This window comes from Amblyraja radiata, chromosome 39 (assembly GCF_010909765.2).
Source record: "Amblyraja radiata isolate CabotCenter1 chromosome 39, sAmbRad1.1.pri, whole genome shotgun sequence".
Classification (NCBI taxonomy): domain Eukaryota; kingdom Metazoa; phylum Chordata; class Chondrichthyes; order Rajiformes; family Rajidae; genus Amblyraja; species Amblyraja radiata.
Window position 1 is genome coordinate 14,239,803 of NC_045994.1, and position 144,179 is coordinate 14,383,981.

General features: G+C 46.9%; 4 protein-coding genes across 5 annotated transcripts in view; 2 read left to right on the forward strand and 2 right to left on the reverse strand.

Moving 5' to 3' along the window:
- The first annotated feature begins 203 nt into the window (after positions 1 to 203).
- LOC116967428 (heterogeneous nuclear ribonucleoprotein H2-like) lies at positions 204 to 19,799 on the forward strand. 2 transcript variants are annotated; one of them, XM_033013980.1, is made up of 12 exons: positions 204 to 277; positions 2,752 to 2,864; positions 4,488 to 4,643; positions 7,120 to 7,263; positions 10,106 to 10,244; positions 12,978 to 13,165; positions 13,389 to 13,487; positions 14,239 to 14,360; positions 14,783 to 14,918; positions 15,810 to 15,911; positions 17,971 to 18,078; positions 18,534 to 19,799. In XM_033013980.1, exons 2-12 carry the CDS (start codon positions 2,786 to 2,788, stop codon positions 18,623 to 18,625), a joined length of 1,365 nt encoding a protein of 454 aa, XP_032869871.1. In that variant the 5' UTR covers positions 204 to 277; positions 2,752 to 2,785; the 3' UTR covers positions 18,626 to 19,799. The 2 variants fall into 2 exon arrangements, with proteins under 2 accessions (XP_032869871.1, XP_032869872.1); XM_033013981.1 differs by lacking the exon at positions 17,971 to 18,078 and having other exon boundaries at positions 205 to 277; positions 18,534 to 19,792.
- A 4,583-nt stretch (positions 19,800 to 24,382) lies between these two features.
- On the forward strand, positions 24,383 to 62,185 carry mthfd2 (methylenetetrahydrofolate dehydrogenase (NADP+ dependent) 2, methenyltetrahydrofolate cyclohydrolase). Its single transcript, XM_033013748.1, has 8 exons — positions 24,383 to 24,590; positions 30,761 to 30,945; positions 51,503 to 51,625; positions 56,795 to 56,947; positions 57,084 to 57,191; positions 57,711 to 57,803; positions 58,843 to 58,968; positions 60,736 to 62,185. The coding sequence occupies exons 1-8, from the start codon at positions 24,496 to 24,498 to the stop codon at positions 60,858 to 60,860; spliced, it is 1,008 nt and encodes a 335-aa protein (XP_032869639.1). The 5' UTR covers positions 24,383 to 24,495; the 3' UTR covers positions 60,861 to 62,185.
- A 10,967-nt stretch (positions 62,186 to 73,152) lies between these two features.
- On the reverse strand, positions 73,153 to 121,720 carry slc4a5 (solute carrier family 4 member 5). The gene is made up of 23 exons (XM_033013822.1): positions 121,598 to 121,720; positions 115,483 to 115,643; positions 114,049 to 114,204; positions 112,623 to 112,721; positions 112,312 to 112,367; positions 110,017 to 110,174; positions 109,038 to 109,125; positions 106,805 to 106,959; positions 106,304 to 106,429; positions 103,921 to 104,095; positions 100,528 to 100,661; positions 99,020 to 99,291; positions 96,110 to 96,171; positions 93,953 to 94,153; positions 92,187 to 92,300; positions 88,033 to 88,194; positions 86,558 to 86,736; positions 84,742 to 84,814; positions 82,084 to 82,152; positions 81,734 to 81,907; positions 80,018 to 80,182; positions 74,697 to 74,767; positions 73,153 to 73,318 (listed from the first exon to the last, which is right to left on the reverse strand). Exons 1-23 carry the CDS (start codon positions 121,648 to 121,650, stop codon positions 73,153 to 73,155), a joined length of 3,069 nt encoding a protein of 1,022 aa, XP_032869713.1. The 5' UTR covers positions 121,651 to 121,720.
- A 19,231-nt stretch (positions 121,721 to 140,951) lies between these two features.
- Positions 140,952 to 144,179, reverse strand: part of LOC116967248 (tetraspanin-15-like) — a 140,506-nt gene continuing 137,278 nt past the window's right edge. The window contains exon 8 of the mRNA XM_033013710.1: positions 140,952 to 141,025. Coding sequence (XP_032869601.1) covers positions 140,969 to 141,025 — 57 coding nt within the window. The 3' untranslated portion in view covers positions 140,952 to 140,968. The remainder of the gene's footprint in view (positions 141,026 to 144,179) is intronic.

Here is a 144,179-nt window from a genome sequence, read left to right on the forward strand (position 1 = left end):
GTCTATGTTTCTATGTTTCTAAAATAAATGTTTGAAACGTCTCAGCAAAACGGTTTTGTGGTGACGACATAATGGGGGGGGGGGTTGTACCCGGCGTGTGACGTCATAATAGGGGGTTGTACCCGGCGTGTGACGACATAATGGGGGGTTGTACCCGGCGTGTGACGTCACAACGGGGGGTTGTACCCGGCGTGTGACGACATAATGGGGGAGGTTGTACCCGGCGTGTGACGTCAGCGCGCCGGGCGGAGTTTAGTCGGCGGGCGGCGAGCTGAAGGTAAGATTGTCCGCCGCCGTTTGTCCGCTCCCTCCCCCGGTCTCCCCGGCCCCCAAACCATCCTGCGCGTTCGGGAGGATGTCTGTAGTTGTAAGGAAACGTGTATGTGTTGTACGGTGGGGGTGGGGGTTGTGTGAGGGGTGGGGCGGGGACGGACAGGACCGGACCGGGGCCGACACGAGGAGGATGCCTTGGCGTTGTGAGGCGCGGCCGCCATTTTGCTGCGCTCTGGGGGTGAGTGTGTGTGTGTGTGTAATGGACGGTGGACGCTCACAAACCGACGGCTCCAGCTGTTTAAGGGCCACCGATTATCCACCCCCAGCTCGTTTACTTCCCGTGCTCGACGGGTTTTGGGGAGCTATTTGGGGACTGGACATTGTGCCTTCCCTCATAATGGGAACCATTGTGGGGGGGGGTGTTTTTATGTTTAAATGTCTTTATTGCTGTTATGTCTGTATTCTTCATGTGCTGCATGGCAAGAAGCATTCACTACACCTAGGTGTATGTGACCAATAAAATAACCTTTGAACCTTTATCCCCGATCGTTTGAGGGAAATACCTCCAGAGGCCTTCCCTCTTCTCCCCCTCCCCCCCCCCCCCCCCCCCCCCCCGAGGGGGGGGGTGTTTGCAAGGAAGCGTTGGAGTTGTGGAGTTAACTTTTTGGCCAAAGGTGGCCGCATGTGTACCCCCGCCTGTTGAACTACTGGTCCTAACTGTTTCTTCCATATGTATATATAAACACACACACACACACTTGAAATATACACTTTCGAATGACGCCAGAGATGTTTGTGAGTCTAGTGTGCCTTCCTCGAGAGGCTTTGATCGGAGCTGCTGACCCTAACACTTTCTTCTGTCCAGCTCTATAGTTTCTTTATTGTCTCGTGTACCCGAGGTACAACAAAATGCTTTTATTGCGTGCTGCCCACTCTACAGAACAATAAAAGGTAGACACAAAATGTTGGAGTAACTCAGCGGGACAGGCAGCATCTCCAGAGAGAAGGAATAGGTGATGTTTCAAGTCGAGACCCTTCTTCAGACTGATGTCGGTGGAGTGGGCGTTTTATTGCAACAGAACCTTTCAAAGATAAGGTCACACATAGTACAGGTCAAAGATAATCCCAGGATCTCCACACACGTGTACACACACACACACATGACATCCACTCTTTCCAATGATGTCAGATATATTTGTGGGTCTACAGTGCAAAGCTTCACCCGTGAAAGGAACAAGTTTATATTACTTCTCCATCTGAAGTTTGGACTAACGAGTAGCACGAAAACTTATATGATCACAAAACTTAGGAACAGTATTGGACTATCGAGTACTTCTCAGTACATGCTTGATGAAGGATTTTTTATCTTCTTATTTTGAAACTGCCCACCACTTCCAGACACAATGACAATCTGTGATAGTTTTCCATGTCTCAATTAGTTTACGTCTAACAAGACAGTGGTGAGGCCACATTTTTAGAGTATTGATTTCAGTTTTGGTCACCCTGTTTTATCAGAAAGATGTTAAGTTTGGAATAGAGTGCAGAGAAGATTTGGAAGGATGACAATAGACATTAGGTGCAGGAGTAGGCCCTTCGAGCCAGCACTGCCGGCTGTCAATGTTGCCAGGACTCGAGGGCTTGAGATATGGGGAGAGGTTGAGCAGGCTAAGACTATTCCTTTGAGCACAGGGGTGATCTAATGTAGAGTATATAAGATCACGAGAGGCGTCGATAGGTTAAAATTGCAGTCTTTTACCCAGAGTAGGGGAATCGACAACAAGAGGACATAGGCTTATTTACGAGGAACCTGAGAGATTTACGAGGAACCTGAGGGCAACTTCTTTACACAAAGGGTGGCAAGTTTCTGGAATGAGCCGCTGGAGGAGGAAGTTGAGGCACGTACTATTATAATGTTTAAGAAACATTTGGACAGGTACATGGAATAGGATAACTTTACAGGGATATGGGCAAAATGTGGCAGGTAGGTCTAGTGTAGATGGGGCATGTCGATTGGTGGGCAAGTTGTTCCCTTGCTGCATGACTCATTCTCCTAAGTGAATATATATGGCTGATTTATTTATCCTCTTCTCCCTGTGCATCGAGCCTCCATTAGCATCAATGGGAGCTCTTGGTTGTTCTTCCCCTCCTTTAACTATATCCTCTGCATTGGCTTCTCGTTTTTGCGTGTGTGTGTATAATCCTGGTATGGTCTTATATGTACTTTATTTAATTGCAGTAAACTATCTTCACATGTACACTAGTTGATAAAGTCTGAAGTGCTCAGCCATTAGCTGAGCACATTAAAGACCCAACAGGTTTGTGCAGCACCACCCAATGAAATGTAAAACTAACCTTAAGGTTTTAACTTGGCAGCCATGTACCTATCAGGATGTATAGTAATACATTAGGTATCTGCTTTTAATTTTTCAAAAAGGATTGTTATGGCAGACCTATCATTTAAAATTTTCTATTTTTCAGATATTTTCTTGAACATCCATAATCAGGCATTCAAATGGAGGAAGATTTTATTGTCAGAATTCGTGGACTTCCATGGTCATGCACTGCCGATGAAGTGTTGCGGTTTTTCTCAGGTTTGGTGAATTTATGTGAATGGTTTGGAACTTTGTGTTTCCAGTGCAGGGGGTTGCCTTAAAATTTGAACTCCGGACTGAATGGATTTTTAAATACATTTGATCAGTAATGGTGTGGGGTGGGGGTTGGGGCTTATTTTCACACTGAAAGGCAGGCATCAAACATGTAGTAGCTGCCCCAACAGGATGTTTCCAACATTTATTTCTCCCTCTTATTTCCATGTACCCTAACTGCCTATTTTATCAGAAGCCCATCAACCATTGATAGTATTACCATTTATTAACTAGGTAAATTTCAATAACCAAGTAACCAGCCAACATATTTAAGATAGATCTGAGTTTGATCTTACTGGAGCATTCTTAGTTCTCTACTCACTTCAAGACTATCGTTGAGAGCATGGAAATCCTGGCCTGGCAGCTGATTATGACCAAAGGAGGGAATGCATACTAGGCACTGTATTAATTGTAAGAATTTTGCCATTGAGTGACAATGTTAATTGCTAGATTAATAAATTAATCAATTTTAAATGTCCTAATGTTCCCACTATTTCTACTACTCCCCTCGGTTGGTTGATTTGACATTAAGGTCAGCATTAAAGATGGAGATAAATGATACTTGCTACCATTTATATTGCCTTTCAGTTTTGATGATGGCCAGCACTTTTAACGTGTCTTTTCAATAACCCCACTCTCACCATCGACGGCACCACTGTCTCCCCATCTCCCCAGGCCCGCAACCTTGGCGTGATCTTTGATTCCACCCTCTCCCTTGAGCCTCACATCCGCCATGTCATTAAAACCTCCTTCTTTCATCTCCGCAACATCGCCAAACTCAGACCCTCTCTCACACCGCCTGCTGCTGAAAGACTCATCCATGCCTTCATCTCCTCCCGACTGGACTATTGCAACTCACTTCTCCTTGGCATCAGCTCCACCTACATCAACCGACTCCAACTGGTCCAGAACGCAGCCGCCCGACTCATCACCCACACCAAATCCTGGCATCACATCACTCCAGTCCTCAAAAAACTTCACTGGCTTCCCATCTCCCACCGGATCACCTACAAAATCCTGGTCCTCACCTACAAAGCCCTCCACCATCTGGCCCCCCCATATCTCACTGACCTCCTCTCCCCCTACCAACCCTCACGGTCCCTCAGATCCACATCAGCCGGTCTCCTCTCCATCCACAAGTCCAACCTCTGCAGTTTTGGGGACAGAGCCTTCTCCAGGGCAGCTCCCAGGCTCTGGAACTCCCTCCCCCAACTGATCCGCAATTCCATGTCCCTCACCATCTTCCAGTCCCGCCTCAAGACCCATCTCTTCACCTCTGCCTATCCTTAGCCCCACGTCCCCGTCCCTTTTCATCTGTGCATTAATTGCCTCATACTGTGTTTTGTATTGAATTCTGTCTTTGTGTACTAGTCATGTCTCTACTATTTATTTCATTCCCCTTACATGTTTTTCCTCTACATGCTCAATTTTTGTAAGGTGTCCTTGAGACTCTTGAAAGGCGCCCATAAATAACATTTATTATTATTATTATTATTTTCATTCAGAACATAGCTTTTTTTTTGTTTACCTGCTTTTCAGAAAATATACCAGTAATTCATGTATTTTCAGATTGCAAGATAGTAAACGGAACTGGTGGAATACACTTCACTTATTTGAGAGAAGGTCGCCCAAGTGGAGAAGCCTTTGTTCAGCTACAAACTCAGGAAGATGTAAAAGTTGCCCTTGCAAAAGACCGTGAAAGCATGGGACATAGATACATTGAAGGTAAGCTTGTTTCAAATTAGAGGGACACAGCCTCAGCTTGGGTCTTTATTTACTGAATTCCTTGTGCTACATTAAGTAATGAGTGAAGTTTAATCATTCTGCTTTTGACGTGAGTAAGTAGTTTTGTGGGGTGTTGATTATTCCAGTGATCTTTCGGTTGTCTTCCACAAATTCTGCTCTAAACATCAAAGCTCTTAATAACGAGCACTAAATCAAAAGGTTATTTTATTGTCACGTGTACCAATTAAGGTATAGTGAAACTTGATTTACCATACAGTCATACTAAACAGCGGATTCCCCACATTCCTCACTGCGATGGAAGGCAATAGAATCTAATCTTCACTCTTTATTCTCCCACGGATGGGGCAGTCGACCATCCGCATTTGGGGCGATCGAAGCACCCACGTCGGGGCGGTGGAAGCTCCTGCGGCCTGGAGCTCCCGAAGTCTGTCCCTAGCTAAGGGACCGCGAGCTCCTCCACAATGTTAAAGACCGCAGGCTCCCGCGGCTGGAGGACCAAGGTTGATCCCCTTAACGGGGATCGCCAGCTCTACGATGTTAAGTCTGCAGGCTCCCGTGGTTGAAGTTCCCAAAGTCGATCCCCAGCAAGAGGCCACCTGTTCCTCGATGTTAGGCCGCAGTGTGGACGGAGATACGATACAGAAAAAAATCGCATCTCCGTCGAGGTAAGAGATTTAAAAAAAGTTTCTCCCACCCCCCACATAAAACAAAGCGAAAGAGCACTTAAACATACATTTACCACAACCTAAAAGCAACAAAGAAAAGGACGAGACAGACAGACTGTTGGCTTGACAGCCACTGTGGCGCCACCTGGTGGAGTTTCCTATTCATCAATTGCTTCTTTTCGTGCTGACTTAGAATGGTTTCTGCTTAGCTAAAATTATTTTTGAGTTTGAAACCTTTTCAATTATCGTTGTGGCCTACCCTCATTTCTAACCTTTCCATTGTTGAGTTTTTGCAGAGTAGCTAATTCTAAAGTTTGGCTTCCTTCACTTGAATTTTCCTGGCATTTTAAGTGGGCATTGGGAGGGGAAATACCCTTGTATATGAACTGTTAAGGTCCTGCAGTTTTCCCTGCATAGTTCCTTTACAGTGTTGTTTAAGCCCTGTCTGACTGCATTTCTGATCTCCTGTATTCTTTTTATTCCCGAATGGTGTTAGTGTTGTTATTGTTTGGTGATTGCCTAGGTGATATTTGTAGTCAAGATGCTGGCTGCACAAGAAGACGACAATGTTTGAGTGCAATTAATCAATTGTACTGGGATAGGTAATTGAATGTAGGGGAAGGTAATGTTTGCATGGTGTACTTTAAGATGGACCTGTTAAAAACTGACACGTTTGGCTGATCAGGAAGATAATGGAACTTCTGTGTGACTTATTAGTGTCTCAGGATTTGGCATACGTTTTGTTTGTACTTGAATGATTCGTGAATCATCTTATATTTAACCCATGGTACAGAATTTGATGGCTGGGTCTTGTGCAGAGAGTGTTTATGCAATTCATATTTTGGGATTGAATTGGGTTTCTTAAGCCAGTGAACTTTAATTTTAGTGACCACTTACTCTCCTTTATTGAAAAGTTTGAATCATTTAAATTGTTAGGCATTGAAATCATACATTCAATAATTAAAAGATGAGTATGGATGTTTTGAATGGGATCAGTTGGGTGGGAATTCGTAATAAAATTGTTTTCATTCAAGTCCAAGTGAGTTTATTGTCATGTGTCCCTGTATAGGACAATGAAATTCTTGCTTTGCTTCAGCACACAGAACATAGTAGGCATATTACTACAAAACAGATAAGTGTGTCCATATACCATAATATAAATATATACACACATGAATAAATAAACTAATAAAGTGCAAATAACAGAAAATGGGTTATTAATAATCAGAGTTTTGTCCGAGCCAGGTTTAATAGCCTGATGGCTGTGGGGAAGTAGCTATTCCTCATTAAGCAGATTGTTCATTTCTTGGTTCCCTTGAATTTGTTTGGCTTAGCAACTGCAGAGGATGTGATTTTGTTTCGAGCAGATTTTGATCTTGAGCTGTTCGATTTTGAGAAAAACTAACGCTTGAATCTACAATGGAATTAAGCTGAAAGTATTCATAAGGTGGAAGTTGCACAGAAAGAAAAAAAGTGAAATATCCAGGGAAGTATCTATACTACCTGTGTGTAGGAACTGGATGCAAAAGTGGGATAACAAAGTTGGTGTGAACGGTGATCAAAAGTCACAGTGGGCTCGGCTAATGAGCCTGTTCCATGCTCGATCTTTGAATCTTCAGTTTTGTATTTTATGTGGCAAATGTCTTTGCTCTCTGAACTAATCCAGCAGATTATTGTAATTAATGCAAATGGGATGTTTGGATCTTTGGTCGTTGATATTTCCTCATTGATATTTTGCTGAAATGATTGTAGATTAAGATTTTTGCTAGTATTTTAACTTGTATTTACAGTTTTTGAAACGAAAGCCACTGAAATGGACTGGGTACTAAAACACGTTAACCCGACTCAAACGGAATCAACAAGCGATGGAACAGTACGCCTTAGAGGCTTACCCTTTGGATGCAGCAAGGAGGAAATCCTGCAGTTTTTCACAGGTACTCATTGCTTGTTTATTTTCTCCAGTAATGGAACACCAAATACTTGGACATATTAGCTGATGTCATAGTAATGTTAAAATAAATTGATTTGTGGGAAAAGATTGGGTGTATTTGTTCGTAATTTTGTATATTCTTTGTTTTGGGTGTAGCTGTCCAAGGCTGATCTAGAGTATTTTGTTAACTGGGTGTGGGATAGTTAAATCACTTTTTTTAACTTGGCACATAGCATTGGGCACAAGGGTTTTTAATCCAAAAGTAACGACTTTCAAAAAGAAGTTCTACAATTCAGCAGTTATCTGCAATGAAGGCATTTTTTATGACAATGCTTAATGTAATTACAGCAAATGTGCAGACTACAGGAAACTAATGGCTGGTTTGAGTATTTGAGGAACATTGTAGAACAATGTTAGCTTTAGTCTAGCGAAAGGTATTGGACCAAGTTTTGAAGGCACATTTCTATATCGTAGTGACTTTTGATTTTCAAAGTGAAAATTATATTTGTTGGCGAAATGCTAACGTTTAAACTAGTTTCATTGAACGCATTACTTTTTATAAAGGCACCTCGGGCCACTATCACAAGTTCTATTTTTACTTTTCCATGCCTCGATTTAAAACTTCATAAATATCAATCCTTGAGTCCAATTTTGTGAGCCAGCGGCTATAAATGTTATTTTAATATTTGAAGGAATACTTTAGAAAAAGTTGCTCTGGCATAGGAATTACTCCGAAGCATCGCCTTGTAAGTTCATAAATAACTTGGTGTTCCATGCATGTTTTTTTTAAACGCATACAGTTTATCTGATTTTGAATTGTTTTCACTCTTTTTGTAGTTTTATAAATATTTGTATTGTAGAATTGATAATTTTAATACTAAAATGCAAGTAAAACTTATTTGGTGTTGTTATTCTAAACTATTCCTTCATGACTGGGTCAGCTAAGATTTGGGTCAGTTGTGTTAAAAATTTGGAATCTGATGTTGCACTGCAGAATGGTAGATGCAGATATGTGTCTGCTGTCCTGAGTGCTTCTAACTTTGCCAATGTGGGGGATCTCTTAAATGTTGGGGCACTTAATCTTAACAGGAAGGGTAGCCTGGGATGGGGCACCTCTAGCCGTTGGCTACAGTGTTGACTGTTCCTGTCAACGCTACAAGCCTGCGCCGCTAAAAGTGGCAACATATAGAGGGATAAGAATGTAGTGGTTCTCCCTTAAATTGGGTTATTTGTATCCATGTTGACCTTTTCAAAAGAATGTAAGATTTTATTTTTCTGCTGATACCTCAGTTACTGTCTGTGAAGAATTTGTAATGGGGCCCAAAAGTCTGCAGTAATTATAAAAGTAGAATGCCTCAGACTCTTTAGATGATTAGTGGACTACGTGTACAAATTTGCCAGGAGGGTCCAACCATGCTTTTGAGCTCATGTTCTCTCCCTCTCCCCATCTGAAAGTACCAACTGTTTTGAGTTAAGTGTCACGTTGGTGGTTCCTTGCTCAAATGGCTACTTTTTCAGGTGTCGATAAAGATTATCAACCATGGGGTGAGGTTGAAATCCTTGCTGTAATTATTAATTCTAATTGATATGACTGGGTGGTAGATATAGGAATCCTGGCGGTGGTTTAGTGCAGTAAGAAGTTAGCTCTGGGGCCGAGTGATTTGACAGCTAATTGCTTTTGCAAGTTGCGCCATTGGCCTGCTCTGATTATTTCAAGAGATTAAGCAGTTTTGTTGAACTTGTTGTTGTAATTTAAATCCATTTAAAAGTTCAATTAGATGAAGTATGGTTGAGGCACTAGTTTAGTGATTATTTAGCTAGTCTAATGTCCTAGCTAACTTTCTTCACAGTCAGTAACTTGGAGCTTGTAATGTAAGTGAGCACTTATTTTTTTTTAAAGACCATGCTAAATTTGTGTATTGACACAGAGTTTGCTTGGTGAATGCACTGTCTGTATGATGCTAATTATGTAAAGCAAATGGATCTGGATTGGGCTTCTGACATAACTCTAGAGGTTTTTTTGCAACTTTTATCATTGCAAGACTCAAACAATTCATTCACTCAGTTTGGTACTGTGTAAATGATTTGTTTCCATAGTCAATTCCAGTTGGATATTGTTGACCTTTTTCTTGATCAGATGCATTAGTTTGGGTTATTTTTCTCCCCTTGGGTTTGCGGGTTTAAAATTGCAGTGTAATTTAATTTGTCACAGTCCAGTTAAACGATGATTTGCTTTGTTCATCCTGTGAGCAACAATGGAGCAGGAGAATGGATGTCCAATTAAGATGCTTCACTCCAAGTCACGCACATGTTGACTTGGAAATGCAACTCTTTTGTATTCATTATTGATCTAAATCTATTGACCAGCACAGAGTAGACTGCAAGTAAAGCTGGTGGCTAGATACTACCATCTCGATCGCACCTGGACACAAATACTGGGCATGGCAGAGATGTCCACGTCCTGTGCAATATTTTTTCAAGAACAAATTAATCATCCTTTCATAAATTTTACTTTTTGGTTAGTCAATTGTTTTTATTCCAGGTGTAATGCTAGGAATAAGTTGGAATGTTGTCAATGTAGCTGCTTCCATGTTCCATAGCTGCATTTACTATTCGAGCAGGTTAAGCATCCACATTCTTTTCAAACTTTTTTAATTTGAAATTGTGTTTATTTTGTTTTTTGAATCTTTGCTTTATGTAATCAGCATTATACTGCCTATTGCCTCATTAGTCAATTCTGATATCATTACTCAACATTTGATATTGCTGTAGTATGTGTATAAGAGTAGGAATGTTTCAACTTTTAATATTGTTCCCCTTGTGGGGTATTTGTCCTTGGGTTGAAGGGTTGGAAATCGTGCCAAATGGGATAACATTGCCGGTGGACTACCAGGGGAGAAGCACGGGGGAAGCCTTCGTGCAGTTTGCATCAAAGGAGATAGCTGAAAAAGCACTGGGGAAACACAAGGAAAGAATAGGGCACAGGTGGGGCTGGACGGAAGGGTGGCTCATATGTCTTTAAGCCCACATGTTCAGGTTGCAGAATTAATTCATTCTTGAAGAGAAAATAGTCGAACCACCCACATGCCTTTGGAAAACAGTGGGGACTCAACTGATTTTTCTAAATTGTGTAAAAGATGTCCTATACTGTAGAGCCCTCAGTATAGAGCTGAAAGTTAATGACAAATGTAATCTGTCGGGCATTTGGAAATCTGCACTTGCATAATTTAAATCTCAATAATAAATTTGCAGAATTTTGATCGTCCAGGGGGCTCCACAGTTTAGGATTATCTGATGAGAATGCGAAAATTGCAATTGTTTAAATTTGATTCAATTTTTAAATACTTTGCTACATTTGGATAAACTAAATTATATATGCAAAATTAAGTTACATTTTTGTAACAAACCAATATTACATTGTCAAGCCTTTGTTGTAAACAATTTTCTCAGCTTAGTGCGTGCAGCGCACAGCACTGCAGGCTTCAGTCGTCATCTAACCTAATGGGAAGGTGAGGACTAGTCAGCTTGCTAATTTGTATTTAATTCAACTGGAGAATAAAACATTTCATATTTGATTGAACTCGGTATTTGGATTTGCACTTGGAAGCGTCGGTATAGTCTCAAATTGATGAAATGTAGCATTTGCTCATGTTGTATTTCACAAACTTGCTCTGTGCTTTTTTAAAAGCAAAATGTCTGACTTGGTCTTGCACAATTTGGAATCTTGTCACATTTGTGTTGAAAGTCCAGGTTTGTGTTGGCCTCAAGCATCATGTCCCATATGTTTAGATCAGGCGTAATAGGAGCAGAATTAGGCCATCCGGCCCATCAAGTCTACTCCGCCATTCATTCATGGCTGATCTACCTCTCCCTCCTAACCTCATTCTCCTGCCATCTCCCCTTAACCTCTGAAACCCGTACTAATCAAGAATCTTATCTAAGGTAGACACAAAATGCTGGAGTAGCTCAGAGGGACAGGCAGCATCTCTGGAGAGATGGAATGGGTGACGTTTTGGTGACGAAACTGTTCTTCAGACAGACCATTCCTTCTCCAGTAATGCTGCCTGACCTGCTGAGTTACTCCAGCATTTTGTGTCTACCTTCGATTTAAAGCAGCATCTGCAGTTCTTCCCTACACATAAGAATCTTATAATGTATCTCTGCCGTGAAAAATATCCACTGACTTGGCCTCCACAGCCTTCTGTGGCAAAGAATTCCACGGATTCACCACCGTCTGTGATTGTGATGAAAGAAATGTATCCTTTGTCTCTTTCCTAAAAGAACGTCCTTTAATTCTGAATCTATGACCTCAAGTCCTAGATTCTCCCACTAGTGGAAACATCCTCTCCACATCCACTTTATCAAAGGTTTACACTATTCTGTATGTTTCAATTAGGTTCCCCCTCATTCTTCTAAACTCCAGTTAGTACAGGCCCAGTGCTGTCAAATGCTCATCGTATGTTAACCAACTCATTCCTGGGATGATTCTTGTAGACCTACTCTGGACCCTAAACTGGGCCTCTATGCAGTGTTTCAGAAGAATGAGGGACAATCTTATTATGTTTGGTCCCCTCACAGAATGTTTGTCCACAAGGTTAATTCCCTGGGTGGAAGAATTATAAGGTTTGGTGGAAGTGTCTTGGAAAGGAAAGCTCATTAAAAACGACAGAAATTTATTTGGGGGGGATTCTGAATCTAGGAAAGCGTTGCCCCAGTGACTTGTGGATGCTGAGTGCTACTGGACCACAGTATTGTTGGGGTTGGGCAGGAAAGTAGAGTTGAGGCCTATCATTGGAACAATCATAATCCTGAAGATAGACATAATATGCTGGAGTAACTCAGCGGAACAGGCAGCATCTCTGGAAAGAAGGAATGGGTGATGTTTTGGGTCGAGACCCTTGTGAGTGTGTGTGGTATGACCTGCTCTGGCTTGTTCTTATTTCATCTTGAGTGCTTTTCCAATTTGGCTGTGAAAGTGCACACATGCCTCTTCAATTGAGCCTATAATTTTTCTGTTTAGCTGTTCAATCCCTCCATTCCAATGTGTTCTAACAAGTCAGACATTTATTCTAATTTATAGATAAATTGTTAACAGATATTGTGGATATCTTCATGGATATAGTTTATTTAAATGTTAATTATGTCAAGTCAAAGTAGATTGATTGCTCTGGTGAAAAGTTAACTGAGTTTTTCAATTTATCCGTTAATTAACACTTGTTACTATGATTCCCAGTGGCCTTGCCAGAGAAGATCTGATTTTATGGTTGACGTTGTACTTATTTCAGTGTCGGGTAACATATGAGAGCATTTGGAAAAAGCTGTTCATGTTTCACTCAACTAATGCAAACTACCACTAGTTTTCTGCCACTTAACTAGATATTAAAGTATGTAAATACCACTGAGGTGTCATTGACTGGGAGTCAAGTGTGCTCCATCTTTAATAGCCATGTTGTTAGCATTGATATTCCAGTCAGATTCTGTAACAGTGACAGAGGCTGTCCACTGTTCCTTGAACATGGATGAGGTGTTAACTATTTAGTGCTAATGTGGCCCTGGTGACATTGTATTGTAGTGTACTCGGCTGTTGTGGGTAAAAACAAAAAGGGAGTTTTCTGATTCTTTTCACCAGAGGAATCTACAATTGTGTGATTAACATTTTAAACTGATTTTTAATATGGTCATGACCATAAAGTAAATGTATTAATTGTGGCTGTTCAGGTATATTGAAATCTTCAGAAGCAGTCGAGGAGAGATTCGAACTTATCAGGATCCTCCGCGAAGGTTAATGGGACAACGTCCAGGACCATATGACAGACCAATGGGTGGAAGAAGTGGCTATGGTGGTCCAGGCCCTATGCGAGGGGACATGTATGACCGTTCACGCCGAAACTCTGCTTATGGCGGTGGTAAGATTGAGTTTTTTTCAAATCCACAACTTCAAACGACTGTTTAGCTGAAATGCTGTGTGTTAATAGGCATGCTTATCCATCTTGGATTTGTACCAAATGAATGGGTAATCATGATAGTGTTGACTTGGTCTTATCCAGGCATTACTGTTCATTGATAATTTAAACAAGGGAGGGCACAGCTTGTGTTTCGTACAGACTGTAAAGTTTATTTCTCCTCCAGGCTACGGCAACTATGAGGATTACGCTTATAATGATGGTTATGGGTATGGACGTGATGGATATGGACACAATATGAGAGCAGTTGGAATGATGGATAGAGGTATGAATCTCGTGTTGGCTTCAGTTTTTTTTTTGTTCTGCGTGTTGTGGATAAGATATAGTTATATAGAGCGGGAGCAGAACTTTCAACCCACTTGAGGACAAAGTGCTGGAGTAACGCAGCATCTCTGGAGAATATGGATAGGTGATGTTTTGGGTTGAGACCCTGAGTTATTCCAGCACTTTGTCCTTTTGTGTATTAACCAGCATCTGCCGTTCTTTGTTTCTATATTTCAACCCAGTGTCCACAATGACGAGGCATTGATTTATACAAATTCTACAGCGTTCCCTGTATTTGACCACTCTAGTGTACCTGCTGGAACATCCTTGGGATGTGGTCACTGGGAGAACATAAGAACTTTGCATAGCACTGGAGGTTAAGATTGAAAATGAATTGATGGTATTGTGAAGCCACAGCTATATGAGCTGCCCATACTGCATTTCTGACCTGCCGCACAGTGAAGCTTGTTTTTGTTTTTTAACTGGGGGGGGGGGGGAAAGAAAAATTCTGCCATTGAATAAGATACTCAATTACACAAAGTGTGTTTTAAATAATTTGATCTTGGAGTTGCATGTTCAGTGTAGTTGGGGGATTGGATGTGTAGCATTGGAGAAGTTCTTCTCTCTGAGGGAGACCTGCTCGAATATAACTAGATAATTAGATTGATTTGTATTTTTAAATGATTCATCGTTTTGTTCTAGACTTGGTGGTTTCTGGTGTTTTGAATGCTATCTATCTTTGTTGTTTGCAGGGATGAGTAACCGTGGTTATGGTGGAGCAGGAGATGCCAGTCCACTTTTCCAGAACGGTACAGGTCATTATGTACACATGAGAGGACTACCCTTTAGAGCTTCGGAAGGTGATGTTGCCGATGTAAGTGGCGTATGGGGAATTGTATTTAACCTAATATGGGAAATGTTTGGTAAAATCTTGATGGCATTTTCCATTACATTTGAGATATGATTTTTAATAACTTGAGATAGAAGAGAGCACTAAAGCACTTGCTGGAGTGGGATTTCACTCGAAAACATCGCGTGCTAAATATTGGATGAAACTCCTGTAATATCAAGGGCCCACAGTAGAAAACTTCACTGGCATTGACGCTGATTTATTAACTGCTTAGCTCTGCAGTTGAGACTGTATGTTGCTGCATTTCACGCTGGGATAAGAATATTTACCTGGTTATGCTTTGTACAGATATAAATAAGGTGCCTATTTCTAGTGTCAGTTCTGAGTTGGCATGGGTGGAAAAAATTATTCTTGCTATTTATTACTGCTCAATTTTTTCTCTGCAGTTTTTTTCACCGCTCATTCCCGTCAAGATCAACTTTGAATATGGCTCTGATGGGCGTCTGACTGGAGAAGCTGATGTTGAGTTTGCCACTCATGAAGATGCTGTTGCAGCCATGTCTAAAGACAGAGCACATATGCGTGAGTGATTAAAATCATAAGTTGCTGGAGCAGGATTAGACCATTCCGCACATCAAGTATGCTCCATCGTTCAATCATGGCTGATCTGTTTCCCTCGCAACCCCATTTTCCTACCTTCTCCCCAGAATACCCTTGCTAATCAAGATTTGTGCAGTTTTATAAATGTTAACCCTATTATATTATAAGTGTACTGCTCAAAGCTGGCGAGTCAATTTGAGCGTATAACCTTGAAGCAGAGGTCATTAGTTAGTCTCTAACCGTTATAGTTCAAGGTTTATTAATGAAAGCTAGCTGACAGCTGCATTCCTCATTTGGGTTATGGTGTCATGTGTAGTTATGAATTTAACTTTTGTCTTTATTTTGCCCTGCTCCAACTTTTCTAATTCCAATACCAATTCTCCGTCTACACCGCATCTGCACCCAGGATGAGGTTTTCCATACCAGGTCATCGGAGATGTGCTAATTCTTTTGGGAACGGGGAATTCCCCCCCCCCCCCCTTCCATTACAGATGAGGTTCTCACTAGGGTCTCCTCGATATCCCGCAGCCCCGCTCTTGCTCCCCCTCGCCATCTCCAACGGGATCCCACTACTGACCACATCTTCCCAGCTCCACTGCTTTCAGAGACATTCTTTCTCTCCCCCTTCCCCCCCCCCCCCCACTCTCCTGACATCAGTCTGAAGAAGGGTCTCGACACGAAACATCACCCATTCCTTCTCTCCATAGATGCTGCCTGTCCCGCTGAGTTACTCCAGCATTTTGTGTCTACCGCCAACTTTCCAAATTCTGTTGTATTGTCATTATTCAAGAGTGGGCTAATTAATTTTGACCACATTGCTTATTCTGAGACTGCTGCTTTGCAATTACAAGGTATTATTTTTTGTCTTTTTAGAACATCGGTATATTGAGCTCTTCCTTGATTCTACTGTCAATATGGCAAGTGCTTATGGAGCTCATCGAATGAGTGCTATGGGCCTTGATCATTACGCTACAGGTAAATTGTCAATTCTTGTTCGAACTTGACAATTGGTAAATGGTGCTTGAGAATGTAATGAGTGTAAGGATGAACGAATGTTCAGTTTGTTTAGCCATTTATTCCCCCACATCTCAGCTTTCTGGAAACTGGCAGCTGACACTTCTGCTTATTGCACCTTCAAGATATAAAGCATGGGAACATAAAACATTTAAAACTATTAAGCATTAGAATTAGGCACAAACTTAAGATGTCCTAGTTCTAAATTCACTTTACAAGACAGAGCTAAATTGGAGATAATTGAAATGATCTTTAATTGAAATAGTTATGCCCTCAAGCTTCCTTGGTTTCCGTGTTCAAATTAATTCCCATTTTTTCAATTAATGTGGGTAGGTGTTATTCTGGCTAGAGGTCTGGCCTGCAGGAATCTGTGCTGTACCATGGTTAGTGATGGAAATATATTATTTGGATGTAAATGTAGATAGGTTGGTTAGTAAGTTTGCGGATGAGACAAATTGGTGGAGGTGCAGGATGTCAAAGTACGCAGGACATAGATCGGCTACAGAAATGGGTGGAGAAGTGACAGAATCCGAGCAAGTGTGTGTTTTGATGATTTAGTAGTTTGATTTAAATGGAAAAGTATTCAGTTAATGGCAAGACTCTTCTTGGGTTCCAAGTCTGTAGCTCTTTTAAAATGGCAACACCTCGTGGTAAAGAAGGCATCTGCTTGCCTTCATTGGGTGGGACATAGAATAGAAGCCAGGAAGAAATGTTGCAGCTTTGTTGGATTTTGCCTAGATCCCATTTGGCGTATTGTGTGCAGTTCTGGTTGCCCCATTAAGAGAAGGTGTGGAGGCTTTGGGGAGGATGCAGAAAGGGTTTACCAGAATGCTCCCTGTATTAGAGGATTATTTGATATAAGGAGAGTTTGGACATCTGAGATGTTGGTGTTTTGGGGAATCCTCGTTGATTGTATAAAATTGATAGGCTTGGGTAGGGTTCTCGGTCAGTATCTTTTTCCAAGGATGGAAATTTCACAGATTAACGTGTCTACTTTTATGGTGAGGTGCACTGTTTAAAGGAGTTGTGCAGAGCAAGTTTTATTAAATGGTACACAAAAATGCTGGAGAAACTCAGTGGGTGCAGCAGCATCTATGGAGCGAAGGAAATAGGCGACGTTTCGGGCCGAAACGTCGCCTATTTCCTTCGCTCCATAGGTGCTGCTGCACCCGCTGAGTTTCACCAGCATTTTTGTGTACCTCCGATCTTCCAGCATCTGCAGTTCCTTCTTGAACACAAGTTTTATTAAATGACAGGTGTCTGGAATGCACTGGTGACGGAGGGAAATACGGAAGTGGCATGTAAGATACTTTTAGATAGGCGCATGTATATGCAGGGAATGGGAGGATATGGGTCACATGCAGGGAGAGGAGATTAGTTTAACGTTGGATGACGTTCTGCAAGAACATTGCGGGCTGATGGGATTGCTCCTGTTTTATCTGAGCAATTGAAGTTATTCTAGAGTTGTTTGCTTTAAGAATAGGTACATCTAGTAAGACTCCAATAATTCAGCATCCTTGCTGCTAGGCTCGTTGGCAGATTTACCAGTCTGTTGGATATTACTCCAAATACCCTATACTTGCAGATTTGTACCCTAGTGAAATAATCCAGTGAGTTTAAAGGGACTACAAGAAACTGCTCTTGTGGGCTAATTGGATAGCAGGTTATCAATTTTACTTTGTGCCTGTATTATTGTCCTGTTGATGTTGGCATTTCATGGCTGTGGTGGCATTAAGAGAAGTTCTTAATTCATGTTAAATTGCAAGGTTGAACTATGTTGCACTGAAAGGGCAAGTGGCTGAATTGCAAATAACTTTAGTGCAGAAAGCAAATTCCTATCATTGTCCTTTTCTTTTAACCCACAAAGAGAAGATAACTTTACTAAACACATTTGCGGCTCTTAAGTGGCATGCAAGTTGTCAAGTATGTGGCATGTGTTTCAGAGCAGTTGAATGGGTATTGCTCTTTATTAAAGAGAGGGTGAAATTAATGAAACATCTGTTTCAATTATTTTTGACAGGTAACCAAGGAGGCTATGGGCATAATGGTCAGGGTATGGGAAATAGCTATGGCAACATGGGAAATAGTTATGCAGGCTATGGAAATTCTGGAACCACACGTGGATACGGTAAGTGAAGATCTTCTCTTGAGGACAGCTTTGGGGAGTTGTTGGTTACTAGAGGTTATCGTAACATTCTTGTTGAAAATGGGCGAGGGTGGGTTGGTGAACCAATTGATTGCAGATCATTTCATGAACAGTAAAGAGAGACAAAATGCTGAGTAACTCTGGGATTGGTCGCATTTCTGGAGAGAAGGAATGAGTGACAATACGGGGTTTTTGGGTGGATTTTGACCGAGTCGTCACTTATTCCTTTCCTCCAGAGATGCTGCCTGACCTGCTGGTATTTAGTTTTTCAATGTAAACCAGCATCTGCAGTTGTGTTAACATACACATTTCAACGATTGCATCCCTTGTATTTTTATGGAGGCTTTCTGCGTCTTGAGCTTCAAACATTGCACAAGTTGAACAATTGTAACTCTGCAAACGGATATTTTGGGATAAGTTTTATTTTTGAATTACAGGCTATGGTGGTTTATCAGGATATTCCAGTAATGCAAGTCAGAACATGGGAATGGGTAACTTGGACGCTAACATGACTGGATGGAGAATGTAACCTGTTTCGCAACTGGTCCTTGAGTCTAAAGCTTCAAGAACCTAATCTGCCACAGTTTCATAATGGATGACCAATGCAGCAACACTGCTATTTTCTTCCAAGATCAAAAGCAGTAATATTTTTACTAATAGAGCTACTTTGCAATTCTTTTTATTTTTTTACATGTTTTGGTGTAAAAGTCTGGAAATGTTGCCCAACATTGGGTGACTTAATTTGTTTGAAGCTTCAGGTATTTTGCCTGATGCCACGGGGGGGAGAATTTGTTTTTGATAAATTTTGACTCGAGTGAATGTGGCAAATCAAAGTAAACATCTAATGCAAAGCTTTCTTTTGACCTCGTGTTTGTTTTAAATCTAACTTGGATCATTTAAAGCTCAAATGAGCAGGTTGTGTGATTGTAAGTTATCTTCTACTTTGGTGGTACCATTGGAAATGGAGAGGTTCGATGGTATTTTTGTCAATACTATTACCAGAACATCAACTGAAATGTCTGTAAATTTGCTCCGTTGTTAGCACACATGCAGTAATGGGCATTAGGTAAAACATCTTCTGTGTTCTCTTCTGAAAGCAGTTTTTATACCATGTTTTCTCTTCAGCCCAGTAATGTTCCACGTTCTAGTTTGTTGAATGTTTTTTTTTCTCTTTTTTTTTTTTTTCCATCCTGTTCACATTTTCTCCGTTGCCCTATCCCCATTTAGTTCTGACATTCAGTCGGGTTCAGATAAAGCAGCTCCCAGCATTTTCATTTTGGCTTCGATTAAAGCATTTCGCCCAGTTTCGACTTTCTGGAATGCACTTGCGATTAAGCTGGCGAGTAAGTGTTGGGGGTTGAGTTGTCACCTGTCCACTTCTGCTGATTCTTTGGCATTGGAGTTCAACAAAACATGTTTTTCCCAGCAGTTGCTATGTTAATTTTTTCTATCTGGTTCACATGGTATTTTAACCTTGATTCTTAATTTTTTTGGATTGTTAGCATGTAGTTTTAAAAATGAGAAGTATCTTTGTATCTTTTTACAGGTGCTTCTTGAGTTACCATTCTTTGACCAGTAGGATCGATTGACTTTGATACTTCAATGTGCAGCTTCTGAAACATGCACGTTTTGTCAAACATTTGTGAAAGATGATTTACTGTACATTTCTAATGGTAAATATAATAAAGTAATTTCAGAACCAATGTGCTACTGAGATTTCTTCACGGTGTGAAAGGAAAAGTTGCTCAAATGAACCAGTTAAGTTTCTTTGCAAAGAAAATGTAAGCTTGCACAGCGAATCTTCTGCCCTTTGCATGGTGAAAGCTGAAGCTTTCAGGAACTGATACACCTGTGGGAATGCTATCTGCACAACTTTAGTGCCACGCTTGGTGTGATGACTTTTTTTTTTTTAACCGTCCAAGTGTCTTTTGGCAAAATGTTACCCTTAAATCTTGCCCCCTTTTAAATACTGGGGGGGGGGGCAGACTGGCTACACACCTTTTACCTTATCTCATGTCCCTCTTTAACCCTCCTGATTTCCCTTTTAAAGTGTATTTTTACATCCTCTATACTCTGACGTATTCTAAGTGATAAGGAGAGTAATTTGAGCAGGGCGCCTCTTGCCAAATATGTAAATTAAAAATATGAAAATCTGTAACAAAATGCTGTGAAAACTCAACGTCAGGCGGCACCTGCGAAAAGAGTCAACATTTCAGCTTTTGTTAGAACTGGGAAAGAGAGAAATGCATGTTGTGAGAGAAGGTGGGGAGGGCTCTATCCACAAGCCTGCAACCTCAGTGTTTGATGGCTCTCCAGTTTCACTTCATCAGGATGCATCTACACCTGGGCCATAATGCATTTGAAGACTGCCGTCATTCAGTTAATGCTTTACCACCTTGTGTTGATTTCAATCCAAATGACATAGATTAAGTTCAGTGGTTAACTACTTTTGCATTAAATTATATTTGCTGTAACTCTTCTAAAGCTGTGACCTTGCTTTGCAATCTCATCCACAGCACTGGTGCGCCTCACTTTATTCCCCACAGTTTGGTCCAGCGCTGCATTCTTTTTGGCTGTGTGAAGCTCAGGTATACAAGTTTCAGGAATTCCCCCTTGCACGTTACACTTTGCCAATAATCTGTATTGGGTAGTTACATTATCACCACACTATGCATCTTGTGCTCTCCCCAAAACAGGTCCAGTTGTAGCGAGACTTTGTATTTTCTAGATCCAAGATGGTCGCCCAAGCCATGCATCTGTTTGTGTGCTCATCACAGAAGTGGATCGGCAATCACGCATTACAATTGCTCCACTCTTTGAAACTTCTACTCCCACAGCAGCATTTCTTACTTTATTCCCTTTATCATGTATCTGCACATAGTGGATGGCCTGATTGTAATCATCCATTGCCTATCTGGTTAGCACGCAACAAAAGCTTTTCACTGTACCTCGGTATATGTGAAAATTAACTAAACTAATTGCCTTTGCAATTAAGGCCAGAATTTCATTTGCCTTCCTAAATACTTAACATTGTGTGTGTGCTAACTTGGTATGTGGTATGGTATGGTGCTCATTGACAATCAGAAGGAAATGCTCAGGCAATTATCTTGATTGCTGATACAACCTGGAAATATTTGAAATATAATATACTCCCAAGCTAATTATATTTCTGATTGCATAGCACTGGAACATGCAATCCAATTATAAGGAAATATTTATCTCCTTAGATGCTGCAAGAACAATTGAGATTTTAAGCATCTTGTGTTGTAGTTACATTCGTCTTATTGCTAACCTCATCCCAAGTGTGATGTAACGTCCACCAGGTAGACAAAAATGCAGCAAGTGAGGCAGCATCTATGGAGTGAAGGAAATGGGCAACGTTTCGGGTTGAACCCCTTCTTCAGAACCGAAATGTTGCCCATTTCCTTCACTCCATAGATGGTGCCTCACCCGCTGAGTTTCTCCAGCATTTTTGTCTACCTTCAATTTTCCAGTTCCTTCTTAAACATGTAGCACCCACCAGTCGTTTTAACTATGTTAAAAATAAAGTGTTTTTATCCCCCCCCCCCTTTCCCTTTGCCCTCTGCCCTCTTCACCTCTCCCTCCCCCACTCCTTCCTCAGAGTGGCGAGTCTGTGCCATTCTCTGATCCAATTTAGAACCGCAGGCTAATCTCAGAGGTAGAAATTATGGCCACTTGTCAAAAAGGTGTGATAAACTGGGAGTTTTAATCCATTTATGGCATAGTAGTCTGGATCTGGAGTTACGGGACAGTTACTTGGAATAGCACATTCTGGAGCCAAGGAGGAAGTAGGTCCTACTGAGCCTGATAAAGTGGAACAAGATAAGATTAATTTAGAAGCCCGTCGTAAAAGTAGAAGTGATAGTAATGTAATTAACTTTCATATTTGGTTTGAGAGAGGGATGGTCCACGGCGAAGAAATCTCTGAAGACATAAAAGCAGAGTCAGGTACATTAAGGCAAGGGGCGTATCGACCCAGTTCCCGCATTATAATCGTGTTGGCAGATATAGCTTCTTGCGTTTGAGGCAGCAGAGGTTATGTAACGCCCTCCAGGCGCTGTAGCCAGTTACAATACAATATACATACAATTCAATTTATTGTCATTTGGACCCCTGGAGGTCCAAACGAAATGTCGTTTCTGCAGCCATACATTACAAAACAAAAAGACCCAAGACACAACACAGTTTACACAAACATCCATCACATCGTTGTGATGGAAGGCAAAAAAAAACCGTATCTCTCCACTGCACTCCCCCCCCCCCCATGTCAGAGTCAGAGTCAAAGCCCCCGGCTGGCGATGGCGATTGTCCCGCAGCCATTAAAGCCACGCCGGGTGATGCAAGGTCGCGCACCGGGTCTTGGTGTTAGAGCCCCCGGCGGGCGCTCGCAAAGTCCCGGGGCCATTCCAAGCCGCGCGGGGCGATGGTGTAAGGCCCCGCTCAGGTAAGCTTCAACCCCGCAACTCGGGCGGGAGAAGTCGCCGTTGCGGAAGCCCCGAAAAGCGGTCTCCCAGCAGGGACCCAAACCCGCAGTTGCAGCCTCCGAAGCTCCGGAGGCCGGATGGCAGCAGCGCTCCACCACAGCTCCACCCGCTCCGGACTCGGCCAGCCCCGTAACGGTGAGTAGGTCGTTCCTGTTGGAGGCCGCTCCACGTTGCAGCCCCAACGACAACGGAGACCCGACAAAGAAAAGGTCGGGTCTCCCGTGCAGGGAGAGATTTTAAAGTTACCCCCTCCCCTCCCCACCCCCACACATACCCCCCCACACACACATACCCCCCCCCCCCCACACACACACACACACACATACCCCCACACACACATACCCCAACAAAAAAATAACAAAAACTACATAAAAACGAGACAGAAAATAAAAAAACACAGACGGACTGCAGAGGCCCTTGCTGACAAGAGTCGCGTCGCCCACCGAAAAATGTGCTGTTGTCGAGGGCCGTGGGGTCTGCCCCTCCACCGAGGGGGGAGAGAGGACAGCGCAGTCGAAAATGATGTTTGCTGGTCTTCTCCACACATGCAGGCTGCCGGTGAACACAGCCCCCAGCGATGTTTAAGGGGGTCTTTCAGAATCTACCAAGAAAGGAAGGTTCCAAAGGAGAAGGCCCCACCAACCAAGGTTAACTGAAGGTTATAGTTTCAAACTTTAATTTAAATACTGTAATGTAGCTAGCTGTACAATTTAAATTATCAGGTCAGAAAGTTGGTCTAAATATTGGAGACAAACAGGCAAAGAATGACGGAAAGACAGGATAAATTAGAGTACAAGAAAGAGCTAGCCTGAAATATGGAGGATAGGAAGACTTTAAAAGTTGAAGTGAGTGAGTGTGTGTTCTGTGGATAGTAAGTCTGGCGAATCAGTAAGGCAGGAAATTGTGGATAAAGGGATCGGGGTATGGAGAGAAAGCAGGTACAGGATTGAGTTGGATGATCAGCCATGATCATATTGAATGGCGGTGCAGGCTCGAACGGCCGAATGGCCTACTCCTGCACCCATTTTCTATGTTTCTATAAAGCACCGTGCCATGCCACAAATCACCATAGCATAACGTACAACAGCATAAATCACCAGACCGTAAAGTACCATAGCACATAGAAAATAGGTGCAGGAGTAGGCCGTTCGGCCCTTCGAGCCTGCACCGCCATTCGGTATGATCATGGCTGATCATCCAACTCAGTATCCCATACCTGTCTTCTCTCCATACCCCCTGATCCCTTTAGCCACAAGGGCCACATCTAACTCCCTCTTAAATACAGCCAATGAACTGGCCGCAACTACCTTCTGTGGCAGAGAATTCCACAGATTCACCACTCTCTGTGTAAAAAAATGATTTTCTCATCTCGGTCCTAAAAGACTTCCCTCTTATCCTTAAACTGTGACCCCTAGCACAAAGCGCCATTGCATACATAATGCGCTATAGCAGAAAGCGCTATAGTATAGTATCAGTCTGAAGAAGGGCCTCGACCCGAAATGTTGTCTATTTCCTTCGCTCCATAGGTGCTGCTGCACCCGCTGAGTTTCTCCAGCATTTTTGTCTACCTTCGATTTTCCAGCATCTGCACAGTTCCTGCTTAAACAGAGTATAAAGCACCAAGGCATAAATCACTATAGTACATAAAGCAGTAGATCCATCACCCGGCTGCTGACGTCTGCCCGCAGCGCGGAAACTACGTTGGATACAGCTGATTGATGGCAGTGTAGCCAATAGTTCGCAGCGAGGGCCGGCCTAAGGGTAGCGTAGGCGGCTGTAAAAGGCAGGTACCAGCGGCCGTGCCCGCCCGGCCTCCCTCCCTTCCTTCCTTTCTTCCAGCCAAAGTTCAACATTCAGCAGCAGCAGCAGCAGCAGCAGCACCAGCAGCACCAGCATGGTCCCGGCGTACGGCGGCATCATCACCTCCTCTCTCCGCTTCTTCAGCGCCGCTCTGCTCAGGGCCTGTCGCCTGCACACCAGCGCGCCCAGGTAGGACACAGACCCGGGGAAGGGGGTAGTGGGAGAGGGAGAAAGCGGCGAAAATCCTCCCTCCCTTCCACGTCCCCGTCCACCTCCACCACCCGGCCCGGCTCCATTCACTCGCCCCAGCTCACCCACCCCTCTTCACCCCAATCTTCTCCCCTTCCTGCTCTCCCCCCCCCCCCCATTCTTGTCTTCTCTCGCACCCCATTTAGTTTCCCTCTCCCCCCTTTTTTCTGGCCCTTGTGGCTAAGGGGATCAGAGGGTATGGAGAGAAGGCAGGTACGGGATGTTCAAAAGGGAACTGCAGATGCTGGAATATCGAAGGTACACAAAATTGCTGGGGAAACACAGCGGGTGCAGCAGCATCTATGGAGCGAAGGAAATAGGCGACGTTTCGGGCCGAAACCCTTCTTCAGACGCAGACGCGATACTGAGTTGGATGATCAGCCATGATCATATTGAATGGCGGTGCAGGCTCGAAGGGCCGAGTGGCCTACTCCTGCACCTAATTTCTATGTTTCTCCTCCTCTCCCCCAACCTCCCTCCCTTAATTTCTCTTTCCCCCCCTTCCCCTCCCCTGTCCACTGCTCCGGGATGCGAGCCCAAAGCCCCGGCAAGACGGCTGATGAAATATCAAGAGCTGATTACGTGTTTCATTGTCTGAAGCCGCCGTGCAGACTCATCGGGCGTTGAAATGGAAAGCTCCCGATCGCATCTAATGCGTGGAGAAGCGGGGCAGGGCGAACAAGGAGCTGAAATGAAAAATAGTTGCAATAACTCTGTCATTTCTATTTGACCTTGTTTCTCTCTGCTCTCATCCCATTCCAATCAGCCGCGTTAAAACGCAGTCTCCACGACTGGTTGCTCTCTTTTCTGTACTGGTGTGTATTTAGGATTTCTTAAACGCGTGTCATTTTTGTTGGCGTTTCTGATGTAATCTCGTGTTGAGTTTGCACTGGAATTTCCCCCAGCGCCGCCGACTTTCCACTGACTAAAATTACACTTGAAATGACACCGGCGTCTCGAACCGCTCGCCATTCATCACTACCGGGTTCTGCCTGCGAGACTTGAGTGTCCTCGCAGTCACCGTTTCCGCGCTCGATTGGCAAAATAATGCAACGGCACAATCCCGCCCGCGTCTGTTAAATGTTGGTAGTACACTTCAATAAGTTATATCCATCCATGCCTCGATATATGAACGGTTAGGCGGTGCTATCGATTGCATTTCAATTGACAGGCCTTTCATCAAACCTTTCCTTGCTCTCTCTATCAGTAAACAAGGGCCCCGCCAATTTTGCAGTTAATTTGCTCATCTCCAATTGACGTTCTTTAAAGATGCTTAAAAATAGCAGCTGCCAATACTAAATCAGGAATCTGGGCTATCACCTTGCCTTTGCCTACAGGAGTTGTCTGCCAAGAGGCGTTAGTCCAACTTATAACATAATATCTTGTAGTTATATATTTGTTTAAAACGCAGGAAGCCAGCTCGCCCATCTAGTCTCTGCCAGTTCTCGGCTCAATTCCATTCACTGACTTATTCAAGAGAGAGTTAGATTTGGCACTTGGGGCAAATGGAATCAAGGGATATAGGGAGAAACAGGAACAGGGTACTGATTCTGGATGACTGGCAGTGCTGGTGCAAAGGACAAATGGCCTCCTGCACCTATTTTCTATGTTTCTATTTCTCTATTCACCTGACCTTTCATTAACTCCTGCTTTTCCTGCACCCCTTCTACGCTGCAGAAACCAACCTCCCTTCCACTGACTTCATGCACACTTCACGTTGCCTCGTCAGGGACAGCAGCATAATCGAGATCCAGTCACTCCCTCTTCTCCCCTCTCCCATCGGGCAAGAAGCGTGAAAACGCACACCTCCAGATTCAGGGATAGTTTCCACCCAGCTGTTATCAGGCAACTGAACCATCCTACCAACAACTAGAGAGCGGTCTTGAGCTACTATCTACCTCATTGGAGACCCTCAGACTATCCTTAATCGGACTTTATCTTGCACTAAATGTTATTTCCTTTATCGTGTATCTGTACACTGTGGACGACTTGATTGTAATCATATGTAGTCTTTTCCACTGGTTACCACACTACAAAAAGCTTTTCACTGTACATTGGTACATATGACAATAAACTAGACTAAATAATTAGGGTGATCTAGATTACATGGTCAGTCTACCAAACCACATGGCTTTGTGGCGTTGGAGGCAACTGGAGCACTTTGAGGTGGAGTGGAGGGGAGGGTGCGAAACCCACCTGGTCACAAAGGGAACATGCAAACTCCACACAGACAGCATTGTGGTTCAGGATTGAACCTGGGTCACTGGAGCTGTGAGAAAGCTGCAATTTCTTCATTCCCATCCATTGGCATCAGTGCAGTTCCTGAATAGTGACCTCACCTGGAAAAGATGAGGCGCAGTCGGAATGTAGAAACGAGGAACTGCAGATGCTGGTTAATACACGAAAGGACACAGAGTGCTGGAGTAACTCAGCAGGTCAGGCAGCATTCCTGGTAACAATCAATAGGTGACATTTTTGGTTAAGTCTGATGTCCAAAAAAGGCTCCTGACGTAAAATGTCATCTATCCGTGTACTCCAGAGATGCTGCCTGACCGGCTAGGTAACTCCAGCACTTTGTGTCCTTTGGCAGTTTTGTGGTACCACAGTTAGATATCAGCTCTAAACAGTCCAATTCTTAAGGGCATGGCAGCCAACACACCCATCACTATCTCTACAACCACCTCAACCAAGATCTTAACATGAAAGCTATTTGGCCCAAGAGATCATTGAAATTTATAATTATTCGACTAGTTTAGCTCTTCCTTCTCTGATAATAGTTGCTACCTCAAGCTGCTGTTTTACTGAGATGTTTAAATGTCTTATGGACAATGGGTACAGGAGTAGGCCATTCGGCCCTTCGAGCCAGCACCACCATTCAATATGACCATGGCTGATCATCCCCAATCAGTACCCCGTTCCTGCCTTCTCCCCATATCCCCTGACTCTGCTATTTTTAAGAGCCCTATCTAGCTCTCGCTTGAACCTGCCTCCACTGCCCTCTGACGCAGAGAATTCCACAGACTCGCCACTCTCTGTGAGAAAAAGTGTTTCCTCGTCTCCGTTCTAAATGGCTTACTCCTTATTCTTAAACTGTGTGTGTGGCCCCTGGTTCTGGACTCCCCCAACATCGGGAACATGTTTCCTGCCTCTAGCGTGTCCAAACCCGTAACAATCTTATATGTTTCCAATTCGCTTCTGCCGTACAAATTGAGGCAAAATAATAATTTAGTCTGTGCAGATTTATTTCTCCTACTAATAATACCCCAGTCTCATCCTCTAAGGGACCTGTCTCAGTTTGTCTGCCCCAGTGGGCGTGGACTCGGTGGGCCAAAGGGACTGGCTCCGCGCTGTATCTCTTAAAGTCCAACGATCAGCATTCCCTTTCCTAAAGAGATGCTGTCTGACCTGCTGAGTTGCCAAAGCACTTTGTGTCTATCTTTGCTGTAAACCAAAGTTTTATTGAATGTTTATTCCTTATAGGCCATTCAGCCACAGGTTTTTCTTTCCCTTTCCCACTTGTCGTGTTAAACTTGTAAACGCAAGTACCCCTCGCCCCCTCCCTTAGGTGAGTTTAGTTTAGAGATACAGTGCGGAAGATACAGGATCTACAGCCCACTGAGTCCGCGCCGACCAGCGAGCACCCCGTACACTAGCACTATCCTACAGACTACGAACAATTTACAACTTTCGCCAAAGTCAAATTAACCTTCTGCCAAAGTCAAATTAACCTACCAACCTATACGTTTTTGGAGGGTGGGAGAAAACCGTAGCACCCCGAGAAAACCCACGGGGCCATGAACGTACGAACTCCGTATAGACAGCACCCGTAGTCAGGATCGAACCCGGGTCTCTGGCGCTGCAAGGTAGAATTCTACCTCTGCGCCACCGTGCCGCCTTTAATATCTACTCATACATTACTGCCAATGTCTCTCCGATTCTGCCAAGTCACGAGTTTGCAGAAATTAACAGTACAGACAATTATTCAGCCAACTGAGAATAGGTCTGTTTGGCCAATTCGTCACTCCATCTGTAATCCATTCAGTCATGAGATGCGGAAGTCACTGTCAATGTAGGGTATTCAGATCATCCCTAATTGTCCTGAAGCTGTGTAAGAATCGATCACGTCAAGGTTGGGTGCAGGCCAGAATGATCACGGACGTCTGAATATCTTAAAGATCATTTGTAAAACATTTGTAACACGCACACAAGAAACTGCAGATGCTCGAACCATGAGCAAAGTGCCAAGTGCTGGAGGAGCTCAGAGGGTCCGGCAACATTTGGCGAGGGAATGGACAGGCAATGTTTTGTGTTGGGGTCTGCAGAAGGGTCCTGATGCATTACCTCCCCAGATGCTGCCTGACCTGTTGGGTTGTGATTTGTAAGACGCCATCTGGTTCACTAATACAGTAATTTAATGTGAGTTTTTAAGTGAATTCCACATTTATTTAATTACTTAAATTTAATCTTCCCCAGATGCTGTGGTGGGATTTGAACACGGGTTTCTGACAATAGTCCAGAGCTCTAGTTTCAAGTCCATTAGTACAACCAGCAGCTCCACTTTGGAAGCAAGTCAGACTCGAGAGTCGAGAGTGTTGTCATATGTCCCAGATAGAACATAACATTCTTACTCGCAGCAGCACAACAGAATCTGTAAACATAGTACACTGTAAATAATATAATAAACGAGGAAGAAAGTATGTAAATACGCACATGTACCCACATATACATACATACATGCGTGCACACGCACGTACACACACAAGCGCACGTTCACACACGCACGTACACACACACACGTTCACACACGCACACGTTCACACACACACACGTTCACACACACACGTTCACACACACACACACGCACGTACACACACGCACGTACACACACACACGCACGTACACACACACACATACGTACACACACGTACGTACACACACATACGTACACACACACACACGCACGTACACAGACACACGCACGTACACACACGCGCACATACACACACACGCGCGCACATTCACACACGCGCACGTTCACACACACGTTCACACACATACACACGTACACACACACACACACGTTCACACATACATACACACACGTTCACACACACACGTACGTACACAGAAAAACGGACAATACAATAGTTTAAGAAGGAACTGCAGATGCTGGAAAATTGAAGGTAGACAAAAATGCTGGAGAAACTCAGCGGGTGCAGCAGCATCTATGGAGCGAAGGAAATAGGCAACGTTTCGGGCCAAAACCCTTCTTCAGATTGGGCGATATCTCCTTATCGCTCACATTTTCCAGCCCTGACGGCATCCCTGGAAATTTCCCCTGCACTCCAGTACTCATCTCCTTGATCAGAACTGACATGCGGCATCCTAGATGTGAGCTGATTTGTGGAAGATGCTGTTCCAGAAGGACTCGCGGCTCGATATTTTAAGCACCTTGCCTGAACCGCTTATGCCACTGATCTGTGTGGATGTGCGCATCCAGATCCATCTATCCCCACCCACCTTAATCCTTCCAAAATGCACAACCTGTCATTCTTCAAGATGACTTTCATTTGCCATTCTTTGTTTGTCTATTGCTATCGTTTAGGTCCTTTTTTTCCCCCCTTTGCAATCAGTCCCACTGATTAGTTTTAATATAATCTGCTAACTGCTTAATCCATGGTGTGACGCCTCAGTGCGAATTATTGGGCGACAGATTGTCTCCCTGGGTTTGCATAAGTGTCATGAGAACTGGCACTCAGCATATTTCTATAAGCCACAAACATGATTAATATCTTGTTATTGTATTTCTCTGCACACACACACACACGCACCTGTGACAATTCTTCCACCTCATTACACAATTACCCGATTAGTCATCAATGAACACATTAGTGACTCAGTGGTGCTGGCCTCCAACTGGAAGAACTTGATTAATTAAACTGATGGAATAGCCAGACTGCAGATTGGTGGTTTAAACCAAAGATAGACACAAAAAGGGTCTCGACCCGATAGAACTAGTGTAGGCGGTGATTGTTGGTTGGTGGGCCGAAGGGCCTGCTTTGACGCTGTAACTCTAAACTTTAAGCACCTTTGGCCTCTTTTGATTCCAGAAATGATGCGGTGGTCATCTCGGGGAGAAGGCTGGCCAGGCAGATCCGGGGAGAAGCCAAGCTCGACGTTGAGAACTGGGTGGCTGATGGGAACAGGAGGCCACATCTTAGCGTTATCTTGGTGGGCGAGAACCCAGCCAGCCACTCCTACGTGAAGAACAAAACCAAAGCTGCTGCTGACGTGGGTATGTATCTCGCCTTCTACTCTGCGGAGAACGCTGGTGTGCGTCCCCAACAGCCGTGGTTTGCGGCACTTTTTCCCCCCCCCCCCCCCCCCCACAGAAAGTTAGTTGATGGAGATGCTGCGAAACAGGCCCTTCGGCACAACTTGCCCACACCGGCCAACATCTCCCAGCTACACCAGTCCCACCTGCCTGTGTTTGGTCCATTTCCCAAATATTTAGCCCTGGGCAGCTTGCAACCCAGCAGTATGAAAATCGACTTCTCTAACTTCAAGTAACCCCTGTCCCACTTAGGAAACCTGAACGGAAACCTCTGGAGACTTTGCGCCCCACCCAAGGTTTCCGTGCGGTTCCCGGAGGTTGCCGGAGGTTGCAGGTAGTGGAAGCAGGTTGGGAGACTGACCAAAAACCTCCGGGAACCGCACGGAAACCTTGGGTGGGCGCAAAGTCTCCAGAGGTTTCCGTTCAGGTTTCCTAAGTGGGATAGGGGCAATACTTTCCCTCTCTCTCCGTCCCCCCCCATTCTAGTTCTCCGATTAGTTTGACTGTCCCCTTGATTAAAACCTTATCTTTGTTATACTTCAAGGTCACCTTACCTCAGCTAACAATAATTTATTCTACTTTTTCCTTGAGCTTTGTCCCCTTTGAGCTCCCGTTTTCACACCTTACCCTTCCATATCTCTGTGTCTCCCTCTCCCTTGACTCACATTCCTCCATTTCTTCCGTCACCCATTCCTTCTCTCTAGCGATGCTGCCTGTCCTGCAGAGTTACTCCAGCATTTTGTGTCTTCTTAGATGTTGCTTTGTCGGAAGCTGGCGTTTGCGAGACTTGGCTGCTTTGGTATTTCTTACTTGATTCACCATGTCCCTGGCCGTGAAAAGTCTTGTTATCAAGTACTGTTAATATCATTGCATTGTTCCAACATTGAATACCATGCTTCAAAGTCCACGTCTAAAATCGTCGGGCGGCAATGTGGCGCAGCGGTAGAGTTGCTGCCTTGTAGCACCAAAGACCCAGGTTCGATCCTAATAATAATAATGGATGGGATTTATATAGCGCCTTTCTAATACTCAAGGCGCTTTACATCGCATTATTCATTCACTCCTCAGTCACACTCGGTGGTGGTAAGCTACTTCTGTAGCCACAGCTGCCCTGGGGCAGACTGACGGAAGCGTGGCTGCCAATCTGCGCCTACGGCCCCTCCGACCACCACCAATCACTCACACACATTCACACACAGGCAAAGGTGGGTGAAGTGTCTTGCCCAAGGACACAACGACAGTATGCACTCCAAGCGGGATTCGAACCGGCTACCTTCCGGTTGCCAGCCGAACACTTAGCCCATTGTGCCATCTGTCGATCCTGAATTGGGGTGCTGCCTGCACGGAGTTTGCACATTCTTTGTGACTGCATGGGTTCTCTCTGGGTGCACCGGTTTCCTCCTGCACTCCAAAGACGCACAGGTTTGTAGGTCAATTGGCTTCTGTAAAAAAAAAATGTAAAGAAAATAATAATAAAATTGTCCACAGTATGTAGGATAGAACGTGTGTACAGGGTGATCGCTGGTCGGCACGGACTCGGTGGGCCAAAAGGCCTGTTTCTACACTGTATCTCTAAAGCATTAGCTCATGCCTTTGGAAACAAAATGCGATCTCGAAATTGGAGGTTTTTAAATTGGAGGATTTTAATGCACAAAATGTTGGATGAACTCAGCAGGTCCGGCAGCATCTATGGAGGGAATGGACAGGTAACACAACCTTTTCGCTTGGTACCCTTAAGCCCCTGTCCCACTTAGGAGACCTAAACGGCAACCTCTGGTGACCTTGCCCACCACCCAAGGTTTCCATGAGGTCTCCGGAGGTTTCGGTCACTCTCCCTAATGTGGTCTCCGCATGGTCGAGGCTTCATCCAGGTTGCTGCTATTTTTTCATCATGATTAAAACCGGCCTCGACTAAAAATAGGTTGCCGTTTTAAAAATCCATAATTTTTTAGTCGCAGGTCTAGTCGAAGCCGGTTTTCTTCATAGTCGAGGAAGGTTTTCAACATGTGCGTGGGAGGTGGTAGGAGGTTGCAGGTCACCTCGACCTAGATTTTTTATTGGGTGGCGGGCAAGGTCACCAGAGGTTGCTGTTTAGGTCTCCTAAGTGGGACAGGGGCTTTACTCAGACTGTTGGTCAGATACTGCCTGACCTACTCCGTCCCTCCAGCTCTTTGCGTTTTGCATAATGTGTGTGGGAATGTTTTGGGAGCATTGACCTTGTGGGCAGAGGAACTTGTTTCTATGACAAACTCTCCAATTATATTTGACTGTTGCATTTACCAAGACTTCCTCATGTTTCCTGGTGACGTTAGCCAATCAGCCCCAGCTTCCTGCCATCCCATTTCATAGAGTCACAGAGTCTTGCAGCATGTAAACAGGCTCTGCGGTTCACCACACAGTTGCAGACAGTCCCACCTGTCCATATTTGGTCCATATCCCTCTAAACCTGTCCTATCCATGTACCTATCTAAATGTTTCTTAAACGTTGCGATTGTAACTACCTTCTCTGGCAGCGTGTTCCATGTACCTACCATTCTTTACGTGAAAAAGTTACCCCTCAGGTTCCTATTATCTCTTTCCCCCTTCACCCCTCACCTTAAACTTATGTCCTCTGGTTCTCCATTCCCCTATTCTTGGTAAGAGACTGGAGGTTTACGTGATCTATTCCTCTCATGATCTTGTACACCTTTATAATATCACCCTTCATCCTCCTGCGCTCCAAGGAATAGAGTCCCAGCCTACTTAGCCCGATAGTTCAGGCCTTGGCAACATCCTCGTAAATCTCCTCTTCTCTCACACACTTGCCCATTAGCTCCTGATTCTTCTACAATCCACATATGTCAGAGACTGCTCTCACCGGCCAATTAACCTACTGACCTGCATGTCTTTGGGACATGGGTGTCAGAGGTTATGGGGAGAAGGCTGGAGAATGGGGTTAGGAGCGAGAGATAGATTAGCCATGAATAAATGGCGGAGTAGACTTGATGGGCCGAATGGCCCAATTCTACAATCACTTATGGAAAATATGAATTTATAAACCCACATGGTCGCGGGGAGAGCGTTCAAACTCCACACAGACAGCGGGGGAGGTCTGCATTCAACCCAGATCGCTGGAGCTGTGCCACCAGGAAGTTCTTTGGAGCCAGTTCTTAGAAAGTTATTGTAATTAGACACGCGAGGTCTGGCTTATTCACCATTTCCTACCCTGCAAAACCTGTAGATCAACCATTAGGACATTCCTTAATCCTCTTCGAGCAGATCGTGCACAAGTTCACAATCGCTGTCTGCTGTCAGGATTGAGAAACACCTTTCAAAGTTGTTGTGTAAGAATAGACAGGAAACACTGGAGTAACTCAACGGGTTAGGCGGCATCTCTGGAGAAAAAGAGTGGGTGAGGTTTCGGGGCGGGACCCTTCTGACTGAAATTCGGGGTTGGGTGGTGGTGGGGGGGGGGGTTGAAGAGCTGGAGGCAAGAAAAGGCCTGGAGCGATCAGGGCTGACCAGGGTGAAGCCATGCTAGTAGGCCCATGGTTAGTTAGTACAGAGAAGGTTCACCAGACTGATTCCTGGGATGGCAGGACTTTCATGTGAAGAAAGACTGGGTAGACTCGGCTTGTACTCGCTAGAATTCAGAAGATTGAGGGTGGATCTTAGAGAAACTTACAAAATTCTTAAGGGGTTGGACAGGCTAGATGCAGGAAGATTATTCCCGATGTTGGGGAAGTCCAGAACTAGGGGTCACAGTTTAAGGATAAGGGGGAAATCTTTTAGGACTGAGATGAGAAAAACATTTTTCACACAGAGAGCGGTGAATCTCTGGAATTCTCTGCCACAGAAGGTAGTTGAGGCCGGTTCATTGGCTATATTTAAGAGGGAGTTAGATGTGGCCCTTGTGGCTAAAGGGATCAGGGAGTATGGAGAGAAGGCAGGGATGGGATACTTAGTTGGATGATCAGCCATGATCATATCGAATGGCGGTGCAGGCTCGAAGGGCCGAATGGCCTACTCCTGCACCTATTTTCTACGTTTCTAAGGTGCGAACTCCAGAGCGATACATTATGGTGAACTGTGGAACTGGCTAAACAACTAGGGTGGAGGAAGGGGGTGGTGGGGAGGGAAAGTGGAGGTGGAAGCTACTTAAAATAGTAAGATTAAACGAGAACTTACCAGTTGGAAGTTTGATCTGTATTTTATGAGGAGTTACGATGAGGGATTACGTGAAGAACCCGCTCAGTGCGCAGGCGCGGCATACTTCCAAGCAGCGGTGTGGAATCACAGATAGACACAGTTATTTTGAAGTAAACATAGCAAAGATAAGGAGACATCAATTTATTAGTTTGATCAATATAATGAGGGTGGGAGCGGAGGGCACGTAATACCCTCATCGTAACTCCTCATAAAATACAGATCAAACTTCAAACTGGTAAGTTCTCGTTTAATCTTACTATTTTACTTCGGAGTCACGTGAGTGACTACGTGAAGATTTCAAAGCTCTGTGATTTCAAACCGTGTAACAGTTTCATTTCACTCACTGCCGAAGTTCTTGAGGGAGGAAGTGTTATCGTAATGAACCAATGAGTCTATTTGTAGAAAAACACAATGGTATTTTTTAAACAATAACAACAAAGAATTAAGTTGCTCCCCTGGGCTTAAATTAAATATTTGCAGTTCGTAAATCTTTACTGCAAATAAACCAGGTTTTGCCAACGGCTTATTATAAAATTTCTGAACGGTCTTTTCCCTTCCCACCATCCTGCTGTAGCCAGGATGTGGTCTATAGGCATGTCCATTCTTTAGCCGTCGACATGGATGCTGCCCTGGTGGAATAAAATTTGTACATGCTACTGTTTATCCCAGCAGTTTCTAGCACCTGCTTGAGCCATCACGCAATGGTTTGGCTCGTACCCCACCATAAGTTTTTGTGACTGACCCACAAGGCTTTTCATCTCCCTCGAATATTCTGGTTGTGTCTATGTAGGATAGTAGGTGGGTCATGGCACATAACCGTGGTTCTGGTGGGTAAGCCACGACTGGATTAGGTGTTCCTGGTCTGCTCTGTTTGACCAGTCGCTGGATAACGACAGATCTGGTCTGGAGCTGTGATCATGTTGTCCAGTCGCAATAGGTGTAGTGACTGGACCCTCTGAGCGGATACAAGTGCCATCAACATGAGCGTCTTTAGTGTAGCTTGCTCGAGGCCGGGGGATCTGGCTGGTGGCCATTCCCTGAGATATGTCAGGACCACACTGATATCCCAAATATGGGTATACCTGGGCTTAGGGCTTGACATTGTAAATGCCCTTCATCAGTTTTACCACCAGTGGATGGGATCCCATCGCCTGTTGTCCTGGCGCTGGTTTGAGATAAGCAGAAAGAGCACTCTGCGCTGTGTTGATGGCACTGTAGCTGATCCCTACATCGTGGTGTAGATAGGCCAGGAACTCCAGTATGTTGGTGGCTGTAGCTGTTGCGTATGTTGTCCCTGTTTCCTGGCAGTACTTCTCCCTTTTTTGATGCTGGTTAAGTACTGCCTCTTGGTGGATGTTCGAAGGGATGCCGACATGGTGGTGATGGTTTGTTTGGACAATCCCAGTTCCAGGTAAGGTCTGTTCAAACTTGCAACCCAGGCGTTTAATTTTCTCATGGCATGGGTGTTTAGCTTACCTGGTAGGTAAGTAGCTGATAGCCAAATATGTCTTTCGACACACCATTGCCAAATCATGTTGACCAATTTGTCGCATGATAATGATTTTATGCCACCCATATGGTTAATATAAGCCATCACCGTAGTATTTATCAATTTGTAACCGAACATGCAAGTGCTGCATATTAGATACATATGCTTTTAAACCATAAAAGGCGCCCAACATCTCTAGATAGTTAATGCCCAGTGTAAGTAGTAATGATGACTCTAGGTTAGTCCATCTACCACTTGTGCTGGATATGGAGTTAGTCGCTCCCCAGCCTTGAGCACTGGCATCTGTTTGAATAACTAAAGTAGGGTTAGTGATAAAGATAGGGCTGAAACTATGCCAAACGTTTTCTGCCCACCACTGTAGCTCTGATATTGCTTCAGTGGGTAAGTTCATGACACGATCATAGTGACCTGTATGTAATTTTATTGCCCGTACCTTTGCTCTCTGTAAATTTTTTTGATAGTGCAAAGGTCCGAATTGTGTAGCCGTAAATGCTGCTACCATTTCCCCAATTACTCTTGCTAATTGTCTAATAGTTGGTCGCTCGTTGATCATTAATTTGTTGCATGATTGTGCTAATTCAACCATTTTTGCCTTTGGCAAGGTAACAGTCATATGGACTGAGTTAATTGTGAAGCCCAGGTAGTCCATGATAGTGGATGGCTTCAACTTAGATTTATCTGGATGTAGGACGAACCCCAGAGTTTCGAGGAGCTGTTTTGTAGCTGATACTGCTGCCACAGCCAATTCCATCGTTTTCCCTACTTTCAGAATATCCTCCAGATATGCCATGACAATATGTTTTTGTTTTCTTAGTATTGCCATGGCTGGGTTCAATATTTTGGTGAATAATCTTGGGCTGAAGTTAGCCCATAGGGCAATGCTTTGTACCATCCAGATAAATTTTAGGTATCTGCGATGATCCTTGTATATGGGTACTAGATAGTAAGCATCTTTAAGATAAATGCTTGCCATGAAGTGTCCTTTGGAATTCAGTTGTTTGGCAGTAACATATGTCTCCATTTTGAAATGTATATACTTAACAAATTTGTTTAGTGATGTTAAGTCAATGATGATGCGACAGCCACCATATTTTTTGGTTTTAGTGAATATATTCGATACAAATTCCAAAGGTTCATGTTTGGTCTTTTCGATGACCCCCTTTGGTTAAGTCTCACCAGTTCAGCTTGTCCCTCACGTTTCTCTTTGACGGAGGGAGAAATACCCTTTGGGGCCAATGTTGAACTGTCGGCGTTTTTTCTGACATGAATTGTATTTTATATCCACTAATGCTGTTGAGTATATACTTGTCACTCGTGACCATACCCCATGCTTCTTTAAACAAGTGTAAACTCCCCCCTGTTAATAAAGCACCCTTATTCTCTATATGCTGGTAGGGACCAGACCCACCTACCTCCATGGTTATTGGCGATTCTGTTTCTTCATTTTCCTGAAGATTTTGTTCTGACGTGCTGGCGATGTTGGGGGGAGGCGCATTTTCCAGAGGGTCCGCTGCGGGCCCTGATCTAAAAAGATCTTTGGGGATAATGTGCGGACCCCAAGCGTTCACCAGTCCCATATTGCGGACGTCGACTGGTGGATGCCGTGAGGTGCTGCCGCTTGGGTATCGGAGGTCTTGGTTTGCTCGTCCCGGGGCCTGCCCTCATTAGGCCGAAGGTTTTTGATGCTTCCTGCATCTCCTTCAGTTTTTTATTGAAATCTTTCCCAAATAGCAGCGCGTCCGTCTCCGCAGCTGGGGCTTTACACAAGCCAGCAAATTTGGGATTGAGGGCAGGTCTTATGTTTCCCTCCGGAGATTGTTGATCTCAAATTGTGTGGTACACATTAATGCCAGCACATCCTGCTGGCAGGTATCCATCTCCGTGGTCTCTACGGAATGAGCAAAGGCTGTGATGGCCGACGTCAGGAGCCTTAGGATCCGCTGTAGCTTGAGTTCTTGGGTCCGGATGTGTGACCCACATGCCCCCAGATTTGGCTGTTGACACTTTTTACTTTGAGGGCCTCACAGTTTTCTGGTGCTGTGTGTTGTTTCAGCACCTCAGCGAGCACCTTTTCCAGTAATGGTTGATGCTGGCCGCCATTCTTGGTTCCAGCGGTGCTCCAGCCCGTGGGGTTGCTACAAGCGGTCCATCACACCCAACAGCTCTTCATGTTCCTGCACCCCTGGCATACTCCCGAATTCGTCCGCCTGCCCCTGTTCCAGACCAGCCCAGCCCTGGTCACCAATTCTCGCACCTGCTTGAGCCATCTCGCAATGGTTTGGCTCGTACCCCACCATAAGGTTTTTGTGACTGACCCACAAGGCTTTTCATCTCCCTCGAATATCCTGGTTGTGTCTATGTAGGATAGTAGGTGGGTCATGGCACATAACCGTGGTTCTGGTGGGTAAGCCACGACTGGATTAGGTGTTCCTGGTCTGCTCTGTTTGACCAGTCGCTGGATAACGACAGATCTGGTCTGGAGCTGTGATCATGTTGTCCAGTCGCAATAGGTGTAGTGACTGGACCCTCTGAGCGGATACAAGTGCCATCAACATGAGCGTCTTTAGTGTAGCTTGCTCGAGGCCGGGGGATCTGGCTGGTGGCCATTCCCTGAGATATGTCAGGACCACACTGATATCCCAAATATGGGTATACCTGGGCTTAGGGCTTGATATTGTAAATGCCCTTCATCAGTTTTACCACCAGTGGATGGGATCCCATCGCCTGTTGTCCCGGCGCTGGTTTGAGATAAGCAGAAAGAGCACTCTGCGCTGTGTTGATGGCACTGTAGCTGATCCCTACATCGTGGTGTAGATAGGCCAGGAACTCCAGTATGTTGGTGGCTGTAGCTGTTGCGTATGTTGTCCCTGTTTCCTGGCAGTACTTCTCCCTTTTTTGATGCTGGTTAAGTACTGCCTCTTGGTGGATGTTCGAAGGGATGCCGACATGGTGGTGATGGTTTGTTTGGACAATCCCAGTTCCAGGTAAGGTCTGTTCAAACTTGCAACCCAGGCGTTTAATTTTCTCATGGCATGGGTGTTTAGCTTACCTGGTAGGTAAGTAGCTGATAGCCAAATATGTCTTTCGACACACCATTGCCAAATCATGTTGACCAATTTGTCGCATGATAATGATTTTATGCCACCCATATGGTTAATATAAGCCATCACCGTAGTATTTATCAATTTGTAACCGAACATGCAAGTGCTGCATATTAGATACATATGCTTTTAAACCATAAAAGGCGCCCAACATCTCTAGATAGTTAATGCCCAGTGTAAGTAGTAATGATGACTCTAGGTTAGTCCATCTACCACTTGTGCTGGATATGGAGTTAGTCGCTCCCCAGCCTTGAGCACTGGCATCTGTTTGAATAACTAAAGTAGGGTTAGTGATAAAGATAGGGCTGAAACTATGCCAAACGTTTTCTGCCCACCACTGTAGCTCTGATATTGCTTCAGTGGGTAAGTTCATGACACGATCATAGTGACCTGTATGTCATTTTATTGCCCGTACCTTTGCTCTCTGTAAATTATTTTGATAGTGCAAAGGTCCGAATTGTGTAGCCGTAAATGCTGCTACCATTTCCCCAATTACTCTTGCTAATTGTCTAATAGTTGGTCGCTCGTTGATCATTAATTTGTTGCATGATTGTGCTAATTCAACCATTTTTGCCTTTGGCAAGGTAACAGTCATGTGGACTGAGTTAATTGTGAAGCCCAGGTAGTCCATGATAGTGGATGGCTTCAACTTAGATTTATCTGGATGTAGGACGAACCCCAGAGTTTCGAGGAGCTGTTTAGTAGCTGATACTGCTGCCACAGCCAATTCCATCGTTTTCCCTACTATCAGAATATCCTCCAGATATGCCATGACAATATGTTTTTGTTTTCTTAGTATTGCCATGGCTGGGTTCAATATTTTGGTGAATAATCTTGGGCTGAAGTTAGCCCATAGGGCAATGCTTTGTACCATCCAGATAAATTTTAGGTATCTGCGATGATCCTTGTATATGGGTACTAGATAGTAAGCATCTTTAAGATAAATGCTTGCCATGAAGTGTCCTTTGGAATTCAGTTGTTTGGCAGTAACATATGTCTCCATTTTGAAATGTATATACTTAACAAATTTGCTTAGTGATGTTAAGTCAATGATGATGCGACAGCCACCATCTTTTTTGGTTTTAGTGAATATATTCGATACAAATTCCAAAGGTTCATGTTTGGTCTTTTCGATGACCCCCTTTGGTTAAGTCTCACCAGTTCAGCTTGTCCCTCACGTTTCTCTTTGACGGAGGGAGAAATACCCTTTGGGGCCAATGTTGAACTGTCGGCGTTTTTTCTGACATGAATTGTATTTTATATCCACTAATGCTGTTGAGTATATACTTGTCACTCGTGACCATACCCCATGCTTCTTTAAACAAGTGTAAACTCCCCCCTGTTAATAAAGCACCCTTATTCTCTATATGCTGGTAGGGACCAGACCCACCTACCTCCATGGTTATTGGCGATTCTGTTTCTTCATTTTCCTGAAGATTTTGTTCTGACGTGCTGGCGATGTTGGGGGGAGGCGCATTTTCCAGAGGGTCCGCTGCGGGCCCTGATCTAAAAGATCTTTGGGGATAATGTGCGGACCCCAAGCGTTCACCAGTCCCATATTGCGGACGTCGACTGGTGGATGCCGTGAGGTGCTGCCGCTTGGGTATCGGAGGTCTTGGTTTGCTCGTCCCGGGGCCTGCCCTCATTAGGCCGAAGGTTTTTGATGCTTCCTGCATCTCCTTCAGTTTTTTATTGAAATCTTTCCCAAATAGCAGCGCGTCCGTCTCCGCAGCTGGGGCTTTACACAAGCCAGCAAATTTGGGATTGAGGGCAGGTCTTATGTTTCCCTCCGGAGATTGTTGATCTCAAATTGTGTGGTACACATTAATGCCAGCACATCCTGCTGGCAGGTATCCATCTCCGTGGTCTCTACGGAATGAGCAAAGGCTGTGATGGCCGACGTCAGGAGCCTTAGGATCCGCTGTAGCTTGAGTTCTTGGGTCCGGATGTGTGACCCACATGCCCCCAGATTTGGCTGTTGACACTTTTTACTTTGAGGGCCTCACAGTTTTCTGGTGCTGTGTGTTGTTTCAGCACCTCAGCGAGCACCTTTTCCAGTAATGGTTGATGCTGGCCGCCATTCTTGGTTCCAGCGGTGCTCCAGCCCGTGGGGTTGCTACAAGCGGTCCATCACACCCAACAGCTCTTCATGTTCCTGCACCCCTGGCATACTCCCGAATTCGTCCGCCTGCCCCTGTTCCAGACCAGCCCAGCCCTGGTCACCAATTCTCGCACCTGCTTGAGCCATCTCGCAATGGTTTGGCTCGTACCCCACCATAAGGTTTTTGTGACTGACCCACAAGGCTTTTCATCTCCCTCGAATATCCTGGTTGTGTCTATGTAGGATAGTAGGTGGGTCATGGCACATAACCGTGGTTCTGGTGGGTAAGCCACGACTGGATTAGGTGTTCCTGGTCTGCTCTGTTTGACCAGTCGCTGGATAACGACAGATCTGGTCTGGAGCTGTGATCATGTTGTCCAGTCGCAATAGGTGTAGTGACTGGACCCTCTGAGCGGATACAAGTGCCATCAACATGAGCGTCTTTAGTGTAGCTTGCTCGAGGCCGGGGGATCTGGCTGGTGGCCATTCCCTGAGATATGTCAGGACCACACTGATATCCCAAATATGGGTATACCTGGGCTTAGGGCTTGATATTGTAAATGCCCTTCATCAGTTTTACCACCAGTGGATGGGATCCCATCGCCTGTTGTCCCGGCGCTGGTTTGAGATAAGCAGAAAGAGCACTCTGCGCTGTGTTGATGGCACTGTAGCTGATCCCTACATCGTGGTGTAGATAGGCCAGGAACTCCAGTATGTTGGTGGCTGTAGCTGTTGCGTATGTTGTCCCTGTTTCCTGGCAGTACTTCTCCCTTTTTTGATGCTGGTTAAGTACTGCCTCTTGGTGGATGTTCGAAGGGATGCCGACATGGTGGTGATGGTTTGTTTGGACAATCCCAGTTCCAGGTAAGGTCTGTTCAAACTTGCAACCCAGGCGTTTAATTTTCTCATGGCATGGGTGTTTAGCTTACCTGGTAGGTAAGTAGCTGATAGCCAAATATGTCTTTCGACACACCATTGCCAAATCATGTTGACCAATTTGTCGCATGATAATGATTTTATGCCACCCATATGGTTAATATAAGCCATCACCGTAGTATTTATCAATTTGTAACCGAACATGCAAGTGCTGCATATTAGATACATATGCTTTTAAACCATAAAAGGCGCCCAACATCTCTAGATAGTTAATGCCCAGTGTAAGTAGTAATGATGACTCTAGGTTAGTCCATCTACCACTTGTGCTGGATATGGAGTTAGTCGCTCCCCAGCCTTGAGCACTGGCATCTGTTTGAATAACTAAAGTAGGGTTAGTGATAAAGATAGGGCTGAAACTATGCCAAACGTTTTCTGCCCACCACTGTAGCTCTGATATTGCTTCAGTGGGTAAGTTCATGACACGATCATAGTGACCTGTATGTCATTTTATTGCCCGTACCTTTGCTCTCTGTAAATTATTTTGATAGTGCAAAGGTCCGAATTGTGTAGCCGTAAATGCTGCTACCATTTCCCCAATTACTCTTGCTAATTGTCTAATAGTTGGTCGCTCGTTGATCATTAATTTGTTGCATGATTGTGCTAATTCAACCATTTTTGCCTTTGGCAAGGTAACAGTCATGTGGACTGAGTTAATTGTGAAGCCCAGGTAGTCCATGATAGTGGATGGCTTCAACTTAGATTTATCTGGATGTAGGACGAACCCCAGAGTTTCGAGGAGCTGTTTAGTAGCTGATACTGCTGCCACAGCCAATTCCATCGTTTTCCCTACTATCAGAATATCCTCCAGATATGCCATGACAATATGTTTTTGTTTTCTTAGTATTGCCATGGCTGGGTTCAATATTTTGGTGAATAATCTTGGGCTGAAGTTAGCCCATAGGGCAATGCTTTGTACCATCCAGATAAATTTTAGGTATCTGCGATGATCCTTGTATATGGGTACTAGATAGTAAGCATCTTTAAGATAAATGCTTGCCATGAAGTGTCCTTTGGAATTCAGTTGTTTGGCAGTAACATATGTCTCCATTTTGAAATGTATATACTTAACAAATTTGCTTAGTGATGTTAAGTCAATGATGATGCGACAGCCACCATCTTTTTTGGTTTTAGTGAATATATTCGATACAAATTCCAAAGGTTCATGTTTGGTCTTTTCGATGACCCCCTTTGGTTAAGTCTCACCAGTTCAGCTTGTCCCTCACGTTTCTCTTTGACGGAGGGAGAAATACCCTTTGGGGCCAATGTTGAACTGTCGGCGTTTTTTCTGACATGAATTGTATTTTATATCCACTAATGCTGTTGAGTATATACTTGTCACTCGTGACCATACCCCATGCTTCTTTAAACAAGTGTAAACTCCCCCCTGTTAATAAAGCACCCTTATTCTCTATATGCTGGTAGGGACCAGACCCACCTACCTCCATGGTTATTGGCGATTCTGTTTCTTCATTTTCCTGAAGATTTTGTTCTGACGTGCTGGCGATGTTGGGGGGAGGCGCATTTTCCAGAGGGTCCGCTGCGGGCCCTGATCTAAAAAGATCTTTGGGGATAATGTGCGGACCCCAAGCGTTCACCAGTCCCATATTGCGGACGTCGACTGGTGGATGCCGTGAGGTGCTGCCGCTTGGGTATCGGAGGTCTTGGTTTGCTCGTCCCAGGGCCTGCCCTCATTAGGCCGAAGGTTTTTGATGCTTCCTGCATCTCCTTCAGTTTTTTATTGAAATCTTTCCCAAATAGCAGCGCGTCCGTCTCCGCAGCTGGGGCTTTACACAAGCCAGCAAATTTGGGATTGAGGGCAGGTCTTATGTTTCCCTCCGGAGATTGTTGATCTCAAATTGTGTGGTACACATTAATGCCAGCACATCCTGCTGGCAGGTATCCATCTCCGTGGTCTCTACGGAATGAGCAAAGGCTGTGATGGCCGACGTCAGGAGCCTTAGGATCCGCTGTAGCTTGAGTTCTTGGGTCCGGATGTGTGACCCACATGCCCCCAGATTTGGCTGTTGACACTTTTTACTTTGAGGGCCTCACAGTTTTCTGGTGCTGTGTGTTGTTTCAGCACCTCAGCGAGCACCTTTTCCAGTAATGGTTGATGCTGGCCGCCATTCTTGGTTCCAGCGGTGCTCCAGCCCGTGGGGTTGCTACAAGCGGTCCATCACACCCAACAGCTCTTCATGTTCCTGCACCCCTGGCATACTCCCGAATTCGTCCGCCTGCCCCTGTTCCAGACCAGCCCAGCCCTGGTCACCAATTCTCGCACCTGCTTGAGCCATCTCGCAATGGTTTGGCTCGTACCCCACCATAAGGTTTTTGTGACTGACCCACAAGGCTTTTCATCTCCCTCGAATATCCTGGTTGTGTCTATGTAGGATAGTAGGTGGGTCATGGCACATAACCGTGGTTCTGGTGGGTAAGCCACGACTGGATTAGGTGTTCCTGGTCTGCTCTGTTTGACCAGTCGCTGGATAACGACAGATCTGGTCTGGAGCTGTGATCATGTTGTCCAGTCGCAATAGGTGTAGTGACTGGACCCTCTGAGCGGATACAAGTGCCATCAACATGAGCGTCTTTAGTGTAGCTTGCTCGAGGCCGGGGGATCTGGCTGGTGGCCATTCCCTGAGATATGTCAGGACCACACTGATATCCCAAATATGGGTATACCTGGGCTTAGGGCTTGATATTGTAAATGCCCTTCATCAGTTTTACCACCAGTGGATGGGATCCCATCGCCTGTTGTCCCGGCGCTGGTTTGAGATAAGCAGAAAGAGCACTCTGCGCTGTGTTGATGGCACTGTAGCTGATCCCTACATCGTGGTGTAGATAGGCCAGGAACTCCAGTATGTTGGTGGCTGTAGCTGTTGCGTATGTTGTCCCTGTTTCCTGGCAGTACTTCTCCCTTTTTTGATGCTGGTTAAGTACTGCCTCTTGGTGGATGTTCGAAGGGATGCCGACATGGTGGTGATGGTTTGTTTGGACAATCCCAGTTCCAGGTAAGGTCTGTTCAAACTTGCAACCCAGGCGTTTAATTTTCTCATGGCATGGGTGTTTAGCTTACCTGGTAGGTAAGTAGCTGATAGCCAAATATGTCTTTCGACACACCATTGCCAAATCATGTTGACCAATTTGTCGCATGATAATGATTTTATGCCACCCATATGGTTAATATAAGCCATCACCGTAGTATTTATCAATTTGTAACCGAACATGCAAGTGCTGCATATTAGATACATATGCTTTTAAACCATAAAAGGCGCCCAACATCTCTAGATAGTTAATGCCCAGTGTAAGTAGTAATGATGACTCTAGGTTAGTCCATCTACCACTTGTGCTGGATATGGAGTTAGTCGCTCCCCAGCCTTGAGCACTGGCATCTGTTTGAATAACTAAAGTAGGGTTAGTGATAAAGATAGGGCTGAAACTATGCCAAACGTTTTCTGCCCACCACTGTAGCTCTGATATTGCTTCAGTGGGTAAGTTCATGACACGATCATAGTGACCTGTATGTCATTTTATTGCCCGTACCTTTGCTCTCTGTAAATTATTTTGATAGTGCAAAGGTCCGAATTGTGTAGCCGTAAATGCTGCTACCATTTCCCCAATTACTCTTGCTAATTGTCTAATAGTTGGTCGCTCGTTGATCATTAATTTGTTGCATGATTGTGCTAATTCAACCATTTTTGCCTTTGGCAAGGTAACAGTCATGTGGACTGAGTTAATTGTGAAGCCCAGGTAGTCCATGATAGTGGATGGCTTCAACTTAGATTTATCTGGATGTAGGACGAACCCCAGAGTTTCGAGGAGCTGTTTAGTAGCTGATACTGCTGCCACAGCCAATTCCATCGTTTTCCCTACTATCAGAATATCCTCCAGATATGCCATGACAATATGTTTTTGTTTTCTTAGTATTGCCATGGCTGGGTTCAATATTTTGGTGAATAATCTTGGGCTGAAGTTAGCCCATAGGGCAATGCTTTGTACCATCCAGATAAATTTTAGGTATCTGCGATGATCCTTGTATATGGGTACTAGATAGTAAGCATCTTTAAGATAAATGCTTGCCATGAAGTGTCCTTTGGAATTCAGTTGTTTGGCAGTAACATATGTCTCCATTTTGAAATGTATATACTTAACAAATTTGCTTAGTGATGTTAAGTCAATGATGATGCGACAGCCACCATCTTTTTTGGTTTTAGTGAATATATTCGATACAAATTCCAAAGGTTCATGTTTGGTCTTTTCGATGACCCCCTTTGGTTAAGTCTCACCAGTTCAGCTTGTCCCTCACGTTTCTCTTTGACGGAGGGAGAAATACCCTTTGGGGCCAATGTTGAACTGTCGGCGTTTTTTCTGACATGAATTGTATTTTATATCCACTAATGCTGTTGAGTATATACTTGTCACTCGTGACCATACCCCATGCTTCTTTAAACAAGTGTAAACTCCCCCCTGTTAATAAAGCACCCTTATTCTCTATATGCTGGTAGGGACCAGACCCACCTACCTCCATGGTTATTGGCGATTCTGTTTCTTCATTTTCCTGAAGATTTTGTTCTGACGTGCTGGCGATGTTGGGGGGAGGCGCAAATCTCCAGAGGGTCCGCTGCGGGCCCTGATCTAAAAAGATCTTTGGGGATAATGTGCGGACCCCAAGCGTTCACCAGTCCCATATTGCGGACGTCGACTGGTGGATGCCGTGGGGTGCTGCCGCTTGGGTATCGGAGGTCTTGGTTTGCTCGTCCCGGGGCCTGCCCTCATTAGGCCGAAGGTTTTTGATGCTTCCTGCATCTCCTTCAGTTTTTTATTGAAATCTTTCCCAAATAGCAGCGCGTCCGTCTCCGCAGCTGGAGATTGTTGATCTCAAATTGTGTGGTACACATTAATGCCAGCACATCCTGCTGGCAGGTATCCATCTCCGTGGTCTCTACGGAACGAGCAAAGGCTGTGATGGCCGACGTCAGGAGCCTTAGGATCCGCTGTAGCTTGAGTTCTTGGGTCCAGATGTGTGACCCACATGCCCCCAGATTTGGCTGTTGACACTTTTTACTTTGAGGGCCTCACAGTTTTCTGGTGCTGTGTGTTATTTCAGCACCTCAGCGAGCACCTTTTCCAGTAATGGTTGATGCTGGCCGCCATTCTTGGTTCCAGCGGTGCTCCAGCCCGTGGGGTTGCTACAAGCGGTCCATCACACCCAACAGCTCTTCATGTTCCTGCACCCCTGGCATACTCCCGAATTCGTCCGCCTGCCCCTGTTCCAGACCAGCCCAGCCCTGGTCACCAATGCTAGCCTCCAGTAATGAGGGAGCAGAGGGCAGTGTACAGAACACTGTGGAGGGGGTGCCTGACCTCCCTCCGCGAGAGCGCTCTTTCTGTGCATCTCGCTGGAGCTGCTCCAATAGCTGTTGGATGCAGCTCAGGCGGCTGTCGCTCCTCCATTTAGGTGGAGACATGTCCCCGTCCGACGAATCGGACGCCACCGGCCGGATGCCTGTTCGGATGGCTAGACATCCAGCCCGCAGTTCAGGCACTAGCGGGACTGAGCTTGGCGCGGTGATGGGGATAGCGGAGCGCCCGGTAATTGTTCCTACCGCCTTCTTCTGGAGCTTTTGTGCCTTGTAGATGCGAGAGCGCCCCTCAAGCAGCGCGTCTCGCAGGCACCTGCGCCGAGAGCCGCTCCAGCGGCTCAGGCGGCTCTCTCTCCCCCCGTGCGGGTGGAGACACGTCCCGTCCGACATCGGGAACACCTGCCGGTTGTCTCTCGAGTGGCTATGCATCCAGCCCGCTGCTCAGGTACTAGCGGGCTGGCCTCGGCACGGTGTCGGGGAATTACGGAACACCGGGTAAACGCTCCTACCGCCTGTTGCTGCCCCCCTCCCCAACGGGAAAACGTTCCTCCTTGAACGGGGGACAGTTTTGTTCCAGAGCATTTTTCTCTGCCTGTAAAAAACACAAGCAGAAAAAGGCTCACCTGTAAAAGAAAACCCGACCTCAGGGTACTCACCTGACGGTCCGGTTCATTCTGTAGCGGGAGAGCCTTACTCCCGTTGCAGCCGCTGTTGCACTGCTGGCGTAATGCCGCGCCTGCGCACTGAGCGGGTTCTTCACGTAGTCACTCACGTGACTCCGAAGTAAAATTAGAGAATGAGTGGCCCCGTTGGGCTGCCGACCGATGGGGCCAGGGGCGAGGCTCTGCTGCTGCACTCCATGGGCTGCACTACGTCGGGACGGGTGAGGCAGGGCCGGTCGCGGCGCTCCCCTCGACCCGATTAGTAGCAGTCAAAAACGGGACAAGGGCGATCCCCTACAGGACAAACTAATTTAGCCCAATATACGGGATGTCCCGGCTAATACGGGACAGTTGGTGATCCTAGCTGTCAGCCACTCGAGCGAAATATGAGGTGCTGTTCCTCCATTTTGTGTGCGGCACGAGGTTGGAAACGTTTGCGATATCAATGTGAAGAATCTGCGGACTTCCAATGTTCTGGGCAGCTGGGCATGGAGAAGAGGCGCAGGAAGGAGTTGTACCTTCTTGCTTAATGTGGCTCCTTTGGCCCTCTGTCAAGCTCTTGTCTAAAAGGCCTTTGTAGAAGTCGGGTTGTGTAGCGTCCTGGACAAGCGAGTTGTGCAAACGCAACCTCCGGCAATAATACACTGATAACTCGGGCTTTCCTCCTTCCGGAGAGCAGGAACGTGAATGAATGGTCTAAATTTAGATGAATTGGAGTTTATTGAATTCATGCTCACAAAAAAAGCGTATAAATAAGAGAAAAAGTACGAGAGGGCGAAGGGGGGGGGGGAGGGGAGAGAGATAATTGGATGTGTATTTTTTTTTATTTTTTAAGAGGAGCTTTGAATTCTCAGAAAAGGCTCCCTTGTTCGAAAGTGTGCTGCTGCAAGATCGGGTGGGTGATCTGCCAAGTCACGAGTGCCTATCAGTAATGGCTCGCTGCGAGAGAGTGCGCAAGCTTCTCATTAGCAGGGAGGCTTCAATGGTCGGAGCTGCAGCCATCCGGTACAATGGGGTATACTTGGTGGGAAACAATGTACAGCTTGTCTGAAGGACGGCTGCTGTTATCCTCACCTCCAGGTTGACTTCAAGATTAAAGCGGATAGATAGTTCCATATAAAGCAGTTAGTTTAATTTGGTGGGTAGGCGAAAATGCTGGAGAAGCTCAGCGGGTGCAGCAGCATCTATGGAGCGACGGAAATAGGCAACGTTTCGGGCCAAAACCCTTCTTCAGTTTAATTTGGTAATACAGCACGGAAATGTATCCAGCTGATGCAACATTTTTGTTTATCTTTGATGAGCAACTAAACATTAAACCTGCAAGTGATGCGTTCTAATAGCAGTTTAGATAGAGTTTTAGATTGGCTGTTCCTGTAGAGTGAGTGACTGAGTGTGGTGGGACTTGTCTCACATTTGAATTGTGGGACATTTGTTCTACCCCTGGTCACACCAAAGATACTAGAGGAGCTCCTCAAGTATCTTTGGTTCACACTGTATTGAGGCGAGAATTCAAGATGGCCGCCAGAGACCGTCTCGTTCTCAGAAAAGAAATGGCTTCCTGTTCCGTTCCTGATCGATGGGCCGAAGGGCCCCATTTCCACACTGTATTTTTTAAGTCTGAATTAAAGTCTAAAGTATGTATTTACACACTTGCTGCCCGATTCCAGAACTATCCAGCTTGGATAGAAATTATAAACTGGTCACTCACAAACGATAATTGCCGTTAAAATGGCGGACAGTGGGGTTAGTTCATTAAGGGCCTGTCCCAAGAGCATGTGACCTGCATGCGGCAAGCACGACCTAAAGGGCCGGTCCCACCAGCATGCGCCTGCATGCGGCAAGCGCGACCTAAAGGGCTGGTCCCACCAGCATGCGACCTGCATGCGGCAAGCGCGACCCAACGTGGTCACTTGAGCCTTACGGCATGCGGCAAGCGTGACCAAACCAGAAGCGGGAGCCGCATGGAGGTCGAGTGAGTGACACGACGTCGAGGCGGCTGCGGGCCAGCAGGCCGTTGCCGCGCGGAATTTTTAAACACGGTCAGTTTTTCGGAGCCCCGCGCGATGTCGAGGCCAGATCCGCACAACTCCATACGGGTCCGGCGATCGAAGTGGGACCGGCCCCGCGAGGCCGTATGGCTCAAGCGACCACGTTAGGTCGCGCTTGCCGCATGCAGGCGCATGCTGGTGGGACCGGCCCTTTAGGTCGCGCTTGCCGCGTGGAGTCGCATGCTCGTGGGACAGGCCCTTTAGTGATAGGAGCCACTCGGCCCATCAAGTCTACTCCGTCATTCAATCGTGGCTGATCTATCTTTCCCTCTCAACCCCATTCTCCTGCCTTCTCCCCATTACCCCTGACACCCGCACTAATCAAGAATCTATCTATCTCTGCCTCCATTGACTTTGGCCTCCACCGCCGTCTGTGGCAATGAATTCCATAGATTCACCACTAAATACTGACTAAAGAAATTCCCCCTCATCTCCTTCCTGAAGGAAGGTCCTTTAATCCTGAGGCCATGGCCTCTGGTCCTAGACTCTCCCACTGGTAGAAGCACATTCTCCAACATCAACTCTCTCCGGGCCTGCAGTGATCAACAGGCATTTGTACCTGAGACGATCGCTTTTTATATTAATTGTTCTTTCAACTTGTTGGAACAGGGATCACGAGCGAGACCATTCTGAAACCGACGAGCATCACCGAGGAAGAGGTCCTGGAGTTGATCACCAAGCTCAACAATGACAGCAGAGTGGACGGGTTGCTGGTCCAGCTTCCTTTACCAGGTAAGGGCCTTGCTCTGTGATGGAGCTCTAGGGTCATCTCTGCCACCTCCTCCTCCTCCTCCTCACTGGAAGTTCTGTTGGTTGACCCCCTTGGTGTAGCCAGTAGATCTGGAAGTTCTTCTCAGGCCCCCTTCGGTCATGGCTGACCATGGGTGTCTCCAGGGTGCTGTTCGCTATATGGAGGACGCCTGTGGGTGACTTTGTTTAACGTGGGGAGACTGGTGCACAGACAGACACCCCACGGTCCTTGACAGATCTGGGTCAGGATCCAGAGGCATGGAGTCCAAGACAACCGGAGACCCTTTTCTGCTGCAGCCTTCATCCGCCTTCCCAGCCGTTGTGACGCTCCACTAAGGTCAGCCATCGTCCTCCACCTGTTCCACCGTTGAGGTCTTGGTTGGATCAGGGTCCTCACCCTCGACCTTACCGCCATGGATGGCCCTACCAGGAGCATAGCTCCAGACGGCATCGCTCTCACGATCTCAGGACCACACAAGCTTCTCCACCACGACAAGGTGACAATCCACGGAGCAGTTGCAGACGTTACATTAGTAGAGACATTTAATTGAACAATAGACACAAAAAGCCGGAGTAACTCAGCGGGACAGGCAGCATCTCTGGAGAGAAGGAATGGATGACATTTCGGGTCGAGGCCATTCTTCAGACTTGACTTGACTCTCTATCCATTCTGATCTTTTATCTATTTTACTTCTTGATTTTTTTTGTTCTCCAAAAATATATTTGGGATGATGCAAAATATATACAAAACAAGGACAGGTTTCTGACCTTAACGTTTATACATTCGCAGGGTCATGGTGGAAAAAACATTACCCCTCAGTTCCCCTTCACCTTAAACCAATGTCCTCTGGTCCTCGATTCACCTACTCTGGGCCAGAGACTCTGTGCATCTGCCGATCTTTGCCTCATGCTTTTATACGCCCCTATAAGATCACCCCTCATCATGGGGCAACAGGTATTGACTGTATACCCTATCATAAGGTGATAAGGAATAGGAGTAGAATTGGGCCATTCGGCCCATCGAATCTACTCCACCGTTCAATCATGGCTGATTCATCTCTCCCTCCTAACCCCATTCTCCTGCCTTCTCCCCATAACCTCCGACACCCGTACCAATCAAGAATCTATCTATCTCTGCCGTAAGAATATCCACCGACTTAGCCTCCACAGCCTTCTGTGGCAAAGAATTCCACAGATTCACCACCCTCTGACTAAAGACATTTCTCCTCATCTCATTCCTAAAAGAACGCCCTTTAAATTCTGATTCTATCTACGTTGCTCTAAATATGCTCCACTTCGATCAAGTCTCCCCTCTAAGGCACGGTGGCGCAGCGGTAGAGTTGCTGCCTTACAGCGCTTGCATTCCTGGGTTCGATCCCGACTACAGGTGCTGTCTATACGGAGTTTGTACGTTCTCCCCGTGACCGCGTGGGTTTTCTCCGACATCTTCGGTTACCTCCCACACTCCTAAGAGGTACAGGTTTGTGCGTTAATTGGCTTGTTATAAGTGTAAAAATTGTCCCTAGTGTGTGTGTGTGTGTAGGATAGTGTCAATGTGTGGGGATCGCTGGTCGGCATGGACTTGGTGGGCCAAAGGGCCTGTTTCCGTGCTGTATCTCTAAACTAGAGGTATGGAGCATAGGGACAGAGTGCTGGACATGCCCGCATGGTTCACATTGCTGAATGCTGGTGTGTTGCCCAGTCTGATGGAATGCCTGAGCTTGCTGAAAGGGGCAGAAATAGACATGAGGCGTTGGTTATGGCCATCTACACATCACTGAATGCTCACTACTGTATACAGGGGGACCTGCACATGTCACGTCACTTCACTTCAAGAAGGGGATGTTGATCCCGTTACACAACAGGTGCCCTTTTATGCTCGGGGGGGGGGGGTGTCCTAGTGCCGATGCGAGGGTAGATACAACCAGGAGAGACAGTGATTCATGAGAACTATATATATTACGGTAACCAAATTAGCAAGCCCATCAGGAAGGCTGGCTCCGAGTTGGATTCACTGGAGGTGGGTCTTGGAGGGGAGGATGCTCCACAAACTGCGGAGCATCCTGGACAATACAGCTCACCCCCTCCGTGACACACACACACTGGTCAACCTGAGGAGCACCTTCAGCAACAGACTGGCTCCACCAAGATGCAGCACAGAACGAACGCCACAGGAGATCCTTCTTCCCTGTGGCTATCAAACTGTACAGTTCCTCCATCAGTTATGATCATATTGAATGGCGGTGCTGGCTCGAAGGGCCGAATGGCCTACTCCTGCACCTATTGTCTATTGTACCTTGGTGCGCATGGCCATGCACTGAGGCTCGTACACTGAGACTCAATTAGCAGCCTGTAAGTTGCGGAGAAGCTTGCAGTACGTCTCAGAATCTGCGGGGGAAGGGAGAAGCCTGGGCTGTACTTCCTAGAGGCAGCTGACAGCTGGGAGAGGCTCGGTGTGGCCCACAGCATGGCCCGTGTCCAGTTTCTCTAAGAAGGAACCTACTGTAATTTCATGTGACCAAATTAGGGCCAGGAAACGCTGGGAGTTCGTGTGGCTCGAAATGTTTAGTTTGGGGTTAGAGATACAGCGTGGAAACAGCCCACTGAGTCCGCACCGACCAGCGATCCCCGCCCGCCCACTAGGGACAATTTACACTGATACCAAGCCAATTAACAAACAAATCTGCACGTCTTTGGCGTGTGGGAGGAAACCTGAGCACCCGGAGAAAACCCACGCGGGCCAGTTTAGTTTATTGTCACGTGTACCGAAGTGAAGTGAAAAGCGTTTGTTGCGTGCTGACCAGTCAGCGGAGAGTCAATGCGTGATTACAATTAAGAGGAGAACATGCAAACTCCACACAGGCAGCACTCGTAGTCGGGATCGAGCCCGGGTCTCTGGCGCTGTACGGCGGCAAATCTACCGCTGTGCCACCATGCTGCCTCGGTGCTCTGGGAGAACATAAGGAAGAGGGGTTAGGGTGTTGGACGGAATAGCTGTGCAAGATATCCTTCAGTGCTGCCTGCTGCTGGGCGGCAAAACTGAATGCGTCGAGTATCTGAAACATGCCCATGGCATTAAATAGTAGCTTTAGGCTGAAGTCGTCGCTTTAGCACTCTGCTGGGAAGACTATTGAGAGCAGCAGGTCTCTGATGACATTTCAGTGTGTGTGTGTGTGTGTGTGTGAGATTGGGTCTAAAATTAGCTCTCAGCAAGTGGTTCCAGGCCAGTGGTTTTATCATCTCTCGGGTGGGTGTCAGTGCAGGGCAGGGAATAGTTGCTGACTCAGTGGCAGAGTTGCTGCCTTGTAGTGCCGGAGACCCGGGTTCGATCCTGACTACGGGTGCTGTCTGTACGTTCTCCCCGTGACCCACATGTGTTTTCTCCGGTTTCCTCCCGCACTCCAAAGACGTGTCGGTTTGTAGGTTAATTGGCTTCGGTAAACAAATTGTCAATTGTCCCCCGTCTATAGGCCAGTGCTGCGGCATGGAGTGGTCACTGGTCGGCGCGGACTCAGTGGGCCATACCAACACACAGCATCCCAACTCCTGTACCCGATGCCCTGATCGATATAAGCCCCATCACCAGGGAACTGCATGGGACGACAGATGGCACAATGGGCTAAGTGTTCGGCTGGCAACCGGAAGGTAGCCGGTTCGAATCCCGCTTGGAGTGCATACTGTCGTTGTGTCCTTGGGCAAGACACTTCACCCACCTTTGCCTGTGTGTGAATGTGTGTGAGTGATTGGTGGTGGTCGGAGGGGCCATAGGCGCAGATTGGCAGCCACGCTTCCGTCAGTCTGCCCCAGGGCAGCTGTGGCTACAGAAGTAGCTTACCACCACCGAGTGTGACTGAGGAGTGAATGAATAATGCGATGTAAAGCGCCTTGAGTATTAGAAAGGCGCTATATAAATCCCATCCATTATTATTATTATTATTATTTATTCCCACAGCTTTGATCCAGCTGCGTAAGACGATGTGCATGAAATCACATGCAAAGTGCAGGAAAGAAATGTTTGCAAGTTGTGGGAATTATAGCAGATTATTAAAATGAGCCCATAGCCCACCTGGGACTCTCCTGGTGTGTAAAGGGCCTGTCCTACCTGGCGATTTTTTTTTTCCAGCGACTGCCGCATCATTGATTGGCGTATCAGAGTCGCCGAAATATTTTGAACATTTCAAAATCCAGCGGCGACAAAAAAAATGTTGCGACATCCGAGGATGTCAATACGTCGTCACGCCGCGACTTTTTCGGTGACCTGATACGTCAGTCAATGATGCTGGTAGTCGCCGAAAAAAATCGCCGAGCGTGACAGGCCCTTCAATGTCCAAATGTTTAGTATGACCTTGAGTTCCCCTTTACTGGGCGATGCAGCGGCAAGCAAACGTGATACGTGGGACGCTTCCATTTGGTACTTGAATTGTTGGACTGTCCTCACAGCATCAGAGGCGATGATATGCACTGACTTTCAATCGATGGGGTCAATGCACACAGTCTTGTGGCCAGAGTTGGGAGATCACGAGTTTAAGGATGAAGGGGGAAAGATAATGAATACTTAAGGGGCAACTTATTTATGCAAAGGGTGGTGGGTATATGGTACGAGCTGTCGGAGGAGGTAGTTGAGGCAGGTACTATCGCAACGTTTCAGAAGCATTTAGACGGGTACATGGATTGGGCAGGGTTGGAGGGATGTGGGCCAAACGCCCAGGTGGCACTGGTGTAGCTGGGACATGTTGACCGGTGTGAGCAAGTTGGGCCGAAGGGCCTGCTTTCATGCTGTATGTCTGACCCAATGGTGGACATGTCCAGCACTAGAGGCCGTAGCTATAAGGAGAGAGGGGAAACGTTTAATGGAAAGAAGAAGGGTTTCGGCCCAAAACGTTGCCTATTTCCTTCACTCCATAGATGCTGCTGCACCCGCTGAGTTTCTCCAGCTTTTTTTGTGTACCTAACGTTTAATGGAGATGTGTGGGGCAAGCTTTTTTTTAGTTTACACACAGAGAAGGGCCTGTTTCCAGGTTGTGACACTTGTGTGTGGGTCAGCATGGGAAAGTTGGGCCGAAGGGCCTGATCCCACTCTGTAGGATTCTATGACCTTTTCAAAACCCCAGGGCCTTATGGTTTGGTTCATTGTTGACTTTTTTTCCTCAGAACATCTCGATGAGCGCAAGATCTGCAACGCCGTGTCTCCCACGAAAGATGTGGACGGGTTTCACGTCATCAACGTGGGCCGCATGTGTCTCGACCAGAACTCCATGTTGCCCGCCACGCCCTGGGGCGTGTGGGAAATCATCCAGCGCACAGGCAAGTATAAATGCCTTTGAAGGCGCATCTGTAGAAGTTGGTGAGGGTTGTTGGGGGCGTGACAAACTTTCTCAGCCTTCTAAGGAAGAAGGGAAGGGAGGTTTATGAGTTAACAGTGCACCATTATGTCCTTCAGGAATTGCGACCCTCGGGAAGAACGTGGTAGTCGCTGGGCGGTCAAAGAACGTCGGGATGCCCATCGCCATGCTGCTTCACACAGATGGCGGGCACGAACGGCCAGGAGGTGAGTTAGTAAATAATTGTCCAGTCAGATACATGGATAGGACAGATTTAGAGGGAAATGGGCCAAATGCAGGCAGGTGGGACTAGTGTAGACGGGACATGTTGGACTCTGGGTGAAAACGTTTTTTTCTCACCTCAGTCCTAAAGGGGAGGTCATTTAAGTCTGAGGTGAGAAAAAACTTTTTCACCCAGAGAGTTGTGAATTTATGGAATTCCCTGCCACAGAGGGCAGTGGAGGCCAAGTCACTGGATGGATTTAAGAGAGAGTTATATAGAGCTCTAGGGGCTAGTGGAATCAAGGGATATGGGGAGAAGGCAGGCACGGGTTATTAATAGGGGACGATCAGCCATGATCACAATGAATCGAAGGGCCGAATGGTCCTCCTGCACCTATTTTCTATGTCTATGTTTCTATGTTGGGCGGTGTGGGCAAGTTGGGGCCTGTTTTCCTCACACGATGGCTCTATGAGTCTATGTACGTGTTGGAAATGAAAGCTAAAAGGCTTGTATTGTGTTGCAGGTGATGCCACTGTGACCATCTCCCATCGATACACCCCCAAAGACCAGCTGAGGGAGCATACAAAGCTTGCTGACATTATTGTGGCCGCAGCAGGTGAGTGGACTGGTTGAAACTACAAGGCAATCTTCCCTATGGTCGTAACTTATAGTTCGGTTTGTACTCGCTAGAATTTAGAAGATTGAGGGGGATCTTATAGAAACATACAAAATTCTTAAGGGGTTGGACAGGCTAGATGCAGGAAGATTGATCCCGATGTTGGGCAAGTCCAGAGTCACAGTTTAAGGATAAGGGGGAAATCTTTTAGGACCGAGATGAGAAAAACATTTTTCACACGGAGAGTGGTGAATCTGTGGAACTCTCTGCCACAGAAGGTAGTTGAGGACAGTTCATTGGCTATATTTAAGGGGGAGTTAGTTGTAGCTAAAGGGATCAGGGGGTATGGAGAGAAGGCAGGTACAGGATACTGAGTTGGATGATCAGCCATGATCATATTGAATGGCGGTGCAGGCTCGATGGGCCGAATGGCCTACTCCTGCACCTATTTTCTATGTTTCTATGTAAGGTCATTAGGAGTAGAATTTGGCTAAAGAAATGTCACCTTCCTAAAAGAACATCCTTTAATTCTGAGGCTATGACCTCTAGTCCTAGACTCTCCCGCACGTGAATTGGCTTCTGTAAATTGTTCCTCATGTGCGTGGGATAGTGTTTGTGCACGGGGGATCCCAGGGAGTGGACGAGAAGGTGGGACAACATAGAACTAGTGTAAACGGGTGATTGATGGTCAAGGCAGACTAGATGGGCCGAAGGGCCTGTTGGGACCATTGTCATAAGTGATAGTAGAAGTCGACCTCGGTTGCTGTCTGTATGGAGTTTTGCCCGCTGAGTTACTCCAGCATTTTGAGTCTATCTTCAGTTCAAACCAGCATCTGCAGTTCCTTCCGACACTATTCGAACTGATCCCTCCAAGTGGAGGAGATGAGTGGTCTGAAGAAGGGTCTCGACCCGAAACGTCGCCTATTTCCTTCACTCCATAGATGCTGCCTCACCTGCTGAGTTTCTCCAGCATTTTTGTCTACCTCCAAGTGAAGGTGCTGCTGTTGCTGTTTGTGACCCCTAGCCTTGTTCCTTGCAGGTATTCCCAACCTGATCACCGCTGACATGATAAAAGAGGGAGCTGCTGTCATTGATGTTGGCATCAACCGTGTACAAGACCCGGTCACTGGCAAGCCCAGACTTGTGGGGGACGTGGATTTTGAAGGTAAAGGAATGAATCGTATGGTAATGTATGGGCTTGTACACTCTGGAGTTTAGAAGGATGAGAGGGTATCTCATTGAAACATATAACATTGTTAAGGGCTTGGACATGCTAGAGGCAGGAAACATGTTCCCGATGTTGGGGGAGTCCAGAACCAGGGGCCGCAGTTTAAGAATAAGGAGTAAGCCATTTAGAACGGAGACGAGGAAACACTTTTTCTCACAGAGAGTGGAATTCTCTGCCTCAGAGGGCAGTGGAGGATGGTTCTCTGGATGCTTTCAAGAGAGCTAGATAGGGCTCTTAAAAATAGCGGAGTCAGGGGATATGGGGAGAAGGCAGGAACGGGGTACTGATTGGACCCCCCCAAAATCGGGAACATGTTTCCTGCCTCTAGCGTGTCCAAGCTCTTAACAATCTGGAGACATAAAGGCAGGAACATTACAGCAAGCACTCTGGATTCACTCTGGAATGATAGTGTGTTTTTCCCCTCTGGGTGGCTGGGCGTCACTACTAATTGCTGCCTGCCTGCCTGGATTACTCAGTCCTGTTTAACAGCCAGTGTAACGCAGTCATTGGGCCATCTGATGGTCTTTCTAACCTGGGGAAGTCTTGCCAGAGATGCTGCCTGTCCCGTTGACTTACTCCAGCATTTTGTGCTACCTGGGCTGCAGAGAGCTATCCTGATACAAACTCTCAACCATTATTTGAATGGCCTAGATCAAGGCTTCCCAAACCCAGGGGGTGAATTTCGCCCACCCAGGGGGTAGATTTTCACTTACACTTTTACATTTTTATTTGCACTTTCGAGGAGCCTTTCACTTCCTTGTCTCTGTATCTCCCTCTCCACTGACATCAGTCTGACGATGGGCCTCGATCCGAAACGTCACCCATCTCTGGAGATGCTGTCTGTCCCTCTGAGTTACTTACTTACTGCAGCATTTTGTGACTTATCAGTTCGAATGGGGGGGGGGGGGCTGAGTTTAGGAATGGGTGACGTTTCGGGTCGACACGCCCTTGCAGTCTGAAGTCGCCCATTCCTCCTCTCCAGAGATGCTGCCTGTCCCGCTGGGTTACTCCAGCACTTTGTGTCTATCTCGGTGCATGGGTTGAGGAAGGCAGGAAGCTACACCCCCCCCCCCCCTCTCTCCCCCCCCCCCCCCAACCTTCCCCCGGTGCTTCTACAGGTGCACAGTCGAGAGCATGCTGACCGGTTGCATCGTGGCTTGGTTCGGCAATTTGAGCGCCCAGGAGAGGAAAAGACTACAAAAAGTAGTAAACACTGCCCAGTCCATCATCGGCTCTGACCTTCCTTCCATCGAGGGGATTTATTGCAGTCGCTGCCTCAAAAAGGCTGGCAGTATCATCAAAGACCCACACCATCCTGGCCACACACTCATCTCCCTGCTACCTTCAGGTAGAAGGTACAGGAGCCTGAAGACTGCAACAACCAGGTTCAGGAATAGCTACTTCCCCTCAGCCATCAGGCTATTAAACCTGGCTCGGACAAAACTCTGATTATTAGCAACCACTTTCTGTTATTTGCACTACCAGTTTATTTATTCATGTGTGTATATATTTATATCATGGTATATGGACACATTTATCTGTTTTGTAGTAAATGCCTACTATGTTCTGTGTGCTTAAGCAAAGCAAGAATTTCATTGTCCTATACAGGGACACATGACAATAAACTCACTTGTATTCACCAGCCTCCCCCCCCCCCAACCTCCCCCCCTCTCTAACCTCCAGACCTTTTGTTGGTTTATTCAGGGGTGAAGAAGAAAGCCAGTTTCATAACGCCAGTGCCAGGCGGGGTTGGCCCCATGACGGTGGCTATGCTGATGAAGAACACCATCATAGCAGCCAAGAAGCTTCTGAAACAGCGGGAGAACTGAGCACCTTGTCGCCCGGTGCCCGCGCGGTGGAATCGGGGCCCGCGGCCCCTGCTGAACATTCCGATGTACTTGTTTGCACCTCCCCGTAACAACGGCTGACAGCTGAGCAGTTGTTTCTTGCACTGTCCTTGAGGGAATTGTGTTTTCCTGTTTACAGTGATTGTAACTTATTTGGGAGGACCTCGCTCCAGAGGTTAAGGAATGTGCAATTTTTAAACGTTTGTAACAAAGAGGCTTCCGGCGCCCACGCTATTCTCGGCCAATTGCTCGAGATGTTCCAATGAGATGGGGGGGGGGGGGGGAATAGCTTGTTTTATCACCAGTTTGTTTTGAAGTTATGGTGAGGAGACCAAAGTGGAGGGAAGGCCCATTATGCTTTGAAGGCTTCAGTGTCGGGGAATCCGACGCGATCCTCAATGTGCATCTCTTTAGGAATGCCGTTAAGTATACATTGGCATAAAATATTGGGATCTTGCATTGAAACGTTAAATTATCTTTATCACTTGGCAGGAACCTGGTTTGGGGCCAGCGGAGATGAAATGAAGTGAGTGTTTGGAGTTCCGATCTTGTGGTCAATGCAGCCACATGTCTTAACAGCCCATATTAAAAGCCACCCCTTGAGGTTGGAGATTAGATATATTAACATTACAGCTCTTTGGTACACGCTGCAATGGGAGCTTCTAGTGTTGGCCGAAGACCAAACGCTTCTCCTCTCCTGTTTAAGAAAGAACTGCGGATGAAGGTAGACATAAACGCTGGAGAAACTCAGCGGGTGAGGCAGCATCTATGAAGCGAAGGATTTAGGTGACGTTTTGGTTCGAGGCCCTTCATCAGACTCCGTCTGCTCAAAACCGTGCAGGCTGAGGAAAGCTCGAGAGTTTTAAACAAAAGCCGCCCCTCTGTCCCAGAAAGGCCCATTGGCGCAGTGGGCTGCAGTCGTCCTCGTGTTTCTTGTTGTCAACTGATGTTGTTGTGGCGCTTTTCACTTTGTCGCGCCAGTTGAAAGAAAAAACTGGGCCTAGTGGTCGGACGGGGCAGGGTTCACTTGCCATAGCCGTCGATCGATTGTCACCACCATTATCGCTGATCGATAGTCAACATCATCATTGCCAACGCCATTAGCGTTGATCAATAGTCGCAAAGGGCGCCGAGCCTACAGGTTTGGCGGCCGATTTGCGGGATCGTTATTGTGTTGACTTGGCGACTAGGCCGAACACTCCAGTAAAAACTGAAACCTCATCGCTTTTGTCATGTGTCCAAATATTGGCAAAGCATAATGTTTGACGTGCGTTGTTACGGGAAATAAAGCTGTTAACTGTTCTAAAGTAAGTCACCCGAGTCTAGTCAGTCGCAGAGTGGTGAATGCCTGGAACATGCTGCTAGGTGTGGTGTCGGAGGCAGGTACGATAGTGGTGTTTAGAATTAGGAGCAGAATTAGGCCATTTGGCCCATCTAGTTACTCCGCACTCCAATCGTAGCTGGCCTATCTTTTCCTCGCAACCCCCTTCTCTCCATCACCGCTGACACCCATACTAATCAAGAATCTGTCGATCTCTGCCTCAAAAATACCTATTGACTTGGCCCCCACAGCCGTCTGTGGTAAAGAATTCCACCGATTCACCGCCCTCAGGCTAAAGAAATTCCTCCTCGTCTCCCTTCTAAAGGTACGTCCTTTTATTCTGATGTACATGGATAGGAAAGGTTTAGAGGACATGGGCCAAACGCAGGCAGGTGGGACTGGTGTAGATGGGGCATGTTGGTCGGCATGGGCAAGTTGGGCCGAAATACCTTTCCACCTGTTTGACTCAAAATCCCACGATGAACCCAAAGGAGCAAGCAGCTGGAGGAGAGGAATTGTCGACGCTTTGGTTTGAAATCTTGGATCTGGATTGAGAGTGGAAAGGAAAGTGGAGGGGGGGGTTGGGAAAGGGGGTGGTATATGCAGCATAGTGGCATTGCAAATAAGGCTTAAGAAGGAACTGCAGATGCTGGAAAATTGAATGTAGACAAAAATGCTGGAGAAACTCAGCGGGTGCAGCAGCATCTATGGAGCGAAGGGAATAGGCAACGTTTCGGCCCGAAACGTTGCCTATTTCCTTCGCTCCATAGATGCTGCTGCACCCGCTGAGTTTCCCCAGCATTTTTGTCTACCTTGCAAATAAGGCTGCTGCCTCGTAGTGGGTTCAATTCTGACCTTAGGTGCTGCCTGTGTGGAGTTTGCACGTTCACCTGACTACGAGTGCTGTCGAAAACGAGTTTGTACGCTCTCCCTGTGACCACGTGGGTTTTCTCCGGGTGCTCCGGTCCCCCCCCCCCCCCCACACTCCAAAGGTTTATTGCCTTGGGTAAGTCGTAAAATTGGGTCGAAGGGCCTGTTTCTGCATGGTATCTCCAAAGTCTAAAGGGTGATATCCGAGGAATGCACCCTCAAAACCACTCCTGTTGTCAAGGAATGCTAATGAGAATGTAATTTAAAGCATATTGATTAAGGGAGGTCAGGAAGCAGAGACACCCACACACATTTAATCACATGCCATTTCTTATTATCATAGTACATAGAAACAGAAAATAGGTGCAGGAGTAGGCCATTCGGCCCTTCGAGCCTGCACCGCCATTCAATATGATCATGGCTGATCATCCAACTCAGTATCCAGTACCTGCTTTCTCTCCATACCCCCTGATCCCTTTAGCCACAAGGGCCACATCTAACTCCCTCTTAAATATAGCCAATGAACTGTGGCCTCAACTACCTTCTGTGGCAGAGAATTCCAGAGATTCACCACTCTCTGTGTGAAAAGTGTTTTCCTCATCTCGGTCCTAAAGGATTTCCCCCTTACCCTTAAACTGTGTGACCCCTTGTTCTGGACTTCCCCAACATCGGCAACAATCTTCCTGCATCTAGCCTGTCCAACCCCTTAAGAATTTTGTAAGTTTCTATAAGATCCCCTCTCAATCTTCTAAAGTCACCCAGCGGGCCAGAACCCTGCCGAAGCGAGTATCAGTCTGAAGAAGGGTTTCGGCCCGAAACGTTGCCTATTTCCTTCGCTCCATAGATGCTGCTGCACCCGCTGAGTTTCTCCAGCATTTTTGTGTACCTAAGCGAGAAGCATATTGATTGAGAAAGGCAAACTGAGCCTCTCTGTAATTGATAAGCTGCCAGCAACACAATAGGTACCGATTGGTGCCAGAGACCTGGGTTTGATCCTGGCTACAAGTGCTGGCTGTACGGAGTTTGTACCTTCTCCCTGAGACCGCCTGGGTATTCTACAGGATCTTCAGTTAGAAACATAGAAATTAGGTGCAGGAGTAGGCCATTCGGCCCTTCGAGCCTGCACCGCCATTCAATATGATCATGGCTGATCATCCAACTCAGTATCCCGTACCTGCCTTCTCTCCATACCCTCTGATCCCCTTAGCCACAAGGACCACATCTAACTCCCTCTTAAATATAGCCAATGAACTGGCCTCGACTACCCTCTGTGGCAGGGAGTTCCAGAGATTCACCACTCTCTGTGTGAAAAAAGTTCTTCTCATCTCGGTTTTAAAGGATTTCCCCCTTATCCTTAAGCTGTGACCCCTTGTCCTGGTCTTCCCCAACATCGGGAGCAATCTTCCTGCATCTAGCCTGTCCAACCCCTTAAGAATTTTGTAAGTTTCTATAAGATCCCCTCTCAATCTCCTAAATTCTAGAGAGTATAAACCAAGTCTATCCAGCCTTTCTTCATAAGACAGTCCTGACATCCCAGGAATCAGTCTGGTGAACCTTCTCTGCACTCCCTCTATGGCAATAATGTCCTTCCTCAGATTTGGAGACCAAAACTGTACGCAATACTCCAGGTGTGGTCTCACCAAGACCCTGTACAACTGCAGTAGAACCTCCCTGCTCCTATACTCAAATCCTTTTGCTATGAAAGCTAACATACCATTCGCTTTCTTCACTGCCTGCTGCACCTGCATGCCCACTTTCAATGACTGGTGTACCATGACACCCAGGTCTCGCTGCATCTCCCCTTTTCCTAGTCGGCCACCATTTAGATAATAGTCTGCTTTCCTGTTTTTGCCACCAAAATGGAAACAAGCTGTAGTTCCCTCCCACATTCCAAAGACGTGCAGGTTTGTAGGCTAATTGTCTTCAGTATAATTGTAAATTGTCCCTGGTGTGTGTGTGTGTGTGTGTAGGATAGTGTTAGTGTGCGGGGATCGCTGATTGAATGTTTAAGAAGGAACTGTGCAGATGCTGGAAAATCGAAGGTACACAAAAATGCTGGAGAAACTCAGCGGGTGCAGCAGCATCTATGGAGCGAAGGAAATAGGCAACGTTTCGGGCCGAAACCCGAAAGGGTTTCGGGCCGAAACGTTGCCTATTTCCTTCAGTCTGAAGAAGAGTTTCGGCCTGAAATGTTGCCTATTTCCTTCGCTCCATAGATGCTGCTGCACCCGCTGAGTTTCTCCAGCATTTTTGTGTACGATCGCTGAGTGAAGTTGGCTCGGTGGGCAGAAGGGCCTGTTTACATGCTGTATTTCTAAACTGAATCTCTGCAGAAAAGGTGTTTAAGAAGGAACTGCAGATGCTGGAAAATCGAAGGAAATAGCAGCATCTATGGAGCGAAGGCAATATATTCTGCTTGGGCAGTCCATGCTGTCTGACTTCATGAGTCAATGTGTCCCACTTTCCCCCCATTACATCTCCTCAACCCCATTCAAATCCCCAGCATGGACAACAGACCTTCATGGTCAGATCAAGATCCCTGCACGACAACAAATGCGTCATGAAAAAGCTGCCACTCTGTATACTATGTCGAGGTATTGCTGCTATACACTTGTACTGTATCTCAGATGCTTGTCTTGTGTTATCCAAGTGCTTATGTACAGAAACTTGTACTGAAGTGTACACAAAAATGATTTTCACTGTACTGTCACATGTGAGAAATAAAGTACCATACCACAAGATGTCCCACCCCCACCATTCCATCTCCTCACCCTTTGGAAGTTGTGTTTGATCCTCCCCATTTCATCTCCACACCCCCTCAGTGTAATGCACACTTCCCATTGCATCTGATCAACCCTATTAACCCAACATAATTTCGTTCAGATCTATCTATCCCATCTATCCCATCTATCTATCCTATCCCATCTATCTATCCTATCTCTTCCATCTATCCTATCCTTCCTTCCATCTATCCTATCCATCCTTCCATCTATCCTATCCCATCTATCCTATCCATCTATCCTATCCATCCTTCCATCTATCCTATCCATCCTTCCATCTATCTTATCCATCCTTCCATCTATTCTATCCATCCATCCATCTATCCATCTATCTATCCATCCTTCCATCTATCTATCCATCCTTCCATCTATCCACCTATCTATCCATCCATCCATCCATCCTTCCATCTATCTATCTCCCCCACCCCACCTCCGCGCCCCATTGCAGAATATATTCCGCGCTCCCCATTCCATCTCCCCGACCGTACTGAAGAAAATGTGTCCCACCTTCCCTATTCTATATCCTCATTCCCACTGAAGCAGATGTCCCGCACTCTCCACCCCATTGAAGGTGTGGCCCACCCTTCCCCGCACGTCTCGTCGAGCCCATGGAGAGGTGTGCGTTTGTCTTTCGCCGTTCCCAGTTTGCAGAATGTACATTCTGTACGTTTTCCTTTGGCCGACTGCCCCTGTCCCACTGTTGAACGAACACGCCAGGGGCTTTTCACTATGTAACGCGGTAAACTCCTGGCAAGAAGTTTCCAGCAGTTTGTTCTGTTCCGCAGCCGGTTGAGATTGTTGAATTCCAAGGCCAAACATTTAATCCCTCCCATGCCAAAAATAACGTGACTGGCAACATTTTTCTTGTTCAATTGAGTTTGTGTTCGTCAGATGAAATGAGTGGTGACTTTATTGAAAGATAGAAGATGGTAAGGTAGAGGCCGGGTAAATTTTTCCACTTGGAGAGTCTTGGACGAGGAGTCATAATTTCACGATAAGGGTCTGGTCGTTCACAACTGGGCTTCCCAGAAGTGTCTTCTCCTAAAGGATGGTGAATCTCTGGAATTCTCTACCCTGGATGGTTGGATCATCAGAAGTATTTAAATGGGGTTGGCATGGCGGTGCAGCGGTAGAGTTGCAGCCTTACAGCGCCAGAGACCCAGGTTCGATCCTGACCATGGGTGCTGTCTGTACAGAGTTCATACATTCTCCCTGTGACTGCGTGCATTTCCTCCGGATGCTCCAATTTCCTCGCATGCTCCTAATGCCCCTGTCCCACTTAGGAAACCTGAACGGAAACCTCTGGAGACTTTGCGCCCCACCCAAGGTTTCCGTGCGGTTCCTGGAGGTTGCAGGTGGTTGCCGGAGGTTGCAGGTAGTGGAAGCAGGTAGGGAGACTGACAAAAACCTTCGGGAACCGCACGGAAACCTTGGGTGGGGCGCAAAGTCTCCAGAGGTTTCCGTTCAGATTTCCTAAGTGGGACAGGGGCATTATACGTGCAGGTTTGTTGGTTAGTCGGCAAAGAGGATGTTTCCACTAATGGGAGAGTCTAGGACTAGAGGTCCTAGCCTCAGAATTAAAGGCGTTCCTTTAGGAAGGATAGGAGGAGAATTTATTTAGTCAGAGAGGGTGGTGAATCTGTGGAATGCTTTGCCACAGAAGGCCGTGGAGGCCACGTCAGTGAGGTGTGTAGGAAAGAACTGCAGATGCTGGTTAAAAATGACGGTAGACACAAAATGCTGGAGTAACTCAGCGGGTGAGGCAGCATCTCTGGAGAGAAGGAACATGTTGAGTTACTCCAGCATATTGTGTCTGTCTACCTTCGAGTATTCGAGGTGCAGATTGACAGATTCTTGATTAGTACGTGTGGGGAGAAGGCAGGAGAATGGGGTTGAGAGGGGAAGATAGATCAGCCATGATTGGATGGCGGAGTAGATTGATGGGCCAAATGGCGAAAATCTGCTCCTAGAACATATGAACTTATTTAACCATGGCGATGGGATTTGAACTCGTATCTCCCAGACCATCATTCAAGGATCGCATTTTTAGGGCCAGTATTACAACCACCGGACACGTGCTTGATGGGCAAAATTATTTTTACATTAAAAACAACAAAATTACAGAGACATTTAGTTACTAACAAATAATGATCCTTGTATCTATTACCACATTACACAGAGTTTGTGCGTACAATGTATTAATTTTGACTCTCGTCCAAGTCTTAACGGCATGACATTGGCAATGTTGCATGAGTGATAGTGAGATTGTTGGCCAACTCCCATATTATCTGGACACAACACGCTCCAGTCGTTCGACTCCTCTCCCTGTTGGGTTCTCCGAGATTAAACTCTGAGTGGCGGGTATCACTGATAACCTCAGGATCAGTACCTGTGTGGGCCCAGATTACAAGTTTCTACTGCGTCACGGATAATTGCAAGGCCAGGAATAAGATCTAAAATAACGAGCAGTAAATGACTCTTGATTGATACGGGTGTCAAAGGTTACGGGGAGAAGGCAGGGGAATGGGGTTGAGGTGGAAAGATAGATCAGCCATGATTGAATGGCGGAGTAGACTCGATGACCTTAACTGTGCTCCTATTACTTAAGAAAATCCAAAAACCTCTAATGCCAGAAATCTGAAATAAAGAAAGAGACATGGACCTGAGACATTCACTGCTCCTCTTTCCACAGATGCGGTCTGACCTAGTACGCTTTCCCACCATTTTTTGTTTTGATTTCAGATTTCCAGCATCTGCAAGTTTAAAAAAAAATTTTTCTTAAGGACTGCCATCATAAGTCGTCAGTAGTAAGGATGCTATTGGAGTCAAAGTTGTTCAACTTGGTGTAATGTTCCAACTGGGCTGAGGGTGGGATGTTTTCCACTGCACTGGTTGGGTCGGGAGAGAGTTCACCACTCATACCTCTATTCCCACTACAAAATGATGTATGTCTACATGTAGAGTTTGGATATAATCAACAATCGAATATTTCAACAGTAGCTTTCAGAGATCGGCACTGGCCAAGTTCACGTAACTTGTTTAAGAAGGGACTGCAGATGCTGGAAAATCGAAGGTAGACAAAAGTGCTGGAGAAACTCAGCGGGTGGAGCAGCATCTATGGAGCGATGGAAATAGACAACGTTTCGGGTTTCAGCCCAAAATGTTGCCTATTTCCTTCGCTCCATAGATGCTGCTGCACCCGCTGAGTTTCTCCAGCACTTTTGTCTAAGTTCACATAACTGTTCACATGCATGGTAGTTCCTGTCTTCCAGCCCCAGCTCTGGCATTGCCGCCTTTCTTAGTCATTTGGTTATGCATTACTCTGCATTTGTTGCCCTAATGACATTGGAACCAAGTTACTCGTATGGTGGCACAGTGGCGCAGCTTATAGAACTGCTGCCTCGCCCCGCCAGAGCCCTGGGCTCGATCCTGACCTCGGGTGCTGTCTACGTGGAGTTTCCACGATCTCCCCATGACCGCCTGGGCCTCCTCCCACATCCAAAAGACTCCCGATCTTGGAGGTTAATTGACTTCTGTAAATTGCCTCCGGTGTGCAGGAAGTGGATGCGTTAAGTGGGATAAGGTAGAACTAGTGTGAATGGGTGATCAGCATGGACTCGGTGGGCCGAAGGGCCTGTTTCCTTGCTGTTTCTTTCAATCAATCTTTAATGTCATAGTTCAGTTAAATTGGTCAGCCTGGAGTCACCTGTAGGCCTACAGGTGTTTAGGAATTATTGCAAAGTAATTAAAAAGAAATAACTGAAGTATCACCGGAAGGTAGCCGGTTCGAATCCCGCTTGGAGTGCATACTGTCGTTGTGTCCTTGGGCAAGACACTTCACCCACCTTTGCCTGTGTGTGAATGTGTGTGAGTGATTGGTGGTGGTCGGAGGGGCCGTAGGCGCAGATTGGCAGCCACGCTTCCGTCAGTCTGCCCCAGGGCAGCTGTGGCTACAGAAGTAGCTTACCACCACCGAGTGTGACTGAGGAGTGAATGAATAATGCGATGTAAAGCGCCTTGAGTATTAGAAAGGCGCTATATAAATCCCATCCATTATTATTATTACAGGGTAATCAAAGCAAGATAGGCCAGCATGGACTCAGTGGGTTGAAGGGCCTGCTTCCACGCTGTAGCTCTGAAACTAGAATTGAGCTCAAAGTTATTGAACATCAAATATATTTCCAGCTCAACTAAAAATATCCATACACTTGGAGATTTTTTATTTTCTCTCTCTTTAAACTGAATTGAAAGCTGAACAATCAAGTCTGTTCATAAGTAAAACATGGAGTGCTGGAAGAACTCAGCCGGCCAGGCAGCATCTGCAGAGGGAATGGGCGTATGTCGTTTTGGATTGGGACCCTTCTTCAGGTTGATGGAAAGAAGCTGTTCTTGAAGGAAGGAGATAGTATTCAACCAAAAAAAGGAAAATGAAAGAAAAAGAACTTCCTTCCCTCTGCAGGAGTGCTGATGATTTTTTTCATTATATTTTGCTCTTCCTGGTTCTTTGAAGCTATCGATTAGGGTTAGGGTCTGCATCTGTGGCCTCTCTCACAGAGTTAAACTCAAACATAACACGAACCACTAACTCAACCCACTTTGGGCCGATCTCTGTCATTCTTTCTCAGCGATGTAATGAACTGCAAATGCAGGAATCTTGTGTCGAACACAAAATGTTAGAGGTGCACACAGCAGGTATCAAACGTAGAAAATAGGTGCAGGAGTAGGCCATTTGGCCCTTCGAGCCAGCACCGTCGTTCACTATGATCATGGCTGATCATCCAAAATCAGTACCCCATCCTGGCCAAAGATCCTATAGCGAGCAAGATACTCCACTCTACGAAAAAGACATAGTACGGTCATGGGCAGATTCATGGGTCATTTTCGGCCCCATTTCCGCAACCGGCTTCCGTCTCCGTACCAAAGATCCCGTAGGATACTAGTGCGGAGACGGAAGCCGGTTACGGAAACATCCTCGTAAAAATAAAAGTTATTTGGTAAAAATCTTCTCATTTTCAGAATTATAATTTATTAACACAAACTGTTCCCCCGCAACGTTGATTACACTGCGGGTCGGGTCGGGTCGGGTCGGGTTACTGAAATGGATGACAAATAGGCCCACGTTCCGCTCCGTTGCGTACTACACGTCAGCCCATTGCATTTAGCAGGAGTGGTCTATCTTGCTTGCTATAGGATCTTTGATTCTGGCTTTTTCCCCCATAGCCCTTGGATCTGTTAGCTCTAAGAGCCAAATCGAATCCTTGTGGCGCCACCTGGTGGTCAAGCCAATTACTGATTGAACCTGCGTCACCAGAGCTGGGACAGTCACGTTACTGCGTTTGGTGGGAAGAGAACATCTTCAGTTAAAGGGGTGTGTCTTACAGCAACAGCAGAAACTTAGCTTGAGATTGAGAGCAACAACAGCAGCAACAATAACTTTATGTTAGAGTGCATCAAACTGGCATCTATGCCAAACCTGTAATGTCTTAATAAAAACAATGTTTGTACGTGACGTTTGGACTCTCTACACTCTCTTTTCAAACCATCCAATGAATTGGCCTCCACCGCCTTCTGTGGCAGAGAATTGAAAGTAGGCATGCAGGTGCAGCAGGCAGTGAAGAAAGCGAATGGTATGTTAGCATTCATAGCAAAAGGATTTGAGTATAGGAGCAGGGAGGTTCTACTGCAGTTGTACAGGGTCTTGGTGAGACCACACCTGGTGTATTGCGTACAGTTTTGGTCTCCTAATCTGAGGAAAGACATCCTTGCCATAGAGGGAGTACAGAGAAGGTTCACCAGACTGATTCCAGGGATGTCAGGACTTTCATATGAAGAAAGACTGGATAGACTCGGCTTGTACTCGCTAGAATTTAGATGATTGAGGGGGGATCTTATAGAAACTTACAAAATTCTTAAGGGGTTGGACAGGCTAGATGCAGGAAGGTTGTTCCCGATGTTGGGGAAGTCCAGAACTAGGGGTCACAGTTTAAGGATAAGGGGGAAATCTTTTAGGACCGAGATGAGAAAAACATTTTTCACACAGAGAGTGGTGAATCTCTGGAATTCTCTGCCAGAGAAGGTCGTTGAGGCCAGTTCATTGGCTATATTTAAGAGGGAGTTAGATGTGGCCCTTGTGGTTAATGGGACCAGGGGGTATGGAGAGAAGGCAGGTACAGGATACCGAGTTGGATGTTCAGCCAAGATAATTTTGAATGGCGGTGCAGGCTCGAAGGGCCGAATGGCCTACTCCTGCACCTATTTTCTATGTTTCTAATTCCACAGATTCACAACTCTCTGGGTGAAAAAAGTCAAGGACAACGACAACTGATTTTGGGTCAATCCTGCTCCATCAGTCTGAAGGAAGGTGACGACAACAAAACATCGGCTGTCCATTCCCTCTCCCAGTTGCTGCCTGACCTGCTCCAGTTCCTCCGGCTGTTTGTGTTCTGCTCAAGATTCCAGCATCTGCAACTCTTGATGCCTCCAGGTCTACCCATGGGAACGTTGCCATGCAATTCCTCACCAAGCATGAAGTTAAATCGGGGAAGGTCCCTGTGTTAATTTGCCTGGTACTTTCTACAGGTAATTGTAATTTCAAACAGAACAATTACAAAATAAATTTAAAAAAAAGGAGTAAAGAAAAACATGGTTGATTTTTGTAGAGCATTCTTAATCTGTAAAGAATTTTCATCAAGTATTTCCACATTTGTGGTGCTTAAATAGGAATAACATGAATCAAATGATACATCTAGGAATCTTTAAGCAGCCACATTATAATCTACTGGATGGTTAATAGCTACCTGACAGACCATTTAAGTTCTGCCTACTTTGCGCAAAGTGCAATATGATTAAAAATATATTTTTTTGTTGGAAAAGCAGAACGTTGCATAGAGCAGACAAGACCCACTTTTAATGGGTACGGGTCTTGTAAAGGAAAGCTAGGCAAAACCAGGGCAAAAGATGCTTGTACATCAGGGTCAATCTCTTCAAAACATCCAAGTTAAATGTCAAAAGAGAACTTACAATTGCTCAAAGCAACTTCCTAATGCCTGGGATCTCTTGCCATCTCGTCTGAGCGGCACTACCTGTTGTTTCCTAGCCTTTTAATAATAAAGTCTTTGTCCGTTAAAACATATTTTACACAGCACAGTTAAAGCAGGGCACAGAATGCATAGAAGTCTTCGCTTGCAAGACATACTCAGATGTGGACAAAGTGCAGTTCTCGGGTGGGATGGACGCACACAAACACTGTCGGCTCGTCAGCACTCCGCGAGGTCCGGGGAGCTACCAAAGTCTCGCTGGTGGGCTACAAGGTGGTCTCTCCGTCCAGGTCTCCCCGGCCCCTCTCTGTGTTTGCGTCGTTGTAATCGGACTCCATCTCGATCTTGAACTGCGGAACTGAGCAGATGGTGTTCCGGGCGTGGCTGAAAGCAGGCGAGGGTGGGCAGGAAATCTTGAGGTGTAGAGTTATACTGTTGAGAGATTAGGAAAGGGACGGTAATCGTAGAGTCACGGCGTCACAGAATCGTACAGCGTGGAAGTTGGCCCAACTTGCCCAAGCCGATCATCATGTCCCATCTACACTGGTCCCACCAGTTCAAGATTCAAGAGATTCAAACCCCTGTCCCACGGTACGAGTTCATTCCAAGAGCTCTCCCGAGTTTGCCCTGATTCGAACTCGGAGATTTACGGTAATGGCCGCTCGTCGGTACTCGGGGCTCTCGTGGACATTTTTCAACGTGTTGAAAAATCTTCACGAGTCTTCACGAGCTTACCTGCGTTAGCGAGTCTTCCCGAGTACCTGCCGTTAGCATTACGAGCCGCTAAGAGACGTCCCCGAGCTCCGACGTACCCGCTACGTTCATTCTCCGTGCTTACCACGAGTTTGATATTTTTAAAACTCGGCAGAGTTCTTGGAATGAACTCGCACCGTGGGACAGGGCTATCAAGATTCTAGATTGGTTTATTGTCAAATGTTCCCGATGTTGGGGGAGTCCAGAACCAGGGTTCACACAATTTAAGAATAAAGGGGTAGATCATTTAGGACTGAGATGAGGAAAAACTTTTTCACCCAGAGAGTTGCGAATCTGTGGAATTCTCTGCCACAGAAGGCAGTGGAGGCCAATTCACTGGATGTTTTCAAGAGAGAGTTAGATTTAGCTCTTAGGGCTAACGGAATCAAGGGATATGGGGAGAAAGCAGGAACGGGGTACTGATTTTGGATGATCTTATTGAATGGCGGTGCTGGCTCAAAGGGCTGAATGGCCTACTCCTGCACCTATTTTCTACATTACCTAATTAAATCTTTCTGTAACCTCTATTCTATAATCAAGAGCTGGTTTTAGAAAATAGGTGCAGGAGGAGGCCATTCGGCCCTTCGAGCCAGCACCAAAGCTTATTTATTGATAATCAAGTTTCTGTGTCATCTTGTTAGCTGAGAATATAAAACCTGCACCAAAGTCGCACTCGGGAGATCAACATTGACTGGTCTCCTAGTACGCACCAGTATATATAAATCACCCGTTACTTCGGACACCAACACCTCGCGGCCTTCCCATTTGCTCCTAGAGTGGGGAAGGCTCGTAGCAGGAAGAGATATAGATAGGGGGGAAAAATAGGACAGGGGGTGGAGAGAGAGAGAGGAAGACAGAGAGAGAAAATGCTGGAACCAAGATGTACAGAAGTTTGGTGAAGCAAAATACGGCAGATGCCAGAAACCTGAAATAAAAACCGATATGCAGGAAATACTCAGCTAGTCTGGCAGGCTCTGTTGAGAGAGAGAAAGAGAGAGACAATGATCAGGTCATAGATCTGAAAGATGGTTGAGCTGAAACAGTAATTGGCACTAACCTGCGGTCAAGTGAGTCAGAGTTGCCCGGTGATATCTCAGCATGTACAGCTCCAATTGGAGGACCTTTCTCCTGGAAACCAATCACATTCAAAGTTCAGATGAGGCCAAGGCATAAAACGGGCCGCATGGCGACCTCAAGAAATGCTGCAGATGCAGGAAATCCAAAGTAAAAGCCGGGATTGCGGGAAATAGCCAGCGGTTCAGGCAGCATTTGTGGAGGGAGATGCAGAAGAGTCTTTGACCTGAAACGTTAACTCTGTTTCTCTCTCCACAAGTGCTGAGTGTTTGCAGTATTCACTGTCTTTATGTTGTTCTTCCCCTCTGGTTTCTTGGTTAGGCATGGGAAAATGGCAGAAGCCACAAAGGTGGTCAAAAACAAAAATGGAGACACATGGAACTGCAGATGTTGGCTTACATTAAAAAAATGACACAAAGTGCTGGAGTAAATCGGTTGGGCAGCTTGGGGGGGGGGGGGAATAAAGCCTGGCAAATGACAGGTAGGTACAGGTTGGGGGGGGGGCTATAGATGAAAAAGACAAAAGGGTGCAAGAAGGAGAGAAGTGATGTAAAGGGCATCCTCCCCACATTGGGCAACTGAGGTAAACATACAAAGGGAAAAGGCTGGGAATACTCAGCAGGTCAGTCAGCGCGTGTGTGTGGAGAGAGAGAGAAACAGAATTAATATTTCATTGGTGGTAAAATGTTACCGATGACGCTGGCCAATGTGAGGGGAAGAATGTGTGGCAGGGGAGGTGACCAGTTCAGAAGCAGCACTGACCATAAAGGGCCTGTCCCACTTACGGGATTCCTTCTGCGATTTTTCCGGCATCCGTCATAGTCGCAGCAGGTCTCCGCAAATTTTCAACATGTTGAAAATCCAGCGGCGACCAGAACAAGGTGCGACTCTTTGGGCGACTTCTCACGACCAAATAGGCGTCACCCCGCGTCATGTCGCCTGTACGGTCGTGAGTAGCCGCCCAAAGAGTCGTACCTTTATCTGGTCGCCGCTGGATTTTCAACACGTTGGAAATTTTCGGCGACCTGCTGCGACTATGACGGGTGCCGGCAAGTCTCGGAAAAAATCGCGTAAGTGGGACAGGCCCTTTTACAGTTCTCCTGCCTCCTAGTTGTGTTGAAAGCTTTTAACTCCAGGGTCCCTGGAGCAATGAGGCAGCAACACAATGCAACATAGGAGACACATGTACTGCTGCTGTTACTTTTATTGGACTTTAAAGAGATCACTGATCAATTGAGCAAAGCGTCTGAGGATTTGCTCAAAGCAGAAAGAAAAAAATTGGAAGGAAGACCAAAGAAATGGTTCAAATTCCATAAAGATTGCCCACTGATTAGTGCGTGCGTTAAAGGCTTCAATAGTTAGTGATGGGTGGAGATTGTTAAGACGTAGACTCAAGGAACTGCAGATGCCGTAGAGATAATTAACTTGTTAAAAGGTTTAATGAATGAATCTGGTTGTTGGCATCAAATGCTTGACGGAGATCAGTAGATTAGTCTTTAGAGCGTCCGATAGACACATTAAGGGCCTGTCCCACTTGGCGATTTTTTTTGGCGAATGCCGGCATCATTGACGGACGTATCAGGTCACTGAAAAATACGTGGCGTGATGGCGCCTTGACGCTCGGCGTTTGTTCAAGTGTCGCAACATTTTTTTTTGTCGCCGCTGGATTTTGAAATGTTCAAAATCTTTTGGCGACACTGATATGACGCCAGCAGTCGCCGAGAATAATCGGCAAGTGGGACAGGCCCTTGAGTTAATAAGCCATCGTTGCCGGACATTTTACTCACTAGACGGGCCCTGAGAGCCATTTTTCTGTGTTTCAATTAGTTCCATAGGGATCTTTACTGGAGCTGGGCGAGTGCAAGTCTTGGGCTGGGAGGAAACCTGCAATTTTTGGCAAAACGTTTCGGACACAATAACTTCTCTTCAAACAGTCGGCAATGTACCAGACACACCAACAAGTACGATAATGTGGAACACTGTTCTCAAAGCACCAACCCACGTTGAAGAATACTATATTTTAATTTAATTTGAGTTCAGTTTAGTTTAGAGATACAGCACGGAAACGGGACCTTCGGCCCACCGAGTCCGCACTGACCAGTGATCCCCGCACATTAACACAAGCCTACACACACTAGGGACAATTTACACTTATACCAAGTTACACTTATACCAAGTATACAATCACCAAGCCAATTAACCTACAAACCTGTGCGTCTTTGGAGTGTGGGAGGAAACTGAAGATCCCGGACAAAACCCATGTGGTCACGGGGAGAGCGTACAAACTGCGTACAGGTAGCACCCGTAGTCGGGATCGAACCCGGGTCTCTGGCGCTGCAAGCGTTGTAAGGCAGCAACTCTACCGCTGCGCCACCGTTCTCAGACGCCTCCTCTGGACCCTCTCGAAAGCCAGCACATCCTTTCTCAGATATGGGGCTCAAAACTGCTCACAATACTCCAGATTGATGGTACGTGGATGTGAACGGTTTCATGGGGCATGGACTCAATGTGGGCATAGAAACATAGAAATTAGGTGCAGGAGTAGGCCATTCGGCCCTTCGAGCCTGCACCGCCATTCAATATGATCATGGCTGATCATCCAACTCAGTATCCCGTACCTGCCTTCTCTCCATACCCCCTGATCCCTTTAGCCACAAGGGCCACATCTAACTCCCTCTTAAATATAGCCAATGAACTGGCCTCAACTACCTTCTGTGGCAGAGAATTCCATAGATTCACCACTCTCTGTGTGAAAAAAGTTCTTCTCATCTCGGTTTTAAAGGATTTCCCCCTTATCCTTAAGCTGTGACCCCTTGTCCTGGACTTCCCCAACATCGGGAGCAATCTTCCTGCATCTAGCCTGTCCAACCCCTTAAGAATTTTATAAGTTTCTATAAGATCCCCTCTCAATCTCCTAAATTCTAGAGAGTATAAACCAAGTCTATCCAGTCTTTCTTCATAAGACAGTCCTGACATCCCAGAAATCAGTCTGGTGAACCTTCTCTGCACTCCCTCTATGGCAATAATGTCCTTCCTCAGATTTGGAGACCAAAACTGTACGCAATACTCCAGGTGTGGTCTCACCAAGACCCTGTACAACTGCAGTAGAACCTCCCTGCTCCTATACTCAAATGAGACTAGTTTAGTTGGGGCATCTCAGACACCTCCTCATCCCTACCCGCTTCACCATGATCGCGCAGACGAACACCAAGATCTGTTTCTGATCTTATTGGCTCTGGCCATCTCACCTCCACTACTTCCAACCTTATTGTTCCCCAGCTTCAGTATTACCCGCTTCTATCTCCTCCCCAAACCCACGCTATCACGGGGAGACTCCACACAGACAGCACCACAGGTCAGGATCGAACCTGGGTCTCTGGCTGCTGTTGCTGTTGGTACATAAGCAGCGGGAAGCGGTTCGACAAAGGGAGGGAGTGGATGGGGCTAACTCACACCTCACGAGGGCTCTGTCCATCTCGCAGTGTTGCAGAGTGACCAGCAGGGTGCAGTGATGCTGCATTTACCGAGGGAACATCTCGCAATGGGGTTTTCCTCTGCCAATCTCACAGCCCCATCCCAATCCCTCTGTTTGGTTTACATCCAAGCTCCTGGGACATGGAATAGTCCCCTTCCACTGCTCCAGCATTCAATGAATGTTCCCAAGATGCAAGTTCCCAAGTTTAATTTTTGGACACAAAAAGCTGGAGTAACTCAGCGGGACAGGTAGTATCTCTGGAGAGAAGGAATGGGTGACGTTTCGGGTCGAGACCCTTCTTCAGACCATCACCCATTCCTTCTCTCCGGAGATGCTGCCCGTCCCGCTGAGTTATTCCAGCGTTTTGTGTCTCTCTTTGGTTTAACCCTGCACCTGCAGTTCCTTGCACACACGGTTAATTTTTAGATTCAGGACCCAACATTCATATAAACCCAGGACATTGTTTAATATTCTCTAAATAAATCAGTGTTAGGCTGAAGCGAATATAGATTTTATCTTCACTCATGTTGATTGCCTGTAGACTCTACAATATAAACTGACAAATTCATGTGCTCCATAAATCCCATTCGGACAACGTTCGGTTTATCAAATCTTCCGGGCTTTTAGTTTCTATTTCCAGCAACACATCTGCATTCTTGCAATTCCATTTGTTTAGTTCTCGTACATTAGGATGATAAATGTCACAGGGGGCCAGGCAGCTTGAAAGGGAGAGTGGGAAACTTTAAAGGATGCTTACGAAGGAACTGCAGATGCTGGAAAAATCAGGTCGACAAAAAATGATGGAGAAACTCAGCGGGTGAGGCAGCATCTATGGAGGAAAGGAGTAGGTGATGTTTCGGGTCAAGACCCTTCTTCAAACCCCCAAAACGCCACCCATTCCTTCTCTCCAGAGATGCTGTCTGACCGGCTGGGTTACCCCAGAGTTGCCAGAACTCTGATGGAAGTATCAGAAATTCAATTCAGCAGCCCTGGCTGCGGTCCCTATTAATGTAAATGTTAGCGCACAAACTCCGTACAGACAGCACCCGTAGTCAGGATCCAAGCCGGGTCTCCAGCGATGTAATTGTGTATTGTTGATGTCCCTACTACTTATTCTTTGTTTCATTTTGTTAAAATGTTTGTAATTTGCTTGTTATAATCTGTAAGGTGTCCCTGAGAGTCCCGAGAGGCTCCCATAAATAAAATGTATTATTATTATTATTGGTATTATTATAATTAATGCAGCAACCCTACTACTGTGCCAGCGTGACTGCAATTTTAGATGCGTTGGTAAGATATTGAACAAGATAGATCTTTATTCTTTGGAGCGCAGAAGGTTAAGGGGGGGGGGACTTGATAGAGGTCTTTAAAATTATGAGAGGTATAGACAGAGTTGACGTGGATAAGCTTTTTCTATTGAGAGTAGGGAAGATTTAAACAAGAGGATATGATTTGAGAATTAAGGGACAGAAGTTTAGGGGTAACATGAGGGGGAATTCTTTACTCAGAGAGTAGTAGCTGTGTGGAATGAGCTTCCAGTGGAAGTGGTGGAGGCAGGTCCGATTTTATCATTTAAAAATAAATTGGATAGGTATATGGACGGGAAAGGAATGGAGGGTTATGGTCTGAGTGCAGGTAGATGGGACTAGGGGAGGGTAAGTGTTCGGCACGGACTAGAAGGGCTGAGATGGCCTGTTTCCATGCTGTAATTGTTATATGGTTATATTGAATCATTGGGCAGACACCGCACAGTTTTAGATCCACCAGAAGATTGAAAAGATTAGAGTATCAATAAACTGGACGCCATTCTCCCTCCGTTAGTTGCTCACCTCATCAACGCTGTTTCTGTCCTGGTCTTTACTCTTCACCTTTTTCTTCTTCTTGTCTTCCTCTTTCTTCTTGTCTTTCTCCGGGAGGATGTCGTCCAACCAGGCCAGGTCGTGCTGGGTGAAGACTAGATCCAGCATCTTCCGCACGAGGATGAGCGCAAGGATCTAGCGCACGAGCGGGAGTCGGGGTGAGACCTTGCCGATGGACAATGTCCAACAACGCTGCCCTCGCTAGAGCAAACCAACCCGCAATCCTATTCCTTCCTCATTAAAGAATGAACCAGGCCTGTTTCGACACTATATGACTCCAGGACTCAATGAGGTACATGGATAGGAAAAGTTTAGAGAGATATGGACCAAACATGGGCAGGTGGGACCACCGTAGATGGGGCATCTTGGTTGGCGTGGGCGTTGGGCCGAAGGGCCTGTTTCTGTGCTGTACGATGCTCTAACTCTCTGACAAGTTCTAAGAGACAGAATTAAGCCTGTCCCACTGTAGGAGGTAATTCAAGAGTTCTCCCGAGTTGCCCCTGATTCGAACTCGGAGAATTACGGTAATAGCCGCTCGTAGGTACTCGGGGCTCTCGTGGACATTTTTCAACACGTTGAAAAATCTTCGCCAGTCTTCACGAGCTTACCGCGTTTCCCGAGTACCAGCCGTTAGCGCAGCGAGCCGCTAAGAGACGTCCCGAGCTCCGACGTACCTCGGGAGAACTCTTGAATTACCTCTTACAGTGGGACAGGCCCTTTAGAGAAACCCTTAGAACTCGTCAGAGAGGCAGAGCATTGTACAGCATTGAAACAGGCCCTTCGGCCCAAAACCCACACCAACCAAGATGCCCCATCTACGGTGGTCCCACCTGCCCGTGTTTGGTCCATATCTCTCTAAACTTTTCCTATCCATGTACCTCATTGAGTCCTGGAGTCATATGGTGTGGAAACAGGCCCTTCAGCCCAACTTGCCCACACTGCCCAACATGCCCCATTTACACTAGTCCCACCTGCCCGTGATTGGCATATAACCCTCCAAACCTATCCTATCCATACACCTGTGCAAGCATCTTTTAAATGTTGTTATAGTTCCAGCCTCAGATACCTTCTCTGGCAGCTCGTTCCATACACCCACCACCCTCTGTGTGGAAAGGTGCAAGCCCACCCAGGGTAAAAGGCCCTGTGCATTCACCCTATACATGATTTTGTACACCTCTGTAAGATCACCCCTCAGCCCCCTAGTACTTATCCCCATGAGTGTCTGATGCACATTTGAGACATTTTCCAATACAGCTCCTTAATAAATGTAGGTCGGCAGAATCTCTGGAGAGAAGGAATGGGTGACGTTTCGGGTCGAGTCCCATCTTCAATCTGAAGAAACGTCACCCATTCCTTCTCTCCAGAGATGCTGCCTGTCCCGCTGAGTTACTCCAGCATTTCATGTCTCTCTTCGATCTAAACCAGCATCTGCAGTTCCTTCCTACACATAGAAACATAGAAAATAGGTGCTGGAGGAGGCCATTCGGCCCTTTGAGCCAGCACCGCTGTGATCATGGCTGATCGTCCCCAATCAATAAACCGTGCCTGCCTTCTCCCCATATCCCTTGATTCCACTAGCCCCTAGAGCTCTATCTAACTCACCATCTAACATAATAAATGTAGGTTGTTGATTGATATGAAGTCTACTGCCCTCATGAATGGCTACAAAGTATTGACATGTCTTACCATAATGGGGAAAATGATGGCAGCCACAGTGGACTTTAAGATCCAGAGGACAGATAGGCAGATGACTTGTACCAAGGTGAATAGGTGGACCCGTCGAAGGGGCACGTGGCGTAGGTAGATGTAATCAGGCTGGTGCTTCGATGGCATGAGGAAGAGTTTGCATCGATCCCAAAACTGTATAGGTCGGCACGGACACAGAGCACAGATTTAAAGATGTAAACGAGAACTTGAAGCAGACATGAAGGACTATGCTGAACACGTCAACGTGAGAAAGGGGGGGGGGAGCTAAAATAACAGGCGTCTAAGGACAAAGAAAGAAATAGATAATGACAAAGTAAGGACCAACATACCTGAATACCATTTAATGAGGCCACGCCCATGTAAAGGAAGACTCCATAAAGTACGGCCATTGGAATGTACTGGGGATAAACAAAGGAATAATAATAATAATAAATTTTATTTAATGGGCGCCTTTCAAACATCTCAAGGACACCTTACATAGTATATCGGAATAACATATAATCGGAATATAACAAGTAATAAAGACATCACAGAGACACAAATTAAAAACAGGATTCAATCCAAAAACAGAAAATCAAAAACACAGTGTGAAGAGAGAGCAGCGGCAGCCAAAGCGCGCCAGCGTCCACTCTCTCTTCACGGCAGCCATCTTGGACACAGACCTACAAGACTACAATTAGACAAAAAAATCATCCCCCCACAGTGGGTAGCACTGTGGAGGAAGGCACAAAGGAAGCCATGAATATATTGCTGTACAACAGACGTTCGTTCCTGCTCTTGCTAAGTTAGTTTAAGACCCTTCTGAGTAGCTACAAAGAGATTTTTTTTTTTTAACTTGTATTTTAATGTTGCTTTTTTTACCTGTTTTTAAAACTATTCGTACTGTTTTTTATCAGGAACTGGATTGTTTTTATTTATGCGTTTTTATGTGCGATGCTCCGGTATTCCCTGGGAAACGTCTTCTCATTTTGCACTGGACAGCTGTTGCTTTGCAAGATGACAATAAAAAGGATGATGATACACCACCGATCCCACAGTACTTGAGTTCCACAAGTCTCACCTCATCCACTGTGTTTAAGGTGCTAGCCAGCATCTTCAGGGCTGATGAAGAACCTCCATCAATTGTGTGACTTATGGTCTCAGGGCAACACAAAGTAACATCACAAAGTAAACTTTAGCCATTAGAGATACAGCGTGGAAACAAGCCCTTCTGCTCAGCTGACCAGCGATCACCTTGTACACTAGCACTATCAATAGACAATAGACAACAGGTGCAGGAGTAGGCCCTTCGTGCCAGCACCGCCATTCAATGCGATCATGGCTGATCATCCCCAATCAGTGGGGTGGGAGATTGCAACCTTCACGTGGTCCACCCTGTTTCGACTAATGCAATCAACCCGAGATGCACAAACAAATAGATCAAATAGAACAAGTTGACCTAGAACTTTAGGCTGTGCACGCCATACGCAAGAATAAGGTCCCCAAACAGTACCCCATTCCTGCCTTCTCCCCATATCCCCTGACTCCGCTAACTTTAAGAGCCCTACACACTAGGGACATTTCACAATTTACAAAAGCCAATTAACCAACAAATCTGCATATTTAGTTTAGAGATACAGCGCGGAAACAGCCCCTTTCGGCCCACCGGGTCCGTGACGACCAGCGATCCCCGCATATTAACGCTCTCCTATACCCACTAGGGACAATTTTTACATTTACCGAGCCAATTAACCTACAAATCTGCACGTCTTTGCAAAGTGGGAGGAAACCGGAGCACCCGGAGAAAGCCCACGAGGTTACGGGGAGAATGTACAAACTCCATACGGACAGCACCCATGGTCAGGATCGAACCCGTGTCTCTGGCGCTGTCAGGCAGCAACTCTACAGCTGTGCCACCGTGCCACCCTAACATGCACCCAAGTGCAAAATATCTTTGAAAGTAATGCCCCTGTCCCACTTAGGAAACCTGAACGGAAACCGCTGGAGACTTTGCGCCCCACCCAAGGTTTCCGTGCGGTTCCCGGAGGTTGCAGGTGGTTGCCGGAGGTTGCAGGTAGTGGAAGCAGGTAGGGAGACTGACAAAAACCTCCGGGTTTTCTAAGTGGGACAGGGGCATTAGGGTGAACTTCCTTCCTGTTAAAGGCAGCGAGATTCTGAAGTTTCCAACAAAGGGATTAAGGTCCTAAGTGATATATGAAGAAAGACTGGATAGACTTGGCTTATACTCGCTAGAATTTAGGAGATTGAGAGGGGATCTTATAGAAACGTACAAAATTCTTATGGGGTTAGACAGGCTAGATGCAGGAAAATTGTTCCCGATGTTGGGGAAGTCCAGGACAAGGGGTCACAGCTTAAGGATAAGGGGGAAATCCTTTAGGACCGAGATGAGAAGAAACTTTTTCACACAGAGAGTGGTGAATCTCTGGAACTCTCTGCCACAGAGGGTAGTTGAGGCCAGTTCATTGGCTATATTTAAGAGGGAGTTAGATGTGGCCCTTGTGGCTAAAGGGATCAGGGGGTATGGAGAGAAGGCAGGTACGGGATACTGAGTTGGATGATCAGCCATGATCATATTGAATGGCAGTGCAGGCTCGAAGGGCCGAATGGCCTACTCCTGCACCTATTTTCTATGTATCTATGTATCTAAGTGATAGGAGTAGAATTAGTCTACACTTAGGCTTGGATAGAGTGGATGCGGAGAGGATGTTTCCACTCGTGGGAGAGTCTAGGACTAGAGGTCACAGCCTCAGAATTAAGGATGTTCCTTTAAGAAGGAAATGAGGAGGAAATTCTTCAGTCAGAGGGTGGTGAATCTCTTTGCCACAGAAGGCTGTGGAGGCCAAGTCAAGTCTACTCCGCCATTCAAACATGGCTGGTCTATCTCTCCCTCCTAAACACATTCTCCTGCCTTCCCCCCCATAACCTCTGACACCCGTACTAATCAAGAAATCTAATCAGGATTGTTGCTAATTAGCCGGAAATCTGACCTTCAGAACTGGAGCGAGGAAGACGGAGACTCCCGTGAGAATGAAGACAACAAGGCCGGTAAATCTTTGTTCCCTGGGGAAGGAAAATAGACATTCAGAAGTCATTCGAATAAATGAAAGTTGCTCGATAAACCTACCTTAGCATCACAGAAACCAGAGAGAGATACAGCACAGAAACAGGCCCTCAGCCCTTGATGGGTTAGTGTGGGTTAGTACGGGTGTCAGGGGTTATGGGGAGAAGGGAAAAGAATGGGGTTGAGAGGGAAAGGTAGATCAGCCATGGCAGAGTAGACTTGATGGGCTGATCGGTCGAATTCTGCTCCTGGAACACATGAACAGCCATCACTGTCGACTTTATTTACTTGATTTAATTTCTTATTTTGATTGTTTTTATTGCGTGGCTATTATTTTTACTCATGTTTTATGTCTTTTAATTTATTGTTGTATTTCATATGTAATTTATGCGCCTTATGTGAGCTGCTATATTATGTTCTGTTATGTTGTCTGTTTATGATGTCTTGTTTATTCTTCTGCACAGCACTTTGGTCAACATTGGTTGTTTTAATGTGCTTAACAAATAAAGTTGGATTGGATTGGACTGTCCCGGTGCTTTCCGTACAGAGTTTGTACGTTCTCCGAGTGACTGCGTGGGTTTTCTCCGGGTACTCTGGTTTCTTCCCAGATTCCAAAAACGTAGGTTGATTGACCTCCAAATTGTAAATTGTCTCTAGTGTGTAGGTTAGTGCTGGTGAACGAGGTGATCGCTGGTCGATGCGGACTCGGTGGGCCAGAGGGCTTGTTTCCACGGTGTGTCACTATAGTCAAGTATAAAGTATATTTGCAAACTCTAACAGTTAGACTGGCCGTTACTCCTATGGTCATTTGTCAAGTTGATGATGTCAAACCCAGGACTTGTGTTGTGTAGGAAGGAACTGCAGATGCTGGTTTAAACCGAAGATAAATGCAAAACGCTGGAGTAACTCAGTGGGTCAGACAACATCTCAGGAGAAAAGGAATGGGTAATGTTTTGGTTCGTGACCCTTCTTCAGACTCAGGGGTAAGGGAAACAAGGGATATAGATGGTGATATATGATGGGCGTTTGATGGCACTGGGTCTGGAGGTTAGAAGGATGAGGGGGGAACACATTGAAACTTATCGAATAGTGAAAGGCTTGGATAGAGTGGATGTGGAGAGGATGTTTCCACTAGTGGGAGAGTCTAGGACTAGAGGTCAAAGCCTCAGGATTAAGGATGGTCCTTTAAGAAGGAGATGAGGAGGAAATTCTTCAGTCAGTGGGTGGTGAATCTGTGGAATTCTTAGCCACAGAAGGCTGTGGAGACCAAGTCAATGGATATTTTTAAAGCGGAGATGGAGAGATTCTTGATTAGTACGGGTGTCAAGGGTTATGGGGAGAAGGCAGGAGAATGGGGTTAGGAGGGCGAGATAGATCAGACATGATTGAATGGCAGAGTAGACTTGATGGGCCGAATGGCCACATTCTGCTACCATCACTATGACCATATGAACTGCAGAAGGTAGACAAAAGTGCTGGAGGAACTCAGCGGGTGCGGCAGCATCTATGGAGCGAAGGAAATAGGCAACGTTTCGGGCCGAAACCCTTCTTCAGACTGATAGACAACTGCAGACACCGGTTTTAAAAAAAGACAAAGTGCTGGAGTATCACATGATATAGAGAGACTTTGAACAAATGAATGAAAGGTGTGCAAAAAAGTAACAATGACAAAGGGAACAGGATGTTGTTATCTTGCTGTGCAAGCGAAGACATGTACGTCCGGCGGTGTCGCGCGCACCTACCTCACCCCGAGAAACTGCGGCTGCTCTCCGGGCGCGCTGGTTTCGGTTTCCATTTTCAGACCGTCAATGTGGGCGATGGAAATCACGGTGGCCGCCACGTACCAGGGCAGCCCCATGAAGGAGCAGACGCCCATCAGCAGACCAACCCAGAACAGGTCCAGGTGGTAACCAGCGCCTTTCTGGAGTACAAGTGGAGGAACATCGTCAACCCAAATGCCAATCCGCTCCTGCACATCTTCAACACAAATACCATTAACGAGGATGTTGCCAGGACTAGAGGGTCTGAGCACTAACTCTTGGGACGGCAGATGGCACAATGGGCTAAGTGTTCGGCTGGCAACCGGAAGGTAGCCGGTTCGAATCCCGCTTGGAGTGCATACTGTCGTTGTGTCCTTGGGCAAGACACTTCACCCACCTTTGCCTGTGTGTGAATGTGTGTGAATGTGTGTGAGTGATTGGTGGTGGTCGGAGGGGCCGTAGCCGCAGATTGGCAGCCACGCTTCCGTCAGTCTGCCCCAGGGCAGCTGTGGCTACAGAAGTAGCTTACCACCACCGAGTGTGACTGAGGAGTGAATGAATAATGCGATGTAAGGCGCCTTGAGTATTAGAAAGGCGCTATATAAATCCCATCCATCATTATTATTATAACTCTAAGCCATGCCTCTTGTAAAAGACCTGATGGTAGACAAAAATGCTGGAGAAACTCAGCGGGTGAGGCAGCATCTACGTTTAAGTTTAACGGTCAGATTGACAGGGATGTCAGGACTTTCACATGAAGAAAGACTGGATAGACTCGGCTTGTACTCGCTAGAATTTACAAGATTGAGGGGGGATCTTATAGAAACTTACAAAATTCTTAAGGGGTTGGACAGGCTAGATGCAGGAAGATTGTTCCCGATGTTGGGGAAGTCCAGGACAAGGGGTCACGCAGTTTAAGGATAAGGGGGAAGTCTTTTAGGACCGAGATGAGAAAAACATTTTTCACACAGAGAGTGGTGAATCTGTGGAATTCTCTGCCACAGAAGGTAGTTGAGGCCACAGTTCATTGGCTATATTTAAGAGGGAGTTAGATGTGGCCTTTGTGGCTAAAGGGATCAGGGGGTATGGAGAGAAGGCAGGGATGGGATACCGAGTTGGATGATCAGCCATGATCATATTGAATGGCGGTGCAGGCTCGAAGGGCCGAATGGCCTACTCCTGCACCTATTTTCTATGTTTCTATCTATGGAGCGAAGGAATTGGTGACGTTTCGGGTCGAGATCCTTCTTCAGACTGTGTCCCGACCCGAAACGTCACCCATTCCTTCCCTACAGAGATGCTGCCTGTCCCGCTGAGCTACTCCAGTATTTTGTGTCTACCTTATGACCTTTAGGTATGTTACTGAGGGGCTAGATGTTCACCGCCTTTACCAGCAGTTGCTACGGAGACGAGGCAGGTCAGGGTGCGGAGACGGTGACCTGTGACCTGTGACCTACCCTCAGCTTGTTCTCCTTCCTGTTTATAATCACTCCGGTGATCTGTTGGTCCATGAAGATGAGGATGGTGACGAGGAGAGCTGGCAGAGCGCTGGCCAGGTAGACCCACCAGGGGTTTTTCCCGAAGGGAACAACAAACCACCCTCTGTCCGCCCGTGTCGGCTACAGGGGAGGGTGAAAGAGATGGACATTCCGTTAGTCTGCATGCCACTCAGAGCTGACCACAGCACGCTTGCAGAACAATGGCAGGGAACTCTTCGCCACAGACGGCTGTGGAGGCCAAGTCAATGGATATATTAAAGGCAGAGATAGATAGATTCCTGGTAGGTACGGGCGTTTGGAATATTGTGAGCAATTTTGGGCACCATATTCGAGGAGGGATGTGCTGGCTCTGGAGAGGGTCCAGAGGAGGTTTTACACGAATGATCCCGGGAATGAGTCCATTAACTCCAACCTATGATGAGCGTTTGTCGGCACTGGGCCTCTGCTCGCTGGAGTTTAGATGAATGAGGGGGGACCTCATGGAAACATGCAGAATAGTGAAACGCTTGGATAGAGTGGATGTGGAGAGGATGTTTCCACTAGTGGGAGAGTCTCGGACTAGAGGTCACAGCCTCAGGATTAAAAGACATTCTTTTAGGAAGGAGATGAGGAGAAATTTCTTTAGACAGAGGTTGGTGAATCTGTGGAATTCTTTGCCACAGAGGCTGTGGAGGCCAAGTCAGTGGATATATTAAAGGCAGAGATAGATAGATTCTTGATTAGTATGGGTGTCAGAGTTTATGGGGAGAAGGCAGGAGAATGGGGTTAGGGTTAGTAGAGAGAGATAGATCAGCCATGATCGAATGGCGGAGTGGATTTGATGGGCCGAATGGCCTACTTCTACTCCTATCACATGACAATGGACCCTGTTTTAGTTTAGAGATACAGCGTGGAAGCAGGCCCTTCGGCCCATTGATTCCGTGTTGACCACCAATCACCGTTCACACCAGTTCTAAGTTGTCCTACCCTCTCGTCCACTCCCTAGGGCCCCCCCGCACACGAACACTATCCCACGCACACTGGGAACAATTTACAGAAGCCAATTCACCTACAAACCTGCACGTCTTTGGGATCGGGGGAAACTGGAGCACCCGGACAAAACCCACGCAGGTCACAGGGAGAACGTGCAAACTCCGCACAGACAGCACCTACAGTCAGGATGGACCCAGGGGCAGTTTTCAGAGGGCCAATCAACCTACAATTCCACGCGTCCTCGGGATGTGGAGCACCGGATGAAACCCACGCGGTCAAGGAGAGAGGACGTGAAAACTCCACACAAACAGCACCCAAGGTCAGGATTGAACCTGCACTGTGAGGCAGCGGATCTACCAGCCGTCCTATTCTTGTGCCATAGAATGGATGAGAGAAAAGGATCTTCCCAACTAGCCACTTAGTTTGGCCATTTCTCTACACAATATATTCAAATTAAGAAACTAAACACAATACACTTTTTTTTTCTCATTTCTTTAATTTGGTGGCCACTATACTGTTTTATTTCCCTTCTCCCATAAGCCTCACATGTGACCTGATCAGTATCTTGAGGTCACGTCATCCCTTATTAATTTAAAACTTCCCAGCATTCACACAAGAGTCGAACGATGGCTATGGTTTATCAGCAAGAACTATCGTAAAAATAATTAAATGATTTTCTCCCCTGAAAATGGATTGTCCTCAAAATATAATCCAGACAAAAAACGGACGTTTAATCTGGAGGACAGATTAACCTAGGTATGGCACCCTTGAGACTTGACTGGTTTCTGACCCAAACCAGTGGATTGTGCAGTTTAGGTTGCCCTTTCGACTTTATCCTTTAGCGATCTTCTTCTTGCGTAAGGCATGCACAGCCTAAAGTTGTTGGACAACTTGTTAGTTTTGATCTTATTTGATTGTGCACGCAGGGTTGATTGCATTCGTCGAAACAGGGCGGACCACGTGAAGGTTGCAATCTTCCCACCCCCAACCCTTTAGAGATATAGCGTGGAAACAGGCCCTTATCCCACTGAGTCCCGCGCCGACCAGCGATCGTCCCGTACACGAGCACACTAGGGACAATTTATAACTTACAGAAGCCAATTCACCTACAAACCTCCATGTCTTTGGAGTGTGGGAGGAAACCGGAGCACCCGGAGAAATCCCACGCGGTCACAGGGAGAATGTACAAACTCCGTAGAGACAGCACCTGTAGTCAGGATTGCTCTCAGGTCTCTGGCACTGTAAGGCAGCATCTCTACCGCTGTGCCTCCGTGCCGCTCATTATAAATTCTTACCATGGGGCACCAACTTTCTCCTTCACCGACAAACAGATTGCAAACGGAAGTTGGATCATTATAACCAACACAAAACAAAGATCAGCCTCTACATTTGTCTCATGATCTGAGAGACCATTTGCTGATCCATCATCCAGTACAACATTCAAAGTTAGCTAATGACTTTAATTTACCACCTTGCAACGGCAAAGTGAAAATGCTGTGGATTTTACCTTCAGTTCCGTCGGCACTTGGAGCTTTGGTGTGTTGAGTCCAAAAAGCATATCAATCCCAACAAATATCAGAATAGTCGCGAAGATAGAAAAGTCACTGATGAGTTTGCGGAGCTTAGAGAGAAGACCCAAGATTTGGGGAATCATCCAGAGACAGGCAGTGAAGAAGAAAGGAGGATGGATGGATGGATGGGTGGATGGATGGATGGATGGATGGATGGATGGGTGGATGGATGGGTGGATGGATGGATGGATGGATGGGTGGATGGATGGATGGATGGATGGATGGGTGGATGGATGGATGGATGGATGGGTGGATGGATGGATGGATGGATGGATGGATGGGTGGATGGATGGGTGGATGGATGGATGGATGGGTGGATGGATGGATGGATGGATGGATGGGTGGATGGATGGATGGATGGATGGATGGATGGATGGATGGATGGATGGATGGATGGATGGATGGATGGGTGGATGGATGGATGGATGGATGGATGGATGGATGGATGGATGGATGGAGATGGATGGATGGATTTGGTGGATGACTGGATGGGGATAGGAGGGTGGATGGGATGGATGGATTGGCTGGTGATGGGTTGGATGGGGTGGATGGCTGGATGGATGGATGATGGATGGATGGATGGATGGATTGATGGATGGATGGATGGATGGGAATCGGATGATGATGGATGGATGGGAGGTTGGCATGGGGTGGATGGGATGGATGGATGTATGGTATGGATGGATGGATGGATGGATGGATGGATGAGGAATGGGTGGATGGATGCGATGGATGGATGGATGGATTGGATGGTATGGATGATGATGGATGGGTGGGTGGGTGGATGGATGGAGGATGGATGGCTGGATGGTCTGGATGGATGGAGGATGGATGGATGGAATGATGATGGCATGATGGATTGGATGAATGAGGGAAGAGAAGAGGAGAGCATTAGAATAAACATTTTCAAGTGGTTCGTGGGAAGACGTGTGCTTCACCTCAAATAATGTCTTTCACATTCAAATTCCCCAACTGGAGAAGAGTTTAGAGATACAGCTAAGAAACAGGCCCTCAAGCCCACCGAGTCCACACCAACCATCAATCATCTGTGCAGGAAGGAACTGCAGATGTTGGTTTACACCCAAGATAGACACAAAACGCTGGAGTAACTCAACGGGATGGGCAGCATCTCTGGAGAGATGGAATCGGTCTCGACCCAAAAGGTCACCCATTCCTTCTCTCCAGAGATGCTGCCCGTCCTGCTGAGTTACTCCAGCGTTTATGTGTCTACCAGGACATACATAGTTGGGTTAGATGTCCATGCACCCTTCCTCTGCCCATTCCAGGCCAACCATGAGTTTCATGGTATCAGAGAAAGCCATTGCTTTTCAGATGGTCTTGAGATACTGGACTTAAGGAGTAAAGTTGAGCATTGAGAGTTGCCAAGTTTGGCTTGAAAATGATTCTGAAAGAAGGGTAGAAGAATGGAGAGGCTACTTCTTCAGCGAGACACCATGCAGCACTAATCGCTCAGACCTGCGGGGAAGGATGTGATTTAAAGGGTGAAGAGCAGCAGGTGTACAAGGGGGGGAGGGGGGGGGATGGGAAGCAGCCAAGCGCTATTCACACCTTGATTCTGTTGGGGACATGCAGCTTGGGGGTATCCAGTCCGACTGCAGCATCGATCCCACAGAACACAAGGATGGAGATAACCGTGGAAAAGTCAGTGATCAGGCCCCGGATCTAGTGGAAAACAAAGGGGTGAGTAGAAATGGGGAAAGGAAGGAAGGAAGCAAGGGAGGGAACAAACACATGCACTGTTGTGGGCCACGTGCCGGAACAGGGGTGAGGGGAACTGGGCTGTTACCCCTGCAGAGTTAACTCAGCAGAAACAGAGAGGCGACAACAACAAACTCAACAAGGGCACGGAGGAATATATGCAGTTCAATTCAGTTCAATTCAGATTAGATTTAGTTTTAGTTTTAGATTAGTTTTAGATTAGTTTAGTTTAGACAGTAGACAATATACATAGAAACATAGAAAATAGGTGCAGGAGTAGGCCATTCGGCCCTTCGAGCCTGCACCGCCATTTAATATGATCATGGCTGATCATCCAACTCAGTATCCTGTACCTGCCTTCTCTCCATACCCCCTGATCCCTTTAGCCACAAGGGCCACATCTAACTCCCTCTTAAATATAGCCAATGAACTGGCCTCGACTACCTTCTGTGGCAGAGAATTCCAGAGATTCACCACTCTCTGTGTGAAAAATGTTTTCCTCATCTCGGTCCCAAAAGATTTCCCCCTTATCCTTAAACTGTGACCCCTTGGTCTGGACTTCCCCAACATCGGGAACAATCTTCCTGCATCTAGCCTGTCCAAACTCTTAAGAATTTTGTAAGTTTCTGCACCTATTTTCTATGTAACTATTCTATGTATCATCCATTCCTTTTCTCCAGAGATGATGTCTAATCCAGCATTTTGTGTCTATCTTTAGTCTGCTGTCCCGGTGAGTTTTATTATCTGTACAACTCGTTATCATCCAGCACACAACCAATAAATGTTCATTTCCTTGGTCATCGTTACTTTTTTGCATATCTTTAATTAATTTATTCTGTATCTCTCTACATCATTGCCTATATTTCTCGTTTCCCTGTCCCCCGACTCTCAGTCTGAAGAAAGGTCTCGTCCTGAAATGTCACCTATTCCTTCTCTCCAGAGAAGCTGCCTGGACCCACTTAGTTACTCCAGTTTTTTGTGTCTCCCTGTTGTTTAGTTTAAGGCCTGTCCCACTTTCACGACCTTTTTTACTCGTGGACATTTTTCATTGTGTTGAAAAAACGCCCCGACCTACTCGATGCCACGAGTACCTACGACTAGCATTATGGCCTGCTACGACCTCCTACGATCTCGTGACGACCATGCTGCGAGTATGAGTCAAGGGCAATCTCGGCTGAGGTCGTGAATAATGTCATGGAAGTGGGACAGGCCCTTTAGTTTAGCTTGGAGAAACAGCATGGAAACAGGCTCTGTGGCCCACTGAGTCCATGCCAACCAGCAATCTCCCATACACTAACATTAGGGATAATTTACAGAAGCCAATTAACTTACAAACCTGCATGTCTTTGGGATCTGGGGGGGGGGAACAGAGAATGTGGAGAAAAGACCAGCCGTCAAGGGGAGAACGTACAAACTCTGCACAGACAGCACCCATAGTCAGGATCAAACCCGGGTCTCTGGCGCTGTAAGGTAGCAACTCTACCGCTGCGCCACCATGGAACAACAATGCCTACTTCTCTGATGGGGAGTTGGATGTTGGAGATCTATCAGATAGACCAAGCTCTGGAGCAGGAAGGGACTTGAGGCTGGCTGCCGATCCAGTGGGGCCCACTTACCTTGGTTGGGAAATAACGACTGGACTTGAACTTTTTGAGGGTCGTGGTCAGAGAGTAGGTGCCGAAGAAGAGGATGAAGGACATGAGGGCCAGGTCTGGGACATACTTGCAGGACTTGCCAACCAGGCTGCCACCGTACTTCAGGCACTCCTTCTTGCTGAGCTGGCTCCAGTCGAGGGCTGTGTTGTTGCCAACATTGTACTTGGGACAGAATGGAAAGAGTCAGTGTTAGCGCATAGGAAGGAACCGCAGACGCTGGTTTGCACCGAAGGCAGACACAAAATGCTGGAGTAACTCAGCAGGGCAGGCAGCATCTCTGGAGAGACGGAATGGGCAACATTTCGGGTCGAGACCCTTCTTCAGACTGATTGATGTCAGTCCTTCTTTCCCTCATTCCTTCTCTCCAGAGGTGCTGCCTGTCCCGCTGAGTTACTCCAGCATTTTGTGTCTACATTCGAGTCAGTGTTAATGCTCGGCTGACCGAACACACTGGGGCTGACTGCCAGACCGACTCTTGGACCCCACTGTGACCCACTCTGCGAACTCTGCTCCTAACTAAGCAACCAAACAGTAATGGCATGCAACATCAGGTAACCGGATCAGTACAGGTGGGATGAAGGCTCCCAGAACTGTTTTAGGTTTGCGGTTAGGTGTATTATTGTCGTGTGTACCGTGAGGTACACAGTGAAAATATTTTTTTTTTAATTAAAAAAAAAAAATTTTTTACTTATTAGAAGCAGTGTACAAAATCATAAGCAGCGGCATATGACATAATGCAGTTATTGTACAGTTTGTACATTTTAATTTTTAGCTAAAGTTAAATTGTGGAATGTGCAAGGATTGAACCCCTAGACTACCAAAGTGGTGTTGCCAAAGAGTGAGCAAATTAAAGAAATAAGAAAGACGTCGAGAAATAAAAAGGCACAAACCAGAAAGAAAAACAAAAGGTGATGATATACCTGCCTCGTATCCCTCCCCACCCATCACCCAACCCATAATTAGATTTGACTCCAAAGTTGTGTTGAACCATATTATCCTTGGAAGTGCTCTTCCAAAGCATGGATTTGGATAATCGATTGAAATGGATAATGATCAGATATTATAGATAAAACAATCAAGTCCAACTCAAGTACAACAGGTAGAGCAAAGGGGAGATACAGAGTGCAGGATATAGTTCTCAGCATTGTAGCGCACCAGTTCCACAGACAAAGTCCAATGTCCGCAATGGGGTAGAGGTGAATCGGTTGGTTTATAAGCCTGATAACAGAGGCTACAGGTCTCTCCGTTGCCGGACCAGCAGGTCCAGGAACAGCTTCTTCCCTGCGACTGTTACACTACTTAACTCTGTACCTCGGTGATTGCCAGTCACCCCCCCCCCCCCCCCCAGATACTCCTTCCCCCAGAAAAATTGCACTACTACGACTATATGTACGTATATATATTTATTGCTCATTATTCTATGTTCGCTCTTCTGGGTGAGATGCTAACTGCATTTCGTTGTCTCTGTACAGTACACTGCACAATGACCATAAAGATTGAATCTGAATCTGAATCTGAACAGAGGGGAGGAAGTTGCTCCTGAGTCTGGTGGTGTGCTCTGACAAGCTTCTGTTCCTTCTGCCGGAAGGGAGCAGGGAGAAGAAGGAATGACTGGGGTGGGACAAGTCTTTGATTATGTTGGCTGCTTTTCCAATCAAGTGTAGATGGAGTCAATGGTGGGGAAGTCTGGTCTGGGTGATGGACTGGCTACATCTACAACTCTCTTGAACTTTTGTCCAGTTGAGTTTGGAGATAGGAGCGTGGAAACAGGCCCTTCGGCCCACCATCTACACTGACCAGCGATCACCCACACACGAGTTCTATCCTACCAATTTACAGAAGCCAATTAACCTACAAACCTGCACGTCTTTGGAACGTGAGAGAAAACCGGAGCACCCGGAGAAAACCCAGGCGCTCAAGGGGGAGAACGTACAAGCTTCCATACTGAGAGCGCCTGTAGTCAGGATCGGACGTGGGTCTCTGGCGCAGTGAGGCAGCAACTCTACCGCTGCTGCGGAACCGAGGGACTCAAACATTTGGGAATGTGACTGAAGAGAACAACACTTGCTGGGCCGAAGATAGGAGAATGGAAAAAAATTATGGGAACTACAAACTTACCAAATAAATATTAGTGTTGTTAAACGCCAGCGAATCTGAAGCGTTGAAGAAGGTTGTGTTCACTGCGAGGAAATGAAACAGTCATTAGTTTGATGAACTATATCTCGGCTGTATAGATATGAAATTTCCCAACCCCATTCGCTTTCTATAGACAATAGAGAATAGGTGCAGGCCATTCGGCCCTTCAAGCCAGCACTGACATTCAATGTGATCATGGCTGATCATCCCCAATCAGTACCCCGTTCCTGCCTTCTCCCCATATCCCCTGACCCCTTGATGATGCTGCCTCAAAAAGGCTGGCAGCATCATCAAGGACCCACACCATCCTGGCCACACACTCATCTCCCCGCTACCTTCAGGTAGAAGGTACAGGAGCCTGAAGACTGCAACGTCCAGGTTCAGAAACAGCTACTTCCCCACAGCCATCAGGCTATTAAACTCAACTCAAACAAAACTCTGAACATTAATAGCCCATTATCAGTTTATTTGCACTTTATCAGTTTATTTATACATGTGTGTATATATTTATACAATGGTATATGGACACACTGATCTGTTCTGTATTCATGCCGTCTATATTCTGTTGTGCATTTTTGTCTTCTGGCTCTGCCCTCTGATATTTGACATTTCCACCCTGGGAAAAAGGTTCTGACTGTCTACCCTATCTGTGCCTCTCATAATTTAAGCGATTTCAATCACATCTCCCTTCAACCTCTGGCGTTCCAGACAAAACAATTCAAGTCTGCAGAGTGTAGATGCAGCTCAAAGTGGCTGGTTAGTCTACTGAAGGCCTATGTTCAATGGTTTATTTATTATAATGTGTACCAAGGTACAGTTAAATACAATGCCACTGGTTAATACCGAATGCACAGGGCAGCCCATTGAGTCCACATGCACGAGGCACCATTTTTGCAACATTTCACAACCAAGACAAAGGTCCTTTGCAGTCACTGCCTCCAACATCTTTAGGAATTGGGAGAAAACCTACACACAGTCACAGGGAGATAGACACTAAAATCTGGAGTAACTCAGCAGGACAGGCAGCATCTCTGGAGAGATGGAATGGGTGACGAAGGGTCTCGACCCGAAACGTCGCCCATTCCTTCTCCCCAGAGATGCTGCCTGTCCCGCTGAGTTACTCCAACCTTTTGTGTCCATCTTTGGTTCAAACCAGCATCTGCTGTTCCTTCCCGCATGGTCACAGGAGGTACGTGCAAACACCGCACCGGATGTCAGGGTTGCTGAGCCGCAAGGCAGCAGCTTCACTGACCGCACCAATGCAACACCTCTAGGAGCAGCGAGGCTTCTAACATGCAAAGCAGCAAGCCATGCGAGGGATCGAAGGCGAGGTGGTCAGAGGTGCCCTATAGAATGGAGGACTTTGATTGCAAAAAGCCCCATTCTCAACACTTGTTTGAGGCAGCCATCTACCGTCTACCCAGACCGGGAACAGTCTCGGCCACTAGTCTAGACAAAGCATAGGGAGACATCAGAGACAAAGAGAGTCCTTACTGAATACTTACTCAAATGTGAAAGCACCAAACAGTGTTTGCAGCAAATATGAAGGCAGTTAATAAGGCGTTACAATAGTTAAATTAACATGGCTTGGAAAAATCATATTCATTCATAGGTTCATAAAATCTTAGGAGCAGAGTTAGACCATTCGGCCCATCGAGTCTACTCCACCATTCGATCACGGCTGATCTATCTTTCCCTCTCCACCCCATTCTCCTGTTTTCTGAAGGCTGTTGATCCCAAGTCAATGGATATTTTTAAGGCAGAGATAGATAGATTCTTGATTAGTACGGGTGTCAGGGGTTATGGGGAGATGGCAGGAGAATGGGGTTAGGAGGGAGAGATAAATCAGCCATGATAGTGTAGCAGAGTAGACTAGATGGGCTGAATGGCCTAATTCTGCTCCTATAGCTTATGATATAACCTTCTCACCATAACCCACAACACCATTATTAATCACGAATCTGGCAACCTCCGCCTTAAAAATACCCAATGACTTAGCCTCCACAGCCGCATGTGACATTGAATTCCACAGATTCACCACCCTCTGACTAATAGCCCTGTCCCACGGTACGAGTTCATTCCAAGACCTCTCCCGAGTTAAAAAAAAATCAAACTCGTGGTAAGCACAGAGAATGAACGTAGCGGGTACGTCGGAGCTCGGGGACGCCTCTCAGCGCTAACGGCAGGTACTCGGGAAGACTCGCTAATGGCAGGTAAGCACGGGAAGACTGGTGAAGATTTTTCAACATGATGAAAAATATCCACGAGAGCCCCGAGTACCGACGAGTGGCCATTACCGTAAATCTCCGAGTTCGAATCAGGGCAAACTCGGGAGAGCTCTTGGAATGAACTCGTACTGTGGGACAGGGGTTTAAAGATTCAAAGAAAAGTCGCTTGGGGATGAACGTTGCTGGTGGTCACCTCGGGAAGGGGTTGGATTTTTACAGATTCATATAAAGGGAAGTGGGTCCTTTTAGCCACCGTGTCTGTCATGCCTCTCCGCGCTAATTCAATTTGCCTGCATTAAACCCGTATCCCTCTTCACTTAACCTGCTGAGTGACTCCAGCACTTTATGTCTTTCTTTTATAGACCAGCATCTGCAGTTTCCCATGTCTACATTTTACTGCTTCACCAGGGAATCTCAAAGAATGCCTACTCTGAAGAAAGACACAGAGCGGGAGCAGTGAGATAGGGTTTCACAGAACTGTCAGGGAGAGGAGGAGAACTTCTTCAGTGAAGGAAGGAACTACAGATGCTGGTTTAAACCAAAGATAGACACAAAAAGCTGGAGTAACTCAGCGGGACAGGCAGCATCTCCGGAGAGAAGGAATGGGTGACGTTTCGGGTCGAGACCCTTCTTCAGAATAAAGTTCCATCGTATGGTATCGTACCTGTGTCTGGAGCTACACACTCACACTTGTACATGGTCACATAGTCGGGCTTGTAGAAGGAGTTGACGGGGTAGTACTTGAAGGCTCCGATCATCTTCTTGATGGCGTCGTAGATGAAGATGAGGCTGATGAGCATGGAGAAGCCCTCTTCCGTGAAACGCGTGATGTACTTAATAATGTAGCTGGCGTCCGTGGCGACCAGAACGAGGCACTGAAAGGCGGAATGGAGACCAATCCAGAGTCGAAATTCCAGGTAGTCTATGCCATTACCCCTGCCGGACAGAGACAGGACCTTAGTCATAGAGTAACTCGGAGATACACCACAGAACAAAGACCCCTGGCCAACTATCGCAATGTTTAAGAAACACTCAGAGGTACATGGATAGGATGGATTTCGAAAGATATGCCAGCAGATGGGATTAGTGTAGATGGGGCCTGTTGGTCGGCTTGGGCAAGTTGGGCCATCCCTGACTCTAGTCCGTGCCAACCATCAATCACCCATGTTACATCAAACCTCCTTTAACCCTATTTTCTATAGACAATAGACAGTAGGTGCAGGAGTGGGCCATTCGGCCCTTCGAGCCAGCACCGCCATTTACTGTGATAATGGCTGATCATCCCCTGTTCCTGCCTTCTCCCCATATCCCCTGACTCCGCTATCTTTAAGAGTTCTACTTCTCATGATCCCTCCAACTCTCCCCGAATCCTACCACTCAACTACCAAGGGGGGGGCAATTTACACAGAGGCCATTGAAGCCACCAATCCGCACGTCTTTGGGATGTGGGAGGAAATCAGAGCACCCAGAGGAGACCCCATAAGGCCACAGGGAGAAGGTGCAAATTCCACACGGACTACACCGGAGGTCAGGATCGAACCCGGGCCCTCTGGCGCTGTGAGGCAGCAACTCTACCGCTGCGCCGATGTGCCCCCTCGCATATCCCATCCGCTCCATTATTCGGGGCAATTTACTGAGGGCCAATTAATCTACAAACCTGCACGTTTTTGGGAAGAAGGATGATGCCAAGCGAAACACGCGCTGTCACAGGGAGAACGTGCAAACTCCGCGCGGACAGCACCCAAGATCAGGATTGAACCTGGGTCTTTGGCGCTGTTATTATGCCCCTGTCCCACTTAGGAAACCTGAGACTTTGCACCCCACCCAAGGTTTCCATGCGGTTCCCGGAGGTTGCAGGTGGTTGCCGGAGGTTGCAGGTAGTGGAAGCAGGTAGGGAGACTGACAAAAACCTCCGGGAACCTCAGGGAACCGCACGGAAACCTTGGGCGGGGCGCAAAGTCTCCAGAGGTTTCCGTTCAGGTTTCCTAAGTGGGACAGGGGCATTAGGCAGCTACTCTACTGCTGTGTCGTCCCCTACGGTCTTAGTCATAGAGTACTACGGTCTTAGCAATGCCTACGTTCCTCGTGTGTCGCTGCTCAGTCATACGGCACAGAAACAGGCTCTTCGGCCCGTCATGTCCATGCCAGCAATGGAGCCACGTGGACACTTACTTGCTGAAGTCAAACAGCAGCTTTTCGAAGATGAGGATGGGCCCAGTGCTGCTCAGGATGGTGAGCGGCTGCCCAGCGAACAGACAGAAGACCGCACCGGTAAACGCCGTGCCCAGGAAACTCTCAATCACGCCCTGCACGGCAAAAAGCAAAGTCTGTTATCCTGAAGTTTTCGTCACTTGGCTGGTGTTGACATGGCTGATCATCCACACTCAGTACCCCGTTCCTGCCTTCTCCCCATATCCCCTGACTCAGCTATTTTTAAGCGCTCTATCTAACTCTCTCTTGAAAGCATCCAGAGAATCGGCCTCCTCTGCCTTCTGCGGCAGAGAATTCCACAGATTCACAACTCTCTGGGTGAAAAAGTTTTTCCTCATCTCAGTCCAAAATGGCCTACCCCTTATTCTTAAAATGTGGCCCCTGGTTCTGGACTCCCCCAACATCGGGAACATGTTTCCTGTCTCCAGCGTGAGGTCTAAGTTTAAAGTGAAGGTGGGAAAGGTTTAATAAGAGCCTAATGGTTAACTTTTTTACACAAAGGGTGGTGGGTGTATGGAATGAGCTGTCGGTGGAGGTGTTTGAGGCAGGTATTATCACAATGTTTAAAAAACATTTAGACAGGTACATGGATAGGACAGGTTTAGAGGGATATGGGCCAAGCGCGAGCAGGTGGGACCACAGAGTCACGGGATGAAGGCTTGGTCTGAAGACTTGAGGTGCAAACTTGGCCCTAAACCCTGTGGGTGAGTCAGCATCTATGGAGCGAAGGAAATAGGCAACGTTTCGGGCCGAAACCCTTCTTCAGACTGATGTGGGGTGGGGGTGGGGGGGGGGGGGGGCGGGAAGAAGAAAGGAAGAGGAGGAGCCAGTGGGCTGAGGGAGAGCTGAGAAGGGGAGGAGACAGCAAGGGCTACCGGAAATTGGAGAATTCAATGTTTATGCCGCTGGGGTGCAGACTGCCCAAGCGTAATATGAGGTGCTGCTCCTCCAATTTCCAGTGGTGCTCACTCTGGCCATGGAGGAGGCCCAGGACAGAAAGGTCGGATTGGGAATGGGAGGGGGAGTTGAAGTGCTGAGCCACCGGGAGATCAGGTTGGTTAATGCGGACCGAGCGGAGGTCTTCGGCGAAACAATGGCCAAGCCTACGCTTGGTCTCACTGATGTAGATCAACTGACATCAGATGCTAATAGATGAGGTTGGAGGAGGTGCAGGTGAACCTCTGCCTCACCTGGAACGACTGCTTGGGTCCTTGAATGGAGTCGAGGGGGGAGGTAAAGCGACAAGTGTAGCATCTCATGCGGTTGCAAGGGAGAGTGCCCGGGGTGGGGATGGTGTGGGAGGGAAGGGAAGAATTGGCCAGGGAGTTACGGAGGGAGCGGTCTTTGCGGAAAGCAGACAGGGGGGGGGGAGACGGGAAGATGTGGCGAGTGGTGGGGTCACGTTGGTTGTGGCGAAAATGACGGAGGACTATGATAGACACAAAATGCCGGAGTAACTCAGCGGGTCGGACAGCATCTCTGGATAGAAGGAATGGGTGATGTTTCGGATCGAGGCCCTTCTTCAGAGCTGAGGACTCGATATTCCAGTTGACAACAATAAGAACTAACGTGACTTCATGCATCACCCACCCAGCGCATACCATGGCATCTGATTCTGTTCATACTTCAAGCACCGCGGCTGAATAAAATGGAACATAACGTTCATTTCCAAGGCCACTTCTTACAGTTGAGGAAGGCCACATGCCCACTCAAGATATCCTTTCAGTACAAAACCTCCAGCCCTTGCACAAAAGCACAAAGTGAACCAGGATATCACTCAGGCCGCCTCCTGAGGGAATGACGACTGAACACCAGATTAGTTTAGTTTAGTTTATTGTCACATGTACCGAGGTGCAATGAAAAGCTTTTGTTGCGTGCTAACCAGTCAGCAGAATGACAATACATGATTACAATCGAGCCTTTTACACTGATAATAGAATAACGTTTAGTGCAAGGTAAAGCCAGCAAAGTCAGTTCAAGGACAGTCCGAGGGTCACCAACGAGATAGCTAGTAGTTCAGCACTGCTCTCTGGTTGTGGTTCAGTTGCCCGATAACAGCTGGGACGAAACTGTCCCTGAATCTGATGGTGTGCGTTTTCACACTTCTATACCTTTTGCCTGATGGGAGAGGGGAGAAGAAGGAGTGGCCAGGGTGCGACTCATCCTTGATTATGCTGCTGGTCTTGCCATGGTAGAGCGAGGTGCACATGGAGTTGTGCAGAAGGCAGCATCTCTGGAGAGGAGGAATGGGTGGCGTTTTGGGACACGACCTTTCTTCACACCCACACTTGCCTCAGTCCACCTCACCCCCATGCCCACGATCGCTCCCCATTCACCATGTACATGTCTCTGATGCCCACACTAACATTGCGCCCACCTCACCACCAGCCCAGATCCCAGACCATGGTTCCAGCCGGGCTCTCTACATCCAGGGAGAGACCCACGAGTGATGTAGAGCATCCCTTGTAGCCAGGGTCCAGAGGGCAAGGAGCACTGCCACTCCACCTAGGGTCCGCAAGGGGAGGAGTGGCTTTGCTGTCAGTGGACTGGTGACGGGATCTAGTGTGTAGATAGGGCTGAAGATATCCTGGTTGGGTTGCTCCTAGGCCTGGCCAAGCTGGCGCCAGGCGGATTTTACCGGGGTTGTATAGTAATTATTAGAATATTTGTAAAATAGTTGTTTGATGATTTTGTAACATGGTGGTGGGTATATCACCACGGTTTTGTTTTTTTTGGTTTTTGTATCATGTTGAAATTAAATAAATGACTTTTTGACACAAGACAAAAGGGAGAGACCCACAGTTCATTGTTACGCTCCCTCGGTTAGGACCTGGTGGGCTTCTCTTAACCACTAGAGATGATCATCGCCTGGTTAAGTCCCGTCCTCAAAAATGGACCATGTTTAAATATAATTGCCAGGGATTTTGTCAAAGGGAATTGGTTGCACATTCTCCAGTTAAATATCTGCTTGGAATGCTGGTGTTCATAGTTTGGGTTAGTTGAGGTTAGAGATCCAGCATGGAATCAGGCCCTTCGGCCCACCGGGCCCGCGCCGACCAGCGACCCACGCACACGAGCAATGTCCCACACACACACACCAGGGACAATTTGTAATTTTACCGAAGCCAATTAACCTACAAACATGCACATCTTTGGAGTGTGGGAGGAAACCGGAGCACCCGGAGAAAACCCTCGCAGGTCACGGGGAGAACGAACAAATTCCGTACAGACAGCGCCCGTAGTCTGGATGGAACCCGATGGGTCCCTGGCGCTGTGAGGCAGCAACTCTACCGCTGCGCCACCCGTGTTGAGTGGTTGGGTGGGGTGAAGGGGCGCGGCGGGCGCCCACCTTACCTGGTAGTTGTCCGTGGCATCGCCCAGCAACCCGCCAAAGGTGATGGCGTTGGTGATGCAGCCCAGGTAGATGAAGAGGATGGTGGAGATGGACTGGATGTGGAAGCCTTCGTAGAAGTCGCTGGACAGCCAGGGTAGCTTCCTCTTGATGTCCAGCATCAGACCTCCACAGAACCTGCGCCCGAGGAGAAGGAAGGAAGGTGAGAAACAGGTGCATGAGTCGGGGTAATCATGTTCCAAAGTGACAGGAGCAGAATTAGGCCATTTGGCCCATCAGGTCTACTCCGCTATTCAATCATGGCTGATCTATTTCTCACACTAACCCAATTCTCCTGCCTCTTCCCCATAACCCCTGACACCCGTACTAATCAAATCTATCTATCCATCTATCCATCCATCCATCCATCCATCCATCCATCCATCCATCCATCCATCCATCCATCCATCCATCCATCCATCCATCCATCTATCTATCTATCTATCTATCTATCTATCTATCTATCTATCTATCTACCCATCAACCCATCCATCCATCCATCCATCCATCCATCCATCCATCCATCCATCCATCCATCCATTCATCCATCCATCCATCCATCCATCCATCCATCCATCCATCCATCCATCCATCTATCTATCCATCTATCTATCCATCTATCTATCCATCCATCCATCCATCCATCCATCTGTCCATCCATCCATCTATCTATCCATCTATCGATCCACCCATCTATCTATCCATCCATCCATCCATCTATCTATCCATCTATCTATCTATCCATCTATCTATCCATCTATTCATCCATCCATCTGACTATCTATCTCTGCCTTAAAAATATCCATTGACAGCCTCCACAGCCTTCTGTGGCAAAGAATTCCACAGATTCACCACCCTTTCACTAAAGAAATTCTTCCTCATCTCCTTCCTCAGGGATTGGCTCCTCCAGCCAGCTATGCCCTTCAGTAAGATCACGGCAGATCGGGCATTGGCCCTAGCATCACCTACCCACACCCTCCACATGTCCCAGACTTCCCGTAGCTCATATGTCCGCCATAGACATAGACATAGCCTTAAATAAACATAGAACAGTAGAGCACTGGAACAGGGCAGCCCAGTGGTGTGGCGTTAGAGCCACTGCTTCACAGAGAACCCGATGCGATCCTGTCCACGGGTGCTGTTTGTGCGGAGTTTGCACGCTCTCCCTGTGACCGCATGGTTTTTTTTTCTCCTGTTTCCTCCCACATTCCAGAGGTGCAATGGGATAGAAACAAGAAACCACAGAAGCTGGTTTACAAAACTAGACACTGCTGGAGTGACTCAGCGGGTCAGGCAGCATCTCTGGAGAAGATGGATAGGTGACGTTTTGGGGTTGGAATCCTTCTTCGGTGGGGGAGGGGAAGAAAGCTGAAAGAGAAGAGGGACAAGTGATAGGTGGATACAGGCTGGGAAGGGGGGTTGATAGGCAGATGGTTGGACAAAGGCCAGAGAGGAAAAGACGGAAGGTGCGAGACAAAAGGATCGAAGAGGTGGAAATTGTGAAGCTGGAGGATGGAATCATAGGTGGAATGGGAGGAGAGAAATCGATGTAAGTCCAGGTGGATTACAGGGAAGAGGGGGGGGGGGTTAAAAAGAAAGGGGTGGTGAAGGAAGAAGTGGGAGAAGGGAGTTCTTGTGTAGTTACGTACAATTGGAGAATTGAATGTTCATACCTTAGGGTTGTCCGCTACCAGATAGAATACGAGGTGCAGTTCCTCTAGTTTACGTGTGGCTTCACTCTGGATGCATGCCTTGTGAGATTGCTTCAGGAGGTTATGGGTTTCCCCAAGTCATTCCCCCTCCCAGTTAATAGACCTCAACTAGCGCAAAGATCGGACAGGAGTGTTGCCGGCCGTTGTACGAAGATGTTGCCAAGTCTCGAGGGCCTGAACTATGGGGAGAGGTTGAGCAAGCTAGGGCTCTATTCCTTGGAGCACAGGAGGATGAAGGGGTGATCTGACAGAGGTGTATCAAATCATGAGAGGAATAGATCGGGTAAATGCACGGAGTCTCTTGTCTAGAGTAAGGGAATTGAGAAGCAGAGGACATAGATTTAAGGTGAAGGGGGGAAAATTTAATAGGAATCTGAGGGATTCATAGAAAGGGTGGTAGGTGTATGGAATGAGCTGCCGGAGGAGGCATGTTTAAGAAACATTTAGACAGGTACATGGATATTGCAGGTATCGAGGGACATGGGCCAAACACAGGTAGATGGGACATGTTGGCCGGCATGGGCAAGTCGGGCCGAAGGGCCTGTTTCCACGCTGTATGACTCTCTGAGTCTATGATATCAGTGCATGGAGGGAGAGGCACGGCCAACCTTACCAGGACGACTGAGTTACATACCTTCCCGTCCAGGTCAACTCTTCCCCGAGCTCATGCGCTACAGGCATCTCCTCGTCATCGCCTGCCCCGCCACATCCCGCGGATCCGTTCATCTGGCCCGCCTCGTTGAGAGAGTAGACGGACTTCCTGTGGCGGAGACGGAGAGGCAACAGATCAGGCAACACGAGGGAATCAGGCTCGGTGGAGAGGCAGCACGGTGGAGCAGCGGTAGAACCACTGCCTCACACCGCCACAGACCCGGGTTCGATCCTGACTACGGGCGCTGTCTGTACGGAGTTTGTACGTTCTCCCCGTGATCTGCGTGGGTTTTCTCCGAGATCTTCGGTTTCCTCCCACACTCCAAAGACGTACAGGTTTGTAGGTTGATTGGCTTGGTAGGGTAGTGTGTGTAGGGTGGCGTTAATGTGTGGGGATCGCTGGTTGGCACGGACCCGGTGGGCCGAAGGGACTATTTTTTTCGCGCTGTATCTCTGAACGAAACTAAACTAATGAAGCCCGTACCTCTTCTCGGCTGATGTCACTTTCTTGGGGGGTTCGATCCGGATTTTGGGATCCCATTCGCCAGGAGGAAGGACGATGACCTCATCGAGGAACTCGTCGATGCCTGCGATCAAGTCATCTCTGTCTCTCGCCTTGTAAGCCACGTCACTGAAGAGCTAGAAACCAACACAACCATGGTGGAGTGTGAGCATCAACCAGAATAGGCTGCAGGAGATGTATTCAGGAGAGAGTTATGGGCCTGTCCCACTTACGCCACTCATAAGTCGTTGCAGGTTGCCGAAAATTTCCAACATGTTGAAAATTCAGCGGCGACCAGAAAGACGCTACGATTCTTTGGGTGACTGAGGAGACCATACAGGCGACATGTCGCGGGCTGAAGCCTGTATGGTCGTGAGTAGTCGCCCAAAGAGTCGTAGCGTCTGGTTCTGGTCGAACATTTTGTTCATGTTGAATATTTTCTGCGACCTGCGCCCATCGGGTCTATTCCGCCATTCAATCATGGCTGATCTATCTTTCCCTCTCAACCCCATTCTCCTGCCTTCTCCCCATAACTCCTGACACCTTTACTTGATGAAGCCGAATTTTAGTTAAAAATATAAGAACTATACCAACGCTTAAAATGTGGATTGCAAGCATGCTGGACACCGCTCATCTTGAGGAAATGCGATTCCTCCTAATGGATAAATCAGACCAATTCATAACGAGTTGGTCTCCATTCGTCGTTTTTTTGGAATCATATGGTGCAACACAATTGTAAAAAATAACTGTTTCAAGACTGGACGAGGGTTGGTCAAGATTATAAATAATGATCTCCTTTTCTTTTTTATTTTATTTTCTTTTCTCTATTTTCTCTCTCAACTTTCTTCATTTACTCGTTTTCTTTTTTCACACACTATATATTTCACATCTTTCTATCCTTTACTATCTAAGTTCTTTTTCTTATTCTAATCTTTTTTCAATGTAACAAAAAAAAAAAAAGAAGTTGTACATAAAATGTATTATGAAAATATATATTAGGCACTTTGGTGCCATATGACTGTACTTACTTCTAATAAAATAAAATATTAAAAAAAAATATATATAAGAAGATATTAAATTGGCTTCTGGGCTAGCTTACAGCTTATATTTAGTCTCAAATTAGGCTTGCCTCAGGTTGCCGTGTGTGAGATAATAAATCCTATAACATTGTCTCCCAAGTGACAAGCAGAGAAAGAGCTAGGGTGATCTCTTTGAAGATACAATGACCTAAACCAAATGGCCAATGTTTTTAGTATATCTTGTACCATGTAAACAAAAGGCCTTTGATGTGATGCATTCTGTGGAAACCTTTTCCTGTACCTCTGACCATGACTAATGTCTGTGGAATGTGCTAAGGGGACAAAAAATCCCTATTTAATGTAATTCTGTTGTTCAGGGAAGTGGACTGAGGACAGTCGAGTGTCTACATTGGTCACTTAGCTGGAATTCTCGCTCCCTTCCATCGGCCGATAATAAGTAAAGTTTTGAACTGGTCTACCAAACAGTTTGTGTGGTGTCTTGTTTATTAAGAAGCGAACCTGTTTAGTTGTTATAAAAGTAACTTTTTCATTGGCGTAGTTATGCAGGCCTCGCTGGGACCACATCAACAGCTGACTGTGCAAGAGATTGCAGAGGTTGCCGGGATTGGAAGGGAGATAACTGAGCTCTATCGGCCCCCTTGTAAGACCGACTCCCTAGAAACTCCCGGGAACATCTGTGATCCTTCATCAGACATTGAATTGGTTCCCTGCCGAGGTTCTTAGAAACAGACAAAGGTAAGACCAGTTGGGCTTTATATATATATTTTTTTAAGCAGGGATTGTGTATGTATTTTTAAGACAGAATTGTGTATGTATTTTTAAGAAGGGCTTCATCATACTAATCAAGAATCTATCAACCTCTGCCTTAAAAATATCCATTGACTTGGCCTCCACAGCCATCTGTGGCAATGAATCCCACAGATTCACCACCCTCTGAATATTCCTTCTCCTCTCATTTCTAAAGGTAGGTCATTTTATTCTGAGGCTATGGTCGCTGATTCTAGACTCTCCCACTAGTGGAAACATTCTCTCCGCATCCAATCTATCCAGGCCTTTCACTATTCGGTAAGTTTCAACGAGGTCCCAATTCATCCTTCTAAACTCCAGCCTGCAACTCAACACTCCACACTCCAAACTCGACGCCATTTCTTACGGAGTTGAGGTCGATCACTCACATCATCCACCATAAGAGTGGCCATAGCTCTTCCAATCTCGCTGTAAGATTTGCCTTTTCCTTGGGGGCCCAGCAGAATAAAAATAAACCTGTTTGCAAAAAGAGATTAATAAGTTAAAAGCATGACCATAAAACCAAACCATTTCATTGCGCAGGGAAGAGGAGTGAAAGGGTGACTATTATGGGCTGCATAACCATTGGACTGAGTTTGCATTCGGCCTGAAACCATCTAAAAACTCCTCAGCGATAGCGAATTGCTTTCCCAATACTGTTGACCTGTGGGTAGCCACTGAGTGAGGTCATGGGTTAATTGATGCTTGTGTCATTGGCTCAGTGGCATATTAACCTTGCAATCAGATGTAGTGACTACTGGGGAGATGGTGCTTTTTGGGACCAAATTATTGGCACCTACGATGCTGGAAACCTTGGATGATCGGCCATGATCAAGTCAAGTCAAGTCACTTTTATTTCTATAGCACATTTAAAAAACAACTCTCGTTGGCCAAAGTGCTTTACATTGGTGGAGGTACTAACGTTATACAACATTGGTTCATAGATTAAGTACATACATAAATACATACATATAGCCCTCCCTCAGAGGACGTCAAGAAAGGCTTGAGAGTAAAGATGAGTTTTTAGTCTTGACTTAAAGGAGTCGATGGAGGGGGCAGTTCTGATGGGAAGGGGGATGCTGTTCCACAGTCTAGGAGCTGCAACCGCAAAGGCCCGGTCGCCCCTGAGCTTATGCCTAGACCGCGGGATGTTCAGTAACCCCAAGTCGGCCGATCTGAGGGACCTGGAGGTGGTGTGGTGGGTAAGCAGACTTTTGATCATATTGAATGGCGGTGCTGGCTCGGAGGGCCGAATGGCCTACTCCTGCATCTATTATCTATGTCCCTGTGTTTCTATATTAGATATTTAGTTGTTTACCGCTAGTGTGGTGTTGCGATGGGATTCACTTTATCTAGAGGGATAGATACCTTGTTGGTACGGCCACCTCTGTCAGCCCACCCAACATGGTCGGTTGCAGGAGACGAACAAAAGCGACAAAGGGTTTCTCCAGGAAGTCCACTTCTCCCACCAGGATGTTTGAGGCTTCCGAGTCGCGTGGTATCTTCTTCTTGAATTTGTTCTTGAGCTGAGGGGGATGGAAGGTGTTAATGAGTGGGAGTTTGGACTGTGTAGGAAGAAGTGGTGTCTCCACCCAAAACGCCACCCATTCCTTCTCTCCAGAGATGCTGCCTGTCCCGCTGAGTTACTCCAGCTTTCTGTATCTGTCTTCTGTAAGAGAGAGACATGCTTGACTCTCAAGCTACTGAACACAGGGAGCCAAGCCTATATCATCGGAGTCTCTGACAAGCTTTGCACAGATATTGGCCTCAGCTGCACTCCATAGTGTCCCATGGGGAAGTCCAGAACAAGGGGTCACAGTTTAAGGATAAGGGGGAAATCTTTTAGGACCGAGATGAGAAAATCATTTTTCACACATCTCTGGAATTCTCTGCCACAGAAGGTAGTTGAGGCCACAGTTCATTGGCTATATTTAAGAGGGAGTTAGATGTGGCCCTTGTGGCTAAAGGGATCAGGGGGTATGGAGAGAAGGCAGGTACAGGATATTGAGTTGGATGATCAGCCATGATCATATTGAATGGCGGTGCAGGCTCGAAGGGCCGAATGGCCTACTCCTGCACCTATTTTCTATGTTTCTATGTTTCCATAAACAGCTAGCCGGCTTGTCTTGGTGTGACAGTGGGGAGCCAGGAATGTGTATGCAGGACTAAGCCTCATCCTCGTGATCCCAGTCAATAGCGATCTGCTGCTTCATAATCTGATTAACAATTTAAAAATGCGGCATAATTTATTGCAACTAAACAAAGTTGAATCAAACTTCAATTCGTTTTTTTTCACACCCAAGGTATGCAGTGGGCAGGTGTTATAGACCTGCACGGGAAAGTAGACGCTCCCGCCCCCACGAGTCTCGGGTAGATGGGGCTCATCAGCCTGAGAAGGCCGTCCATCTCGGAGAGGGAAAACTCTGATTTAAAACCTCCACTGCCTTGTGGCCATATCCAGTCATGGAAAAGGCTCCAGGAGTAAACCTCAAGAAAATCCGGAGTCGGAGTCCCGAAGGGAGTTCGTCGTTGTCTACAACCTCGCTCTGGCAGCTCCTGCGACGGCGCTGGTGCCAAACTGTAACGGCCCTGCTGTTCCTTTGGATCGATCAGCGACGTGGAGAGGGGGGACGTGCTGCATGGGCAACAGCCTGTCCTCCATATGACATCGATCGCCCAGGCTTGCATCCGACCAGGATACATCATCACCCATGGTCAGTCATGACCAAGAGGGGGCTACTAAAGTATGCAAAGAGTGGCCACATAAAGGGCGCCGACTAACTTACAACATATCCTGTTCAAAAGGGAACTGCAGATGCTGAAATATCGAAGGTACACAAAATTGCTGGGGAAACTCAGCGGGTGCAGCAGCATCTATGGAGCGAAGGAAATTTAAGGTAGTGCACTTTCATTCCCATTCACTGCATCAGTCTCTAGATGTCAGCTGATTTACATCGGGGAGACCAAGCGTAGGTTGGGCGATCGTTTCGCCGAACACCTCCGCTCAGTCCGCAATAACCTACCTGAACTCCCGGTGGCTCAGCACTTCAACTCCCCCTCCCATTCCCAATCCGACCTCTCTGTCCTGGGTCTCCTCCATTGCCAGAGTGAGCAACAGCGGAAATTGGAGGAACAGCACCTCATATTCCGTCTGGGGACCTTGCGTCCGTATGGCATTAACATTGAATTCTCCCAATTTTGCTAGCCCTTGCTGTCTCCTCCCCTTCCTTAACCCTCTAGCTGTCTCCTCCCACCCTCCCATCCGCCCGCCCTCGGGCTCCTCCTCCTCCTCCCCTTTTCCTTCTTTCTCCCCCCCCCCTACCCCCCATCAGTCTGAAGAAGGGTTTCGGCCCGAAACGTCGCCTATTTCCTTCGCTCCATAGATGCTGCTGCACCCGCTGAGTTTCCCCAGCAATTTTGTGTACCTACAACATATCCTCCTTTGTTATAACCCCTCCTCCCTCCTGCCTGTTCCCCCACGCTGGGCTCTCCTACTGAGTAATGGTCTCTGTTCTCAGTCTCGGTGAATAATAGCACTGTATTAAATAAATTCACTGAAATGGGAATGAAAGTGCACCACCTTAAAGTTGAAAACTATTCAAGAATTGACTGAAAAAAACCTCATTGCAGGATACAAGTTAACTCGCCACGCCTGGTGTTTACCTGGTCAGTGCTGGGAGTGTCGGCGATATCATTCATGCTTCTGCTTTGAGCATGTCCTATAATGATAAAGGAGGCACAGAAGTGACAGAGTTAGTTTGAAATTCAGGGAACAATTGAGGATAGGGAACCATCGTAACACAGGAGCTTGGTGGGGGGGGGGGGGGGATTGGAATTGGGGAAGGTGCTTCGAGTTGCCGGATAGCAGCAGGAGTTTCGACATCAACCAAAGGGGTGGGTGCATGCACGGGGGCTGCATGCAACGCCTGCGTCTTGGTTACCCGCCCACCGGGTGAGGCGGGCTGGTGACTTACGTAGTCGGCCGTAACTGGAAGATTGCCTCATCCCCAAGTCCTCAGTGGAGCGGTAAAAGTTTGCCCGAGTGCCTGGAGATCGGCTGGGGCTCCTTGCTGCTGGTCACTCAATAATTCAATCAGTTAGTAAGGGAAGAAATACACATATATACAGTATATATATATATATAGGTAACAAACCAACTCAATGTACCATGCAAAGGGAGACAAAAATGCTGGAGAAACTCAGCGGGACAGGCAGCATCTATGGAGCGAAGGAATAGGTGACGTTTCGGGTCGAGACCCTTCTGAAGGGGTAACAGGATGAAGAGGTAACAGGATGAAACGTCACCCATTCCTTCTCTCCAGAGATGCTGCCTGGCCCGCTGAGTTACCAGTCCCAGCATTTTCCTATCTTCAGTATGTTTACTGCATCTGGAGAAAAGGAATAGGAGACACTTCGGGTCGGGACCCACCTTCAGACTGAAGCAGAGTCTCGACCCGAAACACCGTACATTATGTTGTGTGGTCTCACTCTTGGTGAGACCACACCTGGAGTATTGCGTACAGTTTTGGTCTCCAAATCTGAGGAAGGACATTATTGCCATAGAGGGAGTGCAGAGAAGGTTCACCAGACTGATTCCTGGGATGTCAGGACTGTCTTATGAAGAAAGACTGGATAGACTTGGTTTATACTCTCTAGAATTTAGGAGATTGAGAGGGGATCTTATAGAAACTTTCACAAAATTCTTAAGGGGTTGGACAGGCTAGATGCAGGAAGATTGCTCCCGATGTTGGGGAAGTCCAGGACAAGGGGTCACAGCTTAAGGATAAGGGGGAAATCCTTTAAAACCGAGATGAGAAGAACTTTTTTTCACACAGAGAGTGGTGAATCTCTGGAACTCCCTGCCACAGAGGGTAGTCGAGGCCAGTTCATTGGCTATATTTAAGAGGGAGTTAGATGTGGCCCTTGTGGCTAAGGGGATCAGAGGGTATGGAGAGAAGGCAGGTACGGGATACTGAGTTGGATGATCAGCCATGATCATATTGAATGGCGGTGCAGACTCGAAGGGCCGAATGGCCTACTCCTGCACCTAATTTCTATGTTTCTATGTTTCTATGTCACCCATTCCTTCGCTCCAGAGATGCTGCCGGTCCCGCTGAGTTACTCCAGCATTTTGTGTCTGTCTTCACATGACGTCACGGGCTCCAGACGGCTGTGCGGACGCATGATGACGCGCGCGACTGTCGCGCTTGAGTCACTAACGGCCTGTCGCGTAAATGACGGCCAAGTGGGACAGGGCCAACGTGCTGGGGGATGTCTTGTACAAATGAGAAATCACCCACCTTGTAAATAGAATGGTTTTAGTCTGACGTTGAACTGATTATTGTCATAGAATGACACAGTATGGAAACAGGCCTCATGTAGATGGTCTGTCCCGCTCACCTGACGATGTCGTGGATGACTTCCCAATGTCCACCAAGGAGCGATGGATAGGTTTCTTTGTCTGGTGTCGGTGCTTTCTCAGTAGGATGAAGGAGATCTGTTCCCGCACATCAGGCTGAATGAGTCCATCTTCAATCTGCTTGTCGATTATATCATCTGCAATTAGAAACACATCAGTCATTTTCTTACCTGAGTAGATCTGATGGACCTTTCTTTCTTTAGCTCATCGGGATTAACGTTTCACCTTCTTCTAGTTTCGCTTAAATTAGTTTAGAGATACAGTGTGGAAACAGGCCCTTCGGCCCACTGAGTCCATGCTGACGAACAATCACCGTACATTAGCACTACCCTTCGCACACTCCGACACACCTGTAAGTGTTTGGAGTGTGGGATGAAACCAGAACACCCGGAGAAAACCCACGTGGTCACGGGGAGAACATACAAACTCCGTACAGACAGCACCCCTAGTCGGAATCGAACCTGGGTTTTGAAGGCTGAAGGATTGCGGCCAAGCTTGACTTTCCTCCACGCGCGGCTGTAGTAGCGCCTGACCGGTGTCAGATTTAATACCATTACCGGTAATGTTGGCACGTGGATTTGCTGGAGGCCACGGTGGCACAGCGGTAGAGCTGCTGCCTTACAGCGAATGCAGAGCCGGGGACCCGGGTTCGATCCCGACTACGGGCGCCGTCTGTGCGGCGTTTGCACGTTCTCCCCGTGACCTGCGTGGGTTTTCTCCGAGATCTTCGGTTTCCTCCCACACTCCAAAGACGTGCAGTACAGGTTTGTAGGTTAATAGGCTTGGCAAATGTAAAAAGTGTCCCGAGTGGGTGTAGGATAGTGTTAATGTGCGGGGATCGCTGGTCGGCGCAGACCCGGTGGGCCGAAGGGCCTGTTTCCGCACTGTATCTCTAAACTAAACTAAATCAAGAATGGTGTCAGAGTTATTTCCTTTCAGCTAAACGCATTCTCCTGCGGATTACAGTCGGAGTTATGTGCAATCACTTACTTGGTGTTGGAGCAGGGGGAGAGGGGGAGAGGGGGAGGGGGGAGAGGGGAGGGAGGGGGAGGAGGGGGGAGTGGGGGAGAGAAAGGGAGGGGGGAGGGAGTGGGGAGAGGGGGGGAGAGGGAGGGGGGGGGGAGAGAAAGGGAGAAAGGGAGAAAGGGAGAAGGGGAAGAGGGGGAGAGGGGGAGAGGGGGAGAGGGGGAGAGGGGGAGAGGGGGAGAGGGGGAGAGGGGGAGAGGGTGAGAGTGAAATTTGGGGGTCATACAGCCATACAAAACCACAGAACACGATAGTCTTTAACACAGTGGAATCAAAGTTTCCCGCTGTGAGGGAAGGCACCAAAGTTCAGTCATCTTCCTCTTTGATGTTCTTTGATGTTCACCCGCGGTCAGCTCAGCAACAGCAGAGAAGGGGAACGGTTCCCTTACCTATGATCTGTGGTAATGAATATCCATCCAAGTCCAGCATCACGGTGTCCGTCTGCAGGCATGTCCGCAGCTCAAACAGGCTGTGCAGGGACAACGTGGAGACGTGGGGCTTGCTCCAACGCTCGCCACCCTCCTCCACCTTCTCTTCAAATTTCACCCATCTAGGAACAAAGGGGAAAGAGCAGCCCTCGCGTTACAGCACCTCACATTCTGCCTGGTAGCTGACAATCCTACGGTGGTCTTGGAGGGGAGGATGCTCCTCAACTGCCGGGCGTCTTGGACATCTCACCCCCTCCATGACACACACTGGTCAACCTGAGGAGCAACTTCAGCAACAGACTGGTTCCACCAAGATGCAGCACAGATCCTTTTCCCCTGTGGCTATTAAACTGTGCAACTCCACCCCCTGCTGTCGTTGGTAAACTGACACTGACTACACTTTACCCCCCCCCCCCCCCCCCTCTCTTGACCCTCCCCCCCCCAATCCTTTCCACTCATATAACCATATAACAATTACAGCACAGAAACAGGCCATCTCGGCCCTTCTAGTCCGTGCCGAACACGTATTCTCCCCTAGTCCCATCTACCTGCACTCAGACCATAACCCTCCAAGGTGACACTCCTCCCTTTAATTTCATATTTCCTATATTTTGTGTTTTTCATGACTGTTGGCTGATCAATTTCCCTCCTGGGATAAATAAAGTTCTATCGTATTGCATCGTATCGTAGGATGACCCTGTGTATCCTCGATCGATCCATTGAACCATTTTATCTCCCCATTCCAATCGCATTCCAGGACCTCTGGAGAAATGGGAAAGGTGACGTTTCGGGTCGAGACCCTTCTTCTGACTTCAGCCCGAGGAAGGGTCTCGACCCGAAACGTAACCCATTCCTTCTCTCCAGAGATGCTGCCTGTACCCGCTGAGTTACTCCAGCATTTTGTGTCTAACTTCAAGGGGGTGTTAATGGTCAAAGCTTGACACTGGCCCAAAGAAACTGGTGTCAGGTAGGTGGCCTGAGTGGTAGCATTTAATCTGAGTCCTAAACGGAGATTCTTCCCCACCTTCACAATTCCTACATGTTGGCATCTGAAGACCTCTCGACAGTCCGGATAGATCTGAGGCTGAAAACCCTCCCTCACCTGCCCTCCCGACCCACTCTGGGATCAGCCTTGGCATGAGGACTGTGGACGCCAAGTCAAAGGGTATTTTTAAGGCAGAGATAGATAGATTCTTGATTAGTAATGAAGGCTCTGTGGTCCATTGTAATTGAGTTTGGAAGAATGAGGGAGGACCTCATTGAAACAGAATAGTGAAAGGCTTGGGTAGAGTGGATGTGGAGAGGGTGTTTCCACTAGTGGGAGAGTCTAGGACTGGAGGTCATAGCCTCAGAATTAAAAGAAGTTATTTTATGAAGAAGGGTGGTGAATCTGTGGAATGCTTTGCCACAGAAGGCTGTGGAGGCCACGTCAGTGGGTGTGTAAGAAAGAACTGCAGATGCTGGTTAAAATCAAAGGTAGACACAAAATGCTGGAGTAACTCAGCGGGTGAGGCAGCATCTCTGGAGAGAAGGAACCCGCTGAGTTAGAGATAGATAGATTCTTGGTTAGTATGGGTGTCAGGGGTTATGGGGAGAATGCAGTAGAATGGGGTTAGGAGGGAGAGAGAGAGATAGATCAGCCATGATTGAATGGCGGAGTAGATGGGCTGAATGGCCTAATTCTTCTCCTATCGCTTATCACTTATGAACGCATGAACTAATGAAGACTCAGCAGTTAGCAGGGACGACAGATGGCACAATGGGCTAAGTGTTCTGCTGGCAACCGGAAGGTAGCCGGTTCGAATCCCGCTTGGAGTGCATACTGTCGTTGTGTCCTTGGGCAAGACACTTCACCCACCTTTGCCTGTGTGTGAATGTGTGTGAATGTGTGTGAGTGATTGGTGGTGGTCGGAGGGGCCGTAGGCGCAGATTGGCAGCCACGCTTCCGTCAGTCTGCCCCAGGGCAGCTGTGGCTACAGAAGTAGCTTACCACCACCGAGTGTGACTGAGGAGTGAATGAATAATGCGATGTAAAGTGCCTTGAGTATTAGAAAGGCGCTATATAAATCCCATCCATTATTATTATTATTATTATTATAACCATATAACAATTACAGCATGGAAACAGGCCATCTCGGCCCTACAAGTCCGTGCCGAACAATTATTTTCCCCATGTCCCATCTACCTGCACTCAGACCATAACCCTCCATTCCTTTCCCATCCAGTTCATTGTGACTGTAGGCACTTGGCTATCAGTGGAGGTTATCAATGGGGGTTGGCACCATCCTGTTCCCTTCCAGCACACACACACACACACACACACACACACACACACACACACACACACACACACACACACACCACAGTGCATGAGACAACCCCTCTGTCTCTCCACTGTACATAGCAACATCAGGTCAGGACAAAATTATGATTGAGTAAAGGTTCACCAATTGTAGGTCAAGGCCAAAGTTTGCAGAAAGAAACAACAATTTAATTACAGCACAATTTCATGTTGCCTTGGAGCAGAATAGCTTCTTTGTGGTTTTAGTAACGTACATAAGTAACAGAGTAAAATATAATTAAACCGGGCACAAAGAGTTCTTTCTAGAAAAACAAAAAATGTTAATCCCAAAGTCTAAATGATATTTTAATTCTAGATGCAGATTTAAAGTTATTATCGACTTCAAATGCTTGCGTCTGGAAAACATAGTTGGAATTAAAGCGCAGTGTTTGAATTGGTTCCCATTCTCACGGCATCTATAAACTGGTCCCGCAGTTTTATGAATTAGGAATTTCTGGAGGAGCTTTAATGATGTTTTGGAACCTTGTACAGTTTAGTATCGTGGGATTCTTGAGGGAATCTACAGTTTTGCCCATTCATCTCTTATACTCAATGTTTTTAAGAAGGAACTGCAGATGCTGGAAAATCGAAGGTACACAAAAATGCTGGAGAAACTCAGCGGGTACTGGAAAATCGAAGGTACACAAAAATGCTGGAGAAACTCAGCGGGACCCGCTGAGTTTCTCCAGCATTTTTGTGTACCTTCGATTTTCCAGTACCCGCTGAGTTTCTCCAGCATTTTTGTGCACCTTCTTGTACTCAATGCTCTGATCAACGAAGGCAAGTATACCATTCGGTACGGTAGAGTTCCTGCCTTAGAGAGCGCCTGAGACCTGGGTTCGATCCTGACTACGGGCGCTGTCTGTACGGTGTTTGTACATTCTTCCCGTGACCTACATGGGTTTTCGCCAACATCTTCGGATTCCTCCCACACTCCAAAGGTGTAGAGGTTCGTAGGGCCATTGCCTTGGTATAATTGTAAATTGTCCCCAGCGTGTGTAGTGTAGGATAGTGTTAATGTGCGGGGATCGCTGGTTGGTGAGGACTCGGTGGGCCGAAGGGCCTGTTTCTGCGCTGTATTTCCAAACTAAAACTGAACTAAACATACTCAGTCAGAAGAAGGGTTTCGGCCCGAAACGTTGCCTATTTCCTTCGCTCCATAGATGCTGCTGCACCCGCTGGGTTTAGAAACATAGAAACATAGAAAATAGGTGCAGGAGTAGGCCATTCGGCCCTTCGAGCCTGCACCGCCATTCGATATGATCATGGCTGATCATCCAACTCAGTATCCCATCCCTGCCTTCTCTCCATACCCATACCCCCTGACCCAGAGGGTAGTTGAGGCCAGTCCATTGGCTATATTTAAGAGGGAGTTAGATGTGGCCCTTGTGGCTAAGGGGATCAGAGGGTATGGAGAGAAGGCAGGTACGGGATACTGAGTTGGATGATCAGCCATGATCATGTTGAATGGCGGTGCAGGCTCGAAGGGCCGAATGGCCTACTCCTGCACCTAATTTCTATGTTTCTATGTTTCTATCTATCCCTTTCTCCAGCTTTTTTGTGTACCTTCGATTTTCCAGCATCTGCAGTTCCTTCTTAAACATACTCATGCTTGACCACTCGATCTCCTTGTGTTGCCACTTTTATGGAGCTATGGATTTGGCCTCCAAGGTCCATCTGTACATTAACCCTCTTATGGATCTTCTGTTTTGACCAGCTGCATCTGTGTGCCTGGTTTGGGGACAGCAAACCCCCCGACTGGAAGTCCGTGCAGAGAGTGGTGAGGACTTCTCTTCCTCCAATCCGGGACATTGCGTGCAAACGTTACTTGTCCAAGGCCAACAGCATTATAAAAGACCCCACACATCTCCATCATGGACTGTTCACTCCGCTGCACTCGGGCAAAAGGTATCGCAGTATAATGCCCCTGTCCCACTTAGGAAACCTGAACGGAAACCGTCCAGTATATTCCAGTATATTCCCGGAGGTTGCAGGCGGTTGCCGGAGGTTGCAGGCAGTGGAACCAGGTAGGGAGACTGACAAAAACCTCCGGGAACCGCACGGGAACCTTGGGCGGGGCGCAAAGTCTCCAGAGGTTTCCGTTCAGGTTTCCTAAGTGGGACAGGGGCATAAAGGAGCAGAACGGCCAGGTTTTGCAACAGCTTCTTCCCCCGAGCCATCAGACTCTTGAATTCCACACAATGTGCCACAACTATTATCTATTTTATCTATTTTATCCTTTTGTTATTTTTATGTTGCCCGGTGAGTCAGATGCAACGAAATTTCGTTCAGACTTGCATTTGTCGGTGTATTTTTCAGTGATAATAAATCCTCTGATTGATTTACAAAACTATTGTTGTACTTATCACAACCTTGGTCGAAAATGTGGACAAATAATTGAAATTCCAGAGAGCAGATGAGGGTGAAAGTCCTTGGCATCAAACGCCATTTGACTGTGTGGAACATCAAATGCTCATTAATATAGTTTCGTTGGTTTAGTTCCGTTTATTAGTATTGTCACATGTACCAAGGGACAGCGGTAAGCTTTTTTGTTGCGTGCTATCCAGTCAGTGAGAAAACTATACTGTACTTGATTACAATCAAAGGTACACAAAATTGCTGGGGAAACTCAGCGGGTGCAGCAGCATCTATGGAGCGAAGGAAATAGGCGACGTTTCGGGCCGAAACCCTTCTTCAGACTGATGGGGGGTGGGAGAAAGAAGGAAAAGGGGAGGAGGGGGAGGAGCCCGAGGGCGGGCGGATGGGAGGGTGGGAGGAGACAGCTAGAGGGTTAAGGAAGGGGAGGAGACAGCAACGGCTAGCAAAATTGGGAGAATTCAATGTTAATGCCATACGGACGCAAGGTCCCCAGACGGAATATGAGGTGCTGTTCCTCCAATTTCCGCTGTTGCTCACTCTGGCAATTAATTACCAGAGATTACAATCAATCTGGAGATTACAATCAAGCTGTCTGCAGTGGACAGATACAAAATAAAGGGAATAATGTTTTGTTCAAGATAAAGTCCAGTAAAGTCTGATAAAAGTTAATCTGAGTCTCCACTGAGGTAGATGGTGAGTCAGGACTGCTCTCATTTTGGTTCAGTTGCCTAATAGGAGCTGGGGAGAAACTGTCCCTGAATCTGGAGGTGTGCATTTTCACACTTCTGTACCTGATGGGAGAGGGGAGAAGAGGGAGTGACTGGGGGTGAGACTGGCCCTTGATTGTAGTTGTGTTGAGATCAAGCAGATATCTTTCACTGGATTGAATCATCCCTTAAACAAAGATGCTCGTGGCTTCATTCTCCTCATTCTAGGACAAGGACTTTAAGACCTTTGCCTTCCATCACAGTGAGGAGGTGCCTGGTAGACTCACTGTGATGGATGTTAAACTGTGTTCGTTGTGTGTTCTGTTATTTTTGTTTTGTTATGACTGCAAGGTACACAATTTCGTTCAAACTGGAGATATTTTGAATGACAATAAAGGATATTTTATACTTATACTTTAATGTGTAGGAAGGAACTGCAGATGCTGGTTTACACCGAAGATAGACACAAAATGCTGGAGTAACTCAGCGGGACAGGCAGCATCTCTGGAGAGAAGGAATGGGTGGTGTTTCGGGTTGAGCCTGAAGAAGGGTCTCCACCCGAAATGTCAACCATTCCTTCTCTCCAGAGGCGCTGCCTGTCCCGCTGAGTTACTCCAGCTTTTTGTGTCTGTCAGCTTTAGTCACTCACCTGGCTGACTCCTTCCATTCCAGCTCGTCCCCGTCATGTTGCAAGGTGTCCATCTCCGTGAAGAGCGTGGGTGTGGGGCCATCATCATCTTCACCAAGGATGTATCGCAAGCGCTCAGCAGCGGGGGAAACTATGTACAAGGGGGGGGAAACAGAGAAACCACGTCACATTATCCGTTACACATCCCTCGAGGAAACCAGCACTCACTCAACATGCCTTAGTGTCTGAAAATACTCTTGGCTCTTTCAATGGCTGGATGGTCAACAAACCTCTTTCATAAAAACATGTGGACACAAAGTGCCAGAGTAACTCAGCAGGTAGACAAAAATGCTGGAGAAACTCAGCGGGTGAGGCTGCATCTATGGAGCGAAGGAAATAGGCAACGTTTCAGGTCTAGACCCTTCTTCAGACTGATGTGGGGGTGGGGAGGGGCGGGAAGAAGAAAGGAAGAGGCGGAGACAGTGGGTTGTGGGGGAGCTGGGAAGGGGAGGGGAAGGAGGGAGAAAGCAGGGACTACCTGAAATTGGAGAAGTCAATGTTCATCCCACTGGGGTGTAAACCACCCAAGCGAAATATGAGGTGCCGTTCCTCCAATTTACGGTGGGACTCACTCTGGCCATGGAGGAGGTCCTGGACAGAAAGGTCGGATTCGGAATGGGAGGGGGAGTTGAAGTGCTGAGCTCAGCAGGTGGGGCAGCATCTCCAGGGATCTTGGATAGGTGATGTTTCGGGTCAGTGCCCTTCTTTGGTCTGAAAGACCCGAAATGTGTAGGAAGGAACTGCAGATGCTGGTTTAAAACGAAGGTAGACACAAAAAGCTGGAGTAACTCAGTGGGCCAGGCGGCATCTCCGGAGAAAAGGAATAGGTGACGTTTCAGGTTAAGACCCTTTTTTCAGACGGATATATAACCATATAACAATTACAGCACGGAAACAGGCCATCTCGGCCCTTCAAGTCCTTGCCGAACAGCACCCTAGTCCCATCTATCTGCATTCAGACCATAACCCTCCATTCCTTTCCCGTCCATATACCTATCCAATTTATTTTTAAATGATAAAATCGGACCTGCCTCCACCACTTCCACTGGAAGCTCATTCCACACAGCTACCACTCTCCGAGTAAAGAAGTTCCCCCTCATGTTACCCCTAAACTTCTGTCCCTTAATTCTCAAGTCATGTCCTCTTGTTTGAATCCTCCCTACTTTCAATGGGAAAAGCTTATCCACGTCAACTCTGTCTATCCCTCTCATCATTTTAAAGACCTCTATAGTCAGGGGAAAAATGGGGAAATCTGAAATGTCATCGATCCAGGTTTCCTGACCCACGGAGTTGCTCTTTGTGTCCCTTTCCTTGTAAAAATATAAAATAAATAGTTCTTTGTATCTAAATCTCTCCCCTAGCTGGGGATGCAAAGTGAAATTTTCAGGTGAACATCTGATTCATAAACTCACAGTCATCTGTTGACAATGCTGGACAGATTTGTGTTATTTCCATTCAACAATCTTTACGCCAATGCTGCTATCAGTAGGCTCACATCATCAGTAAGCAAATGAAACAGTGCTCAAAACACGGGCACCCTCAGGTAAATGCCCCGTCCATTCACCGGGAAAGGGACAATAGACAATAGACAATAGGTGCAGCAGTAGGCCATTCGGCCCTTCGAGCCAGCACGTGTTGTGGCTGTGTTTCGGGCATTCTCAACTTGACACTTCACATGCCATGGTTTGCGTTGGTTTAATGCCGGGATCCCAACCTGGGGTACATTTCGCCTGCCCAGGGGGTAAATCTAGATTGTGGATCTGTACATATCTTTGCTCATTGACTGACTGTGTTTGGTTCTGGTTATACCGGTATCTGTTCATCATTAGTTGGTCATAAATAAGTGAAATAATATTGTGATGTGCTATTAAAGTTGCCTGGGGGTAAACGGGACGACAAAGGTTGGGAAGTCCTGGTTTAGTGTGCTGAGGCATGAGGGATAACATGAGATTTAAAGATGGGTTGGAACGATGATGCCAGATAAATGAACCTCTACCACACGCGGTGCCTCAGGAAGGCCCTCAGCATCCATAAGGACTCATCACACCCCTGCCACGGTCTGTTTCAACTACTTCCCTCCGGCAGACGTTACAAGGCCTTCTACGCCCGAACCTCCAGACTCAGGAACAGTTTCATCCCAAGAGCTATAGCGGCTCTGAACCGGCCCTAATGAGTGCCCCCCCACCCATCCCCTTTGGACAGTCTCCCTCAGATGGTCACGTCAATCATTTCAGCTTGTTTATTTATGTATTGTATTTATTTACCTTTCTTGTACATCAGTGGAGCTGCACACTAAATCTCGTTGCACTGACGTGCAATGACAATAAAAGATATATATTATATATATATATATTGGACTGTACTTTTTGGAGATGGAATCAAATCAGCAATACCCTGTGGTCAATGCAACCAAATTATATGTCAAATCTCTTCCAAACTGCTCATGATGATCACATCAGAGGCAACAGGAGCGGTAGAGTTGATGGGGACCCGTCCCACTGTGCGAGCTAATTCCAGAGTTCTCCCGAGTTTCCCCTGATGCGAACTCGGAGAATTACGGTAATGGCCGCTCGTAGTTACTCGGGGCTCTCGTGGACATTTTACAACAGGTTGAAAAATCTTCACGAGTCTTCACGAGCTTACCGCGTTTCCCGAGTACCTGCCGTTAACGTTACGAGCCGCTAAGAGACGTCCCCGAGTACATTCTACGTGCTTACCACAAGTTTGATTTTTTTTTTAAATTCGGGAGAGCTCTTGAATTAGCTCGTACAGTGGGACAGGCCCTTTACAGTGTCAGAGACCCAGACTCGATCATGACTTGTACAGAGTTTACACCTTCTCCCTGTGACCCTGTGGGTTCTCTCCAGGTGCTCCGGCTTCCTCCCACATTTCAAAGATGTGCAGGTTTGTAGGTAAATTGTCCTAAGGTACGTAGTATGGAGCTAGTGTAAGGGGTGACCGTTGGTCAGCATGGACTTGGTGGGCCGAAGGGCCTGTTTCCACGCTGTATCTCTAAAATCTAAAGTAAAGTCTAAAGTATCACTTAAGCATTGTGCTACAGTGCCTAGCTCCCAAATCTTTACCCAAATCTTTAAAGTGAGTAACTTTAATGTGTCATAGTCTATTTCTGAGGATATTTCTACTAAAGTCCTTTTACTCATGTGGTATTGTAGCCTCTCAAATTAGTGCCCTTATCCAAGACTCCTTGGTTGCAAACGTCTAACCTCATACATTCATAAGTGAGCATAATAGGAGCAGAATTAGGCCATTTGGCCCATCTAGTCAACTCCGCCATTCAATCATGGCTGATCTATCTTTCCATCCAAACCCCTTTCTCATGCCTTGACACCCGTACTAATCAAGAATCTATCTACCTCTGCCTTTCCAATATCCATTGACTTGGCCTCCACAGCCTTCAGTGGCAATAGATTCCACAGATTCACCACCCTCTCACTAAAGAAGTTCCTCCTCATTTCCTTCCCAAAGAAACGTGCTTTAATTCTGAGGCTGTGACCTCTGGTCCTAGGCTCTCCCACCTCCTATAGGATCATGGTCAACGAGGACATTGAAAAGCTTTTGTTGCGTGCTAACCAGTCAACGGAGAGCCAATACATGATTACAATCGAGCCGTTCACAGCGTACAGATTCATGATAAGGTAACAACATTTAGTGCAAGATGAAGCCAGCAAAGATCAAAGATAGTCCGAGTGTCACCAATGAAGTAGATAGTAGTTCAGGGCTGATCTCTAGGTGGTTCCGTTGCCTGATAACAACGAATGGTCTCCAACATGTCTGGCTATTTGACAAACCTCCAGGAACAGACCAGTTGGAATTTCCTCCCCCCCCAAACATTGTGAAGACAGAAGACCCTCAGAAAAACTTCCCAAACCCCCTACTCTACCTCCTCCTCTATCTGGGACACAGCCATTTGCAGCTTTAGTCATCAACACGGAACATGGAACTAGGGTGGCCAATTTTCTCACTCCCAAATAAGGGACAAACAATAATAATAATAATGGATGGGATTTATATAGCGCCTTTCTAATACTCAAGGCGCTTTACATCGCATTATTCATTCACTCCTCAGTCACACTCGGTGGTGGTAAGCTACTTCTGTAGCCACAGCTGCCCTGGGGCAGACTGACGGAAGCGTGGCTGCCAATCTGCGCCTATGGCCCCTCCGACCACCACCAATCACTCACACACATTCACACACAGGCAAAGGTGGGTGAAGTGTCTTGCCCAAGGGCACAACGACAGTATGCACTCCAAGCGGGATTCGAACCGGCCACCTTCCGGTCGCCAGCCGAACACTTAGCCCATTGTGCCATCTGTCGTCCTAAAACGGTCAAAATACGGGACAAATTCCCCGACGGCAATTCGTTGACCGACTCGGCCGTGGCTGGGTGAATGATGAGTTGGCCCGGGTGCTGGACTGCACACAAAGCCCAGCCGGCCAGCGGGCCAGCTGAGGAGTTTTGGCCCACGTGACATCGTGCGCAAAGTCCGGCGCCCCGTCCAACTCATGAACCGATGATCGGCCATGACAAGGAGGGGTGGTGGTGGTGGTGTCGGCGGTAAGCGAAGGTCCGAAGGTCGGACAGCTGGCCGGGCTGCCGACCGACCGACCGACGGGGCCACGGGCGAGGTGCTGCTGCTGCTGCTGCTGCACTCCATGGGCTGCACTACGTCGGGACGGGTGAGGCGGGGCCGGACGTGGCGCTCTGACCCGACAGTCCCCTCGACCCGAGTAGTAGCAGTCAAATACAGGACAAGGGCGGTCCCATATGGGACAAACCAATTTAGCCCAATATACGGGATATCCCGGCTAATATGGGACAGTTGGCACCTATAGTTGGTTCGCCTCCAACCTTATTGTATAAATCTCTCAAACGATTTGTCGGTCTTCAATCGGTCTTCGAACAAAAACACCTTACTACATCGATCTATAATGGTTCGTTGTTTAGCATCTCTGACACTGACTCCAGGGACCACAGCTGGGCTCTGGAATCTGTCTCAGCTCAAGCGGCATCTGCAGGTGACCGGGGGAACCAGTATGGACAGTAACCAAGTCTTTAGTACTCTGCTTCCGTTGTCTGTTGGCTTACCACCACAGTGCTGTGCTTCTGCCTAGAGAGGGTGATCCCATGAAACGGACACTTAATGCCTGCCAGCCATCCCCTGTGCAGCTCGGACCTGGGTCAAATGGAAGCTTTGTCACACACCACGGTATTTCTGCCGTGCCCTCTTCCTCGCTGTTTGCAGTACCTATCATTTCCAACACTGCTGGAACTTCGACGCTGCAAGTGAAACATTCTGACTGTGAAGCAATTGTAACTAATTCTTCCGAGCAGGAATTTCAGTTCCTATGGTTACAAAGCAATTCTACAACTCTGCTGTCTTGTAGAACGCTCTCTTAAAGCGGTGACTGAGGGCAGGTCCAGAACTGGCTGGTCCGACAGCTCGAAGTGTTTTATTCTCTCGCAACCTAGTCAAAGAACGTTTAACTCAACGTAGATGCGACACGATTGCACGGTGGCCACCTTCTGCTGTGAGGAGTATGGTTGATGTTTGCAACCAATTTGATCAACAGACAATAGACAATAGGTGCAGGAGTAGGCCATTCGGCCCTTCGAGCCAGCATCGCCATTCAATGTGATCATGGCTGATCATCCCCAATCAGTACCCCGTTCCTGCCTTCTCACCATATCCCCTGACTCTGCTATTTTTAAGAGCCCTATCTAGCTCTCTCTTGAAAGCATCCAGAGAACCTGCCTCCACCGCCCTCTGAGGCAGAGAATTCCACAGACTCACCACTCGCTGTGAGAAAAAGTGTTTCCACTCTCTGTGAGAAAAAGTGATCCATTGACATTTGATCTTCTGTTGGAATAGTTTCCAGGCCCAAGGCAACACGCGGACACTCTCGTGCAGGAAGGAACCACAGATGCTGGTTTGAACCGAAGATAGACGCAAAATGCTGGAGTAACTCAGCAGGACAGGCAGCATCTCTGGGGAGAAGGAATGGATGACGTTTCGACCCATTCCTTCTCAAGGGTTCAAGAGAGTTTTTTGTCATGTGTCCCTGATAGGACAATGAAATTCTTGCTTTGCTTTAGCACACCAGAACATAGTAGGCATGAATACAGAACAGATCAGTGTGTCCATATACCATTGTATAAATATATACACACATGAATAAATAAACTGATAAAGTGCAAATAAACAGATTATTGGCTATTAATGTTCAGAGTTTTGTCCGAACCTGATGGCTGTGGGGAAGAAACTGTTCCTGAACCCTTCTCTCCGGAGATGCTGCCTGTCCGGCTGAGTTACTCCAGCTTTTTGTGTCCACATGGATAATAATAATAATGGATGGGATTTATATAGTGCCTTTCTAATACTCAAGGCGCTTTACATCGCATTATTCATTCACTCCTCAGTCACACTCGGTGGTGGTAAGCTACTTCTGTAGCCACAGCTGCCCTGGGGCAGACTGACGGAAGCGTGGCTGCCAATCTGCGCCTACGGCCCCTCCGACCACCACCAATCACTCACACACATTCACACACATTCACACACATTCACACACAGGCAAAGGTGGGTGAAGTGTCTTGCCCAAGGACACAACGACAGTATGCACTCCAAGCGGGACTCGAACCGGCTACCTTCCGGTCGCCAGCCGAACACTTAGCCCATTGTGCCACCTGTCGTCCCATGGAGTTCAAGGATACTCCTTGGAGTGATAGAGTCATCGCGAGAGACACAGCACACAGGCAGGCCCTTCGGCCCACCGAATCTGCTCCGTCCCATTTACACTAACCCTACATTATTAGATGGGAGGGGGGTAGTGGAGGTGGATTATGTAGTGGATATGGATGATAACGTTGTAATTTGATAATTAATTGATTGATGTTTTCAGACTGCTGGGCAGTTGTGATCTTTCCAGTATATTGTAACTGCGATTATAGGATAGGGGTGACACAAAGGCACCAACGGTAAAATTGCTGTCACACAGATCAGAGACGCGAGTTCGATGCTGACAATGGGTGCTGTCTGTACGGAGTTTGTACGTTCTCCCTGTGACCACGTGGGTTTTCACCGGGTGCTCAGGCCTCCTCCCACGCTTCAAAGACGTGCAGGTTTCTGGGTTAATTGACTTCTGTAAATTATCCCGAGTGTGATGTAGAGAGCTAGTGTACGGGGTTGATCGCTGGCCCGCGTGGACTCGGTGGCCCGAAGGACCTGTTTCCACACTGTATCTTGCAAAGTCTAATACAAGCAGGCCCTTCGGCCCACCGGGTCTGCACTGAACATTGTAATTTGATGGTTGACTGATTGGTGATCTAACTGCGATTGTGAAATAAAATCTTCTTGTCATGGAAGATTCTCCCCACATTCTGAAGAACTCACTCACTGGAAAGCTGCCACCCTTTGTAACACTTTCCGGTTCCTCCCCCCTAACCCCAAAGACATCCCAGTTAACAGGATGATTGGTCGCCATGGATTATCTCAAGTGGGTGGGTGAGGGGGCAGAATCGCGGGGCGTTGGTGGGAAAATGGAGGAACGTGAAAATCGTATGAAGATTGGATTGGTCTTCACGAGTCAGCATGGACTCAGTGCGCCAAAGGGCCCTGTTCCCCACTGAGTCTCTCTATGACTCAATCACAAATTAAATTGCATTTGCAAACTTAACTTAACTTACAAAATTCTTAAGGGGTTGGACAGGCTAGATGCAGGAAGATTGTTCCCGATGTTGGGGAAGTCCAGGACAAGGGGTCACAGTTTAAGGATAAGGGGGAAATCTTTTAGGACCGAGATGAGGAAAACATTTTTCACACAGAGAGTGGTGAATCTCTGGAATTCTCTGCCACAGAAGGTAGTTGAGGCCAGTTCATTGGCTATATTTAAGAGGGAGTTAGATGTGGCCCTTGTGGCTAAAGGGATCAGGGGGTATGGAGAGAAGGCAGGTACAGGATACTGAGTTGATCAGGCAGGTACAGGATACTGAGATGATCAGCCATGATCATATTGAATGGCGGTGCAGGCTCGAAGGGCCGAATGTCCTACTCCTGCACCTATTTTCTATATTTCTATGTTTCTACAAACTCTGTCTGGTTTGTAGGTTCTTCATGGGACCTCGTGGGTTTTCTCCGGGTGCTCTGGTTTCCAGCCACATTTGCAAAGATGTGCAGGTTTGCAGGTTAATTGGCTTCTGTAAATTATCCCTAGTGTGTTGGATAGAACTAGTGTATGGGTCGGTACGTAATCAGTGGTCCGAAGAGCCAGTTTCCACGCCACATTTCCAAACTAAACTACACTAAACTGATCTAATCTAAACTAAACTAAACACACACACAGCATCGGTCAATGCCTTTGTGCGTATATGTTGATCAACAAATGCTTAGCATATACGCAAAAAGCCATTGACTAATATAACTGTTCTTATGCATATAATATAACATAATCATTGCATTATTTTGAAGATAGACACAAAAAGCTGGAGGAACTCAACTGGTCAGGCAGCATTCTTGGTGGAAATGAATAGGCGACGTTTCTGGACGTGGACCCTTCTTCTGAAGAGTGGTCTTGACCCGAAATGTCACCTATTCCTTTTCTCCAGAGATGCTGTCTGACCCGCTGAGTTACTCCAGCTTTTTGTGTCTATCCGCAGTTTAAACCAGCACCTGTGGTTCCTTCCTACACATTGCATTATTTTGAGTTGCCTTTGACTCTTCGCCCAGTGACCCACCATACAAGGACATGCTCCTGCCCCATGCGGCAATCCCATCGGTCCACTCACTGAAATCCCATCCACCGGCCCACCCCATCGATACTTCACGCTGCCTTGGGAAAGCAGCCAACAAAAGCAAGGTACACTCACACTCTGGTCATTCTGCTCCCCTCTCAAGATACAAAAACCTTCAAAGCACATGCCACTAGATTTAAAAACAGTTTCTTCCCCCCCTTCCGCTGCTGTCAGGCTCTTAAACCTGAATTCCTGATCTTCCAACCTTCCCCCTTGTGGCCCATGCACTTTAAAAAAAATCTTCCCTTTCCTACGTAGCTGCACTCTGTTTATCTTCGCTTTTGCTCTGTCCATGTACGGTATAATAGACAATAGACAATAGATAATAGGTGCAGGAATAGGCCATTCGGGTCGATGCACAGAGTCTCTTGCCCAGAGTAGGTGAATCGAGGACCAGAGGACATTGGTTTACAGTGAAGGGGAAAATATTTAACAGGTTTCTGAGGGGTAACTTTTTCACACAAAGGACAGTGGGTGTATGGAACAAGACAATAGACAATAGACAATAGGTGCAGGAGTAGGTGCCATTCAATGTGATCATGGCTGATCATCCCCAATCAGTACCCCGTTCCTGCCTTCTCCCCATATCCCCCGACGAAGCTATTTTTAAGAGCCCTATCTAGCTCTCTCTTGAAAGCATCCAGAGAACCTGCCTCTGAGGCAAAGAATTCCACAGTATCTAGAAAGTTGACAAAACAGGTCAAAGTTTTTCGGTATGCATGTATGCAGTAATAAAACTTTGGTGACATGAATAGTGACACAAATACCAGACTTTGGTGGGCAGCAGGTGAGTCGACTCCTTGTCTTCATGGGTTGGCCTTAACTGGACGCACCGAATCATTCCACTGCATCGAGGAGCCTTTCTGGTGAAAGACGTGCCACTTTAAAACCTGACCACCACCGTCGCCCCTCCAGCTTCATGCCCGGAGAACGCCCTTGATGCTGGGAGCTTCCTCCTCTCTGCCACTGAGGCGAGGATGGACCATTCGCTCGGCGGTCGTGAAACCAAAACTCTCTGGGTGGGGGGGGGGGGGGGGGGGGCCGGGTCCCAGGCGAACACAAAAGCCTTGAGCAAACACTCACCCTTTCTTGCAGTGACCCAGTTACAAGCAATCACTCTGCTGAAGCGATTCAGCTCCAGTCTGTGGCACAAAGTGTTAACCGCCCAGCTGAGTGAAACTACTTGCAATTACATCAGTTCTGTTCTGGCCGCAAGACAAACACCCCATTGCTGGTTGCGAGAAGCACATGATAATGCAACGGCAAACACCACGGTTTCAACTCCTACCTGGTTCGCTCTCACCCATTTTGCGACACACACACACAGCAGGCCTCTGTGTGCCCGGGATAAGTTGCGGCTGCATTCAAGAGTGTGTCAAAGTCTGTTACACAGAGCCGCTGGCCCTGGAGATTAAACGGAATAGCGCGCTCTTTGCAGAGTTGAGTCCTATTGATGCCCATGCCAAACCCAGCGGAGCTTACCCATTTCAATTCCGAGAAAGCTTTGACCTTAACTATTCGCAAGCCTTCGCTCAAGGGCTCTTCGGTCCACTGATAAAAATGCCCCCTATGTGAAAAATGAAACAGTTTTGCCATTGCCTTTGAATCCATCAGGCTGACACTTGTTGAGATCAAAGTTTATCATGGCATTAGATGCATCTTATATCTTATTTGGATTATCAATGGTCTTACATAGAAACATAGTAAATAGGTGCAGGAGGAGGCCATTCGGCCCTTCGAGCCTGCACCGCCATTCGATATGATCATGACTGATCATCCAACTCAGTATCCCATCCCTGCCTTCTCTCCATACCCCCTGATCCCTTTAGCCACAAGGGCCACATCTAACTCCCTCTTAAATATAGCCAATGAATTGTGGCCTCAACTACCTTCTGTGGCAGAGAATTCCACAGATTCACCACTCTCTGTGTGAAAAATGATTTTCTCATCTCGGTCCTAAAAGATTTCCCCTTTATCCTTAAACTGTGACCCCTAGTTCTGGACTTCCCCAACATCGGGAACAATCTTCCTGCATCTAGCCTGTCCAACCCCTTAAGAATTTTGTAAGTTTCTATAAGATCCCCCCCTCAATCTTCTGAATTCCAGCGTGTACAAGCCAAACTCCATGCACTCCATGGAGGGAGAATGAGAGGCATTGACAGGGAAGATGTTCCCTTGATCATTCACCCTCAGAAGGGCATCGAGAAGCCGGGGGTATAATTTCAGAACGGGAGGCGCGTTCATTTAATATGGGGGTTGTGATGAAGTTCTTCTCTTGGAGAGAGGTGAAACGTTTGCAATTCTCCAACCCAGAGACCCATGGAGGTAGAATCACTGAAGCTATCCAAGGCTAAGGGGAACAGGTTTGAGGTGAAGAATCCAAACAGCCATAGTTGTATTGAAGTGTGAAGCAGACTAGATGGGCAGAATGGTCTCCTTCTGCTGCTATATATTTATTCTTGTGGAATTATCCAGGACTCAACCTTGCTCAGGGGAGCAAGGGTGCTCAACTTCGAACAGCATGAGGATGGAGGAATATTGAGATGTTTTTTCCATTCCTCTGAGCAGCTCAGCCCTGACTGCACTCCTTCTATCTGGAATGCAAAGTTGGGTCTGTGTTCTGAAGGAGAACGTGACCTAAATCTACCTTCAGCCAACTCACTCGCCCCCTCTTCCAGACTCCTGATGAACAGCAGTAACTGCAGGGACAAAAAGTGCTGGAGTAACTCAACGGGTCAGGTGGCATCTCTGGACAAAATGGACATGTGACGTTTCAGGTTGAGACCCTTCTTCAGATTCAGTAACTCCAAGGACACAAAGCGCTGGAGTAACTCAACAGGTCAGGCGGCATCTTTGGACAACATGGATTGGAGACCCTTCTTTAGACTCAGTAATTTAGACACTAGGTACATGAGTAGGCATGCCTTAGTGTCTGAACATACTCTTGGCTCTTTGCATGGCTGGATGGTCAACATAAAAAATTTGGACAAAAAATAGACAATAGACAATAGGTGCAGGAGTAGGCCATTCAGCCCTTCGTGCCAGCACCGCCATTCAATGTGATAATGGCTGATCATCCACAATCAGTACCCCTTTCCTGCCTTCTCCCCAAATCCCTTAACTCCACTATCTTTAAGAGCTCTATCTTGAAAGCATCCAGAGAATTGGCCTCCACTGCCTTCGGAGGCAGAGAATTCCACAGACTCACCACTCTCTGGGTGAAAAAGTTTTTCCTCGTCTCCGTTCTAAATGGCCTACCCCTTATTCTTAAACTGTGGCCCCTGGTTCTGGACTCCCACAACATCGGGAACATGGATCCTGCCTCTAGTTTGTCCAATCCCTTAATAATCTTATATGTTTCAATAAGATAGCCTCTCATCCTTCTAAATTCTTGAGCATACAAGCCCAGCCGCTCCATTCTCTCAGCATATGATAGTCCCGCCATCCTGGGAATTAACCTTGTAAACCTACAATGCACTCCCTCAATGGCAAGAATTCTGGGCATTACTAAAACTTTGTGGGGGTGGGAGAGGGAGAGGGAGGGAAGGGAAGGGAAACTAGGAAGCGAGCTGCTGGAAGGATAGGCGATGGGTAGTTTCATGTCTTTGTAGATGGTAGTTGGGTGGGTGGGGAGAGAAGTGCCCTTGGCTGGTATCACAACCTTATACATTGGGCAGGGGAATGACCAAGTGGAGGTGTGGGTCAACATGACCAGGGTGGGGTTGGACGGGCTGGAGGAGCAGAAGGAGTTCCTCCTGCTGCCATCTGCTCCGTAATTGAGTTGTGGGGGATAGAAGACAGCAGTCAGATTAACATCATGCACAGAGGGGGCCTTGACTTGCTCTAACCTAGTAGTGAATGAATGAGTGAATGAATAAGTTTATTGGCCAAGTATTCACATACAAGGAATTTGCCTTGGTGCTCCGCCCACAAGTGACAACATGACACACAGTGACAGTTAGGAATGGCACATAAACCATTAAACATTAATAATAAAACATTATCGATTAAACATGTGATTGGCAGGCAAGGTTCGACGCAGAGCTGTGTGTGAGATGTTTAGGAAGGAACTGCAGATGCTGGTTTAGGTCAAAAATAGATACAAATAGCTGGAGTAACCTAAGCATCTCTGGAGACAAGGAATAGGTGACGTTTCGGGTCGAGACCCTCCTTCAGACTGAGTCAGGGGAAAGGGAAAGATATAGGTACTGTACTGAACAAATGATTTACTCCAACCATCTCTCCTTGATCATTAACTAAGCGGAGGTTGGGCGATCGTTTCGCCGAACACCTCCGCTCAGTCCGCAATAACCAACCTGACCTCCCGGTGGCTCAGCACTTCAACTCCCCCTCCCATTCCCAATCCGACCTCTCTGTCCTGGGTCTCCTCCATTGCCAGAGTGAGCAACAGCGGAAATTGGAGGAACAGCACCTCATATTCCGCCTGGGGACCTTGCGTCCGGATGGCATTAACATTGAATTCTCCCAATTTTGCTAGCCCTTGCTGTCTCCTCCCCTTCCTTAACCCTCTAGCTGTCTCCTCCCACCCTCCCATCCACCCGTCCTCGGGCTCCTCCTCCTCCCCCTTTTCCTTCCTTCTCCCCCCCACCCCCCATCAGTCTGAAGAAGGGTTTCGGCCCGAAATGTTGCCTATTTCCTTCGCTCCATAGATGCTGCTGCACCCGCTGAGTTTCTCCAGCACTTTTGTGCACCTTTCCTTGATCATTGGTGCTTTTTTCATATCTTTCATTCATTTGTTCTATGTACCTTGTCTTTCTCTCCTTTCCCCTAAACCCTCAGCCCAAAGGAGGGTCTCGACCCAACACGTCACCGATTCCTTCTTTCCGTAGGTGCTGCCTAACCCGCTGAGTTACTCCAGCACTTTGTACCTATCCATGTTCTCCATAGATACTGCCTAACACACTGAGTTACTCCAGCACTTTGTACCTATCCATGTTCTCCACAGATGCTGCCTGACCCGCTGAGTTACTCCAGCACTTTGTATCTATCCATGTTCTCCACAGATGCTGCCTGACCCGCTGAGTTACTCCGGCACTTTTGTGCGTAAGATGGTGTCTGGCTGGCCAGTCAGGATGGGTAGGGTTAACAGATTAGCATTCGCAAGGCTGAGAGTTATTTGTACCTTGAATTCCCAACTGAAAACAATGTGCCTTCAGTTTCCCGCGACTGTCACTGCTTTCAGAAGCTGGCAGCGGGCGAGGAGCTATCCCGGTGCCCTTTGTACGCGCTCATCGGAAGCTGACCTGGACGCTGGTGGTGACCCTTGGGTGACCCCAGCGGGATGCCAAGCCACAAAAGGCGTGCGGCTGTAACTGAGACCAGGCAGGAGGGGTTCAGAGTGCTGGTGGATCTCACAAAAAAAAAAACGTCCCGCTGCAGGGAGGAGACACAACGTGTAGGGAGGAACTGCAGGCGCTGGCTTACACCGAAGATGAACACAAAGTGCTGGAGTAACAATACAATACAGTTTATTGTCATTTGAACCTAAGTTCAAACGAAATTTCGTTGGAGCTTCGTCACACAAACAAGAAAAAAACAAGACACACAATTAAAACAGACATCCAGTGACTCACGAAACTCAAGATTTAATAGGAATCTGAGGGGTAACTTTTTCCCACAAAGGGTGGTGGGGGTATGGAACAAGCTGCCAGAGGAGGTAGTTGAGGCTGGGACTATCCCAACGTTTAGGAAACAGTTATACAGGTACATGGACAGGCTTGGAGGGATATGGACCAAACGCAGGCAAGTGGGACTAGTGTAGCTGGGACATGTTGTTTGGCGTGGGCAAGCTGGGCCAAAGGGCCTGTTTCCACGCTGTATCACATGACTCTAGGCGGGCTACTTCTCAACAAGTCCCTGAAATTCTAGTGGGAGAGTCTAGGACTAGAGGTCATAGCCTCAGAATTAAAGAACATTCTTTTAGGAAGGAGATAAGGCGAATTTTATTTTAGTCAGAGGGTGGTGAATCTGTGGGATTCTTAGCCAGGATCGATCCTGGTTCTCTGGCGCAGTCAGGCAGTAACTCTACCGCTGCACCACCATACCGCCCACATATTAAAATAATATATTATACATTATATCCACATTAAATCCATATCAAGACTATCTGCAGTTCCTTCCTACACATGCCACTGCACTGGAATATTTTGGGGATGGATGCTCCTCATTCATCTAATGTCCGCTCCTGATAATCAGGCTTGAGTTATGGGCGGTTATTGATCAGCATGCAAATATATCATAGCTGCACATCAAGGTTGTGGATCAATGAAGCAGACTAATAAGCTAAAGGCATGTGATAATTTAATGATTTATTGCAGCTGCCAACATTTGACACCGGGTAAACATATATTTGGAGCTGCAACTGTCTGCAAGCCTTCATGAGGCATAGATCTTGCCTGAAGTCTGTCTGGTCATTGTGATTTACAGGAGCAGGATATACCATAACTCAGGTCAAAATGCAATCTATTTCAGGAGGCTGAGAAATGCCAGCAACAATCTAAGTGGATTAGCATGAATTATAACCATATAACCATATAACAATTACAGCACGGAAACAGGCCATCTCGGCCCTACAAGTCCGTGCCGAACAATTTTTTTCCCTTAGTCCCACCTGCCTGCACTCATACCATAACCCTCCATTCCCTTCTCATCCATATGCCTATCCAATTTATTCTTAAATGATACCAACGAACCTGCCGCCACCACTTCCACTGGAAGCTCATTCCACACCGCTACCACTCTCTGAGTAAAGAAGTTCCCCCTCATGTTACCCCTAAACTTCTATCCCTTAATTCTGAAGTCATGTCCTCTTGTTTGAATCTTCCCTATTCTCAAAGGGAAAAGCTTGATCACGTCAACTCTGTCTATCCCTCTCATCATTTTAAAGACCTCTATCAAGTCCCCCCTTAACCTTCTGTGCTCCAGAGAATAAAGACCTAACTTATTCAACCTATCTCTGTAACTTAGTTGTTGAAACCCAGGCAACATTCTAGTAAATCTCCTCTGTACTCTCTATTTTGTTGACATCCTTCCTATAATTGGGCGACCAAAATTGTACACCATACTCCAGATTTGGTCTCACCAATGCCTTGTACAATTTTAACATTACATCCCAGCTTCTATACTCAATGCTCTGATTTATAAAGGCTAGCATACCAAAAGCTTTCTTTACCACCCTATCTATATGAGATTCCACCTTCAAGGAACTATGCACGGTTATTCCCAGATCCCTCTGTTCAACTGTATTCTTCAATTCCCTACCATTTATCATGTACGTCCTATTTTGATTTGTCCTGCCAAGGTGTAACACCTCACACTTATCAGCATTAAACTCCATCTGCCATCTTTCAGCCCATTTTTCCAAATGGCCTAAATCACTCTGTAGACTTTGGAAATCCTCTTCATTATCCACAACACCCCCTATCTTGGTATCATCTGCATACTTACTAATCCAATTTACCACCCCTTCATCCAGATCATTGATGTACATGACAAACAACAAAGGACCCAACACAGATCCCTGAGGCACCCCACTAGTCACCTGCCTCCAACCCGACAAACAGCCATCCACCATTACCCTCTGGCTTCTCCCATTCAGCCACTGCTGAATCCATCTTGCTATTCCTGCATTTATACCCAACAGTTTAACCTTCTTAACCAACCTTCCATGAGGAACCTTGTCAAAGGCCTTACTAAAGTCCATATAGACAACATCCACTGCTTTACCCTCGTCAATTTCCCTAGTAACCTCTTCAAAAAATTCAAGAAGATTAGTCAAACATGACCTTCCAGGCACAAATCCATGTTGACTGTTCCTAATCAGACCCTGTTTATCCAGATGCTTATATATATTATCTCTAAGTATCTTTTCCATTAATTTGCCCACCACTGAAGTCAAACTAACAGGTCTATAATTGCTAGGTTTACTCTTAGAACCCTTTTTAAACAATGGAACAACATGCGCAGTACGCCAATCCTCGGGGACTATTCCCGTTTCTAATGACATTTGAAATATTTCTGTCATAGCCCCGGCTATTTCTACACTACAAAATTACTTTTGCAAGCAATTGCCTGTGTTATGGTGGATGTGGGATGGGAGTACCAGTGGCATGATAGGTCAGCCTGTTGCTTCAGGTCCAGTTAGACCAAGCCTGGTGAATGGCAACAATGAACAAGTGTACAAGATTGGTGGTAACATTGTCTATGTGACAACACTGAGTGGGGTTGTGGCAGCCACACTGAGTATTGTATGGTAGTAACACTAAGTATTGTGTGGTAGTAACACTGAATATTGTATGGTAGTAACACTGAGTATTGTATGGTAGTAACACTGAGTATTGTGTGGCAGTAACACTGAGTATTGTGTGGTAGTAACACTGAGTATTGTAGGGTAGTAACACTGAGTATTGTGTGGCAGTAACACTGAGTATTGTGTGGTAGTAACACTGAGTATTGTGTGGCAGTAACACTGAGTATTGTGTGGTAGTAACACTGAGTATTGTATGGTAGTAACACTAAGTATTGTGTGGTAGTAACACTGAGTATTGTATGGTAGTAACACTGAGTATTGTATGGTAGTAATACCGAGTAATGTATGGTAGCAACAATGAGTAATGTCTGGTAGCAACATTCTCGATGTAACAACACTGAGAAGGAATATAGTAGCAAAACTGAATGGGTGGAAGGTAGCAACACTGAGTAGTATATAGTAGTAACACTGAGTAATATATGGGAGTAACACCGAGTGGTGTATGGTACCAACACAGAGCAGTATATGCTAGCAACACTGAATGGGCGGATAGTAGCAACAATGAGTAAGAGCATGGCAGCGATACTGAGATACACAATGAGGAAACCGAAGATCTCGGTGAACGTACAAACTTCGAACCGACAGCACCCGTAGTCGGGATTGAACCCGGGTCTCTGGCACCACAAGCGCCGTGAGGCGGCAACTCTACCGCTGCGCCACCGTGCCGTTCTATCCAAGCCACTTACGGTTAATGTTGGTGTAGTCTGCAGGAGCAGTGGCCCCCGCACCTCCTTCATCCATATCGCATCGCTCCTGCCTCTTGGGGTCCCACTCCTCCTCCTCCTCGACAGGCTTCCTGTGACCCGTGGAGAACTTCCTTCGCCGCTGCTTTCTCCTGTGGCCTTCGGGCGCGGGGATCCGGATAACAAAGGCATTTTGATCTGGACAAGACGGATACTCTGTGGGTATACAGGTGTTGGGGTCAGAATCCTAACGTCCCCACGCCTTAGGGGCACATATCAGCTCTTTGACCAGTTATTTGTAATTGGTCACGGGTTATGCATCTTCACCTCAGTAAAGATCAGTCCCAATTCATAGCCGGATAATTTGATTTTTTAAATTAAATTTCTTTAAATTTGTTTATTTATATAGCACATTTTTAGTCAACTTGCATTGACCCCAAAGTGCTTCACATAATTACATTCACACACACAGGCAAAGGTGGGTGAAGTGTCTTGCCCAAGGACACACACAGGCAAAGGTGGGTGAAGTGTCTTGCCCAAGGACACAACGACAGTATGCACTCCAAGCGGGATTCGAACCAGCTACCTTCCGGTTGCCAGCCGAACACTTAGCCCATTGTGCCATCTGTCATCCCGATCTTTCATTTTATGACCACCAGGGGGCGCCGCACGATGGCAGCCTCGCCAACAGTCTGTCTGTCTTTACGTATGTTTTTGGTTATTTTTAGTGTGTTCTGAAAGTTTGTGTTGATGTTCTCTGGTTTGTTTTATGTGGTGGGTGGGTGGGTGGAGGAGGGGGTCGGGGGAAACCATTTTTCAATCTCTTACCTTGCCGGAGATGCGATTTTTTTCCGGATCGTATCTCCGGTCGCTCTGCAGCCTAACATCGTGGAGCTGGAGGCCTTGCTCGGGACTGACTTTGAGCCCCATCGTGGAGGACGTGGACTTACCATCGGAGCCAATCCCTTGCCTGGGATCATCGCCCCAACCGCGGCCTGCGGATTTCACCGTCGAGGAGCTCGCAGTCACCGGTAGAGCGATGTCGGGAAGCTTCAAACGACGCAGAAGGTTCGACCAGCCCCGACCCGGGGTCAGATCGCCCGGCGCGTGGAGCTGACATCCCTCCAATGCAGGAGCTTGATCGCCCCGAAGCAGAGGGTACGGGCACCAAGATCGTTCCGTCAACGGACGGTTCGAGGCTCCTGAACGCGGGAGAACAAAGAAAGGGAAGAGATTGAACTTTTTTTCACCTTCCATCACAGTGAGGAAAGTGGAGGAGTCACTGTGGTGGATGTTCATGTTAAAATGTATTTTGTGTGTATGACTGTATGGGACATCGAATTCCTCGTATGTTGCAAAACATACTTGGCTAATAAAGTATGATTATGAACGACCTGTATCTGTAAACTAAACTAAACTAAACTCAGTCGAAGACACCAGTTGATGGAGATGAGAAATGAGCGGAGGACTCCTGGCATCTCGTTGCGTTTTCTTACCTTCCTCCTCCTCATCGTCATATCTCCTCCTGGAATTCCCCATTCCCGGCTCCAGGAACATTTGGTGTTCCATCCTGATTGGGGAAAGAAAGAACAGTTGTTCATTTGCTAAAGGCAACAAACAGCACCCAATCTGCGAAGATAGACACAAAACACTGGGGTAACTCAGCGGGACAGGCAGCATCTGTGGAGAGAAGGAATGGGGTGATGTTTTGTGTCGAGACCTTCTTCAGACTCAAGTCGCCCCCAATGATACTAGTCGGCTTTGGCCAGCCAATCTTCATTGTACCTGTACCTCACCAGGGCAATGAGCAATAACATCAGGCACATACAGATGTCTTATGGCCCTATCCCACTGTACGAGTTCATTCAAGACCTCTCCCGAGTTTAAAAAAAATCAAACTCGTGGTAAGCACGGAGAATGAACGTAGCGGGTACGTCGGAGCTCGGGGACGTCTCTTAGCGGCTCGCAACGCTAACGGCAGGCACTCGGGAAGACTCGCTAACGGTAGGTAAGCACGGGAAGACTCGTGAAGATTTTTCAACATGTTGAAAAATGTCCAAGAGAGCCCCGAGTACCGACGAGTGGCCATTACCGTAAATCTCCGAATCAGGGCAAACTCGGGGAGAACTCTTGAATGAACTCGTACAGTGGGACAGGGGTTTAAGGGTCTCAAACTGGGATTCTTCCCCTGCAGCTGCAGAGACCATATTATTGTACGGATGTGAGGCACGGACTCTCACTCGAGCACTGTCCAAGTCTCTCGACGGTACCTACACCCGAATGGTCAGAAAAGTTCAACGTCAGTTGGAGGGACCACATCACCGACGCCCAGCTCTATGGTGAGATTCCATCTCTGACCGAGAAGATCAGAATGAGAAGGATGAGGCTCGCTGGTCACTGCCTCCGCCACCCAGAAATGCCAGCGAACAAGGTCGTAACATAGAAACATAGAAACATAGAAAATAGGTGCAGGAGTAGGCCATTCGGCCCTTCGAGCCTGCACCGCCATTCGATATGATCATGGCTGATCATCCAACTCAGTAAACCATCCCTGCCTTCTCTCCATACCCCCTGATCCCTTTAGCCACAAGGGCCACATCTAACTCTCTCTTAAATATAGCCAATGAATTGTGGCCTCAACTACCTTCTGTGGCAGAGAATTCCACAGATTCACCACTCTCTGTGTGAAAAATGATTTTCTCATCTCGGTCCTGAAAGACTTCCCTCTTATCCTTAAACTGTGACCCCTTGTTCTGGACTTCCCCAACATCGGGAATAATCTTCCTGCATCTAGCCTGTCCAACCCCTTAAGAATTTTGTAAGTTTCTATAAGATCCCCCCCTCAATCTTCTGAATTCCAGCGTGTACAAGCCAATGAACTGGCCTCAACTACCTTCTGTGGCAGAGAATTCCACACATTCACCACTCTCTGTGTGTAAAAAATGATGTTCTCATCTCGGTCCTAAAAGACTTCCCTCTTATCCTTAAACTGTGTGACCCCTTGTCCTGGATGTCGTGTTGTGGGAACCCACCCATGGAAGACTTGACCCGGGACAGCCGATCAACACGAGGCCGAAGGCGTTGATGGAAGACGGGTGTATAGAGACAAAAGGGGAGCTTGCAAGCTGCATGGAGGACAGAGATGTGTGGTGTGTCCGACACCGTGCCCGTCGGAAACCAGCACCACTGCGTTGCTAACGTTTTCAACGATGATGATGATGTTGGCATACGTAGACTCAGATAACACACAGAGACATCCGTTGGACATAAATGATACATGTTACACGTGAAATTATAAAAGAAGGAAGGTTCTGTCAAAATAGACATTTGTGCAAGAACATGATTAGTAAAAGCAACGCCCATAGTAGGGCTGCATTGTGGAGCAGCAGTAACATTGCTGCCTGACAGCGCCAAAGATCTGGGTTCGATCCTGACCTCAGGTGCTGTCGTACAGAGTTTCAACGTTCCCCCTGTGACCACGTGGGTTTTCTCCCCGTGCTCCGGTTCCCCTCCACGTTCCAAAACCCATGCAGGTCCGTCGGTGAATTGGCTTCTGTTAAACTGTCCCTAGTTTGTAGGGTAGAACCAGTGAAGAAAGCTAATGGAATGATGGCCTTCATAACAAGAGGATTTCAGTATAGGAGTAGAGAGGTTCTTCTGCAGGTGTACAGGGCTTTGGTGAGACCACATCTGGTGTGTTGCTTACAGTTTTGGTCTCCTAATTTGCGGAAGGACATCCTTGTGATTGAGGCAGTGCAGCATAGGTTCACCAGATTGATCCCTGGGATGGCGGGACTGTCATATGAGGAAAGATTGAAAAGACTAGGCTTGTATTCACTGGAGTTTAGAAGGATAAATAAATAAAATAAATAAATTTCTTTATTTATATAGCACATTTTTAGTCAACTTGCATTGACCCCAAAGTGCTTCACATAATTACATCCACACACACAGGCAAAGGTGGGTGAAGTGTCTTGCCCAAGGACACACACAGGCAAAGGTGGGTGAAGTGTCTTGCCCAAGGACACAACGACAGTATGCACTCCAAGCGGGATTCGAACCAGCTACCTTCCGGTTGCCAGCCGAACACTTAGCCCATTGTGCCATCTGTCGTCCTGAGGGGCAATCTTATAGAAACGTATAAAATTATAAAAGAACTGGACAAGCTAGATGCAGGAAAAATGTTCCCAATGTTGGGCGAGTCCAGAACCAGGGGCCACAGTCTTAGAATAAAGGGGAGGCCATTTAAGACTGAGGTGAGAAAAAACTTTTTCACCCAGAGAGTTGTGAATTTGTGGAATTCCCTGCCACAGAGGGCAGTGGAGGCCAAATCGCTGGATGGATTTAAGAGAGAGTTAGATGGAGCTCTAGGGGCTAGTGGTATCAAGGGATATGGGGAGAAGGCAGGCACGGGTTATTGATTGGGGACGATCAGCCATGATTGCAATGAATGGTGGTGCTGGCTCAAAGGGCTGAATGGCCTCCTCCTGCACCTATTTTCTGTTTCTACTATGTTTCTATGTGTAAGGGGTGATCGCTGATTGGCGCAGACTTGGTGGGCCGAAGGGCTTGTGACTCTAAACTCAACCAAACAAAAGAACGTTGTATCGCAAAGGATCTGGTGAGTAGACAGGGGTGGAAACCAGAGTCCCAGCGAATGAACATTCCTGACATTCCCAGTAAAACAGGGCGATCGTTTCGCCGAACACCTCCGCTCGGTCCGC

Excerpts from the sequence above, each read along its gene's own strand:
- LOC116967428 (XM_033013980.1), top strand. The coding sequence starts at position 2,786 with ATGGAGGAAGATTTTATTGTCAGAATTCGTGGACTTCCATGGTCATGC. Across the intron at positions 2,865-4,487 it reads AGTGTTGCGGTTTTTCTCAG|ATTGCAAGATAGTAAACGGA; the intron begins GTTTGGTGAATT and ends ATGTATTTTCAG. Across the intron at positions 13,166-13,388 it reads AAACTCTGCTTATGGCGGTG|GCTACGGCAACTATGAGGAT; the intron begins GTAAGATTGAGT and ends TTTCTCCTCCAG.
- slc4a5 (XM_033013822.1), bottom strand. The coding sequence starts at position 121,650 with ATGGACACCTTGCAACATGACGGGGACGAGCTGGAATGGAAGGAGTCA. Across the intron at positions 115,644-121,597 it reads GAATGGAAGGAGTCAGCCAG|ATGGGTGAAATTTGAAGAGA; the intron begins GTGAGTGACTAA and ends CTTTGTTCCTAG. Across the intron at positions 82,153-84,741 it reads TCCTCGCTCCAGTTCTGAAG|TACATTCCAATGGCCGTACT; the intron begins GTCAGATTTCCG and ends GTTTATCCCCAG.
- mthfd2 (XM_033013748.1), top strand. The coding sequence starts at position 24,496 with ATGGTCCCGGCGTACGGCGGCATCATCACCTCCTCTCTCCGCTTCTTC. Across the intron at positions 30,946-51,502 it reads CAAAGCTGCTGCTGACGTGG|GGATCACGAGCGAGACCATT; the intron begins GTATGTATCTCG and ends TTGTTGGAACAG. Across the intron at positions 56,948-57,083 it reads GGAAATCATCCAGCGCACAG|GAATTGCGACCCTCGGGAAG; the intron begins GCAAGTATAAAT and ends TATGTCCTTCAG.